General features: G+C 33.1%; 4 protein-coding genes across 4 annotated transcripts; 2 read left to right on the plus strand and 2 right to left on the minus strand.

Annotated features, from left to right (window-relative positions):
- The first annotated feature begins 3,647 nt into the window (after positions 1-3,647).
- Positions 3,648-7,921, plus strand: LOC123665453 (endonuclease G, mitochondrial). Its single transcript, XM_045599757.1, has 6 exons — positions 3,648-3,944; positions 4,133-4,335; positions 4,730-4,853; positions 6,291-6,403; positions 6,969-7,149; positions 7,700-7,921. The coding sequence occupies exons 1-6, from the start codon at positions 3,738-3,740 to the stop codon at positions 7,796-7,798; spliced, it is 927 nt and encodes a 308-aa protein (XP_045455713.1). The 5' UTR covers positions 3,648-3,737; the 3' UTR covers positions 7,799-7,921.
- A 1,668-nt stretch (positions 7,922-9,589) lies between these two features.
- On the minus strand, positions 9,590-16,791 carry LOC123665421 (eukaryotic translation initiation factor 2 subunit 1). Its single transcript, XM_045599732.1, has 6 exons — positions 16,554-16,791; positions 16,139-16,367; positions 15,747-15,979; positions 14,703-14,818; positions 14,111-14,222; positions 9,590-9,711 (listed from the first exon to the last, which is right to left on the minus strand). The coding sequence occupies exons 1-6, from the start codon at positions 16,789-16,791 to the stop codon at positions 9,641-9,643; spliced, it is 999 nt and encodes a 332-aa protein (XP_045455688.1). The 3' UTR covers positions 9,590-9,640.
- A 15,869-nt stretch (positions 16,792-32,660) lies between these two features.
- On the plus strand, positions 32,661-51,944 carry LOC123665343 (collagen alpha-1(IX) chain-like). Its single transcript, XM_045599655.1, has 22 exons — positions 32,661-32,676; positions 33,632-33,830; positions 34,536-34,728; positions 35,580-35,657; positions 36,798-36,884; positions 37,761-37,829; positions 38,438-38,473; positions 38,776-38,907; positions 39,259-39,321; positions 39,402-39,497; positions 39,598-39,676; positions 39,895-39,956; positions 40,214-40,313; positions 40,894-40,982; positions 41,561-41,668; positions 44,537-44,650; positions 45,958-46,074; positions 46,948-47,002; positions 49,056-49,157; positions 50,032-50,199; positions 50,859-50,921; positions 51,725-51,944. Exons 1-22 carry the CDS (start codon positions 32,661-32,663, stop codon positions 51,826-51,828), a joined length of 2,130 nt encoding a protein of 709 aa, XP_045455611.1. The 3' UTR covers positions 51,829-51,944.
- A 440-nt stretch (positions 51,945-52,384) lies between these two features.
- On the minus strand, positions 52,385-92,491 carry LOC123665458 (E3 ubiquitin-protein ligase RNF123-like). The gene is made up of 35 exons (XM_045599762.1): positions 92,361-92,491; positions 91,786-91,894; positions 91,152-91,221; positions 90,550-90,692; positions 86,909-87,102; positions 85,987-86,112; positions 85,159-85,309; positions 84,313-84,450; positions 83,603-83,785; positions 82,968-83,120; positions 82,258-82,367; positions 81,339-81,457; positions 80,603-80,653; positions 80,025-80,137; positions 79,312-79,431; positions 75,706-75,812; positions 73,106-73,213; positions 72,637-72,725; positions 71,610-71,715; positions 70,661-70,820; positions 69,712-69,811; positions 69,342-69,436; positions 66,441-66,590; positions 65,972-66,066; positions 64,315-64,382; positions 63,711-63,848; positions 63,097-63,259; positions 60,983-61,120; positions 60,450-60,523; positions 60,132-60,271; positions 56,660-56,845; positions 54,793-54,963; positions 54,187-54,295; positions 53,492-53,684; positions 52,385-52,781 (listed from the first exon to the last, which is right to left on the minus strand). The coding sequence occupies exons 1-35, from the start codon at positions 92,489-92,491 to the stop codon at positions 52,685-52,687; spliced, it is 4,398 nt and encodes a 1,465-aa protein (XP_045455718.1). The 3' UTR covers positions 52,385-52,684.
- Between the last annotated feature and the right edge of the window lie 51,688 nt (positions 92,492-144,179).

Genomic DNA, 144,179 nt, shown 5'->3' on the forward strand with positions numbered 1-144,179 from the left:
ACTCAACACCCCTCTGGTCGTCCAGGATCCTCGCTTTTCCTCACACTACCAAACACTGCTTCTTTTATATTTTCAACCAGGACCGCTAAAGTAAAAAACTTATATTCTTTCCGTATCCGACCGGTTTTGTATCTGTATTGTATATGGAGTGGGTGTTTTTTCTGGCATTATTATTTCTAATTCTTGTAAATGTTTGAATGCTTTAAGTATAACCGGTCTCGGTACTGTTTGGTTTGATGAGTTTGTGTTCGAGAATTTTGTATATCTGTAGATAAAGAAAAGAAATAAATTAACCTCTAGTAGTGTTTGTGTTAATTAGTTAGCAGTGTTTGTGTTCCTGTAGTAAGTTCGGCAACGCCCTTGTAATCCTAATGTTGTAAGCTTTCATAGGCTATGATAACCACTTATAATAATATAATAATAAATAATAGTAATATTTAAAAAAATTAATAATACTAAACCATACTAATAGTATAAATAGAAAAAGATTTGTAAATGTCGGCACCTGTGCTGTCATAGGTAATTAGCAAGAGGTTTATAAACAACAGATGCACCGATCATTCCACTTAGCATATCGTTCGATACGCACCTACCCTATCTCATTCTATTATTCGAGTCATTCTGACGTGTATAAAATGTCCGGAGCAACCGCCGCTAAGGCGTCTTGGCTCTGGCTTGGTACGATGCATTTGTTGTATCTTGCTAAAAATAATTTTATTATCGAATTTCCTGACCTAAAAAAATCCCTGATTTTACTGAAGATACTGACTTTATATTAACATTGTAAATACAAACTTAAAAAAAGCGATTTTTAGAGATCGATCATTTGGACCTTGATTTTTTTATGCATCGATTCATCAAATTACGATTCGCATCGATTTAAAAATCTTTCATCTTTTAAAAATCTTTGCATCTTTTTTGGAAAGAATCGCACTCCTAATTCACAGTAGAACTTGTCAATTAAGAATAAAATTATCAGCTGCTCTTTACGTTTCCGTTCCGTTTACGTTTACAGCAGTTAGCAGCGAAGTAAAATCGAAATAAAGCCCATATAGATTTTTTCCAGATTTAACCCATATCTTCTCAAACTTATTTAAATTTGTCAGATTTTGATCAAAATTATGTCACAGCACCTTATCATTGTAAACATAAATACGTTTTTACGTTTAAATTTATTTTCTAAGTTTTGAATCCGTTCGAAAAATCGAACTATAAGAAGATATTTACACGTTTTGTGTGTCATCTGTTCTAAAAACTGCGCCAACGGGCTAGTCGCGGGTGTTATTATGACTGTGTCGTAGCTTCCTATTCGATTATTTTAAACAATTTTTACTTTATTTTTGTAAGATACGTAAATAAAAAATAAATTTAATCGGATTTTTAGCAACAGATGATGAGCTGACTGAATGTTTCATGAGAAAGTATGTTCACACTGCATATCTCGTGGATGACGTAAATGACAAAAGATCATAAGAACTAGCTATTGCCGTTTTTTTGAATCAGGGAATATCTATCTAATACTTTTAAACGAGCAATTCTTGTATATATATAATCTAAATTTCGGTTACGGCTCCAACGATTTTCATGAAATTTAGTATGCGGGGGATTTCGGGGGCGATAAATCGATATAGCTAGGATGAGCAATCCACCGGGTTCAAACCAGGTGCTTTAACAAAAACCCGATAAACACCCGCAACCATCCATAAACACCCAGAAAATTGGGTGTTTATTTGATTTGATGAAATTAAATTAGTGATGTTAAGAATATGTTTTAAAAGTGATTTTCATTCATTTCATTTGATACAAGTCAAACATTAGTTAGATCAGGGAGGGTAAAATAAAATGGTACGAGATAAAAACGAAATTTCAAAAATCACATTTTCTATTATTTCAAATTTTGATTAGCTTATTTTATGTTGTAGTGTGTAATTAGCGTTGCGTAAGCGTGTTAGTTGTCATATTCTTCATTTGTAAGTTGATTTACATGATACCCCTTAGCTTCCTGTACATACTTTAAGATTTATTCATAGTATTTGGTGCGCACACATGACTTAATATACTTAAATTCCTCCGCCATAAGAGCTCATATCTTTTGTCTTCTCCCTCCCCATATAAAGCCCATTCTGAACAGTTAGACTTCTTAACTGCGTCATCTTTTAATTCTTTCCTTCTTTTTATACCCGTGGGGACAGAAAAAATAGATGGAGAACTTGGTCTATGTAGCTTTGTTGGTGATGGTAAATCATCTAAACATTATTCTCACTATCTAAACGATTGTCACAACACCACAATTTGCGATAGCTATTTTTGTACCAGGGACGCCATTATCGATAGTGGAACATCCATTATGGATACAACTTTTCGAAAAATTGCAACCAAATTTCAAAATGCCTTCACGTAAAGCTCTATCAACGAAATACTTAGAAAAAGTGTATAAAGAGATGCGTCTAAAGTTAGATGAGGGATTAAACGCTTCCAATTACTTGCATCTTCAGTGTGACGGCTGAAGTAACCTGAGAAATGAACTTTTGATATCAAAACCGCAACCTGCATATATAAAAAGCTTGAACACTGAAACTAATGCACACACTAGTGAATACCTCAGTCAAGAAATTGAGAAAGTAATGAGTTGGCATGATGTTGAGTTCCTCGCCCGCCATCGAAAAGGAAGGATCCTCCGACCAGACAGATGTTGTGTCTGGTGGGCTAACGCCCCGACAGTTGTTGTCGGGTTCTTGTATATACACTCAATCACTTTGATAACTTTGATAGCGCGATGTAGGATACGTCAGTTTTTCTCTAGTTACGTAGTTCGCAGTCGCGCGATAGATGTCGCCACAAAACAATTAATTGAAAAGGAAAAATAACATACTAGTAAATTTGTGAAATGACCTTGTAACTAGTTTTTATTTGATACCCATATCACTATGATAAAAAGAAATAAACTCCCCGTTTTTCTTCACTTGCGAGCGCTATTAGGAAAAGGTTCGTATGTAGCTATGCTATTTTACTCCAGTTCTGACATATTCAACGACACCTCGTATGTCGAAATCTGTGATCCGTCCTGCCGTTTAGGTTTTAGGACTTGACAAAGAAATGGACGTGACTCACACATAAAACCAGGGCCGGATTTGAGGTCTGGAGGCCTCGGGGTAAAAAGGAAGCCACTTGGAACCAAATTATTTTCCAAATAAAATGGACAGTTTTTTTTTTATATAAGGTAAAACGCGAAATAAAGTATGAAAGGAAGAATTGATTACTAGTGTTTAGTAGTCTGAATTTGAAATTGCTCCGGGGCTGAAGCCCTTATTGCCCTCCCCTAAATTCGGTCCCGCAAAAAACAATACAATATCTATGAAAACATACATATAATAATAATACAATACATAATTATGTGTTAGTAAAAAAATATATATAATAAGATAAATAGCACCCTAGCATATTGTCGTCAAAAAATCGAACATTTATAAAATAGTCAATACAATATAACAAAAACAAACTAAGTAAGACTGTAATATTTAAATATGCTTTAATTTTACGGCAAACCACATTTTTTGGCGAAAGTTTGGCCATTGGTGGGATAAAAACCCTTATCTCGATGGTTATACAAAATGAAAAAAACAAATGTCAAATGTCAATAATTAATCAATATTGTTTTTGACAATTTGAAGTTACCTAACGTACCTAACCTCTTGCTTTGCATTAAAATAATAGAGAATTAGGATAAAATTGACACGATGTTTACTAAGCGACTAATACACATTGCACAACTAAGTGCAGTCGGTTTAACTGGATATTATTTGGGACAATGGGATAAACTTAATAGCAATGAAGGCACAGTAACTATAGATGGTAAAACTTTAAAAAGTATGCCAGGTTTGCCAATATTTGGCACTGTATCAGCTGCAACACCTTATACAGACAGTGGTGCACCTAAAGATAGGGTAAGTTTAATTAATAAAAGCGAAATACATCCTTACGCTGTTAGCTGATGTCAGTACGGAAAAGTACCGAAACGTGATTACGTGATTTTTTTATAGATAGATTAATTAATAAAACAGTTGTAAAAAAAAAAAAATCACTACTTATGATTAATAAAAAAATAAATAAATAATAATGTGAATCTATCCAGGTATCACAAATAATGAAATATGGTTTCCCCAGTCTAGACAATGTGCGTTCCTATGATGATTTCGTGTTGTCATATGACCAGAAAAATAGAGTGCCTAACTGGGTATTTGAACATATAACTAAAGAGCATGTTAAGAAAAATGATGCAGTAGACCGAAGCAAGTGTGACTTTACTCCTGATGAAAGCATACATCCATTTTTTAGGTGAATATTGGTTCTAAAATTATAAACCTTTTTTTCACTGGAATGTTTTTTTATTTTTATTTTTTTATTTTGATGTTATAAGTTGTTAACTATTTAATGTTGTGTTTCATAAAACATATATACAGTTTATTAAAGACTTATGTATATGTTAATCTTGTATTATGAAATAAATGAATATGATTAACAAACTCTCACAGTTATCTGTTTCTTAGATAGGCATTTTAATGTATTTAGAAATCTAATAATACATTTCAACTCCAGGTGGAAATAGTGCACAAACCCAGGAGCAGAAAGCAAAGTTTTAGGATTATTGTCACATATTTATATTATATACCAATTTGTCAATAGTTATAATATAATATATCTTTTAATTCAATTGTTAAGAAATTTTCAGATCTCAAAATAGTGATTACAAAGGATCAGGCTTTGACCGAGGCCACATGGCTGCGGCTGGTAACCACCGTCTTGCTCAGAGACATGTGGAACAAACATTCTTTTTGACAAATATGGCTCCTCAGGTACACGAAAAAAAAAGTTTTGCACAATATGAAAAAGAAAAATTTTATTAGTGATATTACATAATTTTTAATTCCAATCTCATTTATTTTTAATTTGAGATTATATTGTATACAAATGTACAGATTTATTTCTGTTTAATATGCCAAAAATTTGCTGGACAACCAGTAACAGAGCTGCAGGGGTTTAACACATGGTGACAGTAAGACACAGATTATATAGAAAATAATTAACATTTTTCTATAAATGTCGTCTTTCAGTTTATGCTACTATATAATACTACTAAATTGATTCAAAATTCATTCTTAAAATAATGCATGTTTTGTATAGTATATTATGTGACGAACACCAATTGTAAGATTAAAAGCTCATGAATTGATCACTTCAGCCTATTGCAGTCCACTGCTGGACATAGGCCTCCACAACTGAAACAAACATGAACTCATGTGTGTTGCCCATAGTCACCACGTTGGACAAGCGGGTTGGTGACCGCAGGGCTGTCTTTGTCGCACCAAAGACGCTGCTGCCCGTCTTTGGCCTGTCTATTTCAAAGCCAGCTGTTGGATGGTTATCTCGCCATCGGTCGGCTTTATAAGTTCCAAGGTGGTAGTGGAACTGTATTATCCCTTAGTCGCCTCTTAAGACACCCATGGGAAGAGAGGCTTACTGCCGTAGCCACACAGCTTAAGATTAAAAACTACCAGGTTATTGGAACGAAGTTCCTTACGGCAGGCTTGACATTTGGCCGAGCGACCGAACTGAAAAAAATGTGATACTAAAACCATAAGAAAAATATATAACGGAAGTGACGTAATATCAGTCACATGACTGTATGTGTAATATGATGTTTGTAAAATTAAAATATTACTAGTAAACTTTTTTTTTAATTATTTATGTAATTTTATACTGTCGACAAAAATAAATAAAGCCATAGGTTTTTTTTATTTCACTTAATAGCTTGAATTATTATTATTATTATTTTTTGTTTGATTTATTTTATTTTACGGTATTTGTTATTTTCTAAAATGCTAAATTTCCTAAATACTTTTATGTACTTAATTAAAAACCAATCAACAAAATTAAAAAAAAAAAATCAAGAACTAGGAAATACATTTCATAACATTTTTTTTTTCAAATTGTCTTGCTTCTATACTATCCGGAGGAACTTCGTTCCTACCTGGTGTCCCATGACACCATATAATTTTTTTACATTTACTATATTTTTCACTAGCTCTGTTTGTGGCTCAGCTGGCGTTGATTATACCATGTTGGGTGTATAGCAAATCACTCAGTGCTAACTTAATATTCTACTGGTGAAATAATTTTAAAAATCACTAAATTTTCTGTGCTTATTGCATGATATGATTAATAAGCAAAAATCATGTTTCCTCTTTATAAAAGTCTGAATGATAAATGCATGAAAATGTTTTCTGATCCAGGTAGGCGAAGGGTTCAATAGACATGCCTGGAACCGCTTAGAAAAGCATGTCAGGAAATTAACGAAAGTTTATGATAATGTTTATTGCTGCACAGGACCTCTATACCTTCCCAAGTAAATATTTAAGTTATAGTTATTTCTAATAATTGGTGAAAGGTACTCATAATTTTATTATTCCAAACATTGCTTTCTGATCTATTGGTTGTGGAATTGATTTCTGCCCTGGGTGTGTAATATATTATACTTGTATATTTATAAAACACCTATTATTTATCTATAGGTACATTTATTACCGATAAGGATGTAGCTATGTCAATAGGCTTTTAAACTGTGTGCTTGCGTGCGTGTGCGTGCGTGCGTGCGTGCGAGCGTGCGTGCGTGCGTGCGTGCGTGCGTGCGTGCGTGCGTGCGTGCGTGCGTGCGTGCGTGCGTGCGTGCGTGCGTGCGTGCGTGCGTGCGTGCGTGCGTGCGTGTGTGTTTGTGTGTGTGTTTGTGTGCATTTGTGCATGTCTGTATGTCAAACGCATTTATTTGTTTTATTGTTGTACAACAGTTATAGTTAACATTTTGTGCTCAATTTTACATACAATTTGCTAAAAGTAGTTTTTCCTTGTATTCAAATATTTGCATGAAAATAAAAGAAATCTTATATATTTATAAACGAATCTTTTATTTTCAGAAAGGAATCAGATGGCAAATCATATGTAAAGTACCAAGTAATAGGATCCAACTCGGTGGCAGTGCCCACCCATTTTTATAAGGTTGTGGTCGGTGAGGCCACAGATGGCTTATTAGACATGGAGGCATATGTCATGCCAAACCAAAAGATACCTGATGAAACACCCGTTTCTTTTTATATGGTAAATATGGCGCTTAAAAATGTTTTTTTGTTTGTTGGACTAAATTAGTTAACTTAAAGTGCGGTAAAGCTTTTTGATTAATTTATTTTTATACTTTTGTGATACTAGTCATGTGCTGTGAAGTGTATATATATATTTTTTTTGGTTTTGACGGAAGCCTTAACATACATAGAGATGATTCTTCTTACTTAAGCTTTACATACTTCTACATTTTTAGTGTTTCATTCAGTGATGTAGTAAGTCTTAAATAAAACCTATTTATATATTTGTTGTAACGCTCTCTTAATCAAAATGCAGTGTAGTCCAATCTATACACATGATTTGTATCAGAAACAAAATTAAAAAATATATAATATATTATATTGTTCTTTTTAAAGCATTATTGGCTCTCTTTTATCTAACTGTAGTAAAGTAAAATCCAAATTAAGTTAGACAAGTCTACTTCAGAAACTACTCAGAACTTCATAAACAACATACTTCAGAAATGGTATACTTACAAAGAAGATAATTTTTTTTGCTGTTTTCATAATATTATTGTTTTTCATTTCAGGTACCTCCAGAAACTATCGAAAGAGCAGCCGGGCTGCTCTTCTTCAATAATCTACAAAGGAGTAAGCTTAATACAATAAATGGAAAGAAGGTAAAGTGACCATGGAAGTCTCCATTGAATAGTCCAATTTTATAAATATTATTTTAAATCAATTGTAATATATGTGTACATATCGCTGTGACAGAAAATATTAATTTTAAATAAAAAGACGTAATATTAAAAGGGTGTTTTAATTTATACTTATATACAAATAGTTAGTGAGTATAGGACTCATACATTAAAGGATGTACTACAGATACTGTTCTTTTATAACTAGATTTTATTTACAATCCAGCTAAAGTTGTTAGAATCTCATAACAGAAGACAAAATACCAAATATCCAAATCATTGAGTTATAATAGTATTAGGTACTAGTAAGTACATATTGAGGTTTGAAGATGTACCTGTATTTTCCGTTGGCACACTGGATATAGAGCCCTAAAGTGCTTTTAAAAGAATATAATTGTGTTTGCAAGCAAACGAAAAAAAAACGACTTTAATTATATCGACAAGTAATACAACGTAGGTAGACGAAAAAATTGTCAAGTAACTACGCGTTATCAAAGATTACTCAAAAAGTAGTTATCAGAACTCAATAAAATTCAATTCAATAAATGTGACCACATGATAAACATTAGCTTTCGATTAAATTAGCTGTGGTCTTCTGTAAGTACCTCGACCTTACAGAAGACCACAGCTAAATAATACTGTTTTCAAGCAGTATCGTGTCCCTGTTGGTGAGTAAGGTGACCAGAGCTGGATTGGGTATAGGGTCGGCAACGCGCTCGCGATGCTTCTGGTGTTGCAGGCGTCTATAAGCTACGGTAATCTCTTACCATCAGGTGAGTCGTACGCTTGTTTGCCGAACTAGTGATATAAAAAAAAAAAAAAAATTAAAATTATCAAAATCGGTACAACCAGTAAAAAGTTATGCGGATTTTCGAGAGTTTCCCTCGATTTCTCTGGGACCCTATCATCAGATCCTGGTTTCCTTATCATGGTACCAAACTAGAGATATCTTCTTTCCAACAAAAAAAGAATTATCAAAATCGGTACATCCAGTAAAAAATTATGCGGTAAAATACAACGTAGGTCGACGAAAAAGGCGTCAAGTAAAATCGCATTATTAGATATAACTCGAAAAGTAGTTGTTAGATCTCAAATAAATTTAAATGGGACCAAATGACACACACCACCTTCCGATTAAATTTTTTTTGTCGATTTCGGTCCACCCAGTCAGAAGTTCTGAAATAACATACATTAAAAAAAATACAGTCGAATTGAGAACCTCCTCCTTTTTTGGAAGTCGGTTAAAAAATACAGTCGAATTGAGAACCTCCTCCTTTTTTGCTTTTTTGGAAGTCGGTTAAAAATACGGTCGAATTGAGTAACCTTCTCCTTTTTTTGAAGTCGGTTAAAAATGATAAAACAACTGAATGGAGACTATATTATTGTCCCAAAGCCGCCAAAATTAAGAGAGAGATAAGAATTGCTCTTAAATATTTTATTGAATTATTATAGAATTATTACAAACAGTTCATATCTCATTTTTTGAAGAGCAGCCAACATATAGAATTTTTTTTTTTATAAAGATCGATAGATAGGCTTTGAATGTTTTTAGTATGAACTTTATTTATAAACATACGTTATTTAGACGGAAAAATTTATTATGGCAAATGCCAAAATATGTGAAGACTGACTTATCAAATTGATATTCTAAAAATGTCTCCTGACAATTCTATTCTTTCATGGCGGTTCCACAGGAAATGATTTCAGGAGAATGAAATTAGCTACTGTACCCAGACGTAGTCACGACCATGATTACCAGTCAGTACACAATAAAACAAGGAGTATTGTATAAAAGAGTGCATATATTTAACCATATCATATACAATAGCAATATTAGTTGTCATCTTCCTCATCAGAGGCACCATTCTGTTGCGGTTCCTCATCCATACCGGCGTCACCCATACCTGTCAAATTAACTTCAAGTTAGGATATGCAATAAATACCTTATTAATTTAGGGATTATCAATAACATACGTTCACAAATTAGGAGGGGGTTTCTTAGCTTAGCATGACGAGGGACGTCAAGGGGTTGAGGGTTGTATAAGGACATTCGCAGTTCATATAGGTACATAGTTTGGTCATAAATACTGTTACAATGAAAAATAAACAAAATAGTACATTTGAATTCAGAATCTGTCATTTTTATATGATTGTACATTGTGTTTTCTCATTTTTGCCCCAATAGTATACGATCCCGATATAGAAGTACCTTCAGCGAGATGTTTATTTGATGAAACGTATTTCATATTTAATTTAATATGTCAATAAATATATTGCATATGGGTTGCCTAAAAAATTTCAGTCCAGCTTATGAATAATTAATAATTAAAAAAAAATTTTTTAAGATTTCACCGGTTTGATTATTAGACAAATTCTATAACAATCGAAAGTATGAAGCGCATAGACTAGCATAGTTAGGTTGCCTATTCTTTTCCGGTCTCAACTCTCAGGTAGCCAGGTATAAACAGCTATATCGATCGAAACTGTCCAGCATTTTGCACCACTCTGATTATTGAATTAAAATTAAATGAAATTAAAGATTATTTCATTATGAATACGGGGTATAGGTTGCTTGCGAAAAATCAGTCCTGAATTCCGGTGTCCGAATTTTGAAAAGTAAAATATAGCTGCGAGTAAATGTGTGCGACTGATAGGTCATCGCCCCCGTAATCCCCTGCATACTAAATTTCATGAAAATCGTTGAAGCCGTTTCCGAGATTCATATTATATAAACAAGAAAGATAAACAAGAATTGCTCGTTTTATAGTATTAGATATATTTTTATAATCTATTTCACGTAGGATGGGTACGGTGACACATGTCAAATTAACTCTATAGTGAGGTGACCATGCATAATTAATTTATATAATTCAATATGAGTACAAATGCGGTTAACCTTTAATCGATTATATAAAAAAAAATTTTAACTGCTTATTAAAAATAAATATCGCTATAGTGAATAAATAATATTTTAAGGGTGGTGTTAAACGCGAGAAATGAGTTATCGACAAACCCATTAACATAGCTCACGTGGCAAATTATTAGTCGTTTGCCTTTACCCTCCGGTACTTTAGTCGAAGAATGAGCAGTGTCGTCTGTCCATACTTTGCCAACAGTATGATTAGCGTTCAACCATGTCTAGTCAAGGAATACTACGTTGTTCCAATCCGCAATGTTTTTCGCCTTTTCTGAGAATGTCACAAAGTTTTCACGCACTTTTCCGTTTGTTAACTTTTTTTTATTTTATGGAAATCCAATTTTATTTAAAAGTCGCCATAACGATGTCACACTTCCATTAAATAATTTAGCACCTTTCAAAGACATTAATTATTGTAAAACTGTGGGCAACTCATTTCTCCGCTAATAATCATATTCAACCTCAACGACCAAACATTTATTTCCTTTGCCTCTTTTTGGGAGTCGATAACTTATTATCTTCCATATTGGTGTCACCATACTTTTCTTTACTTATTTTTGACACTAAGCTGTGTGGCTACGGCAATAAGGAATATAGCCACCAGCGTCTCTTCCCGTGGGTGTCGTAGGAGGCGACTAAGGGATAACACAGTTCCACTACCACCTTGAAACTTATAAAGCCGACCGATAGCGGGATAACCATTCAACTGCTGGCTTTGAAATACACAGGCCGAAGACGGGCAACAGCGTCTTCAGTGCGACAAAGCCGGCCCTGCGGTCACCAACCCGCCCAGCGACTATAGGCAACACACGCCATTTTTTGGCACGAGCTTGTGGAGGCCTATGTCCAACAGTGGTTACAGTTGACACTGTGTTACGCCTAATTTCAAGTGCCTGTGCAACTTGATCCACTATGTGGTTGACAGATAATAATGGACCGCTATTTTCTCACTCCCGTTCAAAGTATTCCCGAAAGCGGACAACCAATTGACTGTTTGAAACGGTCTTCTTTTGTTCTTTTCGGCATTTTACAGAACAGAACACACACACAAAATGAATAACTAAAAAAAATAATAACAGAACTTAACAAAAATAAAACAGCAACAAATACAACTATAGCAACTGGCAAAACCAAAACACGGGAAGCATACAAGAGACAGAAAGTACTGATTGAGATTGAGATATCTCGAGTCAGTGAGATGACGCGATTCACAAGATGGCCGTTACTAGCGGTGGGCGTTATTTAACGTAATCGGTTTCAGTAACTAGTTACGAAGCTAATAACCATATACGTAGTTTCGCCGATACGAATGTAACGATTATTTTACGTACGCAGTTTTTTTGCGTACGCAGTTTTATCAAAAACTTGACACAACGACCGGCGCATAAGCGTTTTGCCTAATAACGTAACAGGTTACTAATATTAATCATTACAATACGCAGATACGCTTACGCGTAGGATAAAAAGAGATGGCTATAAGTACTATAGATGCATCTTTGTTTTCGAATATGCTCATGGGATTTTGTACTCAATTGACTATGAGCTTAAGTTTATTTTAATACGCACAGTTTTTTTAAAGAAATTTTAATTTCGGTCGTGTTTCTTTTTAAATATTTTCGAATTTACTATTTAGCATTAAGTTAAGACAGTTGACGAGTGATTAATTATTAACGATTAATGTTATTGTCTCGTGTTGAAGTATATACTAAAATAGTATGGGTTTTTTGTTGTATTTTTAATTATATGTATGTATGTATGTATTTCGAAAAATAATTAAAAACTGTACATAAAAAATCAAATGAACTTCTAAATACGCCTGCATCGATTATTATGACTATACAAAAATCAAAAAGTAATTTAAATAACATGTTTTGCAGCCAGTCGTAAGCCTGGATAAAATATGAAGGGAATTTAATTTAATTATACTATCCATCAATATTAACGCACGTAACGGCATTCGTATGTATTACAAGTTATAACACATAACTACTTCATAACCATAATACAAACAAAAGTAATATGACGTCGCCGTCCCGTACTGATACTGTATACAAAAATAACTAGTTTCGAAAAATAAGCAGTTTCGAAACTAGTTACGCGTATCCACGAAACTACGTATAACCGATTACACATAAAAGACGTTACGACCCACGACTAGCCGTTACGATTATTTATTTTAGCCGATTACTACGTGTCAATCCCTATCATTAAACGTTTCGTTTCATGCCTGTAATTTTAAGTTATCATTTTTTCTGTACCTTTTTTATTTTATTTAAAACGTAAAAACGCATATATAAATACAATTTCAATCTAATCAAGCATTATTATTTGCTTTGGAAACTAATTAGTGATTTTTAAAAGTGTATATTTATCCGATTTGTTGAAAATAGTGAGCGTGTATTGGAACATATCAAATGTCACCGTACCCATCTTATGTGAAAGAGATTATAAGAGGCCTATGCCCAGTAGTAAGATATTACAGGCTGAAGCGTAAGATATATTTTTAATGGTTTTATATTAATGTATTAAACTAACACACTGTACCTAATAGTAATAGATGTAATGTGCAAAAGAAAAAAAAAATTTTTCTTTATAACAATATTTAGGTCATATGTATATATATTATTTATTTTATTCTTAGCTCGAGTTCTTAAATATTTTTCATTACTATGAAATCTATTTATTATTATATACATTATATTTATACATCGTTTTCACATAATATTTGTTAGGATTTGTAGGAGTTGATAAAAGTGGGACTTAGCGTGACAAAGGGGTGAAAGTGGTCCAACATAACAAAACATAGCTTATAATGTTTGCTATGTGAATCACAACAGTCAATGCTGTGACCACTGCGCCAACGTGCCTTCGAAAGAAAGAAAATAAGAAAAATGGCCGAATTCAATTAATAAAATTATAACATTAAAAATTAGTTTTAAACTTAGAAGTAATGTTTAATATGATATACTATTATGGTTTTTTCTTATATGATAAAGCCCAATAGTTTTAATTAAAGTACTTTCTTTTTGATTACTGTACAATAACAAATATCCATGAAAGAAATGATTAATATGAATTAACATGTTGAACGCCATGGGGGACACCAGTTGGGCCTCACTTGTTTAGTCCATGGGTCCAGTTTAAAAGTCCTTTTTTACAAAAAATTTATGATATGTTTTTATTGTAGTACACTATATGACATATATTTCTAAGTCATATTTTTTAAGTTGAGTCTGGCTCGCATTTATTTGGTGTCCCCCACAGCACCAATGAAAAAATTGTGTTGACTACATGGTGTCCCCCATGGTCCAAACAGAAAAACAATAATCAAGCCTGCATTTAACGTGTTAAAGAATATTTTTTAACTATAAAGAAACCTAACACACCTTGGTCCTCATCTTCTTCAGCAGAGTCGCCATCTATCTCAGCATTTTCAGCCTCTGCCCTTTCCATCTGTCTCGCCAGCTCTGCCTCATCCGTGGCTGTCACTACCTTAGGCTATGGGAGTAAAAGTAGCTTTAGTTATGCTTAGGGCTGCTATACTATAAGATTTATACTAACTACATATTTTTATCAGACCTTAAGACATTCTTAAGTTATTATTACTAATTTTATATTATTTACTTTAATTACTATCACAAACTTAGCGTACTATATATTGTATTGTATTTGATCATAAACAAAAAAAAACAGACATCAACTTCGATTGACAAGTATAGTACAAAATAAATTATAAGGGATAACTTAAAAAAACACTCGTAAGACCTTGCTCAAACTCATATTGGACCGCATGATAAGCACCAGTTTTAGAATAAAAAATAAATCACTAAAATCAGTACATCCAGTAAAAAAACCTTTATGAGGTACACATATAAAAAAGTATCAAAAATACAGTCAAATTGAGTCCTCCTTTTTTAAAGTTAGTTAAAAATAGCGTTAGGAAACCTTTTTCAAATATATTTATATAATATTTCTTACAGCCATCTGAACGTTGAACACACCACCCGCGGTAGTTATAGTATCTTGAATTTTATCAATCGCATCTTGTAAAGCTTTTAACCCATCTGCTTTTTCAGGTGTAGAAGTGGTCATTACTGAAAATATAAAAAAGAATTTTTATAAATTAAAAAATTATTTATTTTAGTCGACCTCAAAAGCATTACTGAATTCTCATATTATTTTTTAATGTTTATGTGAAGTTTACTCATTATAATGAAAAAACTTTTTTTTAATTTTTTTGATGTCCAACGTTTACGTTAATTTAATAAACTTAATAAACCGCAATAAAACCCGAAAAAGTTGTTTCACTACTAGATTGTTATTTTACAATATTATGCTAATATTTAATAAATTATTTAGTGTCAAGTTACAAATGATTCAGAATGTAGATTTTGTTGTCAATCAATATTTATATTTTATTTTATTTATTTTATAGTAGCCGTACCCTGTGCGCGTTGCTATGGCTCTTTTTTTTCTCAGAAACTCTTGTGGGCTCATGCACACTTTGCTGAAGATCATCACATGATCAAATGCATAGTTTACGATTTTATAAAGGACATACAGACAAACATTAATTTTTATATATATTGATTTACAAAGTATCTATTTTTTTAACTTTTTTAGTATTTTTATAAGATTAAATATATAATAATTGCCACGGGATTTATACAAACTGGTTGACTCTATCAGTTGCTCATTAGCTTCCATACATGGTGAAAGTTTGTATAGACCATACCAATATTGGTCTTGGTCTGGGGATGTGTTTTTTGTGTTTCCTGAATAGCTGATGATATAGTTTATCAAAATATTTATAAAATAGACTAAACAAATTTTTTAATATTGATAGACCATTAGAAAGAAGAATATATATGATAAATTTAATAATTTTTGTGCTTTATGAGTATAGACAAAGATTTTCTACCTTGTGGTAAGACTTTTAAGTACAATAATAAAATGCATGTGGATGAGCAAAATTGCAAGATGAGGTCATAGGCAACTAAAAGAAAAATGTATAGGGCTTACCATACAAAGGCGGAGCAATTAGATTAATTTTAATTGGCAGCTCAGGTGTGGAAAGAGAAAGTCCAGCTTTTAGTGCTGCCTTGACAGCATCAATGCCTTCATAACCATAGCAAGCACACTCGATATCAGCACGGATTTTAACAGCCTGAGAGGTGAGTTTCCTCTTAATATTGGCAAGTAGAACCTCCTTTGTTTTGTCATCAAGGCCACATTCATTAAGGACAGATGGATCTCTAAAAAATATGTATATGATAACTTTTGTTCATTAATGTAAATTAAGTTTCGATTGTGATATATTATGTAACAGATGTTTAATTTCTATGTAGGACTAAAGAAGTTTTGATTTCCAATAGGAAAAAAAATATTGATTTGATATTAATTTTTTAACATACACTGCAGCTTGTTTGAAAAAATCATAAGCAGATGCCTTTTTCTTATATTTATCTTCAAAGTGCCATGCAGTCTGCTTGTACAACTCTTCAAGCTGCTCTGAGCTCTGGTAATGGAGGAGTTCAGCCACATGTCGAAGGATGGAGTTGACGGCCTTAGCCTTAGCGTATCGCTCGGTACACTTATCGATATCTTCTGCTGATACACGACGCTTTGACAAATCTATATAACCTGTAATATTAGTGTTTTCGTGGTTTATCGTCACAATCTTATATAAATAAATTGGAATATTAACATATTCGTTTTTTTGACGTTTTAAAACAGTTTTTGTACTTGTTTCCTAGTTCTTTTGTTGTTTTAAAGTAGAGTTTTTGTATTTGTTTCTTTCAAGTATAAACAATAACAGAGGACTTTTACCTTTTTCTTTGTCAACTCTGATAACGACAACCGGTTCAGTTTTACCAACACGAATCAATTTGTTGATAGATCTTATGCGTCTTCTCGACAATTCAGAGAGCAATATCATGCCCTCAATGTTATTATATTCGAGTAAATGCACATAAGCACCCATTTCCGCGATTGACCTAACGTTTACCATTACCACATCTTCGACCTCGGGATATTTCTCTTGGTAAAATCGACACGACAACGGCATCTGTAAATACGAAAATTATAACCTATGTGTTTTAAAAATACCTATTAGCGTACCTTTTTTGGTATAATAAAATTTAAATACTAACCTTTGCATACGTTTTTGTGTTATTTTTAATTGAATTATGTGATCTTTTTATAAATTAATGATGCAATAACCCACTTGTTCACGTTGAACATCAATTTTGACAATTGAATTGACAGTTTGTTAAAACTAAAAGACAGAATTCGACACAGACTATATAAGTTTTCTCCATTTTATGTCATTACTAGCTGACTCGGCAAACGTTGTCTTGCCGCTAAACGCTATTTAAAAATAGGGGTTGGTAGTAGAATGGTGAAAATTTAGGGTTGTATGTATTTTTCAACGCCAAATCATAATAAAATAAAAAATAATTTATCTAAAAATTAAAAAAAAATTAGGAGTGGTACCCTTAATATTTAGGGGGATGAAAAATAGATGTTGTTCGATTCTCAGACCTACCCAATATGCACACAAAATTTCATGAGAATCGTTCTAGCCGTTTCGGAGGAGTTTAACTATAAACACCGCGACACGAGAATTTTATATATTAGATTTTTATATTTATGTAAAATATTTTAGATGTTTGTAATACAGTTATTTTTTTGACGTTATTAAAAGTATTTTATTAAACATTATACATATTTACAATTCACAACTTAAGAACTAAATATTTACAGATAGTTTTGGTATAAATCATGTCCGCGTGGAATCGTGCTAAGAATGCTGGCAGCATTTCCCCGTTGAATCGCTATGCCGATTCTCTGGGCAAAAAATGCACCAGCCCTCTTGTCACCAGTAGAGGCAATAAGGCGAGGAGTTATCTCATTAAAAAAAAATTAGCACTGCTACTCCAAGTGTTTCGACTGCAAACAGCACAAAGATGTAATTTGGAATTAGTGACGAATATTTGTGCCGTTTAGTCGTTTCAGCTTTTTCCGCTGCGGCTCCCGCTTTTAAGGCTGTTTCCCTGACATGAGATGGAGCAAGTGTGTCAACGCAGGTTGTGTCCCACAAAAGCACCCGTCCCTTTTCCCAGGGAACCAACGTCAATCCATCAGGTCTCTTGCCATCATTGCGACTAATTCCAGTAGGCTCGATAAGAGCAGGAACGTCGATGGTGGCAAGAGCTCTTTTTATGGTATCGTTTAGGGAACCGTGGCGGGAAAACCTACCTGAACTCTTGTTACAGGAAAGGTGTACTTTGAACACAGATGTCCGTGCGGAAAAGAGGTCGATTCTTTCGGACTATACAGTTATTTAATATTTTATTATGCATAAAGTATAAGACTATTTTATTTTTATTCATATAAAATAAATTATACATATTGCTGTGCCCGCGACTTCATCCGCTTGGAATTTAACAAAAATTGTTATTATATCTAAAATAAATAAATTTCTTAAATAAAAATAGCCTAAGTTACTCCTTATTACATAAGCTATCTACCAGTGAAAGTCCCGTTAAAATCGACCCAGCTGACTTGGAGATGCGCCGGAACAAACAGGCAGACAGACAAAAATTGTAAAAAATGCTATTTTGGTAAATGTAATATGAATACATCCATATGTATTTAGTAAAAAGCGGTTATTTTAATATTACAAACAGACCCTCCAATTTTATTTATTTGTATAGATATATACATATAGAAGCTCAAATAGTAATAATTAAAAATAAATAATTAAGTAATAGTATTATTTCAATGACGACGCGTTGGCGCAACGCGTGGTCACAGTGCTGGTTTATGACTGTTGCACTGGCGGTTGCAGGTTCGATCACCGCACAAGGCAAATATTAGTATGAGCCATATAAATGTTTGACATGGTCAAGGAGTATTTGCAGTCCTTGTAGGTCTCCCCACCGTGTCTCGGAGAGGACGTTAAACCGTCGGTCCCAGTTGTTATCATGTACACCTGATAGCGAACGTTACTCATGGTAGGAAAATATATCCGCCAACCCGCATTTGAGCAGCGTGGTGGATTAAGCTCTGATCCTTCTCCTACATGGGGAAAGAGGCCTATAGTGGAATGTTACAGGCTGAAGCGAAGCGGTTATTTCAATGGCAAAATAGTTGACCTACAACCGTGAGTGCTAGAATGTGTAAATATGTTCATTAAGATAGAGTTCATTATTGTTATTTATTATTTATATTCATTCATCACAGTCATTATAAATGTTTGCAATTCATAAAGTAACACTTCCGGAATATATACATCGTTTACTCAAATTGAAGCCAATTTGTAATGTTTGTGTTATTATAAACGTCTTTCTTGATTTTACCACTAGATAAATATATAATAAACGACATGTGCTTTGTATTTGTTGTGTTAATTACAATATTTTACAAGTTTAATTGACGACAAGTGAGTGAGGTAGTCATTACCGTGATAATGATCTGACTTGATATCTAAAACTTCTTTACGCACACTTGACTTGGGGTGTTGCTAGTAGTACTAGTAGTGAGCTGGTGAACGTGACGAGAGCCTTTCGAAAAGTGTGATCAGGCGAGGCGAACGGTTGTTGAGAGGCAGATATAAGTTAGATAAAGCTAAAGAAATGCTTTACTACAGTCGCGTGGTCTAAAGCACACTCGTTTTTTTTCTGTTATTTTATCTATATCTCTATTGTCTGTTTGTTCCGGCTAATCCCTGAAACGGCTGGACCGCGGCGAGGGACTTTCACTGGCAGATAGCTGATGTAGTAAGGAGTAACTAAGGCTACTTTTATTTCAGAAATTTAAAAATTGTAAGTGTAGGCTACCTGGCATTTATTATTTGTTTATGTATATTATATTTATTTGTATCACACATATATTAACTTTTATTATTTAATTTATAAAATATTATTTTTTATATATATTTAATAAACAAGCATGTCCGCACGATACCCGTAGTATACGGCGTATTTGACATTAGTTATTTCTCTCACAATTTTTAAATTTATTGTTAATTTATTATTTCTTAAAGAACGCTCTAGAAAGAGCTCAGAGCGCATGATCGAGAAATTTTGACAAGGGCTAGCGAGAAAAATGTAATTTGGTTTTTTAACAATTAAAATTGTGAATTACGAATATATATTGTTTGAGTGCTAAACTGTAAATAAATATATTGTTTAACTCCTAAATAAGCATTTAATCTATATTTATTTAAGTTTGGTTAATGCGTAATTAATCCGCAGCACGAAAAGTATGCAGATAAGTCATCAATTTTATCAAGACATACCTACCATTTTAATTAACAGTGTAATGAAAGCCCTACATCTGGATCAGGATTACAGTAATTTGTTTCAACATTCTATCGTACTAGTAGTCATGCATTCTAAGAATATAATGCGCTAATTTCTCTCAGTGATATGTTGTTTCAGGGCCGGATTTAGGTGCATGCAGCACGCCGCGTAGCTTCTGGGGCCCCTTGAGACGAGAGAAAAAAAAAATAGATGGATCAACAAAATTTTCATCTTATTTTTATAATCTTTAGCTAAGGGCATTTTATAATAAAATAAACAAATATCTTTAGCATACATCTAACTATGTAATACATGTCTATGTAAATAATACTCTTTCTGAACGGCTCGGGAAAAAAGTAGTTCCTTTATAGGAATGTCTGTCTAATAAGATTCCGACTGCGCTTCAATCTCTGCCTTTACTGAAGTTTAAAAAAATTATTAAGCGAGCTTTATGCAGTAAAGTCTATTATAACGTTAATGAATACCTTAATGATGAAAAGGCATGGGATTGAAGCTCGACCAGGTTATATCTATGACCCGGAGCGAGGTGGCGAATGTTAGGGTGACCCCATCTCGCCCCACCCAGGCAGACGACTGATCACACGTGTTGGTTTTTAGTCAGTAGGAGTCTGATATAACCCTCTGGCGCCCCCGCGCTGGAGGGTATCCATGATAGATTTTCCTCACGTAAAAAAAAGCTATATTTATGACCCGCCATGTAAATAAATACAATGTGAGCAGGTGGCATATGGTGGTTTCGGCATGCACGATTGGTTGTATCGTGTCCTGATCATTTCATGGTCTACTATTGCGTTTTATCTTGTATGTGACTTTAAATTTTTATACGAGTTTTTAAAGAGTTTTTCTCTCAGCTTACACTAGGGACATTAGGTGGCGAATGCTAGCGCGACCCCATCTCGCCCCGCCCAGGCGGACGACTGCTCACACGTGGTGGTTTTTTTAGTCGTTAGGAGTCTGACATAACCCTCTAGCGTCCCCGCGCCGGATGGTATCCACGATGGATTTTCCCCACGTTAAAAAAAGGTACATTACTTTATGTTATTTATTGTAATATTTAATAAACCCGAGGATAAAATAGGAAGGTAATGTCTACCGAGTCATTAGACATTATGAGTAACTTAATATTATGACTAAGTTAAGGTTGATTATAAGTTTATAACACTGGGTACCTATATTACCCAAGTTTGTAACGTATCTAGTGTTAAGATGTAAATTTTAACACTAGATACGCGATACGTATTTTATTGCTTGATATTTTGCTATCTTAACTTAACTTTTATTATTGTTTATTTTTTTTTTTGTAAATGGTATTATTTTGACTTTCGTTAAGTGTATGTTTTGTTAAGTGTATCATTGTGGCGAAATAAGTGTTTCCATTTCATTTAATTTTATACACTCACGATCGTCTGTTCCTAAGTTAAGCAACTTAATGCTTGGGTTATAGATATATGTAAGTCTACGGCTGACACATATTTTTTATCGATAACACGTACAAATAAATATATATAAATATTACAGCCAGACTTTGGTCGGGAATCAACCCCAAAACCGGAGCAGATTGGGTCACTACAAACTAGTTTAGGTTAGTCATGTAAAACACTTCTTCTGGAGTAAAAAGCTATATCCATATTTAATGAATTTAATTAAACAAGCTCTGAAAAAAATGTAAATTTCGGAAAAAAATTAAAGGCCTTCACTTCCTCTTCTTTGTTTGTTTTGGCGTAGCACTGTCTTCAAATGCGGCCCTGCCTTGTTTATATTGGTATAGTTGTTAATATACTGAGGCGTATTTTATTTCCAAAGTCTCTTTACAGGGTATCCTAGTGTCCCAGTTGTGTCTATTAAATTTTTAATAGGTATGAATTATTTATTTTATTTTTCATTTAACTTTATATTTAGTATAATCTAAACATAAGATTAGGTGGTCGTTCACATTAAATTTGTTGAGGCGTAAATTCAGTATAATAATATTACAATACTTTATTTTGGTTACTTAGGGAGAGAAATTCTTTGTTAAGATTTACGCAGTGAGCGTACCCAGCTTTCCTCATTACTTACGATTAGTCTTGGCGTAGCAATAAATCTTCTTAGCGGCAGCTAAGCTGAACATTAAGCATTTTGCAATAAGTAAAAAACAACAAACAGATTGGTATTGGTAAATATCTAGAAATCAATCCACAAAATACCTATAGGCTTATAAGTAGTAGGGGCCGGTTATCTCCTCGCGATACATCCTGGGAAACGGGATGGGCAGCAGTTCTACAGTTGTGGAACTGGTGCCCATACTTAACGACCGACTGGGGAGCATGCACTTTACAGCAGTGTACCCGTCGAACGCACACCACGGAGGAATATTTGAGAGCGCTGAGGCCGTCGTCCGTGGTGGGAGTTATGACCACCCCAGTCTTAGTTGACTTTTGTTGGCCATGACTACCTCGGGCATGGCTAACGATGGTTCTTTAACTGCTGTAGCGACCGTGTGTACATAGCCGGAGGCTAATTTTATGTTTCCGCCGGTCAGGCCTCCAATCGGGGTAGTGTACCCAGTGGGTGCAGACACTGAACACTGGGTCAGCGCGGGTAGGTTGTACCGTCGAGCAAATGCTGGCAGGATTGCGTAAGTGTAATAGCGTCCCCGTGATTTCGCCCAGGCTGTCAAAAGATCATCCCAGGGATTTTAGCTAGTGCGACCCCGACATAGCTTCCCCGGGCCGTGGTGTATCCAAAAAGGATTTCCCCTGGTTCGACAGAAAAAAGGCTTACTAGTAGTTTAGTTTTTAGTTAGTTTTTGCATTCTATAATAGAGTTAAGGCTAGTTCGCATTATGCTAGTATTTTAGTCTAGTAGCGAGTAGTAGTAGTAGCTAAAAGTGTCTAAATACCAAAAATTTAGTCGAGTCGTTTAGTAAGAAATTAAGTCGAGCCGATCCATTTTATTCTATTTTTATCGGGCGAGTAGCACGTCTTACCACGCGTCCGTACTCACTGGCGTACTAGCTAAACAAGTCCGAACCTGTCGAATTAGTCGAGTTCATTAGTTACCGCAAACATTTGAGAGTGTATTTTCATTAACAGAAAATGTACACAACTTTCAAAAATTCTCAAACTATCGAGGTATTCTTTGGGATATTTCAGTGATAATTCCTTTAGAAGACAATTAGTAGTTTCCTTCTATCGATTCATAGACGACGCGTTGGAGCAACGGACTCAGCACTGGGTTGTGGCTGTTGCGCTGGTGGTTTCGTGTTCGATCCCCGCACATGGCAAAAATTCATCACCATCATCATCATTTCAGCCTATCGCAGTCCATGTCCAACAGACATAGGCCTCAACAAGGTCGCGCCAAAAATGGCGTGAACTCATGTGCCTATAGTCACCACGCTGGGCAGGCGGGTTGGTGACCGCAAGACTGGCTTTGTCTCGCCGAAGACCCTGCTGCCCGTCTTCGGCCTGTGTATTATAAAGCCAGCAGTTGGAGGTTATCCCGCCATCGGTCGGCTTTTTAAGTTCCAAGGCAAACGTTTGTATTGCCTGTGGGGCCGTTGAGTGTGAGGCTTTTATTTATATATTTATTTATTTATTTTCGTATCCATAGCTTCTTTTTATTAATCACACAATTTCTTCATCTACCTGTTCTCAAGTCGCCGTTAAGGTTAACTTAATCAGTTTATTTACGTTATTGCGCTATAGCCCGTTTATCTTACAAAGCATCATTCACTTGTAAACTGTACTCGAACGCAGTGCGAACAATTTTTGTGCACAAGTGAGTATTTTAGCTACTAAATTACTCGCTCATCATCATCATCATAACAGCCTATACAGTCCACTGCTGGACATAGGCCTCCACAAGTTTACGTCAAAAATAGCGTGAACTCATGTGTTTTACCCATAGTCACCACGATGGGCAGGCGGGTTGGTGACCGCAGGGCTGGCTTTGTCGCACCGAAGACGCTACTGCCCGTCTTCGGCCTGTGTATTTCAAAGCCATCATTTGGATGGTTATCCCGCCATCGGTCGGTTTTTTAAGTTCCAAGGTGGTAATGGAACTGTGTTATCCCTTAGTCGCCTCTTACGACACCCACGGGAAGAGAGGGGGTGGCTATATTCTTAAGTACCGTAGCCACACAGTACGCGTAGCCACACAGTACAGTAATTACTCGCTATTAGACTAAAATGCTAGCATAATGCGAACAAGCTTTTAGAGATTTTCTTTCATCACTATTTATATATTGATGCTTTATTTTTTTCTTTCATCACTATTTATATATTGATGCTTTATTAATATATGGAAACCTGTATTTCTAACAGTTTTGTAACATTTTGGTTAAAAAAATATATTTTAAAATAAGATTTTTTATAATGATATGAGTCGTATAAACTGTGTATACTTATTTTGTATCGGTTTTCTTCATCAATAATATTTGTTTAAGAGAGAGAGACATAAAAAAATGTGCAAGTGAGACGCAATTATAAATTATTCAGCCGCGCTCCAACTCCAACGGATGTATGGGATATTAAAAAGCCTGTCAGAAAAATTAATTGATATATATCATTCAGCGTCATGAAATCTCGGTTTGTTGATTAACTTGCGTCTACCGAGCACAAGTAGTACAAGCCGTGGTTGACGATGGTGTTCCTATAACTATGAAATGTTTTTAATTTTTTTGTAGTTGTTTTTAAATTAAAAAATTTTTATTTCGATAATATGGATATTAGGTAAGTTTTTCTATTCCTGGTATATATCGTAGTATATTCCTGCTATATAGTTTATACTACGTATGTATCTATTTCTAATTTTTAATCGTTGATAAAATACTTTTTATTTATTCACTCAAGGTAAAATATACTTATACAGTTTTTTTTAATAATAATTGTTTATTTTTAAGTTAATATAGGAGAATATAATTGCAGATTTTAAGTACAAATAAAACAATTTTTTTTAAATTACATTTTTTTTAATTCAAATAGCATTTTGCTTCTTAAAATTTATACAAACGATAAGCTTTAAAAATTACTATTTGTCATCGGCTATTACCAAATTTATGAAATAGCTATCGTTTAATTGTCTTAACAACCACAAACGTCGTAAAATAATAAAACGCGTGAGACTAAAGCTTTAGCGATGACTTCAACTTGTTTAACAATTTGGGCACTATGTGAAGACTGTGTTGTTGCAATAGTCAATTAAAAGTAAAAAAAAAATGTTTACTAATTTACATTTTTCTTGCGTTTTTGACTATGTTGAAGTTTTCTCGTTACGTCATATATATTTGTAAATAGTTTTTCAGCAAGAAATTTGTTTTATAAATTAAAATAAAACAGTAAACTTAGTTGTTGTATAGTTAGTTTATGCGTTTTTGTTAAAGATCGAACCATTTGAAATAGATCAACCATGTAGTCAAAAGGTGATAAAAACTTTGTTAAATGAATCGACATCTGTAGACACACAAAAAAAACCATATAGTAATTATTTACCTATATTTAAATGAATTAATGTAAGAACTTATTTCATAATGGTGTGGATTTATGTTACAGTTTTCGAACCTTTACACAAGCATACATTATAAAATGCATACAAATCTTTTCCGACTAATTCATTCAACTATGTTCAATGTACTTCTGTGAAACCATTGATGTTTCATGGAAGATACAATTACTGGAACTCTAGGTTCCAGCCATGAATTTAGATCTAACGAACATTTGCGTTTAAACACTTCTGCGTCCATGATTGATTCAATATTATGATATCAAACTTGTAAAATAAATACTAAGCTGCTAAACAGCAGTAGTAATATCTATGTGTTACCTACTTTTGTTTCATGTTTGATTCTGTATGTTTTCGTATTAGATATATTACTTTTATCATTTGTAATAGAGAGCTTAAGGGTTTTCAAACATGAGAGATTAAAAGCTGCAGATTATATCTAATACTATTTCGTACTTAGTAGGTAAGTGCAAAGTTTGTTGACATGATATTTATAAATTGCTAGATACTAATATACGTAGTAGGCTATGACTACTACAATTACTACTACTAAATGAAAAAAAATAATAATATTATAAATTTGTTGTAACTTGTACACCTATGCTGACGCTAGACCATTTCCTTTGCCCTAAGGTGGCCTGGAAGAGATCGTTTTTTAGCGATAAGGCCATCCTTTGTACCTAATAAATATATTGTTAATATTTTTCTTTCTTTGCTATGTTTTGTTTTTGTTTCTGGTGTACAATAAAGTGTATTGTTATTATTATTATTATTATTAAATGCTAAAAAGAACAAAGTTTGTAGAAAAACGTTACTTTTTTTCTTAAAATTTTTCCTCCGAGCTATAAAACTGTTTTCCAACATCTCATTCGAATCGCCTAGACAGGAAAAAAGACGGAAATGTAAAAAAAAAAAATAGCAAAACAAAAAAATAAAGTTACCAATTTTTTGATTGCACTCGGTTTGAAGGTCTAGAGAATTGGGACATATTTAATGTTTTCTTGAAGGTCAATTAATTGTTAACCCCGTGGTATCGAGATTTGATGACCCGCGGAATTGAGCCGCGAGGTCGCATTGATTCGGATTGATTGCCTGTATTGCAAATAGAATGTAGGAAATTCATTGTTTCCTACAATACGATCAAGTTTAATTACAGCCGTTCAGTTATATAGCTTCTATTAAACTATTTCAGAAAACGTTTATTAGTATATATTTGTGATGTATTTTGATTCTAATTTTTTAAGGCTGATATTAAACAAATTTTTATTTATTAACATAACATATAATCACGCCTCTTTCCCGTAGGGGTAGGCAGAGACCACTTCTTTCCACTTGCTACGATCCTTACATACTTCTTTCGCTTCGTCCACTTTCATTATTCCCTTCATACATGCTCTTCGGTTTAGGGTACTCTTGACCTAGCCTTTTTCCTTTATTTGGTCTCGGAACGTTTTTTATTTATTTATTTAATTAATTTTAAATAATAGTTTAGTTACTTTAGTATAAAAAACAAGGAATTATTAAAAGATATCATCTAAATTAAACGTAAAGTTAACAATTTCAGGATTAAAATAATCTGCGTATGAAATATTGGTTATAGGGGTAGTTTAAAAAAATCTTATTTCGGCTAATGGGAACACAGCAAGCATATATATAATGTGGAATTCTGTTGTAAATCTAGTGACCCATCAATATACTCGTATTTATTATTTACATGCAAATACTCATGATGATTGTGCTTGGAAAGATGGTTCGTTGTTAAAAATAATGTAACAATCATAAGGAAATTAAGGTCGGTTTAATTAAAAACCCACATTGGAAGTGTGATAGTGACGTCACTGAATTATCTGTAATAGATCACTAGGCGCTGATATACAGTTTTGTTAAGTATAGAAAAAAATTATATTTATTTATAGGGCACAGCAGGAATTTCCTGCTCAAAATATGGAGCAGCCCGACTGGGGTAGTACCTCGACCTTACAGAAGATCACAGCTAAATAATACTGTTTTCAAGCAGTATTGTGTTCCTGTTGGTGAGTAAGGTGACCAGAGCTCCTGGGGGGATTGGGGATTGGGTCGGCAACGCGCTTGCGATGCTTCTGATGTTGCAGGGTTCTATAAGCTACGGTAATCGCTTACCATCAGGTGAGCCGTACGCTTGTTTGCCGACCTAGTGACATAAAAAAAATGTATTAACTTTAAAAGATAATTTAGAGAATTTCATTTTGACTCATAATAACGGATTATATTAGTTTTTGTTAAATGATTGAATCACATAGACTCACTGAAGTAATAATATTTGGCTATGACAGTCTTGGATATGCACAAAAACATTGGTGTTCTGACGTTATCATGACATCTGAAATGTTTTAAATAAAAGGACAGCGAGTTGTCAGTGACACCGTTTATTCACGACTGACGCGGTCATCGAGCGCGACAATCGATGCGTCGATCGACCGTTATATTACACCTCCACCCTTATTTAAGACATACCTACATTTAAAAAAAAAACGATTTACAAATATACAGCATTTACATAACCTTACATAAGTACATACACACAACAGCTATGAACTATTACCTACAACAATCTATTTTGGTACAATTAACAGCTTATTTAAATGTTAAACCCTAGTTATTCTATTAATTAAACAACAACAAAAAATAAAATCAAAATAACAATAAAGAAACAACTATATGTCGAAAGATGATATTATTTCATCCTACATCTACGTATGGGACGAGACCGAGGCGGTTCAATGGGAGGCGAGGGTTGCTGTGTGTTAGTTGGGATTGATTCCACGCATTCCTCAATTTTCTCACGTTCGCGAGTCGGGCTGTGGGCTAATGCGTGCGCATCGTCCCCGGGGTTGTTTGTGTCATGCGTTTCAGGCTCGGTGCTTGTCGCTCCCGTCTCCCCGCCGACACTCGCTGGGCTAGAAGGACAGATTAGTGAACTCCGTTTACGCTGTTTCAGTTGGTCAATATGTCTGTGCGTTTCGCGTCCTGCTGCATCTACCACCCTATAATCTGTTGTCCCCATTTTATCCACTACCTTCCCCGACATCCATTTATCGTTCCCCCTATATTGACGTAGCCATACATCGTCCCCTGGGTACAATAGGCGCGACTCATGAGTACTGTACTTTTGTTGATGTTCTTGAGAGTTTCTAACTTTAAGCTCCCTATTAGGCCTCATAGCGTCAAATTTAGTACGTAAACGGCGGCCGAACATAAGTGACGCTGGCGTTTCGCCTGTTGTACAATGTTCCGTATTCCTATAATAAAGTAAAAAACTATTCAAAAATAAGTTAATATCTAAATTTTGTCTAATAGCTTTCTTAATAGTCCTTTTAATTGTATGAACGGCATTTTCTGCCGCGCCATTTGATGCCGGATGGTATGGTGCCGAAAATAAATGTTGAATACCATTCGTATTGACAAATGTTGAAAATTCATTGCTAGAGAAAGGTGGGCCGTTATCCGATACTATTTGTTTAGGTAAACCGAAACGAGCAAAAATGCCACTCAACATTTTAATTGCGTGACTAGCTGCTGTGCTAGGTACCTGACAAACTTCTATCCATTTAGTTCTCGCATCCACCAACACTAAATACATTCGACCCGCAAGAGGACCCAGGAAGTCGATGTGTACGCGAGCCCAAGGTTTATTCGGCCATGGCCATGGGCATGGCATATGCCGCGGTGGCGCTTCACTCTCCGTGACACACACGCCACAGTCGCGGCACGTTTTCTCGATTGCTTCGTCAATGCCCGGCCACCATACGTAGCTCCTTGCAAAAGATTTCGTTTTAACTATTCCCATATGAGCCTCATGCAAGTCAGTTAAAACCTTGTCCCTGCAGGATTCCGGTATCACTATTCTGTGGCCCCACATCACGCAACCTAACTCCTCATACAACTCTTTTTTACGATTAAAGTAAGGGTTGAGAGGCAGCATTTCATTATGTGGAGGCCACTCGTCACGAATATAAGTGAGAACACGACCCAGTAGTGGGTCCCGGCAAGTCTGTTTTTTAATTTCATTGTAATCTAATAATAAAGCATTATGTGCAAAGTGTAAGTGAGATTGTTCCGGAATTTTAAAAATATTTTTATTTTTATTTTTAAAGCTTGCTGGCAATCGAGATAAACCATCAGCGCCGTTTTGTTTTGATGTAACGTACTCAATCTCATAGGTATATGCCGATAATTTAATAGCCCACCGTTGTAACCGACTTGCAGCCATCGACGGAATTCCTTGTTTCGGCCCAAATATAGTTACCAAAGGTTTATGGTCGGTACGCAGTGTAAAGCGCCTGCCGTACAGGTACTGATGCAATTTTTCAAAGCAAAATACTATTGCTAAAGCCTCACGTTCAATTTGAGAGTAATGTTTCTCGGCAGCCGTTAACGCTCGCGATACGTATACGACCGGCCGCTCCCGCGCCGACTCGCCCGAGCGAGCGACTCGCGTGTCAGTTTGCGTGAGCACACCGCCTATACCTCGCGCACCCGCAGCTGAGCCTTACCGCCCGTGAACCGTCCCAGTCCCTCCGAGAATAACTCCTTAAATCTGTCGAGTAATACATTAATAGAATGATTAAAATTATTTTCCGCATTGATTACATTCATATTTTCTACGTGTTTATATAATGGTATTTTTATGTAAAATTCCGAAAGCCACTGTCTTCCCAATAACGAAGTGGTGCCACCCTCAATTACAAATAATTCTACAATTTTACTTATTTTTTTATATTTGACGAGTGGCTTGATCACCCCTAGGGGTCTAATCGTAGAACCATCATAAAATTTAAATAACATATTTGATTTCTCTAAATACCTACTTTTAAAATATTTATCATAAGTATTTTTACTAATACATGATACTAATGATCCAGTATCTATTTCCATAGGTAAAACGATACCATCTATACATATTTTTAAACTCACCGGCTTGTAACTGTTAAGACTAAGTTGATGTAGATCTTCTACGACCGGCTCGACCTCGTCGTCCGATAAAGGAGGTTCGTCCACCCCTAGCAGCTCCGATCGGTGCACTCTGTCGTCCGCGAAGCCAGCAACCATGCTATTGTTTGGAAGCCCTTCTCGCCGAGAGATGCCACCTGACCGTACCGGGCATACACGACGTAAATGTCCCCTCTGTCCACATCTACTACAGATGAACCGGTTGTACCGACACCCAACACTTATATGATCCGTAGATCCACAAGCCGCACAATTACTGTTTATTTCTTTCTCTCGTCGCACCGCCGCTGAGCCCCGTAGGCCGCCCCGGCCACGTCCGCCTCGGCTATTCCGCGTGGCCACCTGCACTGCATGCACGGAATCCGCCACGCCCTCGCTGCTCACACTGCCACTGCCGCTTGTCTGCTCCACTGCTGCGGCATCCCTTTCCGCCGCTTCCATGGCTGAGGCAATTTTGACTGCCTTCGCGTATTGTAAGCTGTCTTCGGCGAATAAACGTTGTCTAGTAGCTTCACTTCGAAGACCACATACCAGCTGATCCCGCATATTTTCTTCTAATACCGTCCCAAAGTCACAAAATCTTGACATTTTTTTTAGTTCCGAAATATATTGCAAAACTGATTCACCCGCATTTTGCCTTCTTTGGCGGAATCGAAATCGCTCTGCCATAAAAGATGGTTTCGGCTGTAAGTGGTCACCCATCAGCTTAACCACCGCTGCGTAAGTCTTGGTGCTCGGTTTTTCGGGACTCGTCAAATTACTTAGTAACTCGTACGTTTCATCGCCCATCGCCGCAATTAAAGTGGGTAGCCATAAGTCTTCTTTAACCGCGTTAACTTTGAAAAACATTTCTGTTCTTTCAATGTACATCGACCAATTTCCCGATGTTATGTTGAACTCCGATAACTTTCCGATCGACATTTTAATAAATTAATCCTCGTTCGCCAATGAAATGTTTTAAATAAAAGGACAGCGAGTTGTCAGTGACACCGTTTATTCACGACTGACGCGGTCATCGAGCGCGACAATCGATGCGTCGATCGACCGTTATATTACAACATCGATTAGTAGGTACCTACTAAAATAGTAGATGACCAAAAATATCAAAATCCAATAATTATGATATCGGAAATCAATCTGCCACTGTAATATATAATTGCCGTATATGACTTGAAGCTATGGAATCAAAATTCCACTACAAAAGATATAATAATAAATAATAAAACAATTTAAGTGTTTTTAAAATAATCTTTCATATAATTTGATTTATATAATAATTTATTATTGTTTCTCACAGGTTTATCATCATCTTATTGGTCATACATACAACACACAGCAATGGCGACCCTATAGGTTAGTAATTTAAGTATAGGTTTTGTTACATGTGCAATTTTTTGAATGCCATTAATTTTTTCAAATTATTTAAAAACCTAAAAAAGCCTAAAAACTTTCAATTTTTAAATAATATATAGGTATGTATATAATAAAAAGTGAAACGATAATTAGATAAATTAATTACATCATTGAATAATAAATCTGTTGAAACTAAATATATCTAAATAATAACATTAAAAGTATTTATTTCGTCATATATATTTTAAAGAATTTTCGTTGTAAACTATTCAGCCTGTAACATTCCACTGCGTATGCAAGGGCGCAAAATATTGAACAATCGATAGCCATTATTGATATTTGTTAAATGATTAAATATTATTTGACGCTGTGATTTTATAAATTTAAGTCGCACGCTTTCTTCGCCCAGTCAATTGCATGTTCCTGGTGTATTTATTATAAAGTTGTATTCAGCCTGTAACATCCCACTGCTGGGCGTAGGCCTCTTTCTCCATGTAGGAGAATGATTGGAGTTTAATCCAGCACGCTCCTCCACTGCGGGTTGGTGGTATATTCTCTACTATGAGTAACGATCGCTATCAGGTATATATGATTAAAACCTGGACCGACAGCTTAAAGTGCTATCCGAGGCACAGTGGGGAGACCCACAAGGACAGAGATCCAAACTGGAATGAAATATTTGTATAAGTATCCACCCCGAGTGGGAATCGAACCCACAAACCTTCGGTGTTTTTAGGTGCCTACAAGTATAACTACACCAGAGGTGTTGTTTTCGTTGTTAATGTTTACTACTACGAGTAAGTGTCGAAAAACTATTCAAAATTAATTTTAGTCATGTAGGTACACAGTGAATTTAATTTGCCCGCGGATTCAACTGCTGATACAAGTGAACATCAATTTTAGGTTTTGTGGCAGCTAGTTATGCCGTGCGAGCACGGTCGATGTGGCTAATATCACGGTGGAATTCAGCGTTAATTGTTATGCGATTCCAGTTTCGATTAGAGCTTAAGAGATTATTTGAAATTATCAATGTAATAGAGAAAATTTTTATATATTAATTGAAGACTTAATTCTATAATAAATACAGGCTATGTTCATTATTGACGAAAATAATTATTAAATTAATAATTAATAGCATTCCACGTCGTGTGACTCGAAGCGGGCTCATAAATTCGGGTTTGTTGCATCAGCCGCTTGCCAGAACTAACCTTAAAAAATTCTCTGCCATATCCCGTATATTCAAGACATACATATGATAGTATTTGTGAGAAGGTAGATATTTTTGATGATAAATTTAGCCTTCAAAAAGGTTGTTTTGAGATTGTTGAAGGATTAATTACTTATAAATGATTTTGATTTTGTTGGTTTTTGTGTTTGTTGTGTTTGTTTTTAACTTTAGCTACACCTATTTTCAATTATACTCATCTGTATTTCAATTTGTAGTTATAATGATTTTAATAATACTAGTGTTACATCTCTTTTTATGCATGTGACAACTTAAAATGTTGCGCATTTAAGCTTAATCGTAGTTTATAGTTTATAGTTTTTATGTGAAAATTGTAATGTATTGCTACATTACAATTTACTGTTTTATTTTTATTAAATTATTTACTGTTTGCCCAAATAAATAAATAAATAATTCTAATTTTTAAATTGACGATTCAAAGTGCTTTCGAAACCTGCTCGAATAACGTAATTTAGATTTTAATTTTAAATGACCATATAAATAAAATTCTTTTCAATGTTTTTTAGATAATGTAACAATATCGCCATTAAATTCACCGTGTGCAACAATGGGAGGCTTCGATGTGGATTTCCAAACAGTAGATTTGATAGCAGTCTACCATTTGGACAGATCAAACACGACTGGCGTTACTCTCGTCCAAGGTTCTCAAGATCTCCAAAGGGCGTACAGGATAGGGGATGGAGCAAATCTAACTTTACCATTAAGGTACAATTTCATGGTATATTTTCCAAAAAAAATGTTTTACTGTAAATGTGTTTATTTTACAGTATTGTAACAAAGCCCATGTTATCCTTGTACTAGAACTTGTACTAGACTTAGATAAAGCCCCTTTCTTCGAATTAGCATAATGGTCGCAGCTCAGTTCGTTATTCTATTCCATTTTTGATTGATTATTGATAATTTCCTCTTTCTTAAATGCAGTATTATTTAGCTGTGATCTTCTGTACTGCTGCTGTGTGGTTACAGCAGTAAGTGGCCCCGTGGCCTTCCCGTGGGTGTCGTAAGAGGCGACTAAGGGATAACACAATGCCACTACCATCTTGAAACTTAAAAAGCCGACCGATGGCGGGATAACCATCCAACTGCTGGCTTTGAAATACATAGGCTAAAGACAGGCAGAAGCGTCTTCGGTGTGAAAAAGCCAGCTCTGCGGTCACTAACCCGCCTGCCCAGCGTGGTGACTATGGGCAACACACATGAGTTCATGCCATTCATACACACGATACACACAATTACAATTATATGTTGTACTAATAATCTATATGTAAGCATAAACAGCAATATTTGATTATTTAAATCCGTTGTGAGACGCCTGTAGCAGAAATTGGTCATTGATTTTCGATCATGAAATTCGTCATTGAAATAACAAATAACCTTGAAAACCAAGTTGTATTATAATCTTTGTTTCAGACAAGTATTCCCCAACGGTCTGCCAGAATATTTCAGCGTGATAGGTACATTTAATTCCCACAATCACCGCAGACCTTGGAGTCTGGTTCGCGCTAGATCACAAACACTACAGTTCTCTTTAACGCTTCTGCCGAATGTCAGGAAATTTTCCGTTTTCGTACAAAACTCGCGAGTGGTTTTCAACAGTCCAGAAGTATGTATTTATCTAATAAGATTTTTTTTTAAATTTATCTTACGTTAGATATATCAAGATTTTTTTCTAAGTGACTTATAAAAGAAAAGGGACATTTAGTTATACTTCTATTTGCGTTATAATTAATCATTTGCTTTACTTTTAAATAATTTTAATGACATTTTTAGCATTTCCATTGGTGCTTCGATCATGGTTTTATTCGAATGAGTTTAAACAAAAAACTTTTCAGAAATATTGAACTTTAAACTAATGTATTTAATAATGCTGCTATTTGTAATTGCTATAGGACGTAAATGGCTGATAAGATCTGGGTAAACAAGTCTTTTACAGAAACTTACGTCTCCGTTCAGGTGGAGTACCATTTGTGGTTTTTCTAGTTCTGTGAGAGTTTATAAAATGCAGTTATTACTTGACGTCTTATTTCGACCAAATCTATATATTCGCTTTCGCTTCAGCCTGTAATATCCCACTACTGGGCATAGGTCTCTTTCCCCATGTAGGAGAAGGATCAGAGCTTAATCCACTACGCTGCTCCAATGCGGGTTGGCGGATATATTCCCTACTACTAGTAACGGTCGCTATCAGGTGTACATGATAACCAGGGAGACCCACAAGGACTGCACAAACACCCAGACCACGGCAAACATCTGTATGGCATTACTAATGTTTGTCATGTGCGGGGATCGAACCCGCAACCGCCAGCGCACCAGGTACAATCCATGACTGTAACCGTTGCGCTAACGCGGCGTCTATATAATGTATACATATATGTATATAGATATAATGTAAAAAAAATAGTTAAATATTTGATAGTTACGGTGTGTAGTTGATATTAATTATTATATTATCAGCTTTTCAGACCAGGATGGCACAAAATACACGTCGCCATTACAAATGATACAGTTTACGCTGCTGTAGATTGCGTTGAGGTAAGGAATTATTATATTGTACAACTAATTAAAATCGGTGCTTTATTAATAGAACGTTTGGTTATAATTGTTCTTATAATTTTAAATTGTTAGGATAAATTTGTTATGAGAAGATTTGTAGATTTAAGATTTTAGATTCGGAAAAATATTCGGTGGAATTTTGAAATATACACAGGAATATTTTAAAGCCCGTTTTAAAGCAGAGTCGGCAAATAAACTCGTATCGAGTTAGCTTATATATATTTGTACGAAAAGGCGAAGGATTTTTTTTTCTAGGAATTAGATTGTATGTACCATTATAAGGTTTTAGTGAAAAAAATTCTTTTTCTATATGCACAAGCGATCTTTGAATTTATGTATAATCTTATATTTCCATAGAAATTATTTTGTGTTACGATGTTAAATAAATCAAGGAATAAGAACTATAAAATACTAACCTACATTAAAAATGAAAAATATATCATTAAAATACGTTTCTTAATTTTGGTTTAAGACTTTCAATAAATCTCATTATTTAAGAATTCGTTACAACTACCAATATAATTAAACTTTGCCTTCAATTTTTCATCTCTTTTTTTTCTGCAATAATTTCGTTGCAACAGCCTCTTGGCAGACCTTCTTGAGACTTGGCATTCAGATAAGTTGTTCTTTTAATTTTTCCTGAATACTATTCACAGTTAGAAAAAAAAACTATTTAATATAATTATTTTCTTTTATTCCAATAATTTAACGTTATGATTATATATATATAATATTATTTTATAAAAATAAAATTCTAGTCGAACTAAAAACGAGTGTGCTTTAGACCACACCACAGAAGTAAAACTTCTTTAGCTCGATCTAACTTATATCCCTCTAAACTTCCGTTCCCCTCGCTCGATCACACTTTTCGTAACGCTCTCGTCACGCATTCACCAGCTTACTCCCCAAGTTAAGCGTGCGTTAAGAAGTTTTCCTTTAAAAACTGATAAAATAGTATTTCGTAAAAGAATTATCAAAATCAGTTCATTAACGACGAATTTATCCCCGAGCATGCTTATATGTATATAATAATATATATACGGTCGAATTAAGTAACCTCCTCCTTTTTTGAAGTCGGTTAAAAATATCATGTATCTTATTTCCTTCTTGAATTTTCAGCTAGAACCGGAAAGTATAAGTCAGCACGATTTCAACAACGCGACGCACATAACCATCGTGACTAATGACGACGGTACACCAGCTCCGGTAAGTCAAAAGCTTATAATCCAGCTGATCTGAGAAATAACGCTCCGTCCAGACTTCGATGTCTTGGAAGATATTATTAAAAAAAATCTAGAAGATGATTAGTTTTTCATTTTTTTTTTGTTTGGAATGACTGTTCCGGTTAAAATAAGTTTTATTCGTTCTTAAACAGACTTTTACTTAATCTCAAATTGTATATTTATGAAGTTTATTCAATAAAAAAAAGTAGCACAAAACAGCGACTAATTTAAATATTACAATCGTTTACGATTCTGCCTGTAACATCCTACTGCTGGGCATAGGCCTCTTTCTCCATGTAGGAGAAAGATTGAAGCCACCGCGATGCTCCACTCCGGTTCGGCGGATAATATATTCTCTACTATGAGTAACGATCGCTATCATGTGTCTATGATAAAAATCGGAACCGGCAGCTTAACGTGCTCTCCGAGGCAGGGTGGGGGAGACCACGTGAAAATTAATAATTTAAATATGTCTAAGATTAACACATTACATACAATTATTGCTATGTATTATAATTGTTCTTCCGCTCATCACCGATAGGTACTTCAAATTTCTAAAATAATTATGAATATTGATATGAAATATTACGAATATTAGTATTATTTGTTTGAATCTAAGAATATTAGTAATTCTGTATGATTTTGAAATATTTATTTTTGTACATCGTTCCATATCTTAATTGGCTAGAGCACCGACACGGTCAATCGGAGATGCAGGTTGGATCCCCGTTTGATCGTTCGATTTTTTTATAAGATATAAAAAAAATTGTTTCTTAATGAAGATCAGAGTTAAGGGTAAGATTTAACTACGCTATAATAATAAACTAATAGTCTATCATAATGTTAAATTTATTCTCAGATAGACCTTCAATGGTTATCACTGAGCTGCAACCGTTACAACATCACAGACGAGAGTTGTGAGGAAATCGTAAGACTTTACAAACATTTATTCTTTTTTTTTCTTTATATTGAAATTAGTTTAATTACGTTTGATGTACGACGATTATAAGTAACTTAGGGCTCTATGGTCCAAATCATAATTAATAAAAAGAATTAAAAATTAGAAATAAATAATTTGACTAATTTTATAAAAGTACGAGTACATATTTCACGTTGTTACCCTAAAATTAAATTACAAAAAAAAAAACACTTAAAATAAAAAAAAAAATATTTAACTCCGGTTTCAGTTGTTATAGGAACATTACCGATTGTTAAATTACTGAATAAAATTATGATGCTTTAAAATTATCACGTAAATATTAATTGGGTATGTTTGGCACTATTTGATAGATTACCACACTGATTTGTGGTTTTTGCGCTGGCGATTGCGGGTTCGATCCCCGCACATGTCGTACAATTGTATTTTCGTAGTCTGGGCGTTTGTGTTTGTGTATAGCGTGTTTTCCGGACCCCACTGGAGTTAATCTTAGTTGGGGTCGTTGAGTGTGAGGCGTTTATTTAACTTTATCAATAGCTATCCTTTTAGGTCTTATAAATTTGGATTTCATATTTTTATGTATTTTTTCATCCTTTTAGGAAATACCAGAACGATTGATTGCAACTGTACCGCCTGTAAGTTTTACTGAAATTCAATTTTTATTAAGCCCGTTCCTTTTTAAGAAATATCTAATTTTGACGGTATTTTAATTTAACATTTAATTAGAAAAATGGTTAAGAGACAATATTTACTTTTTAACAATTTTTTTATAATTAATTATAACAAGTTTTTTTTTTTAAATAAAAACATAATTATTTATAATTAAGTATTATTATGAATATTAGGTTAGTTATATGTTTGATGTTAAACTTTTAAAATTAAATGTTAAATGTTGCCTGAAACCAATTGCTCTGTGCGATAAGGCTAAATTTTACACTTTTATTTTTGTTATTTTTTTTTCCTGGTGTACAATAAAGCATATGTAATACCTATTAATTTATTCCAGTTTCCACTTCTGGCGAATGGAAATCAGTATCCCGAGCCGATTTGTAATCAAACGTGTCCAGCGGTATGGTGTTTATTTCTTTAAAATGTACTTAAACAAAACATAGCGTGATTTATTTTGGTCTTAATTATAATTAAGTGTTTGAACTAGGTTTATTCAATGCTAAGCTATACCAAAAACTAAGATTGTAAAAATTATCGGTTTGCCTGGAGTAGCAGCAAAAAGTCCAAATATAAAATTGAAAACAAAAAAAAAAGTAAAAAAAAAACGTGTAAATAGGTTATTGTATAAAAAACTGGTCCTGATATGATTCAAATCTATACGTATTTTTTTTAACTTCGTTGGCCCAAAATCGAACATTTTATTTTACATTTGTAGGTATTAATAAGTATAATAATATTGTTCACTTTTTAGGGCCCCGAAGGACCTCCAGGGGAGAAAGGGGAACAAGGCCCCAGGGGCTACACAGGACTACCGGTAAGATTTTATAGTTTAGCTTTATTTTTTTTTTCAATTTCAGCACTTTAGTTAAATAATAATAGTTACTATCTTTTTAGGGAGTTCGTGGCCAGGAAGGGCTCCCTGGACTTGATGGAGCTCCTGGCCTTAAGGGGGAGAAGGGAGAAAGGGGCCTACCGGGGAATGCTGAAAATGTAATTTATATCTTATGTTCTCTTTGTGACATGACTTTTTGTACACATGACTTTTTGTATGATAATTATATTGTATTGTATTTTTTTTTTCGAACAATAGGTGACGGTAATACCTGGTCCTCCAGGATTACAAGGTCCACAGGGCCCTAAAGGAGATAAGGGCGATCAAGGATTTAAAGGTATAATAACATAATTAAAACAAAATATACTGTCTATGATCTTTAATATTATAATTTTATGACTTTATTTGTTTTCGTTCATGTCTTATGTATAATTGTGAAGCTGAGAGTAACATTAAAATTTATTTTTGTATATGAAATATAACACGATGTTTGGACATTTTTATAAGTACATAGCAGTTATCTTCTTTTTTACATAACATTTGTTAATATTCAAGGTGAACCAGGTGAAGTTGGGCTTGTTGGATTGTCTGGACTGCCAGGAGTTGATGGGAGAAACGTAAGCACTTCCCTTCGTAATAAGATTGCAAATGACACATGTTTCTACCATGAGAACACAATCGCTATTCAATTATCATCGACATCGATTATTTTACATTTATTGCTAATACTCTACTCCCGATAGTTATAGTGTGTTGTTTTGGTCTTTAATTTTCCTCAGAGGGCAATAAACAAATTTACAAATATTTTTTAAAACTCCATTAATAAGAATAAGAATCCTCTATAATAATAAGAAAATATAATTGTATCAACCAGGGACCTCCTGGGCCCCCTGGTCCTGTGGGGCCCCGTGGTGAACCAGGCCCTATGGGCCCTCCAGGACTAACGTCTAACGTTAACGTCCCAGTAACACGAGGTAAGCTTCAGTATCATTGAGTATCTGTCAACGTATAGTAAACCTACGTTATAAGTCGTCGAAATATTTTCAAATAGTCATTGTTCTGTCTTGCTAAAAGCAGAATCTTTATGCTCTTCTTCTTTAGATGAACGGTAACGTAAGTGAGGTAGGGCGGCACAGCAGGTAAGATCTGGCTCAAAATCTGGAGCAGCCCAACTGGGATAGTACCTCGACCTTACAGAAGATCATCGCTAAATAATATTGTTTTCAAGCAGTATTGTGTTCTTTTTGGTGAGTAAGATGACCAGAGCTCCTGGGGGGAATTGGGGATAGGGTCGGCAATGCACTTGCGATCCTTCTGGTGTTTCAGACGTTTAGAGGCTACGGCAATCATTTACCACCAGTTGAGTCGTACGCTTGTTTACCGACCTATTTATATATAAAAAACATATAATGTGTAGAATCACATTAAGCTAATAGATATTTTCCACAAGAATAAATATGTATCTATATTGGCCGATTGTTACCTAAAACAGGTGAACTAACTCCTTAACAAAATAAGTAAGCGAAATACTCTGGTTTACATTTCTTTAACTAGGTATGAAGGGTGAAAAGGGTGCTCCAGGTAAACCTGGTAGGGATGGGGAGCCTGGAGCAAGAGGACTGCCTGGACTTTCTGGAGCTGCTGTGAGTTCTTGTAATGTTTTACTGTCTGATGTTGGTTGCATGCAGCTAATAACTACGTACTAAATAATTATGTTTGTTGTTAAATATTGAATAATAAAATGATAGTGAACCGACTTCAAATTACTTTGTCAAGTATAGTAAAATACGAATTACTGCTCGTCAGATCTCGCTTAAATTTAAATGGGACCACATGACGAATACCGGGTTTCGAAAAAATAATTATAAAAGTCGGTATACCCAGTAAAAAGTTATGATGTAACATACAAAAATAAAATAAATAGAAATACAGTCGAATTGAGAAACCTCTCTTTTTTAGAATTCGATTAAAATTATGTTGGTTTTATCAGTTTTCTGTTTATATTTGTACATATATCTTTATTAAATAATTTTTTGAATTTTGGTTTGTTATCACAAATTTCAGTCAGTATAATAAAACAACTTTTTCGGCCTTCTAAAAAATGTAATAAGCCGTGATAAAATCCGAAAAAGTTGTTTCATTATAATATGTTTGTTTAGTCATGTTACGTATATGTAAAAAAAATGATTATAGCTATGTATACAATTTATTCAATCACCAGGGTATACCAGGAATACAGGGGCCGCCAGGTTCACCTGGTATTCCAGGTGAAAGAGGCTTGCCTGGTCTACAAGGAACTCCGGGAGAGAGAGGGCCAGAAGGACCGCCAGTTAGTATTATTTCATCGTTATTTCTAATGTTTACGCGAATTTTATTTATTATATCTTTTATCGTGGTTTATTGGGTTTTTTAGATGCCCGAAGTTTCGGATCCTTAACAGCAACCGTGGTCAAGGAAGGACCGAAAAACTGAGATACATAGACTGTAAACTATCCGAAACATCGGGCATCTAAAAGCCTAATAAACCACGATAAAATCCGAAAAAGTTACTTCATTATAAGATTTTGTCACTTATAATTTTATGTAGAACAACAGGATACCATTCTTTGTAACCATTGCTATACACAATTTCGAACGAATTAATGAATAATTGAATAGCCGAATGCAATTAAATGAATGAATTCATAAAATAACGAATGAGTGAATCGATCAATGAATGAACGATCTGATTAATTGATAGTAAATAAACGAATACATTACTTTATAAATGAACTAGCTTCTGTCCACGACATCGTCTGCGTGGAATAGTTACTTTGGGCTAGCCAGTTAAACTCTCAAAGGGAAAAAAATCCGATTTTGAAATTAGCGTGATGATATATACTATACTAGCTGACCTGGCGAACTTCGTATCACCTTATTTTTTTCTGAAATATAATAATAACATAATATATCAAAATAAAATATAGCCTATCTTTTAAGTTGGACCGAACTGCACATGGTGTGCGAATTTTATTATAATCGGTTAAGTGGTTTAGGAGTCCATTGAGGACAAACATTGTGACACGAGATTTATATATATTAAGATAGCCTTCCTTGATAAATAGGCTATCTAAAACTGAAAGATTTTTTAAAATAGGACCAGTAGTTTCTTAAATTAGCGCGTTCAAGCAAACAAACAGACAAACAAACAAATAAACTCTTCAGCTTTATAAGTATAGATTTATATAAATGAATGAATTAATTAAATGAATGGATGATTACTAATTTGAAGATATTCTTGATTTTGCACAAATATTATTTTTTTCTTTTATTTATTAAAATTAAAAATAATATTACAAATTTTAAATAATGATAGACGAAATATGATTCAATTACCTACGACTAGTTGATTTCCTTGTGCAAGCGAGTCGGTAATTGATCATAAATTCGATTAGTTAACGTTTATATTGACTGCTCTGTTTTGAGTCGTTCATTCCCTTAATAATCATAATCAAACGAATCGTTCTAGTAATTACTTTACATTCATTCATCGTTGCTTTCAAACAAACGTTTTTACACTGTATTGAGGTAAAACTTCTTGACGCACGCTTGACTGGGATAGTAAGCTGGTGAACACGTGACGAGAGCGTTACGGAAAGTGTGACCGGACGAGAGAGAGGGTTACGTTTCGTATAATACTGTAGGGGCAACTAAAGAAGCTTTACTTTAGTCATGTGGTCTAAAGCACACTCGTTTTTTTTTTGTGCTTATTCAATTATAATACTTATGAGGCCTAATGATTAAATGTGCATGTTTTATTCTGGTCAAATAATTCTGCTCTTCTGTAATGTTGTGTTTCTGTTGTGAGTAAGGTAGACAAAACTCCTAAATAATTTTGGAGGTAGGGTCAGCAAGGTGTTTGGGATCTTTTTAGTGTTGCAGGCTTCTACGGTAAACGTTTGCCATCAGGCGGACTGTACGCTTTCTTTTCTCTACATTGACAGGTTATTTGTTGTTTTTACGAGGACAACAGAAACATGGTATTAGTGTCTAAAATAGGGATACAATATCAACACTATGTATATGTATAATTGTATAAATAGGTAGATAGACAGATATATATATTATTATATATATACTAGCTGACCCAAAAACGTTGTTTTGCCATATATGTTATTAACACCCCTTAATCCTCCCCCCCCCCCATAACTTCGGGGTATGAAAAATAGATGTTGTTCGATTCTCAAACCTACCCAATATGCACACAAAATTTCATGAGAATCGATCAAGCCGTTTCGGAGGAGTTTAACTACAAACACTGCGACACGAGAATTTTATATATTAGAAGATGTTTATTAAATTAAAGTTGTCTTGGTTTGAGACTCTTGGTTTCTCATCCAAACTGTTTAAACAGTTATTGTTATATCTGTAATAAGTTTTTTGTTTATATAAATAAATAAAAATCTCAGAAAAAATATCCCTTTTCTGCCCGTTTTCTTATTAGATAATTCATTCTCTTGCTTAGAGAAGATCCCTACTTCTTCTTCTTCTGAAGTGATAAAGCGGATTGTATAGGTATCATTGAAAAAAAAATGAATGTAAAAAACAGCTACCTACTTGTCAAATAATTAATGAAACATTTAATTTAGATTACATTGACTAGCTCTAGTCAGTTTCGTAATTCATGGGTTTTGTCGGTACATAGTTTCTTGTCACTTAAGGTTGTGACATAATTAATATAATATAAATTGAAACTCAGAAAAATAATAATAAATCAAAACCAAAAATGATTGCTTATGATAGATTATTTGACCTGATTCAAAATATTATATACGTTAAACGAAATTTCGACTACAGTGCCCCGAGTTATAGTATACGCTTATCAGCATTCAGCATAAGCATAATCCCATAGGAACAAAGCGAAGTTAATTCCAGATCGTAACCTCACAACTGCAATTGTTTTACTGCTGTGTGGGAACTTCCATTGTTCGACATATATATATAGGAAGCTATAACGTCATTTGTGACTTTCTCTGAGTATTATATACATAGATACATAGATATAGTTAAAAAACTGTATTTCAATTATATTCCTTCGAGTCGGTTTTCTTTTAAGGCTCAAGTTAGTTACTCACTACTTAGCCATTCAATGACCTTTGTATTATAAAAAAGTACCTATATAGATAAAAATTATTAATAATATTGACACTTTTTCCAGGGTCCCGAAGGCCAAAGAGGACTACCAGGAGAACCCGGGCCTCCTGGTATTAGTACAGCATCTTCTGTCGTGAGCTTGCCAGGACCACCTGGTCCTCAAGGGGAGAAGGGACAGGTAATTATAATAATTGTCTTACTTATTATATACATCAATTATTGACTACTAATACCCCAATTATTGACAGGTAATTTATTGAAAAGATTTTAAGTTTTATACTCAATAAAGTAAATAAAATTATTCAAATCGTTGTGATGTTTTTCGAATATATTATAATTTGACGTTAAACATTTTTTTTATAATTTATATGTTGTATAACTTAAAATTTTATAATATATCTCGACCAAATTTTTTTTAAATGAAGCCAAATATACAATAATTCATTCATTTTGTTTAAATTAAAAATTATTAATTTAGTCTATGTTAAATATTATAGAATAATGATAATAAAGATATCTTGTATTAAATTCGTAAGATAATGATTGATAAAGAATTTTGCTTTCAAATTGTAATTGAAGTGAAGTTGTAGTAGAAGTAAGTTTAAATTAAGTAAGCAAAATAGAGTTATAACTACTAACGTTAAACGTCAAGCGAGCAAATTAAATAATCTTTTTTAAATATGTTTTAAAAGTTTTTTCTTAGTTGTGTGTCTTGTGGAAATTCTATGTATCCCTAAATAAATATAAATAATGATTTATCTATAGATATTACACTATAACAAGTTTTAAGTTTCTAATATATCTATACACTATAACAAGTTTTAAGTTTTTAAAGATATTATTTTACTAAAACAGAAATAAAATAAATACGATTTACTTTCTTCTTCTAACGTAAATTATGACAAAACTTTACGGGAAGTTAGCACTGAAATTGGAATGAAGTTTTCTTTTGTTCGGTGACAGAAGCTAATGTAACAAGAATATTGTAAAACTTTAGGAGCTCCTTCGCTTGACTGAAATTCCGTTACAAATTAAAAATATATTTCTTATTTATCGTACGAAAAATAAATATTGTAACCAAATATATGTTCTATTAAAAATAAATTTAAGTTGAATCCGCAATGCTACTCTAATTCCAAATGGCGGATATACAAGTCCACACGAGAAAAATAGAGAATCTTAGCGATCACCTCGAGGTTATGGCAAGAACATAAGATGATTTAACATTTATAATAATTACTAGCTACCCGAACAGACTTCGTTCTGTCAAAAGCTAATAGAATTTTTTTTTTTTGTGTTATGACCTTCCGTGGTCCATAAGGAACAAAAAAAAAAATAGCCGAATTGGTCGAGCTATTCTCAAGTTATGCGCTTAGTAACATTCATTTTTATTTATATATTGATTATTGTTTATTTTATTTGATTATCCTCTCGCTAGTATCTGTTTATTATAAATTTTTAAATTGTTTATTATGATAATAATAGAAAGGAGAAAGTGGCCTGCCAGGTATTCCGGGTAGAAATGGAATAGACGGAATACCGGGTGTGCCCGGACAAAGAGGACTGCCAGGGCTGCCAGCACCCAGTAGCGTTATTACTCAGGTAAGATACATATAGTATTAAATCTATATACATTATTTTCAAAAGAGAGAGTTTTTTGCCGATCCTCTGTAGAGAACAGAATCTATATTACGAATCTGGGGCGACTTCACTTTTAAAAATAATAATCACTTTTAAAATTTTATTTTGTAAAATGATGATTCGAAAGTGCTTTTGACGCCTATTTGAATAAAGTTATTTTTGATTTTGATTTATACGTTGATGGCTACGAAAATTATTTTTTATGAATTGGTTTAGTACGAAAATGATGTTCGTTTAGCGTTTTTGCTCGGTTTCTGAAGCAAGGTTGTGTATACTTTGTTTTTTTGAAGTAAAACTTCTTTACACACGCTTGACTTGGGGAGTAAGCTGGTGAATGCGTGACGTGAGCGTTTCGAAAAGTCTGATTTGGCAAGGTGAACGGAAGTTGAGAGAGAGATATAAGTTAATGAAGAGGGAGAAAGAGAGAGAGAGACAGAGAGAAAGAGAGAGAGAGACAGAGAGAAAGAGAGAGAGAGACAGAGAGAAAGAGAGAGAGAGAAAGAGAGAGAGAGACAGAGAGAAAGAGAGAGAGAGAGAGAGAGAGAGAGAGAGTTACCTTTCGTATAATACCGTGAGGGCTTAAGACTTAAGAAGTTAAACTTAAGAAGTTTTACGTCAGTCGTTTGGTCTAAAGCACACCGTTTTATTTTTTATTTTTAGGACTCTCAGACCACAGAAATACTATCCATGCTCATAATATAAATAGTTATACAGCGTATATCGACTGTACTAACTGTATACTGTATACTGTACTGTGCGTACTGTGTACTGTATACTGTATGTATATTTTAATGACGTCAAATCACAAATAAATCTTTTAAATGTTCGTTTTAGGCACCGTCTATATCAGAGAGCGAGATTCGTTACATCTGCGAAGATCTGATCAGAGGTAAGATTATCTTAAGTTCGTATTTATGAAAAATAATATGAAACCCATTATTATAATTGCGATATAATTATTTTTTTGATAAACCTAAAAATATTGTTTGTTGTTGTTTCTAATTGAATAAGGAATTAATATGAAATTTTTTTTACCATTCTCGTTTTATTGAAGAAGATTGGTTAGGTTTAGGCATTTCGTTACGGTTTTAAGTGGAACACCAATCAAAAACATAATATCAAGAAGTTTTGTAAATGTAAAACGAAAAACTGTATCAAATGTTTTAATAACGTTCTGCATTTTTACACTCCAACAACTATCGTCAACGCCGCGTTGGCGCAACGGTCACAGCACTGTTATGGCTGTTTCGCTGGCGGTTGCTGGTTCGATCCCCGCATATGACAAATATTTGTAATGGTCATACAGATGTTTGGTCTGGGTGTTTGTGCAGTCATTATGGGTCAACCCACTGTACCTTGGTGGCTCGTGCTCTACGTTAAGCCGTCGGTGACGGTTGTTACCATGTACACCTGATAGCGATCCTTACTCATAGTATATCCACCAAACCGCATTGGAGCAGCGTGGTGGATTAAGCCCTGATCATTCTCCTACACGCGGGAAGAGGCCTTTGCCTAGCATATATATTAAAGGTTAAAGCGTAACAACGATCGGTCTATTGTTTTTTTTAGTAAAAATTATAATAATCAATATTATAATGGATCGAGATCGGACCGTTCAACACTGTAATGTGGATCGGGTCTAAAGTTGTCAAAAGTATCGATAGCTTAAACTATTAATTGTCAAGAAAAAAGTACCTGTGTCGGCTCCGACATACAACTATTCCTACCTTTACATACAAACATTAAACTTTTAAATTAAATAAATCACATTTTAATTCATTAAAAAAACCCGGCTTAGCGCGAGTCGGACTCACGCACCGATGGTTCCGTACAAAACTTACTAAAAATATTTTTAATATTCTGATGTAACTGAAAATTTATGTTTTTCGCAAATTTTTTTTATCTGTGCTATAAGACGTTAATTTCGTACCAAATTTCAAGATTCTGCGTTCACGGGATGTACCCTGTAGGTTTTGATTCCCTTGCAAGTGTTGAAAATATGCAGCATAAATGGCTGTATCTTTTGATCGCGTTGGCTTAGAACTTTGATTTATTCACAGCTCCAAGAAACAGGAGACTTGAGTATTTGATGTGAATTTTAGCTTGATACCTCAACGCGTTCCTGATAAAAAGATTCTTGACAGACAGACGGACAACAAAGTGATCCTATAAGGGTTCCGTTTTTTTCTTCTGAGGTACGGAACCCTAAAAAAACTGACTTGAAAACCTTAAATTAACGCTTCCTATTCGTATCGTTACAGTAAGTGTTGGTAATACTATCATACCTATCATACCTATCTTACATAAACATTTGAAAGCGCTGTTAAACGGCACTCTCAGTCTCAGCGTCACTGCTCAGCGTTGTTTCACACAATTTTACTGACCATGATTTTTGAAGTGATACTTCTTTACGCACGCTTGACTTGAGAAGTAAGCTGGTGAATGCGTAACGAGGGCGAGGCGAACTAAAGCAGTTTTGCTTCAGTCGTGTGGTCTAAAGCACACTCATTTTTTCAAATCAAGTTTTTAAGGAGTAAACTCCGATACTCACATTTTGTCTGCGTCTTTGTATCAGACAACTGAGGTAGGGCACAGCAGGAATTTCCTGCTCAAAATATGGAGCAGCCCGACTGGGGTAGTACCTCGACCTTACAGAAGATCACAGCAAAATAATACTGTTTTCAAGCAGTATTGTGTTCCTGTTGGTGAGTAAGGTGACCAGAGCTCCTGGGGGGATTGGGGATTGGGTCGGCAACGCGCTTGCGATGCTTCTGGTGTTGCAGGTGTCCTTCGCTTACCATCAGGTGAGCCGTACGCCTGTTTGCCGACCTAGTGACATAAAAAAAAGACATCACACTTTTAACTGTATATAACTAAATTATACTTCGCGTTTTTAGACATATTTTTGTTAAAATTAGTTAATTTTGTTTGTGTTAATTTAGAGCGATTTAAAGAGCTGGCAGCGTCTATTGTATTGCCGACTGCAGTGTCGGCTGTGGGGAAGAGAGGGCCGCCGGGCAGACCCGGGCCGCCGGGAAATAATGGTGAGCGAAGAACTATAAAATATATTAAAATTTTATGTCATTATTGACTACTATAAGAGATATTAATTTTGTAATATTTTTTCATTATTTATAATAAAATTTCTTTCTTAATTAATCATTAAAATAAAATCAATCACGCTTCTATCAAATTCTTTCTATGATACTGTGTACTCTAACGTGGAATAATATAAATGTTATATTATTAATCACTTATAATCTCTACTTTATAAAAATATAATTTGCAAAGAATTGTTTCTATTCTAATATTACTTTTTTAAGATTTATAATTACGATGAGCGAAATAAATTAGGATTAGCGAACACTACTATTTTAAAATTACATTCAGTGAACACTTACTCAGTGTTTCGTACATTTATTTATATAATACCTACTTAGTATGTTTTGCAGTAAGGTAGTTAAGACATAAACTTTACATTAGCCACAATACAACGCAAGATCTTTATGTTAACTACTTTGACTAATTTTTATCACACATCTTATGTATGTATCTATGTATGTATGTATTATGCTGTATACATATATATGTGATAATTATATCGTCCTAGGTGACACTATTCGTCACTTCTCTTTGGACACTTCCCTACTGCTTTCACTATGCCGTGTCCTATATGCCTAAAGGTTGTCTGGAAGAGATCGCTCTTCTAGCGATAAGACCGCCTTTGTACACTTCTATATTTGTAATTATTGTGTAGAATCAAGAGTACATTATTACTATTATTATTTATTATAATAACTCTAGCTTTGCATCCAGTGGCTAAATAAAACGTATTCTTTATATAGAACTATAAAGGTGATCCAACACAAATAAGTCCAACACAGTGAGTCATAAAGTTAAAAAGAAATGTTTTTCTAGGTATACCAGGTGAACCAGGTCTTATGGGCCCACGCGGTTATCCTGGAGAAACAGGTGAACCTGGCAAACCAGGTCCACCAGGCTTGAGAGGAGATAAGGGTGATAAAGGGGAGAGAGGAGCTGACGGGGTCGGAATGCCAGGACCTGAAGGTCCCGGAGGATTACCTGGTATGTTTTAGTAGGACTTCAATTTGAATATACTGATTTATATATTACTAGCTGACCCGGCGAACTTCGTATCGCCTAACACAAACTTTATCGTATGGTATTAAAGTTCAAATTGACTTTTAAGTATTATCACAAATCTTTTGTATGGGAGTATAGAAAAGTGTTGTTTTTAGACTTTTTCAGGAAATTTAAATTATTTTTTTTTTAGAATTTTTCTCTCCGTAAGAACCATCCTCGTACTTCAAGGAATATTTTAAAAAAAGAATTAGCGAAATCGGTCCAACGGTTCTCGAGTTTTGCGCTTAGCAACACATTCAGCGACTCATTTTTATATTATAGATTATTGACGTACGATGATAATAGGTAAAATAGCACTTGACAAATTGTTGCCAATTTTTGTATAATGTAAATTTGTTGTGAAATACATTATTTGCATCGACTAGAAACAGTAACATTAGTTTTTATGATTATATAAAATAACTTGATGGTAAAAAATATTTAATGAAAGAGACCGTTATACGTAAGATGAATATGTTGTATAATATATAATTTTACAAAAATGCCATTGCTGCAGTAAGGTATGTACATAATTATGTATGTAATTAATATTAAAAAAAAATACTAACACAATAAATCAAAGCACAATTTATTCAACAAAGGACCAATGGGACCACCCGGGCCAGAAGGAAGAACTGGTGACAGTGGCTCTCCTGGGAGAGAAGGTAAGAGTCTTAGTCAAATATAGATCGTATGGGATATCGAACAACTAATAGAAACCAAGCTAACGATAACACATATAAGATATATTTATATAAGTACAATTGATTAAATGTAAATGAACAAAGAAATGCAAGAAAATTCAAACAATAGAATAAACTATTATTCATTCTTAAAAATATATTAATCAATTGTTTCTACATTAATCAAAATTTTAATCAATTGTGCAAAATTATTAATTATTAAAAAAATAATATAATAATTATCTGACTAGCTTTGACATGTGAATGTTGTATCACCTACAACGGTGCACACATCAAAATTAATTAACATTTTCTATTACACAAATGTTATCATGTGAGTACTGCTGGTGTCCTATTTAAATAAATAAATAAATATAAGTATATAGAAAACAGGCAACAAAGAAGAAGATATTTTTCCTGATGTTTGGTGATTACAGCATTATATAATACTTATTGTACTATTATACATATCGTCTACATATGATTTCTTTTAATGTAGTTACTGTAGTTAGCCTGTTATACTTATATTGAATTAAATTATATTGATGAAATAACTTATATTGAATGTAATCCAGCTGATAAAGAGCTGTCAGCTATCTACACCTATGTCAATTATCTTCCAACACAATAATTAAAATTAAATTATATTTAAAAATTAAGTATAGAAAACAAATTAAATAGGTACCTAGTAATCGTCTTTTTAAATCAAACAAAAATAATAATTTATTCTGTAAATATTACAAAACATATAGTTTCAAATACTTTACACATTACTAATGTTATAGGTCCAATAGGCCCCAGAGGATTTCCAGGCCCTAGAGGTACCTGTGAGTGCCCCAGCGCCGCGTACTACGCGTACTCGCCCCTAGGGAACAATAAGGGCCCCTAATTGTGTTCATAAACTTTGCTCCAATATTGTAAATTAAGTTTCATATACACATACTGTAAATGTTATTTTTTAGACGAACGTACTTAAGTTTATTTGAAATAAAATATTGAAAAATATAATTTGTTTTTATTTATTTCGTATTATTACTTTTTTGTATTATTTTTGCTAACTGTTGCCTCCTAATCTTCCTCCGAGATATGATACTTTATAAGTGTCAATAAGTTTTCGAAATTTTGCTAGAGTCAGTGAATTAGAGGTGAAGTTTTGCAACAACAACACAAACAAACAACAACAACAACAACAACAACACAACAATAAGAACTATATACGAGTATTATGGATTTCAAACCTGGTATAACAAACAAGAATATACCTATATACCTATATATATAAAGTCAATAAAACTTATCATCGATCATGGAAGCAATTCTGATGTTCTATTATTTGTGGTGTATAAAAAACTCGATATTAACTTCGAGCTTATCCACATTTAATAATGTTCAACAATCATTCGACTTTTAATTACTGACATCAGTCATGGAAATAAAACAAAAACTCAGTTTCAAATGTATTTAAGCATGAGTATGCACAAAATAAATCGAAGATATAAGTAATCGATAAGTAACAATAACAAAATCAAATAAATAACAAAATCAAATATACAACATAATGCTCTCAAGTTTACTATATTAAACTAAAACCCGGCTTCTACATTCAAAAACGAATACTTTTGGTATCATTAACCGTATCAGAAAGCAATTTTTAAAACTCCAACCGATAACAGTATCTTGGAAAATTATATTCTGATGTAGGAACCAGGCTTTGAAACGACGCCAATATCTATGATTTATTTCAATTAGGCGTTAACTGGTTCAATTTCTCTCACGTTATCGATTTCAGCTTTACAAAAGAAACATTGTTTACTGTTGAGTAGATGTTGCATTATGCATGCCCTGGAACAACGTGTTAGTTTAACTATTTGAGAAACGGAGACGCGAATAGTGGGAGGTTTTGTTCGAGATCCGTCTGTAGAATATTTATTGGACTAGCAATGAATTCATTTCGTGTTTCTCGTTTTCCATTTATTTTTAAATTGTATTTTATTCCTTCGTTTTTGTGGCTGATGTGATGTGAGTTTTCAAAACCTCAAAAATACATATAGTCCTGCCTGACATAGGTGAAGTAGCGTAAATTGCACGTTTCCTTCGTAAAAATCTCTCATAAACCCTAATTAACTTTATTATATTCATGATAGCTAATTAACCTCAACATTCTGGGCCAAATTATCTTCCTTTTGTATTTTGGAATTCCTATATTATGGAACCTTAAAAGACTTATTCAAATATAATTAATTAATTTATTTTTAAATAATAGAAGAATAAAAAATTCAACAATTGATAACCTAATGGTTCCTATATTTAGAAAATTATTGCTTTTCTTTGTGTTTGATTTAAGATACATTAAAATATATTTATAGAAACCTAGTTTTTCCATTATTTATCCTTACTTCCTACATTTTCAATTTAAACATGACACGTTCTAAGTATAACAGCTCGTAAGTAAAAGGAATCGTCTACAAAACGAATCGTTTTCTGAATGTAAAAACTGGGCTCAAATGAATATAAGACTAGTCCTCCCTCCATTAATATGAGACAAGCCCTACCTGCAAGAGTGATGTCCACACGGCATGAAGGCGGTATCAGCGGGTCTCGCGTAGCAGATCGTACACAATAGATCCGACTGCGCGCCGCTCGAGCCCGGCGAGCGACACCGCATCAGTGTATCGCGGGCCGCGCGCACTCGCGCCACCACCTTCTCCAACGCCCTCAACTCGTGCGTCGTTACGTCCTCTGGGACTTTATGAAGGGTATTTTAACGGAATATTGTTGTGTTTATATTATATTAAAAAAATTGACTTTTTAGCAACTTATACTCGTGTGGCGTTATGTTCTCTGGGACTTTTACATTCTCTGAGACTTTATAGAGTACTTATTTTAAGTATTGTTTATATTTTTAAATAAATATTAATGATTACTAAAAAATAGAAATTTATTCCCTAAATGACTATAATATCTTATCCACTTATCTAGTGGTTAACTCGTACTTTATAAGTTTTAATCGTAGCCACTGGTTTGACTTTGACTTGATTTGACTTTACGCACCATTCACTAGAAAATGTTATAAGCTAATCAGGAAAAATTTGTAAATAACAGAAATCTAACAAATTTAAATCTGTTAAATTTCTTTCAACGAATATCTATCTACCAGGTATCTTTTTTAAATTTAAATATAGGTATGATATAAATTTTTACTATCACTATAAAATGTTATTGATCAAATATTCAGAGTTATACGAACATTTGTAGAAGGAGAAGTGCTTGCTATTATCTTTCTCCAACATAAACTCGAGACCGTCCAAGCGGAACAGCGGCTCTGATACGAGGGATATGGTTACTTTGTTCAGGTGCTGCAAAATTTAAATGTTTTGAAACTACTTCTTGATATTCACATATCTAACTTAACAGTATAATCTTTATATAAAGTTAGTTATTATTGAAATCTTTAGAAAATGTCATTTTTTAGAATGAATGAATGATTGAATTTTACTATGTATGCACATTAATATCGACTGAATATGGAAGGCTTATTTTTTACAAATACCATCAATAATATATAAATAGTAATAACGTGTCAAATTAATAAAATGTATCAAAGTTATTTTGAAACAAATTGAATTCAATATTTCTATTTATAAATGATTTTATATTTCTAGCTTCGTACTACTTAAGGCACTTTGGCGAAAATTTTATTAAAAAAAAGTAATGAATTCATGAACTCTATTTGTGTTACACACTAGAAACCTACAAAATACCTGTAAATGAAATCTATTTTTCGCAATATTCTATAAAGCTAGATATTTAAATAAAATCCGTTTAGGTACCTATACAGAAAATGTATATTTACCTCTTCAGACAACTTAGGGTCCAATATCCTTATCAAACATCCAGCCACCGGCGCCAGGGCGACGTAATAGTGAACTCTGTCTGTGTCTGGTAAACCTCTCGCTACAAGTCTACTGAATCCAGCGCCACCGCCCCCTCGAACACAAACACGAGATATTACCGCCATCAGGATCTACAAATAAACTGATGGGTTAGACAAAACTTGTTCTCTTGTTTTGATAATTCATAACTTGTCAATGATATATAGTTTAATACATTATATTAATATTTATAAAAAGATATCTCCACATTTTCAGTCAGAAGAAATTTTATGAGTCTATTGAAATGAAGGATTTAGAAGACAATTCATTTGCTACTAAGTAATCAATATGTAGTAACCACCTGTAAACTTTTGTAGCACCAAAAGGACCAGATATGCGTTGGTAGTAAAGAAACAGTAAGTAGTACAAGAACATGTAAGAAGTATGTTTGCTTTTAGTCTTGTCACAAACCATGTAAAATGCAGTGGTAGGAGCCACGATTTTCCACCAAAGTGTGGTATCATTTCAGCGTAATTTTGTTTTTTCATGCTTAAGTCAACTACTGATAGTACCTCAGATACAAATAAATAACGAATTAGCATATACTACAAATTCAAAAGTCTTTAATAGTCGATTTAAAATATTTAATAGAAAAGTCAAAATGTACGAATATGTAAGATAAAAAATATTAAACATTTGTAGTATACACATAAACCTTGACTTGTGGACGAATTTGGCATTCGCCAAATAATGTCGCCTGCGGTCATTAAAATCTTTATAAATCGTGCTGGATTTGTCTGATTTATTGATTCAGTGGTTTTGTTGGCTAATGCCTAATGATTCGAGCCTCACGGCAGTTACACAGCAGTTACAGCATATTGCGACATGAACACTTCATATTTTATCATTATTATAAACAATAGCACCATCGACCAAAAATGATGGGCTTTCTAATAGTGTATGAAACTTTGTATAAATGAGTACTTCAGAATTGATTATAATCCAAAACACTTAACTTTCAAGTTAATAGCCTTTTTGATAAGACCACTTTTTTAATAATTATTATTTTTATATTTTCTAACCATTGGTAAAGAGATCGTGAAACTTAAACAAAAATGAAAGCAATACCGTCAGATAAGGTCCCTCCACATTTTTAAAACTCTAAAGTATTGTCTAAATTCCAGCCAAATTTTTCCGTACTGGTACAAAATGAACATTTACAATAAAGAAGGAAAAAAAAAAACTCTTAATCAAATGTTGGCTGCGACATTATTTCCACTGCCAGGAGATTAGACCTCGCGCCAGTAATTCCGCTGAGCTGTCGGCTCGCAATGGTTCGTGAAACGACCGACCGCCAGTGAACTAGCTCTTTTGTTATCTGAATTTTGCCTTTGCAGAGCTTACTTTGGGATGATAAAATCTAGATTCACTTTACCTTTGGAAATAAGCTTTGAAAGAGAAGCTCGAATGTTTCCTTTTTTTAATCAATTATTATTTATATTTAAATTACTTACATTTGCACAAACATCTCACGAGTACCTATATAATTTGTTTATTGAACACGTTTATTTGGTAATATTGAGGAATAAAAAAAACAAAGACAAAATTATGACTTCTTGAAAGTTAATGTCGTTTTAAAAATTAAGTTGCCTTGCATTATTTGAATGTAAAAAAACACTATATTAATCTCTCATCAAATATATTAATCAAATTTAAATGTACGTGTAGTATTATAGCGATGAATACAGTAACATACGTTAAATAATCTTTTAGTTATGGTACAGGGCAGAACTTAAAAAGTCAAATCTCACAAAGCAGTTTTCATTAGAAATACTAAAAAAAATTTACCTGACAAGTCCTTCCCAATAGCAGTTCATTCTGATTATCGCTTGCCTCTGGCTTCGTCAATAGCTCTGGAACCAAAGCGAGCGTCAATTCCAAAGCGCGCGCTAAACCGTGGTAGAGGTCAAAGCAGGTCGCACAAAGTTTGATGTGACGTGGTTCTAAGTGAGCGTCCACTTGTACCCTGTCCATCTGATGTGGGGTAAAGAATTTGTATTATTAAAATGTATGACTGTAAACTTCAATTTCAATATCGTACATCCTATTTGTCTAATAAATGTAACAATATCCTACATTTATGTAAGCCAAAAGTAACTGCGTGGCTTAAAACTCTACATTATGAAGATACAGAACTTTTACTTAAGCATATTTTGTACACATACACACACACACAAATTCACACAAACATACGCACATACACAAATACACAAACAAACACACAAACACACACTCACACAGGTTAGTAATAACTAACAATTTTCTTTTTACTTTTATTTAATTGTATTCTCTGTAAAGCGTAGTTTGTTTGGTCTTATAACTTTCTATTAAGTATGAGTGTGTTAAGGAAGGGTGACTCCTTCTGGCACGGGAGCTTATTGCACTCAAAAGAAGAAGTCAACCTTTGTGTTATTATTGTATGTTTTGGTTATTGATGAAAGAAACATTTTATTTATTATTTATTTATTATAAACTTTACGGGTAAGTTTATAAGACATATTATTTTTCCTTTTTTCAGCCGAGATTGTAATCAATTGTAAGTTACGTTACGTATACGTTAAAACACCCCTAAGACGCTCCCTAAACCATCATAGAGGTCAAAGCAGGTCACACATGGTTTGATATGACGTGGCTCTCAATGAGCGTCCACTTGTATAGCCTTTCCATGTGATAGGGGTAATTAATTATTATTTTTTTTTAATTAAATTGTATGATTACATTATACCACATTATAACAAGGAAGGTTATAGGAAATATTTTTTTTTTGTAAATAATTTGTGTTATTAAATTGTTTTTGAATATACCACAAAGAAGTTTATAATGTTTATTTTTACTCTATATTATGATTGCAGTTAAATACAACGACACATAATTCTACATAAAAGTAATACAAAATTGACTTAAAGTCTCTGAATGCCCCAGGATTCGTAAAAGTTCTCTGAAATCAGAAGTGATAGGAGTTCATGAGTTATGATTTATGAACGCAAAATAAATTCCTGTTATCGGAACTCAGTATAAAGTTTCATTCGACACACATCGACGGAAAAATGCATTTATCTTTTCGATAAATTCAAATACTTCACTTTAATTTCTTTGCTTCTTCATATTCATAATAAAACAATATCTTATACATAAAATTCTCGTGTCATAATGTTATTTACCTACTCCTCCAAAACGGCTGGACCCATATTTATGTATTTTTATGTGCATATCGGGTAGGTCTGAGAATCGGCCAACATCTATTTTTCGTACCCCTAGTTACAAGGGGACTGGATTAAGGGGGTTTAATAATATATATGACTAAGCAACGTTTGCTGGGTCAGCTAGTTAAATGTATAAAATAAATCTCTATTTATTTTGTTGACTATAATCGCGGAGAGTTCTTCTTCTTTAAGGCGGATTTATATTTGACTAACGTGTCGTGTCCTGTCGCATCAGAACAGAATCGGTATCATACATTTTATATGATAACGTTTACATTTATGTCTTGTGTCACGTCGTGGTGGCTTTTGATGTGTCGCATCAGAAACGATCCCGATTCGCGTTAGACAAGCGGGTTGCGGAGGATGCTGAAACGGCGCCATCACGACACGTCAGATTAATGTGAACAGTGCTGTGTTATGACGCATCAGCGTCGCTTGTTTATTAAAACGGATAACTTAATTGAAATTGTACGGAAATATTATGTTATTTATAATATAAAACATAAACAATATAATATATTTGTCTATTCATTTGATGAATTCAAAATCTCCTTCTCTTTCTTTCTTTTTTAAAAGAGTTGCGAGCAATAAAAAATTGGATATCTTCTTCAAAATCTGAACCAGAATCCGATGACTCATAGAAGAACATTTCAAACGTTTGACTTTTTCTAGACCTGCGGCTGTATTGATTCAAAATATCGTTCTGATGCATCAGAACACGTAATAATAATGTAAACGCTACACATATACAGTCAAATATAAATCCATCTTTAGGGTTAATGGCTTTCAAATTACAATCTGAATATCTACTTCAAATCTACAAATTTAGCAATTGTTGTTGCGATTAAAGCTCACGACATGTTATAGATTTCGGCCTGCTTTGGCTTTTACTTGTTTGTAAAGCATATCGTTTTTGTATAAAAGAATACTTTACTGTATGTCTAAATCTATAGGTACTATGATAAAACCAATTTTTCTTTTAACCTTTATTCACTCGCAAGGAACAAGTGAAGATACCTAATTTGAATTACCATGCATAAGAAGTTAGGAGTAAAAGCTAGTTTAAATTAGCATGTTAAAGTTGAGAGATATTATTGTATTATATGAATATAAATATGTATATAATATATATAATATATGTAAATATAAACATATCAGTCCTCCCGTGAGGTTGAGGAGGTCCCACATGGTTACTGTAAAGTATCCGAAACATCGGGCATGTAAAAAAACCTAATAATCCGAATCCGTATATTGAGTGTAATTCGCGTAAACGTTAAAAAAACAACATGTAAATAAAGAGTTACCTAGTACAATATTAAAAAAAGTATATTTATACTATGTTTTATAAAGTCATATTACATAAATTTACAATTTTGAGCTTGTTATTTTAAAGTTCGATCGAATAACTCGAATCTAAACTACAAACTTTGCACTGTTTGAAGCTATGACAGACCAAGTTTGGAATTTAACTTACAAGGTCAATAATTTTGTAACAGATTTCTCTTATTTTTAAAAAGTGTCTGTTTATTTACAATTAATTAGTTTGTATAAAGAATGACTTATATATATTTGTATATTCCCTCGATTTCTCTGGGATCTCTTCATCAGATCCTGGTTTCCTTATCATGGCACCACACCGAGGATATTTTCTTTTCAACAAAAAAAGAATTATCAAAATCGTAAATGACAAAGTTATCCCCGAACATACATAACATATATATATATATATATATATATATATATATATATATATATATATATATATATATATATATATACGGTCGAATTGAGTAACCTCCTCCTTTTTTGAAGTCGATTAAAAAAACCAACATAGAGTTCGTCACTCAATAATTTGGTCTAAGACTAAAGCAATCAATGCCTTAACACACGTATAAAAACATAAGTAGAAATGGACAGGCCACATTGGTTGAGAAAGATCGACTAAAAAGTTATATCAGCGAAAATTAGGTATTTTTGGCTAAACATCTTAAGAACTTTACAATCTCAAAAATAGTATGTCATATTTCTAACGTATACTTTTAATAAATGTAACTTACCTCTTGCATCATAGTAAAAAATTCAGAAAAGGCCCAGTTTAGCTGGCTGAGAAGAGAATTCAAGAAGAGTGCAGCCTCCTTTGGATGGGTAGTCAGATAGTCTCTGATACGGCACTGAATCACTTCAGATGGACATGGACCTTTAGAGTATAATGAAAATCATAAATTTTCTAATTAATAAGCAAATACATTAAAAAAATAACTCTTTTTCTGTCACAGAATATACCTTTCCAAATTGAAGGCAGATTATAAAGAGAATAACAGTAAACAGCTACTTCCTGACCTTGATGCACAAGGATTAAACATTTTTAGTCTTACCAAAACATTGACTCATCAGCCCAGCGTCGACTTTAGCTCCCAAATTGTTGACCGTTGGTTCTCTATCACCATATCTAAAATTGTCAATTAAATACCAGTATAATGTGGAACTAGTAATTGGTAATTTGAAATCATTTCGATTTACTATTTTTTGGAAAACTAAATACAATTTATAATAATTTGCAGTCTATCAGGAAAACATAATCAAAAAGACTTTTTCTCGCTTTAACTTTTTGAATATCCTCTTAAGATGCATTTGGTGCATTGTACACAAATGCACTTGCCATAAAACATCTTGCTTAATTTCGTCCTTAATTATTATCTACAGAAGTGGATAACCTAACCGCTATAAGCGATAAGGCAGCCTTTATATATATATTTTTTGTATCTAATGGTTTTAAACTGTATTTTTTGTGTGCAATAAAGTTTTAATAAATAAATAAGACAAATTTTTTTGTAGTGCATTCATGAAAAATACATTATATACAATACGTAACTCAAGTAAAAAAGTAGACTTTTTAATTAGGAATTACCTGGCTGCCAAATGTGGCCATTGTCGATGTCTGAACCCGAACCCTGAACCATGCCAGAAGCGAACAAGCACCCAGTTCGACTGAGCCCATGCGCGGTTTTGGTATGGACGTACTAATTCTTCGACCATGCACATTTGTCTGAGCAAATAATATAAATTAAAATTTATTCTGCAGTTGAAAACTAACATATTATGCAAATATAGCCATCACAATATTCTAAAACAACTTAAATATTGTATAAATATGTGTATTTCGAGGAACATAATCAATTTGAATGTAAAAATTATTCTTTCTTTATTTTTTCAACAAAATAGTCGTCCGATCCGTAGGTAACTTATATTAAGATTTATATATTGTACATAAACACAGTTTGTTACAGTGTATTTTATTATTATTTTTTAAACGTAAATTAATGGCACTCGACGGCACCTAGTAGGAATTTATTCTGTATCGGAGATCGGAAACACAATGCAAAAACAAAAAACGTCCAGACCACAGCAAAAATCTATATGAATATTACGAACCCGCAACCGCCAGTACAACAACCAGTACTATGAACTATGTATTACTGCTAGGTCAACGTGTTGTCAACGTTTAAATTATTATCCTACTACTAATAATATAATACAATAAACATAATATGATCAGCATGTTATAGCTATTCGCCTACGTTTGGTTTTCATCAATTGTACAAATAAGAGTCTCGCCGATGCATGTTTGTTGTTCTCCAGTTGTTTACTTTATTAGTAAAATGGGTTTGCCGACTATGCTTTTCTAAGTTAACAATAATATATACAAATAGTTTTTTTTAATGCAACTAACTAGGTCAGCAAACAAGCGTACGGTTCACCTAATTGTAAGCGATTACCGAATCTTATAGACGTCTGTATCACTAGAAGCATAGCATGCGCATGCCTATTCCTATTCCTCTTAGGAGCTCTGGTCACCTTACTCACCAACAGGAACACAACACTGCTTGGAAGCAGTATTATTTAGCTGTGTTTTTCTGTAAGGTCGAGGTACTACCCCAACTGCTCCATATTTTGAGCCCGAAATTTTCTGCTGTGCAAGGGTCCTCAGTTTATTCATATTTAGTTACACTTCAATGTATTGTTCCATTTTTATTCAACATTTTATGGATACAAATAAAGATATTTAATTAATACTTCTGTATTTTATTTATTTTTATTTTTGTACTAAACAAAACTTTTAAATGTTTGTGACCCCATTACGATAGGTACGAAAAGTGACTCCTAGTCTGCCGCCGAGTGCTCAACATCCGTGACGATACCTACTACACCACTAACAGACTTAAAAATATTAACAAGTTGTGTAGTAAAACGGGCAGATTTATGGTTATTTTACAATTTCTTATATTATTCCATTTCTTTATTATAAAGATATGAAAAATACGCGAGTAAAAAACTTTGTTGGATTGTGTTTCACAAAAAATCGCTAGTGAAATGAAGCTACGGAATAATATTTAAGGTAAACATAGTATAAGATAAAAATTGGTTGAAAACGCTGCTGATCTAAGATAGAGTACTTGGAACTTTATTAAGATGCTCTAGGTTCTAATGTGAGTTAGCTCCGCTGATTTTTGTGGCATAAATTCCATCGTTGAAAATTTGCATGTGTTGGGAGAGATTCAGGAACAAATATATCTATAATCCAATGCATTAGCAATGAAACAGTATATTTAATTCTCTAAGGCTTAGACTGACAATCTGTGCAACATCACCGGCGGGTGCTGGATGAGGATTGCGAACAACCAGGATATTTGACGCGAGCTTGAGGAGGCCTTTTTGCAAATTACAAATGCTTCCCACGAGCGGGAATCGAACTGGTGACCACCAGCGCAATAGCCAGTTTTTTGACTATTACGCTAACGCATTGTCATATTCAAGTCAAGTCAATAAGTATTTGATGATATTACCAATTTTATATTAGTAAAAGTAACAGATTCTTACCGATTCTTTTGTGTACAATCTGCACTCATAGGTGGTACCTTCACTTTTAACGATAATTAAAATTTTAATTTGTAAAATGACGATTCGAAGGTGCTTTTAAAGCCTATTTGAATAAAGTTATTTTTGATTTTGATTTAGACTTACTGTTTTAGAGGCACTCGTTCGATCGCTCGCATAGTCGCTGGTTGTGTGGCGAAGGACGCTAATGTTTGGACGAGGGCTTCTCTCGTACTGGCCAGCACTATTCGAGGATCGGCGAATTCAGCGCAAAGGAATGCTGCACATGACACTACTAGTTCTTCCCATTCTTCGAAAGAGGATAAAAATTAGAGAAGAAGAAATTGTAATAAATTACTTTCTAGTTTTATTTGTAACTTAAAACTGAAGCAATATAAGACGTATTGTAATGATTATTTAAATAACTACATTTTTTATTTTATATTTTTAAATTGATGTAACTTTGGTGATATTTTATCTATGACGAGATTTAAAATTGAATACTTTTTAATTTCAAATTATTCTAATCATCGTTTTAATTTTATTATTTGCTGAAATTGCAGGATACAGCTGCTAAATATGTTGTGCTGTTTATTTAGTTTTATGAAACAAAACGACCTGTTTATATCTTACTTGTATCTGGAGCAAAGCTCTGTAAACTTGTATGTATGAAATAAATAAATAAATAGAAATAACGTAAACATCTCTAGAAAGAATATTTAACTATAAATTACTAAAACCAGTAATATAGAAATCTTTACCTGGTATTTGTGTTACAGGAATAGTCGGGTGCATGTACAGTCTCAACGTGTTGCAAAGTTCCAACATGGCGTCCACGTGGTATTCCGGAACAAACGCAAATAACGACTCTGTAAACTCTGGGCTGGTGCTTATTGCCGCTGCAAAAGTATTTTTAAACGACTTCAAAAAAAAGGGTAGAAGTTCTCAATTCGACTGTATTTTTTTTTGTATGTTACCTCAGAACTTTTTGCTAGGTGGAACGAAAGGTGGTGCGTGTCATGTGGTAGGACCAATTTAAATTTAATTGAGATTCTACAAGTACTTTTTGATTTATCACTAATAATATATGTGTATTTACTTGACTATTTTTTCGTCGATCTACGTTGTATAATCTCATAACCTTTTTTTACTGAGTAGTCCGATTTCGATAATTCTTTTTTTATTCGAAAACTGGTGCTTGTCGTACGGTCCCATTTGAATTTATCGAGATCTGATGAGTACTTTTGAAGTAATATTTGATTATAAAGGAACTACTTCATATTAATATAATAATAATTCAATCTTAAGGAAACAGCTGGATAACGATAATGGAATATTTTCAACGTAAACATTAATAATAATTACGATTTATCTCCATTTGCGTGTTGGAGTATGTGCGAGGCGAGTCCGCCCTCGGCGTGGGAGTCTGAGGACTGAGAGTATCAACTTTATTAAACTAATGCCGATTTTATATCAGAGTTTCTCACCACAATTATAGTATTTACAGCGTTCATCAGACAGACAATAGCACAGACAACAATAGTAATATCTATATGTAAACTATTCCTATACTTTTTTATAAGCTTAATAAAATTAAACTAAAATAACTATTTTAGTGGTTAGTCTCAGTTTTCTTGTTCTTTCAACACATGTTGACTCTCGTGTTCCTGTGGTAGGTTAGGCCGCCAGAACATCTGGTTAGGGTCGAGGATAGGATTGGCAATGCGCTAGCATCGCTCGTGCTGTTGCTGTTCTTTCATAGGTAACCGCTCACCATCAGGCAGACCCTAGGCATGTTTTCTGGGCTTGTGGTAAAAAAAATCATTATTTCTTAGCTAGTGATAAACCGCTAAGTTGCCAAATAGCATAGTAGGTATATGTTTTATGCAGTGAAAACAACTCTTAGACAACATTTATTTTTCAAAACATTTATCTTACAAATACTATTTCCTTATATTCATTTAGAGTTTTTATTGGCATCGTGAAAAATTGCGCATTAAATGCGATAAAGCGACGGGTGGAACTTTAACAGGTTTAATTTTATTTAAAAGTTATCTTATTTTAACAGTACCAGCGTATCTGTTCTTTTTTTTATTTATAAGCTTTTCATTGTGGTGCAAAAATTAAAAATATTTTTGAATTCAAAACATTAAATTAATTTCATTTAAAGATTAAAGATTCTGTCAAAGTGTCTACAACTTTAATCAATTGCTTTGGCAGCTACAGGGCTACAGGGCTGAGTTTAATAAATAATAATATTTTATATACAATTGTTTCAAAGTCATCAATATTGCGAATTACGTAATGCAAATGGTTAAAATCTTTTATACGTTATTTTTATTTTAATTAGACTTTTATCTCAAAAAATAAAACTCCTGTACAAAAATGTATCTGCCTAAGAGTCATTTGATGGTGAAAAGCTAAAACTGAGATATTGGGTTCATTTATTTCGAATCAAAAGACGAAAAAGAGTTTCATAGTTCTAACTTCCATAATATATCTACTAATATAACCCATTTTATTTTACGAGAGTAAAATAACTTTTTTCCCTGTTTTTGCATAACTCTCATGAAACTTGAGTGATAAGGATTTAGTTAGTCAGTTACTTTGAAAATATAATTTTATAAGTCACGTACCTACATAATAATTACATTTTACTGGTGTTACAGGGGCTACTATCTTATATATAAAAATCTCGTGTCACAATGTCAGTTACAATACTCCTTCGAAACGACTGGACCGATTTTTATGAAATTTTGTGTGCATATCGGGTAGGTCTGAGAATCGGCCAACATCTATTTTTCATACCCTGAGTTATACTGGGGGGGGGGGGGGATTTAGGGGGCTTATAACATATATGGCAAAACAAAGTTTGTGGGGTCAGCTAGTAATAATATAATAATGAATATTAACAATATTACAAGGCAACCGCGTAACAGGTGGCCTCGTACAATAATTACGACAATAAGGCTATGTGCTGGCGAATAAGTGGATGGTGATGGCTACGTCTCTATGATTTTACCTTTGATCCGAACTAGACGTGTATTCCAACTGCAACGAAGCATAACTTCCACCCAGTATCGAACTCTTTCCAGGCAATATTTCTTTACTCGTTGCCTGGAAAGTATTATTACTATGAGAACTATTTATTTATATTATCAATAAAACAATACTACTATACAGTGATTATAAAAGTTGACACGGGTGCGGGAAATCAAAGTAAAGTAAGTTTTTTAAAGTAATCAAAAACTATGTATTTTTGTTTTATATCAATAAATAGAATAATAGCCTAGAAAACATTTTTAACACTTGTAACCGAGCAGTGCCGAGCATTTTGCCGAAAATATAATTAATAATTTTAGGACTTGCTTCTACACTGTGTTGGATAAAAAAATTTTTCTGTACCTGAAGAAATTTCACCTACTTTAGTATATCCGTTTAATATTATTATCTCAAAAAATAATAATATAATGATCGATATAGTAACTTACCTGAACATGAGCAGCGTAGTCAGGATCAGAAGCGAATCGTAATGAATGAAGAGTACCAGCGAAGTGTTTCGCCAATTCTTGCTGCCTCTGTTTTGTCCATATTGCTCCAATAACCCAAGCCATTTGAAGAGAGCTAGCTTCTAATTTCTCCTATGGGGTTGTTCATTAATCAGTTGAACATTTAGTAACTTTTTAACCCCTTACCCCTTCTGGCGATATGTGGTGAGATAAAAGACTACCCCTTCCTTATTATCACAAGAGCCTCAAAATATTTCGCAAAACAATAATATCCTGTATAAGCACATGTGTCACCCCATAAAACGTTAAAAGTACCCGGTTCAGTCCCATCGTAGCATCGATCAAGGTCACCCTCTCGTCCTCTAGTCCTTAGTTAATTAATTGGTAATTTGAGCACGCTAGGGCCGGAAAGAAAACGGAACAGCACCTTCCACACCCCTATTTACTTTGTGGGAATGATATTTTATACTGACGTTACATGAAAGCATTCAATCAGTGACTCGGAGATGTGAAACCTGCCGTAGCAATTACCAAAATTGTTGGACTGTAACGCTCGTCGCTTGATAAATTCTTTTGCCGAGGATACTCAGAGAAAAAAACGTACCAGCAAAAAAAAAATTAAAGAAGAAAAAGGTCTCGGTTGTTGGAACGAGCAGTAGCGAGGAGGAAAATGTCGATGCTGATGATAATTCAACGTAGGTTGACGAAAAAAGCGTCAAGTAAAAACGCATTATTAGATATAACTCAAAAAGTAGTTGTTAGGATTTTAAATAAATTTAAATGGGACCAAATAACACACCATCTTTCGATTAAAAAAAATTGTCGAAATCGCTCCACCCAGTCAAAAGTTCTGAACATATAAAAAAAAAAATTACAGTCGAATTGAGAACCTCCGCCTTTTTTGTAAGTCGGTTAATAAAGACAAAACACAATCAAAAATCGTCTGTATGATGCTCCGCAAACCTAAACCAAAAAGCAGATCCCGTACACCGTAAAAATCGCTACAAAACAAACAGAGACAGTGAAGGAAGTGATTGCTGGCTTACCAATCAAATTACACAATAAAAGTGGGGCCACTTATATGAAGTCACAAGAGCTTGAACTAGCGGCTTCTGATAACCCGACCGTGAAGCCAGCACGTGAGAGTGAGAAAAAATAGTCTCAGAAAGCATCAGCGTCCCAATCGTCAACATCGCAAGCATCAACGTCGCAACCGTCGACATGGCAAGCATCAACGTCGAAATCGTCGAAATTGCAACCATCAATATCGAAAACATCAACATTTGAAGTATCGAAATCGCAAACATCAACATCGAAAGCATCCAAATCGGAAAAACCGACATCAAAAGCATCTGAATCGCAAGCGTCAACATCGCAAGCATCTAAGTCGCATGAATCGACATCGAAAGCCATGAGCAAAAGCTAGTTCTAGCCAGGAACCATCGGCTAGTACGTCTGTAGCGTCTAGCAGCAGCAACATCGATAATCATTTCTGGATTGAGACTGTGAACAGTAAGTTTCAATTTAGCGGTTACAAGAACCTACTAAGAGAGTTCAATTTTACTGAACCACAGACCAAATTATTACAAAATTTATTCCATCAAACATACAAAAAATCAAAATTTGTGAACAGCGATTGTATTATGAAAAAACATAACTACCGGGACTGTATGTTCGATAGGATTAGAAGTGAGATTATTTGCAGGAGAACAAAATTAACCAACATAGTTCACGTAATTAGCAAGTTGAAGTGACAGTGGGTTGGTCAAGTGTTGCAGGACCGATAGCCGTTGGAACAGATGTATCTTGGAGTGGAGACTACGTCTTGGCAAACGCAGTGTGAGACTTCCTGCGGCCCGCTGAATCGACGATCTACGTAAGATTGAAGGTCTAGGCTGGAAGAAGATTGCGAAAAACCGGGATATCTGGGGCACCCTTGACGAGGCCTGTGTCCAGAAGTGGTCTGCAATAGGCTTAACTGACTGACTGAATTGCAATTTAAAATTGCTCTGGCTACCGATTGGTGAACTAAAATATCATTACCTGCCACCAATACATGTAATAAAAATGTTAAGGTTCGCTGTCTGTACACTTATGATATATGAGAAAAAATATTATTGGGACCTTTATCAATGCAATCACTTATCATCATCACTTCATCTATAGTCCACTGCTGGACATAGGCCTCCACAAGCTTGCGCCAAAAATGGAGTGAACTCAGGTGTTTTGCCCATAGTCGCGACACTGGGCAGGCGGGTTGGTGACCGCAGGGCTGGATTTATCGCACCGAAGACGCTGCTGCCCGTATTTGGCCTGTGTATTTCAAACCCAGCAGTTAGAAGGTTATCCCGCCATCGGTCGGCTTTTTAAGTTCCAAGTTATCCCTTAGTCGCCTCTTACGACACCCACGGGAAGAGAAGGGGATGGCTATATTCTTAATGTCGTAACCACACAGCATTATTTATCAATGCAAATAGCACCCAAAACAATGATTGTCAGAATTTTTGTCTGTTTGTCTGTGCATTTGTACACGCTAATCTCAGAAACGGTAAGCCGATAAGTCCGATTTAGATGTGGTTTCGACTAATATATTATGACAAGTTTAGCTTAATATTTAGTGCTTATTTTATGTCAATGGGTTCATAAATAAAAAAGTTATGCCAATTTAAAGAATCACGTTGAACATGTAAAGTCACTATTCCACGCGGACGAAGTCGCGAGCACAGTTCTTAGTTACTACATATTTGATGTTAGAGAATGAGAGAACACACAAGATTCAAATATTGGTCGTTATTCACGAATGAGATATCTACAGTATTTACAGTACAGTTTGTACAAGTAACGAAAGAGTACGAATGAAATACTATTTAATCTTAAAAGTACCTCGTAGACACTTTTCGATCTTTCCAGCTCACTCAACATCTTCTCAATAAGATGTTTTCTTATATTTTCTGCTTCAGTTAAATTTTTATTGGTACCTATAAAAGTGTTTACTACAATCATAGATCACCACTAATGTAATTATTAAGATATAGAGAATTAGTGATTCAAATATGAACATTAATATTTTAGAGGAACATAGGTATAATAAAAAATATAAACGTAACTTAATAACAATAAATGAAATCGGGAAAACCTCTACTTAATTGTTATTTGTTCATTATAATTTTGGCAAACAATCGAGTTAGCGTCCAAAACTGCAGTGATTAAAACTGCAGTAAAATTGTATAGCGAAGTTCGGATAGCAATTAACCTTGAACAATCTGAAGTTCATTTGATACAGTTAAAATTCGTTGTTCTATATCATAGAGACAGTCCGCCATGTCTTGTTGATTATCACGGAGCTCACAAAGCTAGAATTAAAGAGAAACTTTAAGATTTTCAGCCAAGTAATTATTTATCTATACTAATATTATAAACAGGTAAATTTGCATTGTTGAATGTTTGTATGGTTAAAATTCACAAACAACTGGCCGATCTTAAACATTCTTTCACCAGGAAAATGCTACGCTATCACTGAGTGACATAAGCATCGTTTTAACGTTTAATAAGCGAGTGAAGCCGCACGTGGAAAGCTAGATCTAAATATTTTAAAAGAATACGCAAATTTATTATAATAATTGGTATCTATTTCGAACCGCGACAATGTGAATTGAGCCTGAGACCATTACTTGAGACCTGAATCATGATATGGTACGAAATACTGGCTGATTCATAGGATCATTAGAACTGACGAGGCCATGCCTATCAATCGTTTTATAATATCATATTAGCGGTTATCAATAAGTTACTATTTCTTTTTCGAGAAACAAATATTAAATCAGTCATACAGTCAGCCAGTTCAGCCTATTGCAGTCCACTGCTGGACATATGCCTCCCCAAGTTCGCGCCAGACATCCGGTTTTTCGCAATCCTCATCCAGCCTACAATAATTAAATAGTCCAATAACGTAGAAATATATATGTAATTATTGTTTTCGGTAGAATTGGTATAAAATCACATGAATTACTTCACATATATATCGGTATTACAATTGTAATAATATAATGATTTTCTGATGGTCTAAAAATAGAATTAAAACTTTTGCTACTCACTTAACAACTCAAATATGCGCATTCATTGGAATATCATTATTAAGCAATAGAATTCAGATATTCTGTTTTATTTGCTACGGTAAAAGTAAATATTATTTATATTATAACCTTTTCAGCATATTTGACAGCGACTCCATGGTACAATGCTAGTAATCCATCAACGAGTCTCAAATAAGCTGTTCTAATATCAATACACCCGGCTCCGGGCATCACAGATCTTGTGCCTTTCAGAGCTAAGGCTGTTTCACCGGTTGGTCTCGGATATAAACTGAGGAAATGAAATTTATATTTCTAAATTAATTTTGATAAATTTAACTATTATACAACTACTTCGTTGAATTAATTATTATACAACTACTTCGTCTCATCGCGAAGTGCTCATTTGGCAACCTAAACCGACACTTTTCATGCGTCATTTTGATTTACAAGTGATTATATCTAATTAGTATGTAAAACACATATTTATCTTTAGCCCTTGATAAACACATGCAGGTTCTTTACCTGTACAATGTACAATCAAATATTCAGCACCGAGTCCCATGATGATTCGAAGTTTCAGTAGCAATCAAAATATTATATTACTCTAAGGGCCGAACTAGACGTGCTTTCACATATATTACAAATATTATTAACATTTTTACTTGATTTTATTGAATTGTTTAAATTATTTGTTAAATTTAATGTTATTGGTATACAAAAATCTGTAGATAGATTTAGAATTTGTGATCAACTTAACTAACGCATTGGATTCACAGTAATGTTAGTTTTAAGTTTTTATGCATAAACAAATAAATAAGAAATAAATAAAAAAAACCAGTTTAGGTGCCTATCCTTGTGGGCTTCCACACCGTGCCTCGGAGAGCACGTTATGCTGTTGGTCCTAGTTGTTATCATATACACGTACGATTGCTATCATTACTCATATTATGGTATATATCCGCCAATCCACAGCAGAGCAGCGTGGAGTAGCTCAGAGCCCTCTCCTACATGGAGAAAGAGGCCTATGCACAGCTGTGGGATGTTACGGGCTGAATCAATCAATCATTTTATAAATCACCTATTCATCATTGGAGACATTTGGGGATGCATAAACCGCGCCATCGAAGATATGACCTGAGGTAGCGTCGCCAGTCCTGGGGAACCAGCTGCCATGTCACTTACCCCTGTTTATGATAATACATACATATTACAAACAAGAGTATGCGAGGGTGGATGTGATGTGTTACTTTTTAACCGACTTCCATATCTTCAATTCAATGTCCAGAAACACCTTAAAGGCATCACACTATCGTACGAATTACTTTTACTGTTTATTGCGTTTGTTATCAACAAAAACCACCTCAAATACAAATTATTCGGGATAGCTCAAAAATTACTAGTCAGATCTCACTCAAACTACAATGGAACCACATGACGAGAACCAGAAATAAAAAAATAACCATCTAAATTGGTCCACCCAGTAAAAAGTTATGAGGTGACACATTAAAAAAAATCAAATTCAGAAACTTCTTCCTTTTTTTAAGCCGGTAAATAAATAATTGTATTTGCTCGCAAACGAAAAAAAACCAACTTCAATTATATCGACAAGTAATACAACTTAGGTAGACGAAAATATAGTAAAGTAAATACGCGTTATCAAAGATTACTCAAAAAGTTGTTATTGGATCTTGATGAAATTTAAATGTAACTACAAGATAAATATCAGCTTTCGATTAAATTGAAAATCATTAAAATCGGTACACCCAGTAAAAAGTTATGCGGTATAATACAACGTAGGTCGACGAAAAAATAGTCAAGTAAAAACGCATTATTAGATATAACTCGAAAAGTTGTTGTTAGATCTCAAATAAATTTAAGTGGGACCAAATGACACACATCACCTTTCGATTAAAAAAAATTGTCGAAATCGGTCCACCCAGTCAAAAGTTCTGAAGTAACATACATAATAAAATACAGTCGAATTGAGAACCTCCTCCTTTTTTGGAAGTCGGTTAAAAAAGACGAACATAGAGACAGAAGTACATGAGATATGTGAATGGTTCTTATGAATAATGTAAGATAGGTAAATAGAACTATTAACATACCAGTATCAACTCCGCCAGCTCTATTGTAATTCGGTTCAAAGCTTTGTACAAATGGATTATCTTCGCCGAGAACCTGAATTAGATCGTTCCTGTCGAAACATTCCAATTAATATTAATTATTTGAAACGTCTTATATTTCAATGTCATCACCTAAATCTATTTTGAGATCAATTTCAAACTAATTTCGAATGTTCGAATTACTGTAATCAAAACTATAGTAATTACGTATTATCACGTCCTTAGATATGGAATAGGCGTTGCGCACGAAAAAAATAAAACAAATAACGAATGTTTCATAATAATAAAAATAATAACTTTAAAGAAAAAACAATAACACGAAATTAAAAAAAATTTTAGTGATATACATTGACTTATTGAGATCTAGACCATCTTCTATGTCGATAGTATTTAATATTATAGAATATGGAAGATGGGACTAAAACAAATTAAGAAATAAATTAATACAAACCTTAAAGTCCTTACCAAAAAAGGTAAGACTCCTCCGAGTCGATCAACATTGTAGAAGTCAAGGTCACCGTCTATGAATGTTCTTGCTGGTATATGAGGAGGCATGTGTCTAAAACGTGTGCATATAAATTACCACTACTCGTGTATATATATAAAGAATATATATATTAAAAAAAAAAACAACTTTTGCGTTAATAATGGAAATGTACGTGGAAACGTACCACGTGACGAGGGGCATTCTTTGTTCGACAATTTATTGATCGGTGAACCTTCTGTGTTTATTTAATTATATCTTTAATTTACTTCAATAAGTAATTTAACACACGAAAGTCGTTGAAGTTAGTCGAAAAATGGTTTTACAGTTAAATGTGAATTGTTAGGGATAACCAAAAAAATACTTATTCGATTTCGACGAAATTAAATGGGACCACACGATTGAATAGGATCCCTCACAAGCACCAGTTTTCATTAAAAAAATATATAATATTTATAAACATCGATACAGTCGCCAAAACGTTATAAGGTAATTCATAATAAATAATTATGTTTGCTCGCAAATGAAAAAAAACCGACTTCAATTACATCGACGAGTAATACAACGTAGATTGACGAAAAAATAGTCAAGTAACTACGCGTTATCAAAGATTACTCAAAAAGTAGTTATCAGATCTCGATAAAATTTAAATGTGACCACATGATAAACACCAGCTTTCGATAAAATTCAAAATTATCAAAATCGGTACACCCAGTAAAAATTTATTGCGGATTTTCGAGAGTTTCCCTCAATTTCTCTAGAATCCCATCATTAGATTCTAGTTTCCTTATCATGGTACCAAACTAGAGATATCTCCTTTCCAACAAAAAAAGAATTATCAAAATCGGTATATCCAGTAGAAAGTTATGCGGTATAATACAACGTAGGTCGACGAAAAAAGCGTCAAGTAAAAACGCATTATTAGATATAACTCGAAAAGTAGTTGTTAGATCTCAAATAAATTTAAATGGGACCAAATGAAACACACCACCTTTCGATTAAAAAAAAATTATCGAAATCGGTCGACCCAGTCAAAAGTTCTGATGTAACATACATAAAAAAAAAAATACAGTCGAATTGAGAACCTCCTCCTTTTTTGGAAGTCGGTTAAAAATAGAGTCGAAATGAGATTATTAAGTATAATAAATAAATATAACATACACATACGGTCGTCTGTTCCTATGGTAAGCAACTTAATGCTTTTGTTACAGGTAACAGTCGACTGTTATAATTATATATATATATATATATATATATATATATATATATATATATATATATATATATATATATAATATGCTCTTAAAATACCGCTTTAATCATTAATCCTGAGACATCTTTAAACGTCTTTTTGGTATCTTGTAGGACGTCAAGTAATTTGTTTCTCGGCAGTTAATTTAGAAGCAAAGAGATGTACACAAGCGGACAAGATCTACTCAACACGATCTAAATGAACGAAATGTCAATTAATTAACGAAAACGGTTACTATTAAGTTTGGAATTGTAATGTGTAATATTAGAAGTGTGTGGACTTATAAATGTTATTAAAGGTTCAATGGACGATGGATAAATATCCATCGTGGGTTGATGGATAAATAGAAAAATGTTACTTTTTCCCGTTAATACTTAGTAGTTACAGAATAATAAACATGTTATGTAGATAGTAAAAAGAGGAATTATTCAATGAATATAAAAAAATTAAAAAAATGATTGTTATTTTTTTAAATATTATTGCAACAGTTTCAGGTTTATCTTCAATATTTATATTTGTAAACTTCTAAGATAAATTTTCTTTGTAGAACATCCGTGTTTTGCAGGTCAAACAGTGTTAGTTCTAAATTTCTGATTACTATAACAAATAGCTGATGATTATGATTTGATTTCAGGAATATTTTCCAAAACTAATTCCTATTTTGTACTACAAAAACAGCATTTCACACATTTCTTTCTCCAAAAATACATTATCGTTAATCCAAGTCCCTTACCAAGACTTTAATCTAAATCCTGGTAACAATCTTAGAGAAGATCTAAATGGAGGAACCTTGTTCTTCCAACGTGATTGCGATACAAAAAAGCCCTGCATTGTGTTAGTTTTTTTGATAAGATTAATGAATACTGTGATTAAAATAAAACGTTTCATTTTATTTACGGCAGACGCTGGTGATATTTCTTGAAATTTCTATAAATGTATGTACCGATATCTTTGAACTTAATTTTCACAAATAATACGAAGACTGATAAAAAAATTTGAAAATGTTTAATACTTCCACAACTCGATTTGTTATTATTCCAAAGTTCGATTTGTTACTAACCAGTGTTTTTTAGTTTTTTAAAAATATATATTATTTTAAAAACGACGGTAAATTTGATAATTGTTTGACAAAAAAGAGTAATTAATAATGTGTGTTAAAGAAAAAAACAAAAAAGTTATTACTGATAAAACAATTAAAAAAAAAAAAAATAAGATGAAGAACCAAAATACTTTTTTTTTTACATTTTATACAAAGATATTTCCGTAGCAAACAATTGTGAATTACTATTATTAATAATAAACGAAAGAAACTTACGGACTACCTAAGGGATTTTCGTTCCATAAACGTAAGACAGCAGTCAGAAGGCGAGCATGACAGCACCAGGATATGGCTGGTGTGTTTCTTGACACATTAAACAGTCTCTGTAAATGTTGAACTCGAGTTTACTAATATCCTCATTGTTACAAATAACAGAAATATATCAAAGTGTACATAAGTGGACTGTTTTTGTACCCAATTTCAGGTTCTTCGAAAAATTTATATTATACTTTTACATAGTTAGCTAGCTGTGCACGCAACTTCGTCCGCGTGGAATTTAACAAAATAATTATTATTCAGTTCGCAGAGTAATAAAAAAAAATCTAAAGTAGCCTAAGCTACTCCTTATTACATCAGCTATCTGCCAGTGAAAGTCCCGTCGAAATCGGTCCATTACAGAGATAAGCCGGAACAAAACAGACAGACAGACAGACAAGCAAAAATTATGAAAAATGTTATTTTGGTATATCTAACGAGTATACATACATATGAATGTAGTTAAAAGCGATTATTTTAATATTACAAACAGACACTCCTTTAGTATTTATTTTTACAGATGACACGATATTAAAAATTACTGGCACCTAAACTTTTTAGAAGGATTATAGAATAAGAATTCAAAAAAGTTAAGACCATTTTGGTAACAAATGTTAATTTGTGTGTAATTTAATAATACTCGTATACTTGGTTAACAAAATGAAACAAAAAATCCTTTCATGTTCAGCTTTTTAGACTTTTTTGTAATCAATATTATATCATAGTTAAATGAACAGGTAATTTGAATGCAAAATTAATATTCTTGTGAGTAGCTTCTTTTTTTATTTTCTTTAAATACTTTATGCATTTTCTAACTTAACAAAATTAACATAACAAAATTATTATTATTATATACTTTATTGCACTCAAAAAATACATGTAAAAACAACATAAGAATAATATTTATGGCAAAGGTGGACTTATCTCTGAAAGAGATTTCTTCCAGTCAACCCATGGTCATGAGTAAGTGTTTAATATAGCGAGGCAAACAGTGCAAGAAGATTTATTAAGAACAAGAAAAATAAAAAACGTAAAAAAAAGAAAAGATAATAAATTTGATAAATCTATACATATATATTCAAATATATATATATATATATATATATATATATATATATATATATATATATACATATATATATATACATATATATATATATACATATACGTACACACATACACATACATATACACATACATACATACATACACATATACACACATATATATATAATATACTACATACTAACAAATACATGTATAGATACATACCAAAATACAAAAATACACTTGTACACATACATAAACATATACAAACTCACTACAATACATACGTAAATACATACATATTCTATAGATGATTACACATTTGCTAGTGAAAGCAAGTGTTTCTTTAATTTATATTTAAAGGAAACAACGGAAGGACTAGTTCTGATGTCACTTGGGAGATTGTTCCATAGTACGGAGGCGCGTACCGTAAATGAATTTAACTTAAATTTTGTGTTACATTTCGGTATATCTAACATAGCTTCTCTGTCAGGGCGCCTGGAACGAGTAGGAGAGGACAGGAGGTAAAATCGGGATTGAAGATACAACGGAGCATTAGGATCATGAAGGATATTGAAGAGGGTGGACAGGATGTGCATATCACGCCGAAGACGAATGGGGAGCCATTTTAACTGAGCACGAAAGTGAGAGATGCGATCAAATTTTCGCAGGCCAAAAATGAATCTTATGGCAAGATTTTGAATTGAATTATAATTAACTAAAGATAAAAAATAATGTGCCTCAATTGTTTGGGGCCGTCCATTAAATAAGGTGAGGCTCCAAAAGAGGAGTTTGACCAAAATCACGAAATATTACAAAAGGCGGCTAGTAAAATATCACGTGTGTTTATTTTTTCGTTAAAAATGTTAAAAAAAAAACATCACGCGATTAAAGAACGTCCCCGTTTTTACAAAATTGTTCGTAAACTATCGAAGACGGACACATAAAATTTTATATTCATGTTTCATGATATGAAAACTCACTAAGAATACCATTTTATAGATTCTAACGAAATGATTCTATAGTCTTTAAGACTAGAACTACGAAACTTTGTTTGTAGGTTGTGGGCTATTGGATACCACAGTATAAGAGTCTCCGCCAGTTTTTGACTAGCCCGTTGGCGCAGTTTGTAGTGACCCTGCTTTCTTTTCCGAGGGTTGTGGGTTCGATTCCCACCCCAAGTCTGGGTGTAATATAAATATTAGTTTGTGTATTTATATATGTATTATCTATAAGTAAGATTATCGAAAAAAAATGTAGCTATACCAGTCGGTTGTTACCTATAACACAAGCATTAAGTTGCTTACTTTAGGAACAGACGACCGTGTGTGTATTGTGTAGATATTTATCATTATTATTATGACTATTCATTTTTTTAATCCTATGATTAAATAGACTTACGTTACTTAAATTACGGAATAAAAGTTTTTATGCAAGTTATATAATTTCTTAAAGGAATTCAAGTTAGGGGACTGCAGTAATGTAAAGACATTAATTATAATAGAGTGCTACGAAATACTTTAGGTGGAGGACTCAATGTTGATAACTTTTGACTTGTGATTGTTGAGAATCTAATTTTAACTCTGTCACTAATTAACTAATTTCGTAACTAGATATTAAATACGAAACTGGAAATGTAATACCAAATTCTGCTAAAACATATATTAGATTGGCTAAGCGTTTGAAACTATTTAAAACATTTAAAATTATTGTATTCAATATATTTTTTAAAAGTAACCCATTACTGAGGTAGGGCACAGCAGGTATTTCCTGCTCAAAATATGGAGCAGCCCGACTGGGGTAGTACCTCGACCTTACAGAAGATCACAGCAAAATAATACTGTTTTCAAGCAGTATTGTGTTTCTGTTGGTGAGTAAGGTGACCAGAGCTCCTGGGGGGATTGGGGATTGGGTTGGCAACGCGCTTGCGATGCTTCTGGTGTTGCAGGTGTCTATAAGCTACGGTAATCGCTTACCATCAGGTGAGCCGTAGGCTTGTTTGCCGACCAAGTGACATAAAAAAAAAGTAATTTATGAAGTTACTCGTATTCTGTGATATAAATTAAGGAAACCAAAATTCTCGATTAAGGTATTATAGACAGTTTTGTATGTTATTCGTTGACAGCTGACTTCATCAGGATAGTACTATTACACTCATTTAGGTCAAGGTTTTTATTTTTTTTATATAACTATGTGTGTAACTATATGTATATGCATACAGCTCACCTAACGGTAAGCGATTACCAGAAGCATTGCAAGCGCGTTGTCAACCCTATCCCCCATTGCCCCCAGGGACTCTGGTCACCTTACTCACCAACAGAAATACAACACTGCTGCAAGGTCGAGGTACTACCCCAGTCGGGTTGCTCAATATTGTGAGTAGGAAATTTCCTGCTGTGCCCTACCCCAGTTAAATAATTGTCATGATTAATATCATCACCCGATATTGATGATGATGTTGTAATGATCATCCTCTTTTAAAGTTATAATTAAAATTTCAATTCTTATAATAGCACTTACCATATCTAATATACAATTTTCCATTATATATCTTCGAAACTTTTCCAAGAAAATTTTTCTGGTCGACGGTACCATTGTCGTACCATCTGTATTGTCAAGTAGTATTAGCAAGAACTCCAACTGTTAAAAGAAATATGTAAATAATTTGCTGATATTATCTACTACATTATTATAATTGAATTTTTGTGTGAGTACAATATCTGACGCCTGCAACACCAAGCATCGCAAGCGCTTTGCTGATTCTACCCCTCGACTCACCTCAGGAGCTCTGGATACCTTACTCACTACATGAACACAATACAACTTCAGAACAATTTTATTTGGCTGTGATGTTCTGTAAGGTAGGTTTAATTCCTCAGTCGAGCTGCTCCAAATATTGACCAGAATATTTTCGGGTACGCCCTTACCTCAATAAACAAATATCTTGTTACGTTTTATTTTAACTGTTTTATCAATTTTTCCTTGACTTTCATCCCAACTTTAGCATTAAAAATATTATAAAAGATAGATAGATGTAATATACTTGATTGCACACCACTAAGGAAAGATTTACATTAAACATTCATTTAAACATAAAAGAGAAATTGAATAATAGAATTCAAGGCACGATCCGTAGAGTAAACTTGAATATATTTTCACATGGAAAAGTAGCCTAATATGTTATAAGAATAAAGAAAAATGAATTCTCTGTAAATACTTCTGAATACATTTACCTGAATCCACTCAAGAGGAGCGATAGCGTTTGTAATTTTTTCACAATCTTCTTTATACTGAGCCTCTAAATTGGCATCATATTGAGAAATCGGAGGGGGCTTGGACATTTTATCTGTAATAATAATAATAATATTCTTTATTACACACCATTAAAAGATACAAACAAAAGTAGTATAATTAGAGGAAGATGTACAAAGGCGGTCTTATCGCTAAAAGAGCGATTTCTTCCAGACAACCTTTGGGTATAGGACAGAGCATAGAAAAGCGGTTAGGAAGTGTACAAATAATTGTTATAGAAATTAGAATACATTACAATACATCTGTATATATTTAATATGCATTAAATGCGTTATAAAAAAAATATTTATACATTATTTTTTGATTCAAGATGCTATAACGTAATCAAAAACTTTATATTGCAATTAAATACAGGATATTATATAATTTTTCATTTAAAATATGAAACTCAGCGCGGAAAACATTCTGGGAACAGATGCTACGTGTAAGCTGTAAAGTTTAAGCATACATTTCTATGACCTGTTAGAACAGTAATGTTCATACAATTTACGAAAAATACCTGTCCCAGTTGGTGTGAATGTGAGATCCTTCGCACCCTTCCCCGTTATTTCTACAAATAGGATAATTGTATTTGCTCGTAAACGAAAAAACCGACTTCAATTACATCAACAAGTGAACGTGTATTTCATGCAAGATATTACCAAACATTTATAAAAACACAGTTTATTTATTTTTTTAAAGAGTAACTGCGGAGTTTCTTTCCTTTTTTTTTCTGCAGAACCTGCATTCCGAAAATTGTGCTAGCTTCACTTTTAAAAATGATTGATAAAAAATAAATGATAATTTTTTGATTTGAAAAATGACGATTCGAAGGTACTTTTGAAGTCTATTTCAATAAAGATATTTTTAAATTTGATCATCACCAAAGAATACTTATTATATCTCGATACTCAAAAATTACTTATTATATCCCGATACTCAAAAATTACTTATTTTATCCCCATCATATTTAAATGGGAACACATGATAAGTAGCTTTTGATTTATAATAAAAACATCAGAATCGGTGCACCCAGTAAAAAGTTATGAGCTATAATACAACGTAGGTCGACGAAAAAATAGTCAAGTAAATACACATTATTAGATATAACTAGAAAAGTACTTGTCAGATCTCGGTTAAATTTAAATGGGTGGTCCCGTGACAAGCACCACTTTTCAATTTAAAACAGAATCATCGAAATCGGTCCACCAAACTAAGAGTTCTGATAAAATTAATATATTGTAATCTTAACGTACCAGTGATCTTTGGATCTGTCTCTCCTTGTACCGAAGTGGGTCGTTGCCACCAAACTTTTTGTATGACCGTTTTTAAAACGACCTCATCTGGACATTTTATATTTAGGAAATTGTCGAACCTTGGAAAAAAAAAACCATTATTAATTTCATTGATACGAATATAAATTAATAAGCGCTTCACACTCAAGGGATCCCCCAGTAGGATTTTCTCCTGTAATGGGGATCCGGAAACACATACAATACACAAACACAACGCCCAGACCACGGCTAACATCTATATGGTCGATACAAATGTCTGTCGTGAGCGGGAATCGAACTCGCGACCGCCAGCGCAACAGCCAGTGCTATTAACGCTGCGGTAACGCGTCATAATATAGGATATAATTATCATGTTCTGATATTATGATATCTAATATATTAAATTCTCTTATCACAATGCTAGTTATCATACTCCTCTGAAACAGCTGGAGCAATTTTTATGAAATTTTGTGTGCATATCGGGTAGGTCTTGAGAATCGGCATACAACTAATTTCATAACCCTAAGTTATAAGGAGGAGGCATTAAGAAGGTTATTATATATAGCAAAACGACGTTAGCGGGGTCAGCTAGTATATATAGGTACAAATATTTGTTTCTAGTCTATTTATATGTCCCGTGAGTCCCCGCGCAGTGCCTTCGCGAACATGTATAGCCACGGCCCAGTTTGACATAGACAATCGATAGTGAACGTTATTTATAATAGGGAAAAATATCCTCTAACTCACTTAGGAGCAGCGTGGCGGACAAACTTATCAAGGCCTATTTTACAACACGAAAAGGAGGCATTTGCCCAGCTGTGGGAGGAGTTTAGGTTCACGAAGTATACAGCATTACTAGATAGGTCCGGTAGGTATATGATTGATATAAGTGTCTACTAACGTTATTTTATTAAAGAACACATATTTGACGAGGTGATGTCTCGTCTCTCGGTGCTGCATTAAGCCACATAGTACGTAAAGTCCCTCAGTTTGCTGTGTGAAATTCATATCCTAAAAAAAGGAACACTTATAAACATAAATATAGATGTGCAATTTACAAAAGTAAAAAGAATACTCGAAATGTATGAACGTGCATAGTTTTTTTTTCGATGCATTCAAACAAAGTGAGGTGTTTTTTTTCTTGTGTTCGTTACTTTCAGGACAAGATTTATATTAAAAAAAAAAAAAAAAAAAAAACGATATAATCATTCAAAAGAATTGGCGGTATGAAAATAACTAGTAGTATTAATGTAAATGCTTAAAAATAATAATAATTGGCCAGTTGCAGCTTTAAAGCCTTTCGAACTATTATACTCGTAATGATAAAAATGTATGTTTTTTGCAAATAAAAAAACAAGGACCTTCTTTAATCTTAATTTTTTTGTAGCGGTCAAAGATATTTATATTCTGTGAAAATGTTAGATCTGTCCATTACGGTTCTAAACGACAGATGGAGCAGTCCAAAGATTATGTAACAGATTTAAGACTAAAATATAATAAAAATACATACCTATATTTGTCTTTAAATTAATTCCACACATTTGATGATAATATTAGATGGACTAGTAATAGAAAATAGTAAAATAATTCAAATAATTCATAAATGTCTACCGGCGACACAAGGTCATAGAGCAGACACTCCCTGACGACACAGTGCTCCAACACATCACACAAGGCCGCCTCTTCAAGAAACGTCCAAAGCAAATCCAAAAGTGTACAAAGACGGGGTTGAGGCTGAGATAAGATTTTTTGGGAAAGACCTTTCTGTAAATAGTATATGTATTATCTAAATTAAATTATATCCGAACTAAATAAATATTATATCTAAACTAAATAAACATTTTAATTCCACTAAATAACTAAAATAAAGATTGAGTTTTATGACCTGTTAGAAAATAGCTTTTAAAATGCATACTCGTATCTAGCAAAATTATTAATTTTAAAATTAAAGAAATCAGTAAAGAAAGGCTTCTTTTGCGATATACTTTGATTTGATTGTAATATTTTATACGTTGCAATTTATGATCTGTCATTTATACTCGTATGATTGTAATTTGTCTCTTGTTAACAACTAAATCACATGAATCAGGTTAAGTTCGATTCCCAACCCCGGCCTAGGATTTTAAGTATATGTATTACTTGTATGTACATTTATTGCAAAAAAATACACATATATCTTTCAGCAATTGCCTAAAATACAGACAACTTAATAGCTAATTGACCGCGATGAAAGCAAAATGTCTCACAAATTTCTCTTCCTTCGTTTTTGTATAGAATTCAAAAGAATTCTGATCAATATTTATAGCTCTATTTTTCAAGCCGAGTGCCCCTCTCAATCTCGGCAGTAGTTCCGCTACCACCACGTATGTTATGCGAAGAACTGTCCCCAGTTCTGACACCACAATACGTGCGAGTGACATTAGAAATGCCTGGGAAAATTATTTTAATATTAAAGTTATCTATACTTGTAATATTATATTAAATTTATATGTACCAGTTTATTTCTGATACAGTTATACGAGGCAGAGCTTAGCGTCTTTTAATTATTGGTTCTAGTTAGAAGAAGTAGTGAATAAAATATAATATTTAGTTTTAGTAATTAAATTACATAATTTATTATTCATCTTATAAAGATTTTCTTAAATGATAGGGGTTGTTTGTAAGAGGCCACCATTAGTGGTAATGCGGCCTTTCCGCTTTTGTACTTAGAATATTGTTATTTTTTATATGTGATTTTAAATGTGTAATTAATTTAAATAATAAAAATAATAAATGAAAATAAATCTCTATAAAAAGAACAATTCTATTTTTGAAATATTGAGAATCGAATAAGCTTATTGATACGATATTTTATTTTTACCCTTGTAGGATCATTCATCTAGGCAAACTACTCGGGTTGATATTTTGAACAAAGACAATAAAAACTTTTACATAATTGGTACTAAATCAAAATTACCCTTTTGGACATCTTCTTAACTTCTGCACTTTGAGCATCCAGCATGTTGTGCGGCGAGGCTCGCGGACTGTATATAGAATTTGAGCTGTAGATCCGAAGCGCTACTTCCACTTCTGCTTTAGATGAATCTGATTTGGCCTAAATTTGGGATTTAAAAATTACTAAATATTTTGTAAAATATTCCTAAATTGTACACCGTATATAACAAACATAGGTCTGACTTATTTTATACCAGCTATAACCGCAATACTAATTATACATTTAGCTTTCATCCCCGCTAACAAGTAAATGTACTCAATGTGTGATAAAAACAATGTCACGTCTAATTTCGTAGTATAGATTCAAATCAAGCTAAGTTTCATTCATGCGATAGTTTCAACACAGTGCGCTGTCAAAAGATAGACAGAAATATACAAAAACAATTACAGTTCCGTTTCCAATATTGATTAGACACAAAATTATTTTCAGATTATATTCAGTTTTGCGTTTGTTCTAGTGGACCATAATTTGGTGTTATTATGACTACGGTATTTCTGTCGTTTACCGAAAAGTCTTTAACACCTAATTCTATCAACATTGCATGTAGTTATTCAATTACCAATTAATATTAAAGTATAAAAAGACAATTATATAATGGAAATGTCTTTGAGGTCCGAATTCGTAAATTGATAAACTAACAATAATGACAGCTCTTCTGCAATAAAGGAGCTAGAAGTTAACTTTACGCCGATCGATCGATTTCCGCTAAGGTCAAATATTTGTATTTTTAGTAATATCAGTTTCCGGTTTGGTTGGTACAGAAATGAAACGTAATTTTTTAAATGAAGATAAAACAAATACGTTTACTTTACTACTTTTGGCTGTTACTGGTGGTTTTACATCAGAATTCCGGTTCAGTTCATCAAGTAACGCATCAAGTGATTTAAACAGAAACATTGCTCGTGTGCACTCTCGTACTGGAGCAGCTTGGAGTGCAGCGTATCCTTCGACCGGGAAACTACAACGCAAAAATATAAATCTCTTATACCGTTGAAAAAATTAAAAAACGGTAGGCTTCATCATTCATAATCCAAATCTGTACTATTAATGGATAGTTGCAGTTTTTCCTAAACTACAGCTTAGTATTCGTATATATATAACGAAATCCCACAAATTGACAGAAATAATAGTTAGAAAATAAATAAAGTTTATAAAAAGTATTTAATAGCTAAAACATATTATTCCATTAAAAAATGTATTAATGATTATTATGTTTGCTCACAAATGAAAAAAAAACCGAATCCAATTACATTGACAAGTAATACAACGTAATAAGAGAGTAGACAAAAAATAGTCAAGTTAATACGCGTTATCAAAGACTACTCAAAAAGTAGTCATGAGATCTCGATCAAATTTATTCGAAAAAAATAAGAGCGCACGACAAGCATCAGTTTTTGATTTAAAGAAAAATCGAAATCGCATACATAAAAAAAATTATAATGAAATTGAGAACGTCCTCCTTTTCAGGAAATCTGTTAAAAAAGAATTATGGAAAACAGTCCACCCAGTAAAAAGTTATGAGGTACCTATATATATATATAGCCTTATTTCACATATATATATGAAAAAAGGCTGTAATGATGATGATATATATGAAAAAAAATGTACTTCAGTTTCAGATATAAAGTTATTTACACAAACGGCACATGTCCGAAGTTAGCGTAGAGATGCTCTTGCATAGCCAATGATACTGCTGGAAAATATGCTACACTATTGCCGTGTGTTACATTATCGAATGCCACGCCCAATGACACGCCATTTCTGTAAGAAATTTTTGGAATATTGGCACAATTATATCTTTATACATTCGGAAAATATAAAAAAGAAATCTAATTTTATGGCAAATGTTGAAAGAAATTCGAAAGATCTTGGTTTTTCCAGAACCTTATATAATCGTATATTATAAACTTTTCTCGTAAGCGTGTGAACCTAAAAACGATTTCTTTGAACTGAGAATATCTCTCTCAATTGTCTAATGAATAATTAATGAAATGAAAACTTTTTGACAATTACATTTGAAATTCAAATCAAAATCGTTTCAAATTTTTTAAGGCGTAACCACGAAGAGCTTCTTATCTTCGTCATTCTAGTGTTAACTCTCAGTGTCTTAGAGATTATTTGTCAGTATAAGTCGTTTACGAAATTAAACTTCGTAAGCAAAACAAATCGTTTTTTGAATTTAGGAACCGAGCTCAGTAATATACGTGATGGCAAGAATGTATGTCTCATCAAAGGTTTTTATATATATATATATAACACTAGCGGACCCGGCAGAGGTTGTTTTGCCCGGAAAACATCTACCAAATTAGATTGTTTACATACCGGTAGCAGCGCCACCTACCGGGTCCAATTGAGATATAAACTACTCTATCTCTCAAGTTGGACCAAATTACAGATGCTTACAAAATTTGATAAAAATTAGTTCAGTAGTTTCGGAGTTTATCGACCACATACATCGTGACACGAAATTTTTATATATATAGACATACATTCATGCAATACGCTAAATTACATAACATTATGTTATGAGTGTCAGTGCTGTTACAAATTATTACACCTGTAATATTCTAAGGTTCCTTTATCCAAATCAATGCAAGATCCAATAACATCTCCTGGTAACCAAGACTGCCCGTATTGAGAAGTAGCTACATTCCACTTTCTGACTCTTCCGCCATCAAAACCATATGAATTAGCCGTGTCTCCTACTCCCGTGTCCATTGAGAAGGTACAAGATGCTGTGCACCAGCCAATCTAAGAATATTTTTTGATTAATGAAAGATAATAACCATTGAAAACACTGTAAAAATGGCTGGTGTTTAATGAGGATTAAAAATATTGCGACATTAAGAGCCATTTCACAATTTTACGCTCTGCAAGTTTAGGTAAATTTGGTCGCATCGCGCGAGTCGTACGAGCCGCGCGATCTTTGTGCTAGTACGTATAGTGTGACAACCAAAAGACCATCGTGATCATTTTCTGATGTATAATAAAAATTATAACTATGGTATAAAATGTTTTTAACATAATTAATTTGTTAAAAATTTCAAGTATGTTATATAACAACAGTCAATAAATTTAAAATAAAATTAAAAAAATCAATTTTATGAAACAATTTTTTTAAATTGATTTAGTTTTTTCAGTTTACGAATGAATCTAATATTTACGATATGAATAAAAAAAGCATTTAATGACATCGACACCGACAAACATATTAATTAACAAATAACAAGACAAACAGATTGAAATGCCTATTTGTATTGATAGTGTGAGAAAAGAAAATTAAATTATACATTTGTTTACAGAAATTATCATTATATTATTTTACAGTCATTTTCGTAATATGTTTATTTTATTTATATTTTATTATGAAAGTATCAAATGCGTTTTATCCGCTATAACAACAGGCGCTTGGCGCGTGTGAGCGAAAGAGACGGCTGCGCAGAATTTGGCGTGGACCTTACCTCTAAGAGCGCTAGCGCTCGACTGATTTACCGGGCTTGATACGTGGCAATATATACTATCTTTTTATTATTTAATATAAAATGTATTAAAAATAATTACATCTTTTAATTATTATTTTTTTGTATTCCTTAATGATGTAAGTTTACTTTGATGAAGATAGTTCGTTAAAATTTCTTAGTTTTCTAAGAGAAATATCGCTTTTAAAATTGTACTTATTTGGAAAACATTCGTAACTTTAAATTTTTTTTATCGATTACTAGAGATACAAATGGAATTAAAATCTGTGATAGTCCGCAACAAAATTATATTCCACATATTACGATATTTTTTTTTTAAATGGTTTCAACGTAGAAGTTATTGAAAAGTAGGACTTCAAAGTATACATTGCGACCGTTTACCCAGGGAGGAGGCTGATGAAAAGGTTAATAATTTTATACACATAATATAAATCAAAATTCTGATCTGACTATGGACTACAACAAAGGTTGCTCTATTATATTTCAAGAATATAAATTACATTATTGCATCCAACACTGAGATTAACGACGTCAAAATATTACAATTTCGCGGATTGTTACCGATTTTTGTGAAATGGCTCTTAAGGAAAAATACCGTCGATGACTGGATGGTAATGTGATTGTGAGACTTAAATTATTTATTAGTTATATTCAAACGATTGAAAAATTTTCAATCGATTGAAAACAACACCCAAACACGCTTTTAAAATATGTCGGTAGTTTAAATAATTAAGTCTCCAGTAGTTCATTTATTGGTCGAGGTGAAATTTCTGGCGTATATAAATACGTTTCTTATAACTTCCCTTACCAAATAGGTTGATATATAGAAGTAAAATTGATGTAACCCTATATTACCATTGCGACATTTTTACAGTATTAGGTATCAAAGCAAATTCCTTTCAGAGAGTTTAATTGAAATGTTTGGCAAATGAATAAATTAAGTTTTAGTAATTCGACCATGTAATCAACGACCGTATTGACGGACACACACATCCATTAACGTCACAGACAGGAATCGAACGGCACGCTTCTCTTAAATCAAATTAGGCGCCCCTTTTAACCAATTAACTGTGAATTACGTACCAAAATGCATTTTATTTGACTATTCTGCTACCCGTTTGTAGGCAAGTTTTTTCTCAAAATAATTATGCATTAATAACGTTTGAAGTTAATGAGTAGATAAAAAGTAGTTTGTTTGTAAAAATGTGTAAATTAATTACTAAAATGGTGCTTTTAGTTTTGATTATTTTGAAGCGAAAATGATGGAACAACCTTCACTTGGATAGTAAGACTGACGCTTTTTGGGCGCATATCCAATCTACTCCTATTAGCTCTAGCTATTATAATTGTATCAATTAATTTGCTATGGATAGCTCCCCTTATAAAATTACATTAAAGAGATAGTGCACATGTTATGACAAAACTATGTGAGAAATTATGCTTTTCTCTCAAATAATTTTAGTTCTGTCTGTGGCAGAATATTGTTTAGCGTAAATTTCAACACTAGAACTTGTCTAAAGAAGTCTAAACTTGTCTCTCACTTCCACACGCCGAGGTTAGCTCGTGACTTATTCACATAACTTTCGTTAGTAATTTGTATATTCATAAATAAGTGAGCTGAGAGCGGTAAATTAGTTGGGAAAGGTATTTAGAGTGGAATATAGTATCCCAAAAAATGAATAGTTACATATTAATAAATAAAAAAGATTGTATTAGCTAAAGACATTTTTCGACTCCAGATTTTATAAACGGCGAAATTCGGGGATTTTGTCACAAGGATTTTCACGAGAAAGACTTGTTAAAAAGCAAATAAAAGCTGAAATGGACAAGAAATTGTGAAATTCCTATTTGGATCTTCACAGTAAAATATGTGTTTCAAGTCGGTGGTAGAAGCTTAACAGCTTCACGTATTGTTAAGCAATGACAAATTCACATCCCGTGTTCACTTAAATAAAGGGGAAAAAAGATGATTTTGATATGATTGAACAGACTTTTTTTAGCCATTGATAATGCTTTTTTTCTGTCTTGCTGTAAAATCTCTCTATGTGCTTAGCTAGCCAATATCTATTATATAAGGAATTAAAACAGTAGATATTTCATTCCCATTATTGTACTTTTAAAACTTGCGATTATTTCAGTCAAAAATCGACACCAGTCAAATGTTTTTGTTACCTCTATTGTCGACCCACCCCGGCTTCGCACGGGTGCAATGCTGATACTAAATATACTACAGAATGTCTTTATTTATAGTGTGAAGCTAGCTTATGACATGGTTATTAACATAATACCAATAACATTCAAATATTCGTCGTTAGATTACACGTTGTTACAGAATGCGTTGAAGAAATAAAGGTTCACTGCTCGTTCCCCGTAGATGATAGCGTGATAATATGTAGCCTATATGTTGACCCGACTTCTTAATAATATTCCTGTAAAATTTGAAGTAAATCCATGCAGTACTTTTTGAGTTTATCCCGGACATACATACAGACAAATAGATAAACAGACAAAAATTCTAAAAACTATATTTTTGGCTTCGGTATCGATTGTAGATCACACCCCAAGTATTCTTTAAAAAAAATATTCAATATACAGTTTTGACTTTCCTACCATTTTATTATATGTATATAGATAAGTCATTCAATGTTTGAGTTGTATCAAGTAAATTGATAGAACATTCAAAATTAATATTGTATCTGTACTTTACAGAACAACTAACCTGCATAATGCCTTTAGTACCTAGTTGCACTTCGTACATCCACTTGCCAGCGTAAACACATGCCGTAGCTCTTATTGTTGCGAAACTTGACAAACCTTGTACGCTGACTCGTTCGTCACCAACTAAAACTAGTCTGCCAGTTCCTAAATCATAATATTAAGTTAAATTTGCCTTAGCCTTTAACTTAACTTAGTTTAACTTAGTTTGATAAAGAACTAAAATTCATCAAGTTGTTAGACAAATGCAAGCACTAAGGTATTTACAGTTCTTCCTACGACGAAGGCGGTAAAGTAAGAATTGGAGCAGATCAACTAAGACTTCATTTGAATTACATACCCAGGTGATATATTTACTATTATATTATTTTGTATAGAAATGAAATAAATGAAGTTATTGAATCTTGATTTTTTTTTGTAGGACCTGAAATTAAGTTTGAGATGGCAAGACAATAAAACTGTGCTTAGAATCAGATGGGTTTGATTTCATCACTTAATATACTTTTGAGATAGCAGTGTTTGCGCATCTAAAAACAACTTTATTGCAATTTATTTTGCATCTATAAGAAAGTAATCACTACTTTTAATGAAATAAAATGTATTTGCCTGTAGACGCATCAAAAACAACTAATTTCGGTCCAACTCTGCCGGGCCTCTCATCATTTGAATCTGTGCTCTGAAAAGAAGACGCACTAAAAACTCAAGGACAATTACATTTTTTGGATCCTTTTGTTTTTACAGGCATTTCAGTCCTATCTAGCAACTAGATAAGTTTAGAAATGTCTATATATAATATACTAGGTCTAAAATATAATAAATGTGAAAAAATAAAAATAAATGGAAACTATGTCTTATCTACTCGTACAAGAAATGTATTTATATATATATATATATATATATGCGTGTGTGTAAACTAGGTCTTCTATCTATGTTTAATGATTGTTTATACCAGGACAGTTGTGAAAGGAAAAGCACGAGTGCGTGCAGCCATGTTATGCGGCGGTTTCATTCTGCGGTATGATACACTTATGATTTTTTATCTGTATAAACACCGAAAATTACAGGTAACATTTTTTTACCCGGTATTATTCTGGTGGCCAAATAAAACATATTAGTTATGGATGGGTATATTTTACGCTTGAATAAGCACACATTGGTAAAAATGGTGTAAAAAGTATTTTTACCAAAGTGAATATGCCGTGTTTTATTCGTAACTGAATATATTAGTGAAAATTTATACCTCGGTCGTAGCGGAATGTTTTTTCGACGGCTTAGACTTGTGACTGTTCAATTTTGTATCCAGAACTTTCGAAATATTATCACGTACATGGTTTACATATTTACTTCTTCTGGAAAATACATGAATAGACAAAAAAACATATATTTTTTAATTTCGATCAACCGCTCTGATATGGCGGTCGGATAAGCACTGATGGTTTGTGGGTTCGATTCCCACTGTGGACGGATATTTGTATTTGTATAAATATTTGTTTCCGCTTTGGATACCTGTCCTTTCGAGTCTCCCCACCGTATCTCGGAGATCACGTTAAGCTATCGGTCAGTTTTTATCATATACATACACATCTGATAGAGATCGTTACTCATAGCAGGGGATATCTCCGCCAACCTGAAGTAGAGCAGTGTGGTGGATTAGGTTCAGATCATTCTCCTACACGGAAAAAGCCTATGCCCAGCAGTGGGATGATATAGGCTGAATCGTGGTCATAATTCTTTTAACTGTTGTTCTTATGAAGTAGTAGTTTTTTTTATAATTTTACTATAAAAAATATATATATAATAGTGTATATATTTAACTGGTTATGTTTATCTGTGTTATCCTTCATCACTAGCTCGTTTCCGAAGATCTTCCTGATCATGTCATGAACCTCCCCCTTCTCTGCTGAACTGCTGCACACACCGAACATGGAGCGGAGTACATTCATCATCACCGTGTAGCAACTTATATTCACTATATACTGAAAAAAATAAAATAATCACTTTTTTCTCACTTTTAAATACTACATAATCAATACATTTTGAGGACGCGTTGGCGCAGCCGTAACAGAACTGGTTATTGTGCTTGCGATCATGACAAACATTTGTGTTGATCATATAGATGTTTGTCGTGTTCTGGGCGTTTGTGTTTTTGGTATTTTGTGTGTTTACGGAACCCCGACACAGGAAAAAATCCTACTGAGGACCCTTGAGTGTAAAGCGTTTATTATATGAAATATAAAAATAAAATTAGAAATTTTACTAAAAAAGTGGCACAAACAATGAACAGATATATAAATTAAATACTTAAATTGTTGTGCACTATGTTCACGTTTGTTGGACTGCTCGAAAATGATTCTACGAACTCAACTTTGTTGCTTATATGGCCCTGATTTTCAAGTAAATTATAAACTATTAACGATAAAGTTACCTTTGCCCTTTATTAAGTTAGAATATTGCCATTTTCTTTAATGTTATTCAAATCTAATATAAAAAATTCTCGTGTCGCGGTGTTTGTAGTTAAACTCCTCCGAAACGGCTTGACCGATTCTCATGAAATTTTGTGTGCATATTGGGTAGATCTGAGAATCCAATATCATCTTTTTTTCATCCCTCTAAATGTTAAGGGTAGCCCACCCCTAAATTTTTTTTGATAAATTATTTATTTTTTATTTTATTATGATTTGGCGTTGAAAAATACATACGAACCTAAATTTTCACCCTTCTACCACCAACCCCTATTTTAAAATAGCGTATAGTAAGACAACCTTTGCCGAGTCAGCTAGTTATTAAATAAATCAATTAATTAAATATGTAATGAATTCTTTACGAAATGTAATAATTAAAATAAGTTATTTATAAGTAATGATTTCTTAATTCGGTATGAAGAATAATTATTAAAGTATTTTGAAACTTACAAAAGTAAAATTAAGAAACACCTCAAAATAATAGTAAAAATGAGAACTGTCAAATAAAATGTAACACACGATGTACCATCACAATTATTTACATAATTATGACATTTCTATTTTTAGGATATAAAAACTTTTATTAAACTACTGGCTAAGCTCATAGACATGTTTTAGATTTTTAATTCTTTAAGAACCTTTTACGTGCACATCAGGATATATTGCTCAAAATCTGGAGCAACCCGTCTGGGAAGTATGTACTTTAATCTTACAGAAGATCACAGTGAAATAACACTGCTCTCAATTATTGTTGTGTCCCAGTGTTGAATAGAAAGCCTTGTACGTAAAAAATATATTCACTATTTTTTATTATAGTCAATTTTTTATTTTATTAATGTCTTATGTGCTGTTGGTGTTCCAAATAAAATAAAATAAAATAAAAATAATAGTGCGCTTAAATGTAGTTCCATCTAATAGGTTTCTACTTATTGAGATAAGTATGATAAAAATATATTTTATTAATAAATGAACTACTAAGGCGTTTTCATTTTACACTAGTGGTCACTAGTGGTCGAAATTCAACCATAATTAATTTAAATTATAAGTTAGAACCATGGAATTATTAAGTACTTACGTAGTACATAATAATTCCATGGTTTGAACATTATCAAGGTTCTGTTGTCAAAGACTTCTAAAATAATAAACAAAAGAGTATATATGCGTGTGTGTATGTGTGTGTGTGTATGTATGTGTGTGTGTATCAAATACATTAAAAAAATACATTAGCATTCTGCACTTCTTCTCTATATAAACTATAGGTGTGCGAAATTTCATAAATCTCCGCGCAATTTTCGTAAAAAATGTTACAAAGTTTTTGCTCACGTATTAATATATAGATAATACCTTTTATAGCAGAATATATTGTTGTAGGTATATTACACATTTTTATCGTCCCGAAGGTGTCTAAAATAAAAAAGGGTTTCCTATAAAAAGCAATGTTCATAAATTTTAATAGCCCATGAAATTTTTGGTGAGATTGGCTTCATTATTTTAGTATAAGTCACCGAATTGTGATGTTTTTTCGTAGTTTGCAAAGGTCATCTATGTTTATCGAGAGACATATGTAGTATGATAATGAAAAGTGATGCTTAAAAATTCTTGCTCATAATTATGTAATTTTTTTAAAGATATTTCTAATTAAATTTCAAATTATTAGTGAATATTGATAAAAATATATTGCATTATCTAGACTATAACATATATACACGATATATATATATATATATATATATATATTTCGTGTCACGATGTATATTAGCGTTAAAATGCGAAACTACTGAACCAATTTTTATAAAATTTTATAACCATCTGTAATTTAGTCCAACTTGGGAGATAGGATAGTTCTTATCTCAATTGAACCCGGTAAGTGGCGCTACTATCGGTATGTAAAATGGGACTAGATGACAAGCACCAGGTTTCAATTTAAAAAAGAATCGTAAAAATGGATCCACATAGTAAAAAGTTATTAGGTAAAATATATTTTTTAAAAATGCAATCGAATTGTTTTCAATTGCTCCAGCTCTTATTTTTTGAAGTCGGTTAAATTATATTTAATTAATAAAAATGTAGTTGAAATTGAACTTAACATTTTGTTTTTGTCTGTATTTCAGTAGTTCATCGCATCCTTAATATTGCCCTCACGATATGAATGCAGCTCGTATCGGTATCGGGAATCGCACGTTTAATAGTATAAACAATTGTATTTTTTAGCTGTAATTTATAAACTGATAATGAAATACCTATTATTTAATTAAATTTAGGCAACAGATTATCTCAAAATCAGTTGACTGATTATCCCACATCAAATTGATGACATAATTTCCTCAAATAGTTGACCAAATGTTAGAGCAATTAAGTTTATACTGTATGACATTATAGCAATATAATTACGTTTACAATTAAAAGTTGTATGTAATATAAACTACGATTACCGGAGAGTAGCTCCGAGCCAACCGTCAATAAATGCTATCTCACTGTTAGTGAACGAAAATACTATCAGGGAGTACCCTGATCAAATATAGGCAAATACACCCTGAATATGTATTAATCAATCAAATCTAAAATGTATACAATATATATATTTACATTATCACTACATAGTATAAAACAAAATCGCTTTCTCTGTCCCTATTTCCTTATGTCCCTATGTCTCTATGTATACTTAAATCTTTAAAACTACCCAACGGATTTTGGTGCGGTTTTTTTTAATAGATAGAATGATTAAAGAGAAAGGTTTATATGTATAATAACATTCATTAAATAGTGGAAAAATACTGTTAAATTTGAGGTTTCTAATATGATGTCGTAAATAATTACATTTTTTCCGCTTACATTACAAACGCAGCGTGAACCCTACGAGATTTATCAAAATAATGTACTAAGTATTGTACACATTGAAAAGGTCTACAGAAAACTCCGGTATAGTATATGTCTATCTCTTATGGATATCCCACAATAACATTTTTTTGTCATTTACTTTTTACGACAAATAATGACTAATTTTCAAAGCGATTTTAACCACTACAGTATTAATCCTTATCTAATTAAATACCTTAAATACATTGTTGATTTAATAAAAATCTATATGGCCCTTTACAGCATATGATTTAAATGAATATTTTCGAAGATATTACAGATTTAAAAATTGCGTTATGTAGCGTTTGCGGCGGTTCCGGCCGGCTAAAGTTAACGCGTGCGGGCCACGGGCAGTAATGAATAAATTAAAACTACTGGATCGATTTTAATCATTTTTTCAGTGAATGACATAGGCTATAGTTATATTTTATACCCGTGCGAAGCCGGAGCGGTTCGCTAGTCAGATTTATAAAAGAAAAATATAATAATAATTATTATTATTATCGCAATAACATAATAACTTCCGAGTACTAATACGAAAGCTATACTTATCACATCTATTTTTTATGCAAGAAAAATACACCAATATGGCCAGTATCCCACTTCTGTGATGTAATAAAACTTCTTCGTACGTGTTCAGAACTAATTTTATTTTCACAACTTCACTCAGCCAAACCGTTACCAGGAATGCACCACTTCTCTCTTAATATAATTTGAACAAAGTCAATTGTTTGTCTAAATTACATTGAATTACCAAATAACATATTCAAATACATTTTATTATATAATATTACTTTTAATTTAAACGAAATTTGACACTTATATGCTCGTTTAATAGTATAAGATTTATGTGAAGGATCTGTATCAAATAGACATTTGAAAACTGCACATTTTATATGTTAATTTTTATTAAGTAGCATTTATTTATACCATTACTTAAACAAAACATATGTAGGCGTTGTTTCATTAAACATTAAATTCGTGTTATGCAAAATTTCAGATTACTGGCGACTTCTCTCTTGAAATGTCTTGGAAATAAAACGTTGCCAATATTCGTCATGCTAAGACATATATAAAATGTTATATGGTCTAGAGAATAAAGACTTGTATTTTACGACATGGGGTGTGGAAAGGGACACGTGTCCAGTGCCTGTTGACAATTGCCATAAGTGCCTTATATATTAAACGGATGTGAATATAAAATAAAGAGTGTTTTATATTACTATTTACTTCAATTACACTACCGGTCAAAGTGAACTAAGAACCTACACATATATACCTCACAATCGTGTACCTACTAAGCTTGAATTTATTATACATTTATAGCAATTAGGGAAAATGATTATATACTAATCGAGCATATTACATATTATTAAATATAAAAGTCATTTAAAATTTTATTGAAATTTTTAAAAAGAGTTTATTTTCATATCCCATCGTTGTAAATCTAGTCTTCCATTAGCAAAATATATTATAGATCGTTAATCTTTTAAATTGGATAGAGTGTTATTTTGTTATAAATCATGTAGTTAATCTGTCGTAAATGTATAAAATCATATTTATCATGAATATTCATGAAATATATTTAAAGGTTATTTTAAGCATTCTGTGCTTACTTCTTACGCAAAAACAAAAAACTAAGTTTCACGAATTTTAGATCTTTTATATTTAATGAAATAATGTATTAATTAAATATAATAATAAATTAAATATATATAATTGTCAGATGGTAGCTATTTTCCGGGCAGGACAACGTCTGCCGTCCGCTAGTAAAAATATAATAATAAAATATTCTTACCTTTGGTTAGTAACAATGTTTTTTAGAATCTAATGTTAGTATAATAGCTAAAAATATTTTTCTCTTTAAATAAAATTAAACTAATCAGCTATTTCATAACTTGAAACGAATAACGAAATAATTTTGCAATATTTTATTTATTTAATTCTCTTTATTTTATTGATATTATATGGCGTTTATTATGTAGTACCGTTTTACATAAATATACATTACTGTTAGATTTATTATTAATGTCAATGTTTAATGTCGCGTCGATAACTGGAATGAATGTTCATCAAAATGTATTGTAATGGCTTTTGTCACATTAACATGAAAATATTGAGTGGAATAAATATGTTTTCCATAATTATAGTGTTCTAAAACATATTTACTACTACATAAAGAGTTGTATACTCTACGAATCAATACTGAACTTTAATATTATGATCTCGTTCAGTCATTGTTCAACGTTTTTAAAGATTACTTCGTATGAAACGATATAACTTATGGTATGAAAAAAAAAATCACCAATGTCGCAAGACCGATAGCCGCTAGAGCAGATGTGTCCTAGAGTGGAGACCGCGTGTTGGCAAACCCAGTGTGGGACGTCCTCCAGTCCGCTGGAACGACGATCTACGTAAAATGCCGGTGGAGGCTGGATGAGTTTTGAAGGACCGGGATATTTGGCGCGAACTTGAGGAAATCTATGTCCAGCCAGTCTTAAAATATGGGAAGTCATTCGTGTAAAGCAATTGACGCTGATGCTCATTGAAACTGACGATTAGTAACGCTGAATGTAAGATATATCTATAATAGTAGCTAAACCAATATTTAAAAATAGTAATAGTAAATTATAACATGTGAATCTAAAAATTGTAGTTTATCAATTGAGGAGAAACAGGTCCCAATGAATAAGATAAGAATGATAAGAGTCCTAAAATACTGATGTCTACATTACCTTTATATTAAATCCGAGGCTTTATTATACATTGAAATAAATCAATTAAAATAATGTCCCTATATGTATATAAAAATCCGGAGGAATAAAACTCGATAAATACAAAAATACTTTAAAGCTCATTTCAATAAAATATATTTAGAATTTGAATAAGTATCTAGATTTATTTGCAGAGTTTGACCCGGTTTAAGAACTAGAATCGTCTATTCGGAATAAAATGGAAAAGTTTCAGTAATAGTCCTACATTTCATCGCAGCTAATATTATTTGGTTACGTCAGAAAGACTGGTAAACAATTCCGAGCGCGGTAAACAAGAATACTTACCGTCGCGGATAATAAGTGTTTACATCAAATCCATTTTATTGTAGTTATTTATTATGAGTATTTGTTTAATTGCAATATTATTTCGTTTTGTGAAGGTCAATTTTATATAGTTTTCGACGACGTCTGCTTTTGACCTATCTGCTGAACCTATAGCTTTGAACCTATCTGCTAATGGATATAAATTAAATAATCATTTTCTTTAGTATGTTAATGATAAATTGCGAAAGGGTTGGCTGGAAATTTCCTTGTCATGCCATATTCGGTAATCGCCATTTAAATCAGACTTTTTATTTCCACCAGACTTTAGCAAACAACCCTATGCCATTGTATTCGCAGTGGAACAGCGCTCATTTTGATGTGTGTTTTATTTATTAAACATGTGGATGAAAGTTACTAGAACTATAATATTTAATATACTATAATAGTTAATATATTATTAATATACGTGTTTATACCTGCCAACCCAGAAGTTATGTTAGGAAAATAGTAGACAAGCAAGCGTGTAGGTGCAGGGGGATTTAAAAATAAGGGTTCAAGGATTTGAAATAAAAGACTCGATAATGTTACTGTAAGCATTGATAGAAGTGTATTAATTTAAATTTGCATCAACCGTCACAACTGACCGTACTTACAAAACGCCTGACAAAATGTAAAGAGCAATTCCGGCTATGAGTTAAGTTTAACCTGAAACTTCAACACTACGTTTAAATTTTCTACAGGCTTCATACTGTCGGTAGGTATTAAATTTATTTTTTAAACTCATAGGTGTATTTTTATATAAAAATAAATTTACCAGATTGTTGAGCGGCGGCTTCTTAGCGAATACACAGGATTTTGTCATGGTCCAAGCGTTTTCTACTTTCGCAATAAGATAATTGGATTTGATTATGGAATTAGCATTAGCATTAGTGGTAGGATATGATATACGAGTTCGACTACGAGTACGAAAGATATTTGTAATGTAATTGTCACAAATGATGTTTTTTTGTTTATTATGTATGATAACATCCACGGACTTCAATTGTCCACACACTTTATAAGCTATGAATTTGCTTTTTTATTATGTATGATAACATCCACGGACTTTGATTGTCCACACACTTTACAAGCTATGAATTTGCTTTTTTATTATGTATGATAACATCCACGGACTTTGATTGTCCACACACTTTATAAGCTATGAATTTGCTTTTTTTTATTATGTACTAGCGACCCGCCCCGGCTTGGCACGGGTGCAATGCTGTTACTAAATATACTACAGAATGTCTTTATTTATAGTGTGAAGCTAGCTTATATATAACATGGTCATTAACATAATAACAACAACATTCAAATATGCGTCGTTAGATTACACGTTGTTACAGAATGCGTTGAAGAAATAAAGGTTCACTGCTCGTTCCCCGTAGGTGATAGCGTGATAATATAATAATAATAAAATATATAGCCTATATGTTGACCCGACTTTTTAATAATATTCGTGCCAAATTTGAAGTAAATCCATGCAATATTTTTTGAGTTTATCCCGGACATACATATAGACAAACAGACAAAAACTCTAAAATCCATATTTTTGGCTTCGGTATAGATAGTAGATCACACCCCAAGTATTCTTTTAAAAAAATATTCAATGTACAGTTTTGACTTTCCTACCATTTTATTATATGTATAGATGATAACATCCACGGACTTTGATTGTCCAGTGTCCACACACTTTATAAGCTATGAATTTGCTTTTTTTATTATGTATGATAACATCCACGAACTTTGATTGTCAACACACTTTATAAGCTATGAATAGTTACATTCCTTGGAGTGGAAGTCCTCTAGAACGAATTATTTGATGGTATAATTACAAGGCAGAACTATTCATACAAAACCACAAAAGTCCAATCCATGGTCCGTGGCAAAAATATGTATGGTCTTTATTTAGACACGTGCAGGGATCGAACATACGAAAGCTAGTGTAACAGCAATAATCCAGTGTAGCTAGCGATCAAGTTTAAATATAAACGAAAAATTATATCAAGTAAATACGTGCCAGAATTGTGAGCAGTGAGTTTATCGTGATATTTTATAATCTATATCAGTCTTACCTTTAATAGAGTCTTTCCACTATAGTTCCTTTTCTCAACGCTCTTTGCCCATCAGTGGGACTACCTAGTAGTATAGTATATCATTAACTATAATCAATTATTAATAATATAATAAAAATAAAGCTAAATATATTTTTTATTTTTAAAATTGTTATTATATAATTAACAAATATGTTTGAATTATGTTGTTTTGAATATTTTTAAATTTAATTAAATATAAAATAGCAGTCCAGCTACGGAATTTAATAATTAAAATATTCAAAAACCCAGTGAAAGGTTATAACGTCCACAAATAAAACCACCGCCGAGCTTAGCGTGGATTTCAATTGTTTCACATAATAATTAAAATGTTTAATGTTAAAATTGTTTTGTTTTGCTATTTAAAACAATTTAATTTTAGATAAATATTCTTTTGCACTTCGTTGTTAACGTAGATATATTTTAATAATTTATTGCTAACATTTTTTTGAGCATATTTAAACATAAATCCACTTTTAAAACCCTTTAATCCATTACAAAAATGCAGTTTCCAATTGATTGTATATAACGAAATATATTTTCCAATTATGAAACAAGCTGAAAAATATTTTTGATATAAATATAAAAAAAGAGTAATTAGTAGTATGAAATATTAGTATGTCAATGATATTAATTTAATTTTAAGTGTTGTTTTTTACTAAGTTTTTTCATTTTCATAAAAACATTTTGCGAAATATCCAACTGTATTTGAGACAATAATAGTGTTATTGTATTGAAGTTTTTGTAACCTTATTTCTTTTCTTTCTTTATTTTTATGTACTTGTTTACAATCAGAATATCCTTTATACTCGTGCAATAATAAAATATTTAAAGGAATAAGTTGTAAAATAGTACGCTACTTCGTGTTTATGTTATTAAATATAAAATGTTATATAAATAATAAATGTTATATAAACAGCGGTCACGGGAAACTTGAAATAAAACTCGTATAACATAAACAAATGGAAATGACGTGTCGCTAAATTTGTTCAGTATTTCGCGGGCATTCGTCAAATTTAATGTGTAGGAGTACACGTTTATGCACATAAAAATGTAATATTAGAAATGTATTTAATAAAAATTATTAATAACTAGCTGTGCCCTGCGGTATCGATCGCGTTAATTTGAGGAAAAATGTAGCCTAAAACCTACCTCGGTAAATTATACAGAAACAGTTTTTCAATTCGAGTCAGTAGTGCCTGGGATTAGCGTGTTTAAACAAACTTCAGCTTTATAATACATCTAATGACATAATACGTGAAGCAAAAACTTTGTACCCCTTTTTACGAAAATTGCGCTGACGGAGGAGTATGAAATTTCGTACACTTATATTTTATATAGAGAAGGAGTGCAGAATGCTAATATTTTTTTTTAAATAATGCATAAAAATATATGAAATCAATAAAAAACACATTACACACACTACCACGTATTTGACACACACACGCATATTATACTTTTTTGTTGATTGTCAGTCTGTAGTCAAAATTTTTTTTAAAAGGTTCTTTATTTTCATAATTTTTTGGTTTTCTTTAATTTCAGTTTTTAATTAAGGTCGAATTTGACCTCTGGGCGACCACTAGTGGATATTAACTTATGTACTCAACTTAAACTCGACAGTAGTAAGCGATATTGTCAGTTTGAAGGTTGAAGAAATATAGCTTTTTGGGGTTCCGTACCTCAAAAGGGAAAAACGGAACCCCTATGGAATCACTTTGTTGTCTGTCTGTCTATCAAGACCCTTTTTCTCAGGAACGCGTGGAGGTATCAAACTGAAATTTATATCAAATACTTAAGTTGACTGTCCCTTAGAGCTATGAAAAAATTAAACTTAATTAGCACCAGAAGCATCACAGCTACATTAAAGACACAATGCATCCTCAAGAGCTCTGGCTAATTACCTCACCACAGGGATACAACATGACTCGTAAGCTGCATTACTTAACTGTGGTCTTCTGCAAAGTTCAAGTACTTCCCTCTTTGGGCTGTTTCAATTCTATTAAGATATTTCTTGCTATGCTCTACCTGAATTAAAACATTATAAAACTCGAAATTACTACTTATACTGTTACTGTCTGGTCATTTGTTCATATAAATGATGTCACTCGCAACCCCTTTTAGAGTAGTATGGGTGTGGAAAACTTTACACAGAATATTACCAACTTGAAACAATATACTATAACGCCTTAGAGCAATTATTAAAGATCTGAATGATAGAAGTTCGGTACCGATTTATATCCTCACACTTGACATATATTTGTATAGGTATTACAGATGTATTCCTGACACAAGATTTACGTACAACAGGAAGCTTATGAGTGTAAGGCATTTATTTATTATTTGCTTTCCTGCCCTCCTACAGTCCGCCTCTACCATTTAAAATGAAAGCGCTCTAATTCTTTCGTAAGCTGTAACAAATTCTAGTGTCATTTTAATTAAGTCAATTTAAATAATGTAGCCTGACCTTTCGCAGAGAATTTCAGAACTACAAATTCATTTACAAGAATAAATAAACGAGTAATGTTACTTCATTCTGTAAGTCTATGATTTTATCGGGGCTGTTAAAAATGTAGCCTTTTCATATGACTATTAACACGTACATGAAAACATTATATTATTTTTACTAAAATTGAAAGCACTGCATTCGTAAGTCTTTGTAGATGTAAATTTCAGCAGAATCAGGTCACAAAATCCTATATATACTATTATATTACTATTTTACTATTATACCCAAGAGTGTCTTGTAATGATAATTGTCGTGTAATTACAATGTTAGGTCAGTTCCGTATCTTTAATTAAGGTCTCTCAATTGAGTCAAATTGACACAGTTTATTTTGTCCGTGTTCTGAATAATAGTTAAAGTAGGTATTTATAGTTTGTAATGAACAGAGAAACATTATGTCTTTATTAATGCTTTTTTATATATTTTTTGGAGATAAATTGTTTTTTAATGCCCTAGAGTGAGGTTTGCTTATATTAAATAATATATTTATAGCTATAGCATTTCAATTTAGTTCCAAAATTGTTCCTGTATTGCCGTTTAGTAAATAATTTTAAAGTTTGACAATTTCATTACATAACAAGCTGCGCCCGTGGTTTCACCCTCGTTAATTTGAGAAAAAAAGATACTAAAATGTTATACACGGTCTATAGTGCTTAGTACAGTCTATAGCCTTCCTGGGAAAATAGCTAGGTAACACAAAAATAATTTATTCGTCAATTTTCCAATAATTTTAACTAAAGTTTAGTGTTTAGGTGTAGTATTTAATGTTTAGTGTTTAGTGTTTACTATTTAGTCTGTAGTGTTTAGTGTGTACGGTGCAGTGTTTAGTGTGTAGTATTTAGTGTGTAGTGTGTAGTGTGTAGTGTTTAATATGTAGTATTTATTATCGAAACGTCTAACATATATCAATGTGATAAATTTATGTATGAGATAAGCCCTCTTTTTGTTTTATTTTATTTTAAGTGCATTTGTTACTAACACATTATTTAATTTAATTTAATTTTGAATATGGATTTATTTCTGAAATAAAGGATTATTATTGTTATGTGACCGGACGCCACTCCACCCGCTCCATATACAATAGATACACGTATTATAATAAATACTTCTAATTTATTTATAATAATAATAATAATTATCATTATTATTATAAATAAAATGAATCACCTGGAACTGACTTTTTTGTTTGTTATTGACAGGACAAGGTAAAATAAAAAAAGTCGATTTATCCAGAAAAAAAGGTAGTAAGTACATAGTTCGCCAGGATCCCTAGTTAAAATTAAGATTAAAGGTCAAAAGTAAAAAATATTATACATAATTAATTTTTATGTGACGTTTGTATTGAATCTTGGCAAGAGTTGTTAATTAGTGCTGCTTCCCAATTTATTTTGTGAATCATTATTAAATGTGGTTACAAGTCTTCGGTTAGTACTCGATGAACGGAATATTTCAATTGTTTATTTTTTATTCAGTCTATATCACCCCACAGCTGGGCAGAGGCATCTTTTCTCCACGTAGAAAAACTTAATACACCACGCTGTTCCAGTGACGTAGCGAGCTTAACTCGCGCCCGGGGCACAATACCCTTTTAGCGCCCCCTCCCATTCGAAAACCATATATGTTCAACAATTTTTTGTTTTGCGCACCATTTGGCGCCCTTTTGTGAGTAGCGCCCGGGCTATGATGCCTCTCCTCCTGCCCACTCCTCGTTACGCCACTGCGCTGTTCTACCGTGGGTTCATAGATAGGGTATGTTTGAGCAATGGTTGCTATCGGGTGACCGTGTTAAAAACCGGGACCAACAGGCGTATGTCCTCTCGTATAACGTATGGTGAGGAGACTTGCAAGGTCAGGCACCCACATCGGAAACAAGTATTTGTATAGATAATAAAACAATATCAGTCATATATCATTATTAATATGTTCAAAAATATTGTTATATTTTAATATATATAAAAAAAAATTAGATAATTAACATTTAAAAAAAAATATTGTTTAATATAGATAAAAAAATTAGCTACTTTTTAGACTTGAAACATTTTTGTAATAATCATACATATTACGACAAAAACATAGCACTTAAAGCTCTTGAGCTTTTACTACTTCTTTTAAATTAAAAAGTCACCATCGTCATTTTAATATACTTGTTAGATATTTGGTTGTTTAATGAAACTCCGGTGTTGGACAAATATAACTTTATATTATTTAAGACTTAATATAATTAGCTTATATGACTAAGGACGTGTACGTGATAAGTTTCTAGTGACGAGTAATGACAGTGACGTTTCACTTGTGCATAGACTACCATTCATAACATCTCCCTTTTTCTTTACAGACATGACAATTCAATATTATACTTGTTAAGACTGACTGACTGGTTGACAATTGACAAACTAATAAAATTATAATATGACTAATATTAATAAAACTTATAGACTAACAGACTTAAAAATATATTTTAAATTTAGCTTAATCATACGTACAATCTTGAAATCTAACTGTAGGTTTGACCTGTCTACCACTTATTGTTCTCTTAATTCCCTCGTGTTTACTTTCTTTACTATTTTTATCTTCCATTCTCATTTCATTCTTTAGGCTAATTTGACTACTTGCTGGACTTTCTATTTTCTTTTCTAATATTTTTTCTTTAGTTGGACTAGAAGAATGAGAAGGTAACAAGTGTTGACGATTTCTTCTATAGGTAGATCCATCTGGAGCTTCAACAATAAATGATCTAGGCTCTTCACATTCTTTTATTATTTTTCCTGGTTGCCATTTTGACTCTGACGACTTTTTAAACATGACTTTATCTCCTTTCCTTACTTTAGACAATTTTTTTGATTTTTTATCATAATAAAATTTTTGTTTATAATTACTTTGTTGTTTTATTTTCCTGTAGATTTTATGACTTATTATTTTAGGTTGAAGGTGTCTTTCAACAGTAGGTATAAGTGTTCTGAGACGACGAGACATCAACAACTCAGCAGGAGATGGTAAGTTATTTCTAGGTGTTGTTCGGTACTGCAGCAATGCAAGATATGGATCATCCCCGGACTCATCACATTTGGTAAGTATGCGTTTGACTATTTTCACTCCAGACTCTACTAATCCATTAGAACGAGACAGGTATGGACTAGATGTAGTATGCGTAATATTCCAAGACTCTAAAAACTGTTTGAATTCTTGTGAATTCATCGGTGGTCCGTTATCAGAATTAATAATTAATGGAATTCCATGACGACTAAATATAGGCTTTAATGCATTTATTAATGCTTTGGCTCCAGTTGAACTAACATTAGCAATTTCTATATAGTTTGAATAATAATCTTCAACGACAAGAATGGTTTGATTATTGAATTTTAAATAATCTATCCCGACCTTTTGCCATGGGAACGAACATATTTTATGTGACATTAGAGGTTCTGGTGGATTGTTATTTCTATTTGACAGACAGATTTCACAGTTTTCCACACACTGCTGTATATCATGTGACATTAATGGCCAATATACCACTCCTCTTGCAAAATTTTTAGATTTTTCTATGCCTTGATGACCATTGTGTATAATTTTCAAAATTTCTGACCTTAATTTTGTAGGTATTATAAGACTATTACCTTTCAACAATAAATTTCCGACTGAATGTATTTCATGACGACAGTTCCAATAAGGCAAGACTAATTTATTGACTTCTGACTTTTTATCAGGCCATCATTGTTCATAGTACTGCTTAAGTAGCTGTAGACATTCATCATTTTCTGTAGCCTTGGTCAGCCACTGACGACGTTCTTCTGAAATAGGTAAGTTTTTGACAAGCATGTTGACATGAACCTTGACATCCTCATCCAGTTCATCTTCACTGCACTCAGGTAAAGCTGCTCGTGATAATGAATCAGCTATGTACATTTTAGTACCAGGTTTGTACTCAACCTTTAAGTCGTAGGCTTGAATTCTAAGCATAAGCCTCTGTAGACGTGTTGGAACTTCAGCTAAAGGTTTTTTAAATAAAGTAATTAATGGACGATGATCTGTTTCCACAGTGACAATTTTACCATAAATATATTGATGAAAGCGAATACATCCAAAGACAATGGCATACAGTTCTTTTTCAATCTGTGCCATGCGTTTCTGACTTGACGTTAATGTTTTAGATGCATAACAAATTGGATGATTATCCTGAAGCAAGACTGCACCGACTGCTGACTGACTTGAATCAACTGACAAGACTACTGAATTTTTGACATTATAATGTGATAAGACTGGCGCCTGACAAATAATCTCTTTTAGACGTTTAAATGTAGCTTCGTGACTCTCATTCCATGACCATTCGCTTGACTTTTTTAATAACAGACGTAGAGGTTCAGTTTCCTGTGTTAAATTCTTTATAAATCCTCCCAGATAATTTAAAATACCAAGAAATCTTTGTAAATCCTTGAGACAGACAGGAGACGGCATATCCTTGATAGCCCGGACTTTATCTGGATCAGGTGACACTCCATTTTGTGAAAATATATGACCTAAGTATTTGACTTGTGTATGACCAAATTTACACTTACTTTTATTAAATTTTAGGTTGACTTCTTGAGCTTTCTTAAACACTCTTTGTAAATTTTCATCATGTTCTTGTCGACTTTTTCCATAGACTAAAATATCATCAGCGTACACCAGGACTCCAGGTAATACACCAAATGTTTCTGTCATAATTCGATGAAATATTTCAGGAGCACAGTTAATACCAAAAGGTAACCTTTTAAATCTATAACGGCCAAATGGGGTGTTGAATGTACATAACATTGAGCTTTCCAAATCAAGACAAATAACCCAAAATCCACTACTTGCATCAAGAGTAGAAAAATATGACGCGCCATGAAGTTTAGACCGTACCATATCAATAGTAGGTATAGGATAATGAGATCTACATATTGCTTCATTTAAGTTTCTTGGGTCAAGACAGATTCTTAGTTGACCATTTTTCTTCTCAACTAATAAAAGTGAACTCACCCATGCTGTTGGCTCAGTAACCTTGGTAATGACATCCAAATTTTCCATAGTATCCAATTCCTTCTTCAGTCTATCATGTAATGAGAATGGAATTTTCCGCGGTGGATCAATTTTAGGACGAACATCACTATTGACAGTGATATGACACTCACCGGGTAGACAGCCCAATCCATCAAAGACAGTTTTATACTTTGACAATATAATTAGCTTATATGACTAAGGACGTGTACGTGATAAGTTTCTAGTGACGAGTAATGACAGTGACGTTTCACTTGTGCATAGACTACCATTCATAACAATACTGTAATTTAATCATATCGAAGTTACCGTAAAATTAAAAAACCGTAAAAATTAACAGACGCAGAATGTTAATGTCCCCATTCTGCGGCTGGTCGGTGTAATTTCACCTCGAGATCTGCACTGCAGTATAAAACAGTTTCATCTCACACACAACAGTTAAACTAACTTTTGCACTTAGACTCAACTTTATAAGTTATTGTTTTATTTAGTAACTAGATAAAGGATTCGGTTTCAACTGCGAATTAATTTATCTATTTATTAAATTGGAATTCTTAGTTATAGTTCCGTATTTATGAGTTATGGGGCGATGTTCATAGCTTGTAAGACATAAGATTATAGGAATAATCTTATACTCGTATATAAAATTTTCGTGTCACAATGTTAGTTAAAATAACCCTCCGAAACGACTGAACCGATTTTTATGAAATTTTGTGTGCATATCGGGTAAATCTGAGAGGGGGGGGGGGGATTAAGGGGGCTTATAAAATAATTATATGGCAAAACAACGTTTGCGGGGTCAGCTCGTATTATTAAAAGACTAGCTGCCCGGACAAACTTCGTTCTGTCAAAAGTTAATAGTAAATTTTTTTTTTTTTAAGTATTAAAACCTTCCGTGGGCTTTAAGAAACATACAAAAAGAATAAATTAGCCTAACTGGTCAAGCCATTCTCGAGTTATGCGCTTATCAACATTCATTTTTATTGATATAGATTTGATTTTTTAATTTGTTTCTAAAAACACTGGAATAATTTTAAAAGTTCTTTCACTTGTAGAATGCTGCGTCATCACTTTCAATGAGTGACATAGGCTATATTTTCACTGTAGAAAATTGAACAGCTAAAATCGTGTAATCCTGGCTGGTAAAACGGCCGGAACTCGTCTGTACGTCAATAAATATACAAATTGTGTTAAAAAATAGTAGATATGCTAGTTGGTGCTATGACCTGGACATTCTGAATTTTGATTCTCGTTTCAAGACATGGTGTAAAAATATTTTATTCCAAAGTCGATTTAGGTCATCATCTTCCTGCCCTTATCCCACTTATTCCATTCCTCTCTATTATTCGTCACTTCAGTGCTTACTCCTTTCTTTCTCATATCCTCACTCACACAATCCATCCATCGCTTTTTCGGTCTGCCGATCGCTCTTCGTCCTTCGACATTCATCCCTAACATTTTTTTACCAACATAGCGTTCATCCCTCCTCATTACATGCCCATACCACGCTAACCTATTGCTCCTCATTTTCTCTGTCACGGGTGCTACTTTCAAACTTCCCCTTATATACTCATTTCTAATCCGATCTTTCCTCGTTACTCCACACATCCATCTTAGCATTCTCATCTCGGCTGCCTGCACTCTTCTTTCATCCGTCACTTTTGTTGCCCAACATTCCGATCCATACATTACGACAGGTCTTATGATCGTTTTATAGATTTTCCCCTTAAGTTTAAGGGGCATTCGTGGATCACAAGCTGTTCCAGAGACCTGTCGCCATTTCATCCATCCCGCAATCATTCTATTTTTCACGTCACGGTCTATGTTGCCGTCATTTTGTATTAATGACCCAAGGTAGCGGAAGTCGGAGCAGACTGGTAGGGGTACACCATTCAAGGCAATATGGGAAAAACTGGACGAACCGCTGAAATCGCAGAATAAGTGCTCGGTTTTAGACCTACTTATTCTCAATCCCGCGCCCTCCAGTCTTTCCTGCCATTTTCCCAGTTTGCTCTGTACCTCAAGAACATTATCTCCGGCAAGAACAACGTCGTCAGCAAACAGCATACACCAGGACGCTTCCTCCTCCTCCGAAGTCGATTTAGGTATTCTTCCAATATCTGGTCGTTTAGAAATGAAACCAAACGATCAAATGAAACGTAAATGTACATTTGATTTAACGTTTTGTCGTCACCGTATCGCAAATCGATTTTAAAGGATAACATAACAAGTACCGAGTCGAGCAATAAAAGCAATCTATATTCGAGTAATCGTAAATGTATCGAGTGTGTTTGTAATCGAATTGCGACGCGTGTTTATAATCATTGCGTATGTTTACAGGATTGCGATTAAAACGGTTTCTGAAATTGTTTATCGAATCGATTTTTCTTAAACAATCTGTTTAACTACAAATTTAACTGTATATAAAATTATTATTATAAAAAATTGTTTGAGTATCTCATCTAATTATTACTTAGATACTGTTTAAATGATACTTTTAAGCTTTTCTGTCCGTTTGACAGTGACTTTCAGAGAATAATAAAAAAATGAAATTGAAATGAAATTAGACTACGCACTGTTGAAGTCATTAATCTGAAAAAATTAATTATTTAATGTCTCTTGACACGTGGAAAGCTATATATCTGAGTGTCACAGTTGTTACGTAGCAATATACTCGTGTAATATTGCATTATCTTAATATTAGGTTTTTATTCAGATAAGCTTACGTTTATAAAACCTACAACACACACTGAACATTAAGATATTTCCTGCTGTGTTCTAGCTCACATACTTAGTTAAAAAATAAAATCTCATTATAACTAATTATTTAAGGTGGATAATGATAATAATGATAATAAATATAATTTGTGATAATTCCATAATTGACGAATAAATCACCCGTAATTAAGAGAACCGTTATTATTATGGAATAAAAACGATTCTACGAGGTCATTAGTATTAAATAATATTATATCAAGGAACAGACGTTTTGCTTTTCCTAATTGCTTTTGACGCATAAATTACTAATAGTTGAGATCTCCGAGTCTGCTCTTACTTAATGATCAATTAGAGGAAGAAATATAATTTTAATGTGGTTTTTTAAGTTTTTCAGTTTATTTTGATTTGTTTGAATCCGATGTTTAGAACTTTTATTTTAAATAACGAAAATAGTTTTCTTTAATTGTTCAATCTCTTATTTTTACAACAGCTTAAATAAATACTGCTAAATTAATATAATGAAATTCCTACTACGAACTAAATTAAATTTTTAAGGATCAAATGGAAAATATTCCGTATCGAAACAAAGAATTACTTAGATCAGAAATCTTGGCGTAATCGATGTACAACTCGGTGTAATAATAGTCAATTGTTTTCGATTTAAATACAAATAAACAATTTTTATTCGTGTGATATCAGTATTACGAAAAATAATATAATTTATGATAAATTTATTTTATTAAAAGACTAAAAAATAAGCAAATATCAAAATAATCATGACACGCCACGTAAATCAAAGCTAATAAGGGAACTGTGGCAAAGTCTTAAGCAGTAATTAGTGGTAAATTGGGGTGATTGTACCCCTTTGTTACATTTTGTTAAGGGCAATAAATATTACTTCGCGTCTTAGCGAGATTTGTGTAGTTTTGAGTTGTTTGTTCGATTTTGGTCGAATATAAAAAAAAAATGTGCATTTATAAATTTAACAAGTACCTAAAACTCTAAAAAACGTAGGGTTTAGCTAAAAGTGTTCATAATCCATCGTATCATTTTCAAATCTAATCGAATTGACAACTTTTCCGCAATGTCACCTACGATAACATTGAAAGTAATATTTGAATATATTGAATTTGTATGTAGCAAGCTATTTTTTTTAATTAACGTTATATTAGAATTAGTTGAAAAGGAACAAATCGGTTCCAATTCTCAGCAGAAGCATCAGGAAATATTTTTATTTTAAAAATTGTGTCTCTAAATTAACATGACACTGCTCCAAATACACATTTTGCAGTTTTAATGATGCACTTAGTCTAATTTTGTTTTTTGTAATTTTGTTTTGTAGAGACCATCTTCCATTGTGCCATATTTTAGATCTTAGTTTTAGAGTTACATGATTTGTCAATGAAGCCCGGTTCCCATATTCATTATTCTGTAGACTTGAATTTACATAAGTACTCAAAAACTACTCAATTCCAATCTCGCTCAAATATAAATTAGACTACATGAAAAGCACCAGTTTTTTTTCGAATAGAAAAAGGATCATCAAAATCATTACACCCGGTACAAAAAATCGAATAAAAAAATCATTGAAATCAAGTACATCCAGTAAAAATTTGGTTGTCTGTAAAGTTTGTTTACGAACGATAGTTTAACGTGACAACATCATAACAAAACATCTCCTCGAACGTATAGGCCAATCGAGTGGAAGATAGATAGGTACGGCTTGCGCCCCATCTATTTTCCATATACTATCACTGAGCGTAACGGGACAATGAGCGCAACGCTACACAGACTCATCCTTTTTCGTGCATATCGCCGGCGTTCATCGATTTATTAGACGTCGTCACATCAAAAATAACGAGCAAAAGTGACACACATAAAAATACAGTCGAGAACGTTTTCTTTTTTTTGAAATCGGTTTTTCTTACGAACTATGAACGACATTTCCACCTTGCAAAACAAATGGTTTTCTAAATATAGGAGTGACCTTCTTACATACGTATATATATAGAAGATGTACAGATTACCGTGTCGATATCTATTACATCATAAAGATCAAAGACCAAAAGTCCATCAAAGTGATTTTATGTTCGCTGCCATCTGTTTAATTTGAAGTATGAATAACATGCGCTAGCGCTGTATATTTGTGCAAATATTCGCAACACATTGAATATGTATGTATTGGGTAACGTTTTTGGGGTTGCGAGGAATAGGTTGTGAAGTTCTCGTCCGCCATCGCAAAGGGAGGATTCTCCGACCAGACGGGAGTTGTGTCTGGTGGGCTACCGCCCAAACGGTTGCTGTCGGGTTCTTGTACCTATATACTCAATCAATTTGATAACTTTGATAGCGCGATCTACGTATACGTCAGTTTTCTCTAGTTCCGTAGTTCGTATTGCTGCTCGATAGATGTCGCTACACGTTACATGTATTTGCTTGTGTATGTGAGTTTTCTTAAGCCAATTATGACGTATTGAGTAGTTTATCGAGGTAGAGCACAACCAGAAATGTCTTGATCAAATTTTAGAGCAGCTCGACAGGAGAGGTACCGTAACTTTACAGATCTTCTGTTAAGTTAAATAATACTACTCTCTCGCGTGATGTTGTTTTTCTGTGAGGAGTAAGGATCTTTTGATTGCTTGAAGAGCTTTTAGGGATACTTCTAAAACAGGGACTAATAATAGCTGTAAACAACGCGGTTGTCATTGGCATTTGAAACATAACGGATTACAGTTCATAATTTTCGTTGTATAAATCTGTTATTGACGACGAGTTGGCGCAACGGTCACAGCACTGATTTGTGACTTTTGCGCTAGCGGTGGCAGATTCGATCTTGCCTACAGATGTTTGCCCTGGTTTTGGTGTTTGTGTAGTTCTTGTGGACCTCCCCACTGTGCCTCGAAGAGCACGTTAAGCCGTCGGTCCCGGTTGTTATCATGTACACCTAATAGCGATCGTTACTCATGTTAGGGAATATATTCGCCAATCCGCATTGGAGCAGCGTGGTGGATTAAGATCTGATCCTTCTTCTACATAAAGAAAGAGGCCTATGCCCAGCAGTGGGATATTACAGGCCGAAGCGTAGCGTAAGCGTAAACCTGTGTCTGTAGCGGGGAAGTATGTCTTTAACGTAATGTTACAAAAATTAGTTTTGTTTTTATTTCAATTTTTATTTAAAAGATTAGTGCGAACGCGAGTTACGTCTTGCGTTAAATAAAAATAAAATTACAAAGACCTCGTGTTTTTTCTTTTAGACGACAAATGTGTGGCGCTAACATTACACGCAACATATCGAAATGAACTGAAAAATATTTTTAAATCATCGACATAAATTGCGCTCGTGTTTAGTTAAAATAAACAGGATTTATATATTTCTAGAACGAATGAATTTTTGTAACATGATATGTATAAGACACGATATATGACGGACTTAATTGGTCGATTGGACGTTTATTTCTGTACTTTAATAGATATAAGAAAAAATTAAGAATATGAACTGACATTAAATTTTTTGGTAAGTGTTCCAAATTTTATACAACTATATCTTTTCCTCTATAGGAGATATACGTTTGAGCTTAACTACTGCAGTCATTCAGTACAGGCGGCGGAAGATTTCTAACGACGATTTATTTAATGCTAATCTTGTATTAAAACGAAAAGTAAATGAAAATCAGTCGATCTAGGATTGATCTTTTAGTACTGAGATTTTTAACCGACTTCCAAAAAAGGAGGAGGTTCTCAATTCGACTGTATTTTTTTTAATGTATGTTACAACAGAACTTTTGACCAGGTGGACCGATTTCGACAATTTTTTTTAATCGAAAGGTGCTGTATGTCAATTGGTCCCATTTTAATTTATTTGAGATCTAACAATTACTTTTCGAGTTATATCTAATAATGCGTTTTTACTTGACACTTTTTTCGTCGACCTACGTTGTATTATACCACATAACTTTCTACTGGATGTACCGATTTTGATAATTCTTTTTTTGATGGAAAGGAGATATTCCTAGTTTAGTACCATGATAAGGAAAACAGGATCTGATGATAGGATCCCAGATAAATCGAGAGAAACTCTCGAAAATCCGCAATAACTTTTTACTAGGTGTACCGATTTTGATAAATTTTAATTTTATCGAAAGCTGATGTTTATCATGTGGTCACATTTAAATTTTATCGAGATTTGATAGCTACTGTTTGAGTAATCTTTGATAACGCGTAGTTACTTGACTATTTTTTCGTCGATCTACGTTGTATTACTCGTCGATGTAATTGAAGTCGGTTTTTTTTCGTTTGCAAGCAAACACAATTATTATTATTTTTTATTTTTTATATCACTAGGTCGGCAAACAAGCGTACGGCTCACCTGATGGTAAGAGATTACCGTAGCTTATAGACGCCTGCAACACCAGAAGCATCGCAAGCGCGTTGCCGAACCAATCCCCAATCCCCCCCCCCCCCCAGGAGCTCTGGCCACCTTACTCAGCAATAGGAACACAATACTGCTTGAAATCAGTATTATTTAGCTGTGTTTATCTTCTGTAAGGTCGAGGTACTACCCCACTCGGGCTGATCCAGATTTTAAGAGATTTTGAGCTCTCTCAGTTAACCTAACCTACCTAAGTTACATACCTTTTTGCAATTCTGCAGCACACATACACTGTATCTTAGGGTGATATTATTAATTTTATTAAGATATTTTATTGGCAACTTTTAATTTTTTTTAACTGTACTCTTTTAATTGTGCATGTAGAGTTATGAACAAAGTTTATATCTATGTATCTATCTATCTAACCTCTTTTCTCTCGACAGCTTCCATTAGAATAAGAATCATGTGTTAGGGGCTCGGAAACACACGAATACGATATATAAATGCGCATTATCATAATAAAGAATTATTATTATTTATTATAAATATCCATAGGCGTAATCGTTTAACATCAATGGAAATTTCTTCTCATTTTTAAATTATTGTATGAAAAGGTAGCTAATCTGACGAACTTAGCATTGTCATATTTGTTTTTTTCATTAATATGTCTATGCTTTTAAATTTTCTTCTAAATAAATTTTATCTTGACAACAACCACAGCAAAAAAATATCCAGTGAAGCGTTCGGAAACTATGTGAGTAATACATACATTTTCTTGATTCGTTTTTAATTATATAAATAGTGTAGGCTACACTTTTTTAAGGTAAAAATGCTTTAATTTAATTTGTTTCGAGAAATGTATAAATAATATCTAAGTATGTATACATATACATATAGTTGTTATGTACCCAAGGCTCAGTCTCTCGTTAGGAAGGATAATATGGGAGTAATCCATTTACTTGCTTCATTGCTTATTTCCAGTAGAGTTCCTCACGATGTTTCTTAACCACGGAGTACGAAATGAATTTTGAAAATAGGTAAATCTCAGTATAGTATAGCAGTAATACAATTTTTGAAAACACTCACACACACACACACACATACACACACACTTTCTATTTGAGTACTTTAAGCTCCAACCTTTTTTATTTGTTACACAATAATCTTAATTAATTTATCGTTAGCAATATGTAAATAATTTTATAACAATATATGCTCTCTCCAACATAAGTGTATTTTAGTTATAATTGTTTAGTGAAAATAAAATATTTGTTACATTCAAGCTAAGAGAAACTAAACTACATTTTTTAAATCTTAAAACGATCATCCACAGGCTCTAAAATGCTCGTAACTTTTATTAAACATCATGCATTATAATAATGCTTATCCTATAGGCGATTTATTACTAAATACTATCCATGACAGTCCTGTGACTGCCTAAAAGAGCTAGGACGTGGTCCAATGCTCATAGTATTTTTCTGTTAAATATTATTTAATCTGTACATTTATTTTTGCGTATAGCCTTACCACTATGAGCGTATACTGTATTTATGCCTAGTTTTTTAACTAAGCTACATTGTACTGTAAGCCTTTATATTATAGTACATATTATAATCTTTCTTATATACGACTAGATCGACAAACAAGCGTACGGCTCATCTTATGGAAAGCGAATACCGTAGCCTATAGACAACTGCAACACCAGAAGCATTGCAAGCGCGTTGCCGACCCTACCCCCAATCTCCTTAGAAGTTCTGATCACCTTACTCACAACAGGAACACAACACTGCTTGAAAGCAGTGTTATTTAGCTGTAATCTTTTGTAAGGTACTTGCCCAGGTGGGCTGCTCCAAATTTTAAGCAGAATATATCCTGATGTGATCTACCTCAGTCATATTAAAAAGTTCTCTTTCGATAAAACCTTTATTGAAAATATTTAATACGTGATGTGCCAATTGAAACTGTTACGATTGTTCTTTACCTACTACGATTTTTACCTGAGTGGTTTTCTTTTGCTGATTGTGATTGTTAATTTGTATATATTGTTTTTATTTGCTAATGAAACAAATAAAACAATTAAATATAAATTATAACAAAAAAAAAACAAATAATCACGATGTTAACCGCTTTAGTTTCAAAGACTGGCTTTTATAAAATTACAAGGATACGATAGCATAGTGGTCACAGGAACTGGCTACACTAGTGGTCGGTTTGATACCTGAATATGTAAATTTAGCCATTACCTGAATACTTGCAACACCAGATTTAACAGATTCAAATAACGCTATAGAAAGTTACGAAGTCAAATGTTTATAGAAAGACAATCTAGAAAAAACAGGTAGGTAACAGAAAAATGTTTTATAGGTTATACATCTGTATCAGGCGTGATTTGGGTGTTATATATTCGAGAGTCCCGACGCGTGTTTCTCATCAACTGGGGCCGTCTAATTTGATGTGTTTATAGGCGTGTATTTATACCTAAAATGGTAAATCTTAAGATACGACAATCTGTTTCTTATTACACCACGGTTTAGATGTAAAATACATGTATATATATAGAGCATCGCTTCAGCCTGTAATATCCCACTACTGGGCATAGGCCTCTTTCCCCATGTAGAAGAAGGATCAGAGCTTAATTCACCACGCTGCTCCAATGCGGGTTGGCGGATATATTCCCTACTATGAGTAACGATCGCTATCAGGTGTACATGATAACAACCGAGACCGACGGCTTAACGTGCTCTCCGAGGCACGGTGGGGAGACCGACAAGGACTGCACAAACACCCAGACCACGGTAAATACCTGTATGGCCAATACAAATGTTTGTCATGTGCGGGGATCGAACCCACAACCGCCAGCGCAACAGGTACATTCCATGGCTGTGACCGTTGCGCCAACGCGATATATAGAGCATACAAATTGTGTTAAAAGTATAATATATTGTAACTTGAAAATACTTAATGAAAAAAGCTGAATTTCCTAACTGTGACACATGCGGCTTGCTAGACTATGTACAGCATATAGTAAATTAATGTGTTAAATACGAAACGGAGAGAGAATCATTGATGAAACGGTTTGGTATAAATAAATTTGAACAGAAACTTTGTCTGATGCAGCAAATTTGTTAGTTAATATGATCTTACATCATCAATGATTCTTTCTCCATTTCTTAGACATAGTGAGAATTAGAGTATGATGGGGCTGACAAGTCTGTGTAGACAAAAGTCCCTAAAAAAGAAAAGAATAAAAAAAAACATGAAAATACGACTTTTATCGTAAGGAAATATTAAAAAATATTTGTATTTGTTTTAGATATTTTTAAATTGAAATAAATTATAGGTACTGGTCAAAACGTAAATTCATATTAGTTTTTTCATAATACTAATGAGTTAGTAACAAAGTAAAATATGTATAGCTCTAAGTTCACAAAATTATAACGTCCATTTGATTAATAGTGATGAAGGTTTTTTTTTTTTTATTATTTTTATATGTCACTAGGTCGGCAAACAAGCTTACGGCTCACCTGATGGTAAGCGATTACCGTAGCCTATAGACACCTGCAACACCAGAAGCATCGCAAGCGCGTTGCCGACCCAATCCTCAATCCCCCCAGGAGCTCTGGTCACCTTACTCACCATCAGGAACACAATACTGCTTGAAAACAGTATTATTTTGCTGTGATCTTCTGTAAGGTCGAGGTACTACCCCAGTCGGGCTGCTCCGTATTTTGAGCAGGAAATTCCTGCTGTGCCCTACCTCAGTTAAAACTCCTAAACGATGAAGATTAAGTGTAATTTGAAATAGGTTGTTTGTATCCATATTTGTTTTAGATTTGATCGCGTAATTATAAAACTGATGAAAATAGTAAAGTTACTCATTAGTTGAAATGTACGGTTATGCTGAGATTGTTTTAGGTACATATTGCATACAAATGTGTTTTAACTTACTCTCTCTTGCTCTTATTCATCTCAGTTTTTGAGTATTTCATTACATTCATCTATTTTTATTGTATCCTCATATGTATTGTCTTAGCATTTCTGATGTATGCCAATGAATAGCATGTGTTTAGGATTTAAAAAAATAAATAAAAATAAAAATAAAAATAAAAATGTTTATTACTCAGACAACAAAGGGTCCATAATTGTTAGTAAAAATAAAAGATGAAAGCTTAATAACTAATGTTAGTACTTAATAACTAAAAGTGACATTGTAATGTCACACAGATGCCTGAGTAGTGGACAGTCCCCGCTATCGGCGATGACCCTTAAGACATTGTTGCGGCTGCCGCGCACTCGCCTTAAAAGTGAGCTAGCCTTTTTGCGCAGAATGGCCGGGAAACTGTCGACCCCTGCGTGCGCGAACATACTAGAGGCACTGCAGTACCGCGGCAGCCCCAACAATGCCCTAAAGGCGTTATTGTACTGTACACGCAAGGCGTTGTAAGACCTCTGAGTATAGCTGACCCATAGACTGCTCGTATAAAAAGAAGTGCAGTAAGCTTTAAAAAGCGTGATCTTAACTGGTGTTGAGCAACGAGCAAATCTGCGGGCCAACATGTTCGTCCTGATCGACAACGCCCTGCGTTCTCGCTCAATATCAACATTATCCTTTAGGTCTTCTGTGACAATGTGACCTAGGTACTTGAATTGGTGTACTCTAACAAGACATGTCCCGTTTAACTTTATTAAGGGTATATTTTCCGGTAGTCTGTTGCCAGCCTTGAAGACTAGGTATTCACTTTTCTTGTTATTGTACACCAATCCATGCGTCTCAGCGTATGACTCGCAAAAAGCCAGCATCCTCCTAATTGCGCTGACAGAGGGGGCCAGCAGCACCATGTCATCCGCGTAGCTGATATTATTGAAACATACGCCACCAATATGGCATCCGACCCTCATGCTGCTGAGCTCCTCAATCAGCGCATTGACATACAGGTTAAAAAGATTAGGTGAGCTCAACCCCCCCTGCCTCACTCCACATTCCAACCTGTATGGCTCCGAGTACTCGTTTGCCCACTTTATAGTATTCAATTGGTTGCTATACCAATATTTAAGCAAAGAAATCAATTCTGCAGGCATTCCTACCTGCTGTAGCTTGTTCCACAGGATGTTGTAGATGACCAGATCAAATGCTTTCGACAGATCCAAGAAGCAGGCATAAACAGGTGTGCTTCTGTCTGTGTAATACCTGACAGCATGCTTTAAGCTCAGGATTGCACTTTCCGTGGATAATTGAGACCTAAATCCAAATTGGAGTTCGTGAATGTGCAGATAACAATCTAACTGAGCGTTAAGCACACTGTCAAGTACCTTGGCTATGATTGTTGCTAATGAGATAGGCCTATAATTTGAACTGTTCGCAGTATCACCTGTTTTGTTCTTAACAATCGGTACCACAACCGTTTTCATCAAGTTCGGCGGTAAATATGAATGTACTATGCATAAGTTAAAAAGAAAAGCCATCACTTCAGCAAGGCCAGACCCCGCATGTTGAAGGTGCTCGATGCTGAGACTATCGTGGCCAGGAGATTTGCCCCTTGTCATTGATTGTATAATTTTAGCAACGGTTTTAGCATTTACCAAGGTGTTAATATGTTTAAAGTTAATCTCAGCATCAGGCACCCTCACCGAAGATTTTCGTGGAGGCTGTACAGCAAAATGATCCTTAAAAAGGTTTGCTATAGCCCGGGGCTCACCCACGCCATCTATAACCGCTGACAAGCCAGGTCTAGGACTAAATTTATTCGTGGATTTCCAGAATTTGCTGAAATCACCCTTAGCATGATAAGTCGCAAGAGCATCCATCCTAATTTGTTCTTGATGATTTTGACACCATTTCAGTCTACCTTTAAAGATTTTACGACTAGCTACCATATCGTTATACAGAGTGCCACTTTTAGGCCTACCATACCAAACCCACATAAGAAACTTAGACCTGGCCTCCTTATGCGCTTTACTTACACACCTATTCCACCCTCTCAATCTGTTTGGCAAACGAGAACCCGAGCTGTCACCCCTAATATCATAAGACACTGTGGCTGCATTGGACAATATTGATATCAAACGGCCATACAAATTATCTATTATACATCTGTGATCTTTGTTATGACAGACTTCTTTACAACAATTTTGACACTCATTTGGAAAATTAACATATTTTAATTGATTATTACAAATTTTAAAATAACAATCCGACTGCTCTTTTGTTCTATTTCCCCATTTAATTTTATTAATAATATTTTTATTTAAAGTCACTTTTTGTAAAACTAAATTTAAATTACAATTTATGATTAGCGGGAGATGATCGGACCAATATGTATCATATTTAACTGAAATAGTACTGATACATTGCCATGCTGCCTCGGTAACCACACAGTGATCCAACCATCTCCTACTACCGTGTGTATCACTAACGAATGTAAAAGTCTGAGGTAGGATATGTAACTTACGTACATCCGCACAAATCCACGACTGTTCTAAACAAAAGTTTTCCAATTCACTATAAAACGACTCACGTGGGTGGGCATTATAATCGCCCAGCATAAAAACAGACTCCACAGCACACTCATCAATAATTGCACTAAGCTCACTAAGACAATCCGTAAATTCTGTCAGGTTATCACGACAATCAGTAGGCATGTATACACTGCACACAACAATAGGTTTGTCACTAAGTGTTATTTTGATAGCACATATGCGAGGGTTTAAACACTCAACCACAGACACGCAAGGAAAGACACTCGTTCTCCATAACAGCGCTACTCCCCCATAGGGACGCCCTGTGATTACGCCGGCACCGGTGTCTATAGCTGATGTTCCCGTACTACCGAAGTCCTCATCCACCGTCCCCAAGAACGGCAGGTCGTGAGGAAATAACCAAGTTTCCTGTAGTGCGACAACATCCGCACTCCGACATAACATCCTTACTCCGTCTATAGATCTTTTAATCGACTTACAGTTGAAAGTAACCATACGAGTACATAAACCCTCATTATTATTATTTATTGGAGTGTCCATCATCTGTTTTCTTTTTAAAATCAATAAATTTTCGGAAAGTGATACCCTCCGGCCAAAAGTTATCTTTTAGAAAAAGAGCCACCTTAGTTTTCGGTACGTCGATTTTGTACGCGTTGTATTCTCTAGGCATCTTCACGTTAATTTTAATAGGAAAAACTTTAACCTGCGTTCTATCAAATATGTAAGTAGTGATGTCGCTTTCCGTCGTCTCCTTTGATACGTTATTTATAAATAACGAGATCTTGATATCCGCGGCCTTAAATTTTTCACTAGGGCTGGTTGCGGCTTTACCCTCTACTGTGCTAAAACGATTTCTATGTCTTTTTCTTTGTACCAGCTCCCACTCTTTACTTAGTTTCTCCTTCTCCTTCTTCCAATGCCCATCAACGCCCACAATGCGCGCTAATGTCTCCGTCCCCACCGGTTTAGAAGACAAATCACCTTGATGACTCGCTGTTGTGTTTAAGGCCGCGGTAGTGAGGCCATCATATGTAAACGCTCGTTCGTCCTTGTTCGAAACCGCAGTGCCGCTCGAGGTGGTGAGGCGCTCCTGCATAAGCGCTTGCGAGTCATTGTTCGAAACCGCGGTGCTGGCCGGGGCCTCCACGAGCCTAGCTTCCTTTTCGCTGTGCGTTAGAGCGAACGGGACAGAGTCATGAGAAGCTTGAGTGTGCAACAAAGACGAGATAACACCGTCGTTGTCCGGCGAAGTTGAGCGGTGTCCAATCATTGAACTATTAAGTTCTGCAATGTGCGGTAGGCCGGTAGGCCCGCTATCCATAAAATAACTATTTGTCACACAACTACCGCCACGATTTTTATTCACGTAACAGTCATATGTAGGATCAGCTGATAGTTTTTTAATGTTTTGCAGTTCACTTTTAATTTCATTAAAACGGTCTAAAGTTAAGCATGTATCCTTCAATGTTTTTATTTCGTTCTGCATTAGATTAATATCTTTTAACAACTTTGTTGCGTCTAGATGATCAAAGGTCACTGGAGGTAGTTTATGCAGATCCCTTGCCACAAAAATCGGAGTTTCTTCGGGGTCAGTCTCTTTGAAGACAGCAATTAAATCAAACATATCCCGATTTGTACGTCCGTTTCTCTTCCGAGTAATTTTTCGTTTTGTTGTTTTTATGGATTCAAACAACAAACATTTTGCACGTTCTATATCCGTTGCAGAGAAGGATGAGACGCAAATACGAACAATACTCTCTTCGTCCATAACGTCCACTTTATTTTGAATGAACGCTAATACTTCACAAATAACTATATTGCAGTTGTTACACTTTACTATTTTTGACGACGCCATATTTGCACTAGTAAGCTAAATAGATACGCCCGCGCGTGCGTTACGCGACAGCGTTAGGCGACGACTGATTTAACCCTTACTCTTTTTCTTTGGCAAAGAAACCTTCACCCAAAGATTGTAAAAGGTAGAAAGTAAATGATTTTGGAAGTTGAATAGATAAGTAGGAATAGAACGAATGTCAAGTAAATAATAAATCATCTGACATTGCAGGCTGAGCTACGTCAATTTTCTTACCACCCGGTTATTACAGTAATAAAATATGAATATGAGATTTTTTATATCATGCGACTATACATACCTTTTGTCGGGAACGTGGAACACGCTCATATGGATATATTAATAACCTACCAAATATCCAATGGCCCTGGCGACAAGGACAATAAACATCGTCATTACGCGGAAAATCGTAAAATCACTATATCCCTTACAAATCTTTACGGGGTGGCGACTCTCGTTTTTAGCGAGTTAATCCTCGCAGAATCACCCGGAGTTTTCTATAAACCGACAGAGTTGAAACGTTGGTTTTTTTATTGTAATAAAACGACTTTTAGAGGCTTTCGAATTTAGTACGGTTGCGTGTCTCAGCCCCGCCCTCCAGCAACCCCTGCCGTTCATTCATTCGCGGCTCGGAGCCCGTATCGGGTGTTCGTATACTTGGGATAAAATCGCGCTGTCGTGTCAAACGCATATAAACAATTATCAACTGTTGATTGTTTTTTAGTTGAGAAGAAAGAAAACGTCGCTTTTCTGAGGTAGGTATTGTTTATCGTAGATAATACCCCATTTACCTAATAGCTCAGGTCTTGAAAAACTGTTTGAGACTATTGTTTGCAATATCTCAGCTGGTTACCTTGTACGGCTGTATTTTGCTTACGAGAGCGTTTTTTAGTTTGAATTAACAAATATATGTAAACACTTTTAATACACCATTTTCCTTTTAGCCAAATCCATTGAAATTTTATTGTAATACAGGTCCTAACCTAAACTATAACTTTCTTTAATTTAAAAATAGTTCGAAATAATAATTCAGAGCAAATTATGTATAGTAGGTATAATTGATCTATTAACATGTTTTTAAAACATATATTGTATCATAATAATATAGTTTTTATTGACTTAAATGAGTGATACAGAACTTTATCGTAAGAAAGTCCTCCCGTGACCATGGCCTGTAAAGTATCCTAAAAAACGGTCATGTAAAAAACCTTATAAACCGCGATAAAATCCGAAAAAGTTGTTTCACTAGATTTAAACTTCATAATTCAACTTCTTTTAGCCTTATGAAATTAAGTTGTAACAAAATTACCAATGCGTTATGCCAATGACAAACGAAAATTTGTTTAATTAAAATATGAATGCATTGAAATTAAATTAAAAAAATAATAATTTGAAACAATAATACAAACGAACTTTAATATTTTATTTGGTCCGACCTCAAACCTGTAAACTTAGGTACAAGTTAAAAAAAAAATATTAATTGATTCAGCCTGTACCATTCATTTCATTACTGAGCATTTGGATTTTTCGCTACGTAAGATAAGGGAGCTTAACCCACCGTGCTGCTCCACTGCGAGTTGTCGGATACATTTCCTACTTAAGCTATATACGTCGCTTTCAGGTGTCTATAATAACCACCGGGACAGCGTAACGTACTCTCGAGACACGGTGTATATTATTTATTTCGTTATAAGTGTTGTATCGAAAACACTACATAATAGAACAGGCAACTGTGACTTCTCGATTATTAATTCTATTTCAAGGATAATAATTAGGTTATTTATTGATTTTGCTACAAAGTATTTGAAACGTTTATGTATTTTGTGTTGTACCGAACCAATTGTTCCATACAATTATAAATATTCAACCATATAAATAATTGGACGTCAAAGTTTTAATGACATAATTTGCTTCTATTCGTAATTTCGATAAATAATTATACGTAATTATTTATACTTTAGAGTTTAGAGTATTGTTGTTGTGATATCTACTCTAAAGACAAAGCAGGGTTGAACAAGTTTTTAGTGAAAGTAATCACTATCAGTAATAAGACCGCTTTTGTATTCTAATAAGTTTGTGTATCACAAAACACAAAATTAACAGAGTTTGTTAAATTTCATATACTTTAAAAGTGTGCAGGAAAGTATTAAATTAATTAATTAATGACAAAAAATTAATTAATATTTCAAAAAAAATCGTGATGAAAGACATAGAGTGTCGTACCAGTAAGTATACCTAATATTATCTCGCAAGTATGCGTCGTTTTATTTTTATAACAGGCATTCTCCAATTAATATACTATCCGAGTTAAAACATTCTTAAATGTAGGTAGGCATACACAATTTACGTAATGACTATGATCTATGAATATCCGTCTGCGACTTTACATGTCACTCAGTGATAACCCAACATTAATAATAGTAGGATTTAACATTTATAAAACTCTATGATATATTTTCTAATCGCTACTATTTTTTGTTATCTGCTGATATAAGCTATCAGTAACTTATGTTCGAGACAATCTTTATCAGACACCTTTGGTTCTAAGTCTAAAAATATTGGTATTTCAAATTACTAGTATTTTACGTAAAATTATTGTTTGTTCTAAAGTAATATAATGAAAACATCATCGATGTAGTGAAATTCAATTAAATAAGCATTATTAGTAGTTGTTCAAAAGACCAGAACCACATGACAAGAATTATCAAAGTTGGTACACCCAATAAACGGTCATGAGGTAAACACGGTCATGAAAAAATACAGTTTAATTGAGAACATCCATCTGATTTGGAGCCCGTTAGTAAATATATATTAAGGACCAGCTGTAAAAGCATGTAAAGCAGACGTCAAACAAAAGCAAAACTTCCAACTTTATATTAATATGGATTTGACGTGTAAAAGTTTCTTGGAAATTGTTTAAGCTCAGCTTTCTCTCGAGATGTATGAGATTGTTTTCGCACAATTTCTTAGAAATGCGAAGGACGATAATGTGAAAGGTCACCTAATCTAATTATTTCGCGTGGGAACAGTCTGAGATAATCTTCGATAAATTTTAATATCAATTTGAAAAGAAATTTATTTATAAATAAAAAGAGAAATAAAATGTCTGCGGTTCCTATTTATCACATCTGAGATCATAACATCTAACTGAGGTAGGGCACAGCAGTCAATATCCTGCTCAAAATCTGGAGCAGCCCGACTGGGGAAGCACCTCGATTTTACAAAATATTACAGCTAAATACTACTGCTTTCAAGCAGTATTGTTTCTATGGTGAGTAAGTTGACCAGAGCTCCTGGGGGAAATTTGGGGTAGGGTCGGCAATGTGCTTGCGATGCTCCTGGTGTTGCAGGCGTCTATAAGCTACGGTAATCGCTTACCATCAGCCGCACGCTTGTTTGCCGGCCTAGTTGTATAAAAAATATATATTTTATATAGGTAGGTAGCCGCTCATGTGTAGTGGTCCATGTATGAATCGGTTCGGCCGTGAAAGAAGAACATTTTTAGGAAATCATATTTGAAATAGTATCTTAGTGTATTCGTCAACTTGAAGTAGTTAGGATATAATCCTATACCTTTATATAAGCGTATATGGATTGCCACCTTTACATAGAAATTATGTCATTAATCATTTAGTCTGATTCGAAAATAAAATAAAAAAAACCTTATTCAAATAGGCCCCAGAGCACTTTCAAAGCGTCATCTTACAAATTAAATTTTTAAATTGATTATTATTTTTGTAAAAGTAAAGCTACCAACGGTTCGGAATGTAGATTCTGCAGAGAAGAATCGGCAAGAAAAACTTATATTAGCTTTCAATATATCAAAACTCAACACAAGTTGAATCGCGAGGGAGACTTAATAATGATACATATAAGAAACTTTTATCTCAAGAGATTTATATAACACGAAGCGATAGTCAAAACAACAATATCTAATACAGAAAACGAAGGTCACGAAACAACGAAAACACCAATAAAATAGATCAAGCTAATGTATTGGCTTCACAACAATGTGTAACATTAGTGAAGATAAAATCTTTGAATATTTGAATAGGCGAATCAATATGTATTTTGTAACAATGCCCACGCACGGTATTATAAATTAAAATGTTAAACACGTGTAACGATTTTTATTTTATTTATTTAAATCGTTGAAAATGGTATAGTTTTTTATTTTTTTATTTTAGTAGAATACTAACTATTGCATCAAAAAAGTAATCGTTTAATTATCAATTTCTTACAAAACTGTAGGGTTTTTATTCGTTGAAATTAACCATTGGCTAGTGTTCTTTGTATATAACCTAATTTTATCATATACATATTGTAATTTTTTTTTTATAATATAAAACTAATCTATAATATAAAAATGAGTCGCTGAATGTGTTGCTAAGGGCAAAACTCGAGAACGGTTGGACCGATTTCGCTAATTCTTTTTTTAAAATATTCCTTGAAGTACGATGATGTTTCTTACGGAGAGAAAAATTCTAAAAAAAAATTAATAAAATTAAAGAATCGACTGTTAGGCGATACGAAGTTCACCGGGTCAGCTAGTTTTATATATTTATAATAATTGCTTTCCTTTCGTGGCTTCGTCCCCGTGAATTACACGAAATTTTTAAGCTAAATAAAATAGCTTGCCATGTATACACATGTATGTATGTATTAGGTCGGGGAAAAAGTTTCTTCGTATTTTTATATGGAGATTCAAGGTACGATACAATATTTATTTACATTAATCATATTATATATGTACCATTTTCTTCGATAACTTGCGTCTATCTCGTAGCTAGTGACAGGATTCCGTTGCTGTAGAAATTTTGGGACTCCATATTAAAAAACTGCGAGAAGTAGGTTTGACAGTCCTCTCTTGATGTTAACTTTATACTACAATAGCGACCCGCCCCGGCTTCGCACAGGTCCAATGCTGATACTAAATATAAAATATAAAATATTTGCAATGTAAGCGCAAAAATGTGTCTTTTTACGACATCACATTAGAAACTCCTAAAACTATCAGTGCTCCTCTACTATATTATGCATGTATTATACATATAAACCTTTTTCTGGAATCACTCTATTTACTAAAGAAAACCGCATCTAATTTTGTTGCATAGTTGTAAAGATCTAAGCATACGGACAGTGGGATGCGACTTTGGTTTATGGTATGTTATGTCATGATAAAAAATTCTGAAGAGACCGAAACATATGGAAATCTGAGGTATAGGTAATGGCATATCGGGGCGAATAGCAAATAGCTATGATGCAAGATCGGGGCTATTTGGTGGATGCATAAAGACTTCCCAGTCAAACTCTCTCAACTTCTGTTGAGTGGCAAAATAGCTCTCATATCATATAAATTGTGTAATGTCGTTAAATGTTGATAGTAAGTGTTAAGATTTATTTTATTGTTTTTAGAGCATTTAAATAAAATATTGTATTTTAAAGTTTTTTATTTTAATTTATTTGAATTATATCATATGTCATTTAGTAATAACGTAGCGTTCTAATGCAAAAATAATTTTTAAAATCGGTTTAGTAATTTGAGTTAAACAAACACAAAATCAAATCTTTCCCCGTATATATCGTATATACCGTATAAACAAACAAACAACGCAATATTAATGATTAACAGAAAGAAAATATGTTATAATTTCTCAAGTTTCCACTAATAACTTTACTAATTCTTGTTTGCGCCGTCGTACGTTCCGACTCTGGTTTCAATAATATTGCGGTAATGATTCCACTTCTGTACGCGGTTTAGTGAGATTAAACATGCACTACGCTAGAATTTTAATTAGATGTCTAAACTGTGAAAACCACATTTCAGGAATTTGTATGGAATATGAGTGAACCCTTATTTTAATAGGCGTCCGTATAATCAAGAAACGTGAGTTCTATCCACTGAACTCGAATCATATGTTAGTAATGTATGCTACCTAACATTTATTATTTATTTATGTATATTATATTTATTTATACTGCACATATATTAACTGTTACTATTTAAGTTATAGAATATTATTTTATTTTATATATATATAAGACATTAGTTGATTACTTAAAATTTTAATCGAAAAATTATACAATGTGTTGCTCTGAAAAAACAAAGTTTTTATTATACAATTTTTCTTTATACATTATGATACAAAAATAAATTATAAAAACCCTTAACCTACCTGAAAAAACAAAGAAACGACATTTAAAGTTATTTACCAATTCCTATACATAAAATTAAAATTAAATTTTTCTTTTATATGTGACTATTATGGAGTGTCAAAAATCTTTTTATAAAACAATACATATTACTACTGCTATAGAAAAAAGTTACTATACAAATATACAAACTCAAAGGAATATATTCCTTTATATATATTTAATAAACAAGCATATCCGCACGATACCCGTAGTATACGGCGTATGTGACATTTAGCTCTTTCTCTCGCGATTTTTAGATAAAAATTAATTTTGGCATTTCTAAAAGAACGATCTAGAAAGAGCTTACGGTGCATGAGCAAGAATTTTGACAAGGGCTAGCGAGTGAGACGTAATTTGGTGGTTTAAGCAATAAAATTGTGAATAACGAATATATTGTTCAATTGCTAAATTAGCTTTTTATATTTTACATATAGTTGAAAATTAGCAAACAAGCGTACGAGTCCACCTGATGGTAAGCGGATACCGTAGCCTGCGGACGACGCCTGTGACACCAGGAGTATTGCAAGCGCGTCCCCGCCCCTAACCCCTTATTGATGTACTTCCCAAGTCTGACTGCTCCATATTTTGAGTAGAACATTTTCTGCTGTACCCTACTTCAATTATATTCGTAACAACATAATCGCATCCGATTGAGCTGAGTCGCTCTATAACATTGCATAATAAAACCGTAGAGCTAGTTAAACTGAAGCTATATTAGTAAGAAATGAATTTGTAATTGCACAATATAAAATCTTAAAATTTTAGGTCGTAAGAAATAAAAAAAAGCTTTTAAAATTAGTTACGTTTTACAATATAATGTCATTTTAAACGGTATTTACACAATTACTAGTAGATACGTTTAAAATGAGTGTAGTAAATATTATGAATTGTTTATATATATATGTATTTATTTGTATGTGTGTATATATGAGTATATGTAAATATGTATGTATATGTATGTATGTATGTATGTATGTATGTATAATTTTATATTCTATTGTAATTTATTCTAATTTCTATACCAATTATTTGTACATCTTCCTCTAATTATACGACTTTTGTTTGTATCTTTTAATGGTGCGCAATAAAGAATATTATTATTATAATTATTAAATATATCTAACAAAACTAGCATTTTCATTTTTTTTTTTGCTTTTACCACTATGGCGTTTAATAAACGTACGATTCACCTGTTGGTAAGCGGTTACCGTAACTTAAACATGCCGTCCCTACTAATGCTCTCAACAAAAATCATCCTCAGGAGCTCCGGCTAACTTGTTAAACATAAGCAAAACATAACACTAGTTTAGAGAGGTATTTTTTGGTTCTAATCTTCTAGAATTCTAGTTCCTATAAGATTGAGGTACTTCCCCGGTCCGGCTTTTATAAAATTATCGCTAGACATTTCGTGCTGTACCCTCTGTATTTTTTTTTAAATTATGTTGTAATTTTGTCGTATTTTTTCTAGGAACAAAAGGAGCACGATTCTTCGTAATTAAATAAAAAGGGTAAAACACTTTGGAATATTTGATTATACAACGCTTTCAAGGCTTTTAATGGGTAAATGTTTATTATACAATTAAATCACGTACACGTAAATTCTATAATAGCCCTCGATTTTTACATTAACACGACAACATTATTAAGAGGCTTTTAGGAGCTTGAAATGTATTATGTAAAAAACAAATACTGTTAGACAAATATTACTTTGTTGTATTATTTACCAGCTGTGCTCGCGACTTCGTCCGCGTGGCATAGTGACTTTACATGTTCAACGTGATTCTTTAAATTGGCATAACTTTTTTATTTATGAACCGATTGACATAAAACAAATACTAAATATTAAGCTAAGCTTGTCATAATATATAAGTCGAAACCACATCTAAATCGGATAAGCCGTTTCTGAGATTAGCGCGCACAAACGCACAGACAAACAGAAAAGAATTCTAACAATCTTTGTTTTGGGTGCTATTTGCGTTGATAAAGGTTCAATAAATTTTTTTCTCGTATATCTTAAATGTACAGACAGCGACCCGTAAAATTTTTATTATATATATTGATTATCGTAGTCTTAATTTAATGTTTTCTTTATTTACGTTAGTGTTCTAATTTCAGTCTCTATTTTAAAATTTACATCATCTACGAGCTTTAAACTGCCCGTGCCATTTTCATGCATTGCGCTTATCCTATAAGCGATATCTTTGATAAGACAACAGATTGACCATCCTGTGACTAAGCGAAGCTCGGATTTGGTCCGATACTAACAGAATTTCTTTTACAGTGTCTTAATGTCTTCAATATAACTGTCTGTATTATTCTTTTTGGAGTGTACTGGAAATCATCTTTCTTATAAGCATAAGCACGCATTTTGTATCTGGTTTAAAAAACATATATCTTTTTAATCATATAATTCACATCACAATGTGAACCACTAAAGCTGAATGTCACGGGTCCTATTCTAATTCATAAGGGTCTCGCTTTTCGAGAATGTGAAAAAATCCACCCCATTTATTATCATAAACACCTAATAATAACTGTTGCTTTGGGTTCGGAAAATATTCACCATTTCAAATTTTGCTACCTCGTGGATTAAGCTTAAGCCAATCTCTAAATTATTATTAAACGCTTTCAAAATATTATTTTTACATTATAAAATACTTTTAATTTTATAAAGTAAGAAAAAAAAAACAAATTGTTATGATTATTCATTTTAAACTGACCTAACTTGGTGCCGCTGTATTTTTATTTCTAGTATCTATTCGCATTCAACCTGTAATAACCCACTGCTGGTCATAGACCTGTATATATCTACACTTAACATTGAAGGTCAATTACGTAGTAATTCGAAACGTGTCTAGACATAGATTGGCGATCAGTACGATTCATAGAATGTGTATTAATAATAGAATTTATAAATAGATTGCACTCGTTAAAAATGTTCATTTACATCTTTTGAAATATTTTTTTTTACGTAGTCTTCAAAGAATAAAAAAGTTTGTGGCCGAAAAGTTGTTAATGATATTGTTTTTGATCGTTCGAGGAGTAAAAATATTTCTCTTTAGAAAAACCCTGAAAAATATTAATAATGACAGACAATTTAATATTAGGTAGTAGAGTTGGTAGGTTGGACAAGCTGCGAAACTACAATCTGTAGTTATCCAAATCGCACAGCAGAGCATACCTAACATTTATATTTTTTAACCGATTTCCAAAAAAAAAGTGGTTTCTCAATTCGACCGTATAAATCTTTGATGTGTATTCGATATAACTTTTTCGTTTATGAACTGATTTTGATGATCTTTTTTGTTGGGAAGGAGACATCCCACGGATGGTACCATAATAAGGAAACCAGGATCTGATGATGACATTCCAGAGAAATCGAGAGGAACCTTCGAAAATCGTAGTGGTGACTAGTGCGTTTGTTCATTTTTTGGCTACTAAAGTTGTATTACTTGTCGATATAATTCAAGTCTTTTTTTTTTAATTGAATGGTTTAGTTTTTTTGCTGATGTCTGGTTTAAATTTTTAAAATGCCACAATCGATTGTAATGATTGTTTTAATATTAAAAAGAAATATTTTCCTTAATAGTAGATTAGTAGCCAAGGGCTGTAAGGCATCAATTGCAGCCCGAGATATTTAGGCGCACGAGCGCAGCGAGGACGTCTGTAGTTCGAGGGTGCAATTGATGCTTACACCCGGGCTAACTATTCTGCTGCACATCTCGATTGTGAGGTAAATAGAATGAAAACCGGCATTACAAGAATAAAACATTTTATTTGTTGAAATTTATAGTGAAATGAGAACAATTTTCAAATTTTAAGGACAGGTGTTTTTTTTCAAGATCGAAATTGAGCTTCGCCATTCGGTATTTAAAATTGATGACTCACACGAAGACAAGGCTGAATAGCAAAGCGACCTCTTTGGTCATTGGGCTGAATGCATGATGTCTATTGCCAGTATGATGGTTAGATGTACGCGAACTTTTTGAAAGAAAGAAGTTTTTTTTTAATTACTTAGCGCCCTAGGGCTTTTCTAGCTACATTATTACCCTAGAGCGCTAATTAGTCACCTACAAGCCCTATTTGGAGGTAATAAGAACCTACTTACCGAACATGAGAGATGTAAAATAAATTATACCACAAATACACTACTAGGTATATTAAAATCTCTGTGATATAGTTTTTCCATTCTGCTATAAAATAAATACTATTTTCTACTTATTTATTTACAAATATTAAAGAATTAATTATAACTAAGTTTTATCTTAGAATAAAAATAGGTAAAAAAACTTTTTAAGTTAAACGGTTTTATGTTAAACATACATTGCAATGTTTAAGATAAATGTACTAAAAACCAAAAAATAATAAAATAGATACAGTCGTGGGAATTATAAACATATGCATAGACTAGACTAAAATAAAACCGTGGGGCACGTCAATTGTCTACAATCGTTGATTAAAATGTTTGTTTTGTAATGTTACACTATAATTAGGCAGTTGTTCAACCGACAACGATGGACGTGTGATAAGTAGGGCTAGAATGTGGAAACAAGCTAGCAAGCTCGATTATAAGCGAGTTTTAGGGTTTCATAGTGGTGAGCGAGTAGTACTTTTATCATATGTTTTGTCGATTAAAGACAAACTACGAGCAGTGAAACGATTCCTCGCCAGCCAGCAGTGTGAATGTCCAACGATAAACTAGTTGAAACATCTCTTTTATTTACATGGAGTGTATAACTATTGGAATTTCCATGAGCAAGAAAATAGTAAGTAATTTCCTCACCGTCTGCGGGCCAACTGCCTATTTTAACGACGAATTAAACGATTCTTCTATCGCACATTAAGTCGATAATTTGTAGACAATTGACGTGCCCCACGGTTTTATTTTAGTCTAGTCTATGCATATGTTTATAATTCCCACGACTGTATCTATTTTATTATTTTTTGGTTTTTAGTACATTTATCTTAAACATTGCAATGTATGTTTAACATAAAACCGTTTAACTTAAAAAGTTTTTTTACCTATTTTTATTTGCTAGTTTTTAGTTTTTATTTCGCATTCTGTTTAATTCATTTAGTGCTTCATTGTTGCAAGGCCCATCTTAAATATTGAGGTTGTATAGTGCACTGTATTCTTCTTGTCAAGCCCTTTTATTTGATACCCATATTGGTGGGATTGATAAAAAATTGTTATCAGACATTTGGTAGCGGCGGCCAGCTTAGATTTCAATTTTGCATAGTAAATTGTATTCTACTTGTTGAGACCTTTCATTTGATACCCATGTTGATGGGATTGATAAAACCTAAGTTATCCGCCATTTTGTAGAGGCCGCCATCTTGGATTTTAATTTTATACAGTACATTGATTATACTGGTTGAGAACTTTCATTTGATACCCATATTGATGGGATCGATAAAACCTACGTTATCCGCCATTTTGTAGCGGCCGCCATCTTGTATTTCAATTTTTTATAGTATATTGTATTCTGCTTGTTGAGCCCTTTCATTTGATACCCATATTGATGGGATTGATAAAACCTACGTTATCCGCCATTTTGTAGCGGCCGCCATCTTGGATTTCAATTTTTTATAGAATATTGTATTCTGCTTGTTGAGCCCTTTCATTTGATACCCATATTGATGGGATTAATAAAACATAAATTATCCGCCATTTTGTAGCGGCGGCCATCTTGAATTTATAATGATAATGAATAAACTTAGTTGTATTGTCACCTAAATCCAAAGTGTATACAAAATTTCAGATTAATCGGTTGACAGGAAGAGGGTGAAATTTGAATTACTAAATTTGACCCAAGAATAAATAATAAATAAAAAATAAAACAAACGGGGTGAGCTAAATAAAACCGTTTAAAAATATTAACTAACCTAAGTAGGAATTCACTTTCAAAAAAGTTATATATTCCATTTTTAAGTATAATTTTTACTAAATATTAAATCTCTCGTGTTTGACATCGTGAGATTGTTAGCTTAATGCTTCACAACGGTCAAGGCTTAACACGCGAACTGAAAATATGCCTAAAAAGTAACTGCTTGCTGAACGTTTCGTTTTAAAAACTCGCTTTTTTTATTTTACAATTCTTATAATATTATCAGAATGCGTTTTTGTTTTATTTTCTAATAAATAATAAATAAAATATTATTAAAATTGTACGTGTGGTTTCTTTAGGATTATTTATTCTTCGCAGAATATTTACAAAATCTGTGAAGTTCGCAGATATTTAATATTAGCGATAGCACTGTGAATTTAAATAACTAGTTATTTCTATTTTCAAAATTTTTATTGTTCCTAATGTAGCTTAAAAACTTTTCTATTTAGTTTCAATATTATTTATTTAAATAAAATAAAAATTAAATAAAATAAATCCAATACTTAAAAGATATACGTCTTAAACATATTAAAACAAGAAATAACAAACTTAGCTAATACTTATTTTTTTATCGTTAAGCTAACGTTGTTTACGCTTCTAGAATTTATCGATTTTTTGAATAATTAATTTTATCACTTACGTGGGTTACGTTTAGTGAAATAAGTATTTTATACAGATTGTTCGATTTCTACGTTACGCGTGAATAAAATCCTAGCATATTTTTCAATTTGACTGTTTAGATAGATAGAAGAGCTACTTTGATAGACTCATTCCGCATGATACCTTTCGTGAGCGTATAAACACGGTTATAATTTACAATAAAAAACCTGCTACAAGATAAATAATTCGTTTCCATATGCAGTTTTTTAGTTGTACGCGGCAGTTAATATTAATATTATATTTTATCGACGTTTTTAGGGCTAAGAAAAATGGTATTGCACGGTTCTGCAGAAGTATTAAGACAATGTAAAATTTAAAAAGTGTGGAGAAGTTATTTTAAATGTAACGTGATCTTTAACACGTACAGAACCATTTGAAGGAATGTAACCATAGTTAGGAGTCCAAAATTCTGTATATAAGGTCAGGTAACAACTATGTATATTAAAAGTGTTTAAATTATATAGACTTTGAATAGGAAACGGTGCTTTATTTAAATAGACTTTGAATAGTAAACGGCGTTTTTTTTTTAAATGAACTAGGTATATGTATAGTATCTATCATACAAATATTAAAAAAAGAATCCATCTGAGGTTTAAAACAATATTATTATCATACAACAACATATGTAGATGGTATGTACACCATCTACATATGTTGTTGTAGATTATTAATCATATTCAAATCACGTTATCATAATTATCTATGGTCAGAATATTCTTGCATGGTATGTCGTTATGGAGCAAACTAAAGCGATATTATGAGATATTCGAATATTTTTTTTTAGATTGAAAGCGAAATAAAAGTCGTTAAAAACCCGCGCTTCTGGCGTCTTTTTACCACTGTCATGTCAATAAAACTGCGTATTTAACACGCGTTACGCCATAAAACATTTAACAACTCCTAAAAATATCTATTATCCGTCCATTAAAACTACGATTAATCCGAAATAATTTCGTATCCGAAACTGTAAACTTAATTGGAATGATATAGTTATTAATAAATAATAATAAATATCTACACAATACACACACGGTCGTCTGTTCCTAAAGTAAGCAACTTAATGCTCGTGTTATAGATAACAGCCGACTGGTATAGCTTCAATTTTTTTTCGATAAACATACTTATAAATAAAACATATATACATTTATAAATAAATATTTATATTACACCCAGACTCGAGGTGGGAATCGAACCCACAACCCTCGGAGCAGAAAGCAGGGTCACTACAAACTGCGCCAACGGGCTAATCAAAAGTTATTATATCGGAATTCGTATAAATATATGGAGTCTCCAATTCTTATTTGTTTGTTAAAACATGCTAATTTCAAACTCTTGTGGTTAAATAAAAAAAAAAATAACCAAACATTTATTTAAGTTACAAAGTTTATTATTTTTTATAAAAAAATATGAATAATACCTTATACCAACCTAATAATACCAATATTACAAAAATTATTTATAACTAGCTGCGCCGCGCGATTTCGCCCACGTAATTTCCAATCCCATGAGAATGTCGGGATAAGAAGTAGCTTAACTGTTATTCTAAATCTCCACCTATCTTACCAAGTTTCTTTGTATTTGCGTGAAAGAGTAACAAACATACATACCATCCACACAAGTTTTCATATTTATAATATTAGTAGGATAAGATAGGATTACCAAAGAAAGAAGATTATTTATTTAAAAACGAATAAAAATAAAGTAAACAAACTCACCTTAACATTTATAAGACGAGTAAGGACTTCATCTAAAATTTTCAAAACTAATTAAAACTTTTCATCTTACAAAGTATCTCTAAAGATAAGTTATTTTGTGTACTGTCGACTTCAAAAACATCTATGACGTTAGAAATGTGTTATATTTTATAGATTCTTCATTTATTTTACTACATTATAATTATAAATTAAATAAATATCTTTTTATAAATGAAAGTGATTCGAAAAAAGTATGTATTGTTTATTATATTGGTGATGATTGTAATATTATTTATTATAGATTTTTCTCTGCAGAATCTACATTCCGAATCGGTGATAGCTTTACTTGTATAAACATAATAATTGATTTTTAAAGTTTTAATTTTCACGCAAGGGTGACTTTCTACATGTTATAATATTATTGTTTATACTACAATCGTTTTTGGTCAATGTCCTGCTTTGGATACGTTTACAAAGTTGTACGGAAACCGGGGAGCACACTGCTTATTCCCACCCAGTATCACAGGGAGAAGGGAGTGGCTGAAAAACAGCGCTGCATGGGACTTTAGTCCTGTGCCAGCTGAAGCTGAGCCACTTCCTATTGCCTTTTCATATTTTATATTTTGTCAAATTTTAATACGTTTTAATGTATGTTATGTTTTCATGTTTCTTTTATGTATGTTTACTTAACGTGTTATTTTAACTTGTATATATGTGGCAATAAATTCATTTTATTATTATTATTATTATTAATTTGTAAAATGACGATTCGAAAGTACTCTTGGAGCCTATTAATTTGAATAAAGCTGTTTTTGATTTTGATTTTGATTTTAAAAGTAAGTTATAATATTCCAACTATCTTTATTTTTCCTTTGTATAATAAAAAAATATACATATACAAATAGCAGCAAAATTTAATATATAGTAAACCATAGTTTGGAAATAAAATTTGAATGGCGAAATGCTTTCAAATAATCATAAATGACAAAAATGAATCAAAGATAGTCAAATATTATAATCATTTTGGGATTTAGACTGTAAATGTGAGTGTAATTGGTTGTGATGATAATTATTGCAGATGTTACTTCATATTTAATTTACTAGCATTGCCCTGCAGTTTCACATGCGCTAATTTAAGGAAAAAGATAGCCTTAATCTCGTTAAATAGGCTATCCAACACAAAAATAGTTTTTCAATTCGAACCAGCAGTTTAAACAAACTAAAAACAAACAAACTTTTCAGTTTTATAATATTAATATAGATTACAGTCTTCGACCACTACTTTAGTTCCTTCATAAGAGGAAACGTTAACGTCAAGAGCCTTGACAAGAGATGTCAATCTCTAGACTTCAATCTTAATTTAGAAGCCGCATCGAAAATGGAAGTTTCTTTAGAATTTGATTTCGTTTTATAGAATTATGTAAATGTAAAAAATTAGGTTTATGTTTTATAGAATCATTTTCAAGAATACGTAGGTACTCTTGGATGACCTTTGAAAATAAAACAATAATGAAACGTCATGAAATATGAATTATGGAACAATTGGGTCAAATTATGTAATACTATATATACTATGTGACGCCGCGTTGGCGCAGAGGTCACAGCCATGGATTGTACTTGTTGCGCTGGCGGTTGCGGGTTCGATCCCCGCGTATGACAAACATTTGTATTGGCCATACAGGTGTTTGCCGTGGTCTGGGTGTTTGTGCAGTCCTAGTGGGTCTCCCCACCGTGCCTTGGAGAGCACGTTAAGCCGTCGGTCCCGGTTGTTATCATGTACACCTGATAGCGATCGTTACTCATAGTAGGGAATATATCCGCCAACCCGCATTGGAGCAGCGTGGTGGATTAACCATGTCGGGCCGGGATGGGAACCCGGTCCTGCTAGACATGGCGTCGTCGGGATTGTTCAGAGGTGAGCCGGACAGTCCCATGGAGGAGAAGTCTGGTCTTTTTGCCGAGGCTAGCCTGTCGCTGGAGGGATCCTGTTGCCTGCAGATCCGGGACCCTCCAATTAAAGCGGCTGAAAGCTCCCGCAGGGGATTTGGTCGGTAGTGCACCCCCAAGTGCTAAGCCGACATACGGTCTAGGAATGCCTACCCGGGCATCCTGGATATCACCCGTAAATGGGTTACCCTGCGATATCAAAAAAAAAGAAAAAAAAAAGCGTGGTGGATTAAGCTCTGATCCTTCTCCTACATGGGGAAGAGGCCTTTGCCCAGTAGTGGGATATTACAGGCTGAAGCGATGTAATACTATGTAAATGTTCTTTCAAATGTACATAGATGTGTAAAAAGATATTAGATGAATATAGAAAAATAATTTAAAATATTTTATACTTTTTTTTATTGGCCATCGAACCATAAAGGTTGGGTATTTAAGTTCAAGTTCAGTTAGTATTCTTTGCTTGTAAGAGTAACGAAACTCCTATTTATGATAGGTTTTCCATTAACTAGGACGAACGATACGAATACTTTTACTCAATTTTAAAAATTGATTTAATTTTGTAATTGTATTGTAAAAAGATTAATTGTCTTACAACCTGTTTCAATTATTTTGTAGTTTCTAACGGAAAAAAAATTCAACCTTTTAAAGATTTGGAATTATTCTGGGCTTTTTAACGAGATTACGTAATAAAAATAATGCAAAAGTATTTTGTCGAGTTAAAAATATATTTCGTTGAAATTGTAACTAAAATACAGCGTCAATAAAATATCAGAAAGTGTAAAGTGTTTGAAGTTTTACAAGAACGAGGAAAAAGGAGATGCCCGGGGGAAAGTTACAAGGTTGTTCAATGAATGGACGAATGAAAATTTTATACATAACTTTTGTCCCGATTCTATTTCGAGTGGTGTTCTATGTCGCCATTTTTTATTACGTAATTTTTACATAACGTAATTTTTATATTTGGTGATCTTGTTAACGAGAGCTTTACATTTTTTTATTATTATTAGTTATCATTATATTATTTATCTATACTATGAATATGGTCTACTAAAATATTTTTTAAATATTTTTAATTAAACAATATCTATTTAGACCAGTGCTTTTTGGCCTTTGAAAATGATAAAAAGTGAAAAAATTATAGTAGGGTGAAACCCATTGAAAAAGGAAGAGAATATAATGAAAATGAAAGAAAAAATAAATTACTGGCGATCTGAGGTCGGGAAGTAGTAGGATGAGGTTAAGGGTAAAAAACGGTTTATCTCGATTTTTAGCTTTTCATAGCGGTTTTTTTATGTTGTGTTGGCATGAATAGGATATCTATCCGTTTTGATATGTGCGTGTTTGTCTATCTATAAACTAAACTACATTAAACTAATAATCGCCGAAATTGGATGGTTTGGCCAAATCTTAAATATAATTTTTTTTTACCATAGTCCTCTGAAACGGCTGGACCGATTTTTATGAATTTTTATGTGCATATCGGGTAGGTATGAGAATCGGCCAACATTTATTTTCAATACATCTAAGTTATAGGGTTTCACGCCTAAGTTGTAAAGAGGGGGGGGGGGGGGGGTTAAAGGGGGTTAATAACATATATGGCAAAACAACATTTGCGGGGTCAGCTAGTATCATTATAAATATTGATTAATATACTCGTAGTCGAGTAAAAACTAGACTTCTACATGGATAACACATTACAAGTAGATGGAGGCCGACGGAGTAAATAGTATGATATCCCGCGGGTAAAGCCACACAAAGGCCAAAGAAAACGTCAAATTAAAAATAGACCAAACAGTAACAACTTGTTACTTTTATACCGAGTCTAGATTGGAAGAATAAATAATGTTTTAACACCAAATTGAATATATAGTATGTAAAAATCCTACAATAAATTGTATTGTACTAATGTAATTGCATACCACATTCTCTTTGTTGGTTGTTTTGCATTTCGTTGTATTTGTCAAAAAATTGCTTTCCTAATTTTTTAACTGACTTCAAAAAGGAGGAGGTTACTCAATTCGACCGTATATATATATATATATATATATATATATATATATATATATATATATATATATATATATATATATATACGGTAAATAAAATATATATATATATATATATATTTTATTTACCTATGTTCGGAGATTACTTCGTCGTTTATGAACGGATTTTAATAATTCTTTTTTTCTTGGAAAGGAGATATCCTAAGTGTGGTACCATGATAAGGAAACCAGAATCTGATGATGGGATCCCAGAGAAATCAAAGGAAACCCTCAAAAACTTTTTACTGGGTGTACCCATTTTGATAAATTTTAATTTAATCGAAAGCCGATGTTTATCTTGTGATCACATTTAAATTTCATCGAGATTTGATTGCAACTTTTGGAGTAACCTTTGATAATTTTTTATTATTATTTATTTTATTATTTACTTGATTATTTTTTCGTCTACTTACATTGTATTACTTGTCGATGTAATTGAAGTCGTTTTTTTCATTTACTAGCAAACACAATTATTAAATTAATTATTACTAGAGGCGCTACATGTATTACACCAAATAATATTTATAATGGAAACAGCAAGAATAGCAAGAATTGTAATCGGTAATACAAAATGAGAGAGAGACTATCAATAGATAGCAAAAATTCAACAAACCCATATCTAATAAAGAGAAATTGAATTCGATTAGTAACGACTTTAGAAAAAAATTATAAGCTGTTTGTTTTGACTATTTTTTATGTGTATTATCTAATATTTTTAACGGGGTGGACCGATTTCGATGTTTCTTTTGATGATTATCAATTTGATAATTCGTTTAATCGAAAGGTTCTTATCACGTGGTCCCGTTTAAATTAAACCGAGATCTAGCAATTAATTTTTCAGTTATCCCTAATAAATAAAACACATGAGTTTATGCCATTTTTGGCGCGAGTTTGTGGAGGCCTATGTCCAGCAGTGGACTGCAATAGGCTGATGTGATGATAATGATGATCCCTAATAATCCATATTTACTGGACTGCTTTCTTGTCAATGTATGTTGCATTATCTATGTATTTCAAATCGGTTTTTTTCCGTTTATAACCCAAAACAATTATTTCAAACAGTATGTATCTCAACTATTCAGTATAATTATATTCTCTATAATTATCAGTGAATTATCTTTTCACCCACTCTTGTTTATTTTTGTATTTAAGTAGCGTTCTAGTCTGTACGTGGCCTTACATTTCTTTTCCGAAAGAGTACTCATGACTTTATCTGCGTACAACGTGAGATATTTTAAGAGCAAAAGAAAGCCTTTAAAACACTTTGAATGAAAAACCTTCAATACAAAAAGGGTCTGCTATTTGTTCACATGGAAACATCTGGTACTTATGTTTTGGCGGGTAAATAAAAATAACGAGACTTTACGAGTAATACGAGAGTACAAGTGTAATAAATTAATAAAATAATATAATAATTATATAATAAGAAAAACGTAAATTTTATCATTTGAAATTAAAATGATAAAGTCCTGTCTTCCAGAATTTAACAGAAAATGTAAACACGAAAAGTCTATACATTAGAAAATATAAATATAAATTAGAAAATGATTTCACCGGGCTTTTAAAGTCTACTTTGTTCATCTTTGATGATTATTCCTTCATTTGCAAGTAATACATTGATTTATACTAAATATCGTATTGTTAAACATGTTATTTGTTTGGCCTACACGCTTATGTGGCATATATTTATCCTATAATTAATTTAATTTTTGCATTAGTAATTCCGTTTATTGATGAAAGTATGAAATAAAACTTAAGATATAAAATACTACACTAGAATTT

Source organism: Melitaea cinxia, chromosome 24, assembly GCF_905220565.1.
Source record: "Melitaea cinxia chromosome 24, ilMelCinx1.1, whole genome shotgun sequence".
Lineage (NCBI taxonomy): Eukaryota > Metazoa > Arthropoda > Insecta > Lepidoptera > Nymphalidae > Melitaea > Melitaea cinxia.

Bases quoted from the DNA above. Each gene is read 5' to 3' on its own strand.
- LOC123665453 (XM_045599757.1), top strand. From the start codon at position 3,738: ATGTTTACTAAGCGACTAATACACATTGCACAACTAAGTGCAGTCGGT. The intron at 4,854-6,290 runs GTACACGAAAAA...TTTCTGATCCAG, and splicing joins TGACAAATATGGCTCCTCAG to GTAGGCGAAGGGTTCAATAG. The intron at 6,404-6,968 runs GTAAATATTTAA...TTTTATTTTCAG, and splicing joins GGACCTCTATACCTTCCCAA to AAAGGAATCAGATGGCAAAT.
- LOC123665421 (XM_045599732.1), bottom strand. From the start codon at position 16,791: ATGCCGTTGTCGTGTCGATTTTACCAAGAGAAATATCCCGAGGTCGAA. The intron at 14,223-14,702 runs GTAAGAAATATT...TTACTCCCATAG, and splicing joins TGTTCAACGTTCAGATGGCT to CCTAAGGTAGTGACAGCCAC. The intron at 9,712-14,110 runs GTGTGTTAGGTT...TTAATTTGACAG, and splicing joins TGAAGAAGATGAGGACCAAG to GTATGGGTGACGCCGGTATG.
- LOC123665343 (XM_045599655.1), top strand. The intron at 39,677-39,894 runs GTATAATAACAT...TTAATATTCAAG, and splicing joins GGGCGATCAAGGATTTAAAG to GTGAACCAGGTGAAGTTGGG. The intron at 40,983-41,560 runs GTGAGTTCTTGT...TTCAATCACCAG, and splicing joins CTGGACTTTCTGGAGCTGCT to GGTATACCAGGAATACAGGG.
- LOC123665458 (XM_045599762.1), bottom strand. From the start codon at position 92,491: ATGATGAATGTACTCCGCTCCATGTTCGGTGTGTGCAGCAGTTCAGCA. The intron at 79,432-80,024 runs GTAAATGTATTC...TTCTTTTAACAG, and splicing joins CTCCTCTTGAGTGGATTCAG to TTGGAGTTCTTGCTAATACT. The intron at 60,524-60,982 runs GTAATTCCTAAT...TGACAATTTTAG, and splicing joins TGGCCACATTTGGCAGCCAG to ATATGGTGATAGAGAACCAA.